We start from the raw sequence: 140,818 nt of genomic DNA on the forward strand, positions 1-140,818 counted from the left end.
TATAAAGTCTCATCAGGACTGCCTAGATCCTCTTCCTCTGTGGCCTGGCAAGACTGTACTACCAGGGGGAAGTGATCTAAGAGCAGGCAACCAAGTTCATTGACAGAAACAGAACCTGCTCCCCTTACTAGGAAACCCACATGGAGACTGAGCTGCCTATGAGCTACACCTGAGCATGGAGTCTAGGTCCTCTCCATGCATGGCCTTTGGTTGATGCATCAGTCTCTGCAGGGGCCCGTGGGCCCAGAATTTTTTTGGCTTTGTTGGTCTCCTTGTGGAGCTCTTGTCCCCTCCAGGTGCTTCTATCCCCCACTTCTTCCATAAGACTCCCTGTACTCTGTCCAAAATTTGGCTGTGAGTCTCTGCATCTGCTTCAATCCCCTGTTGGGTGGAGTCTTTCAGAAGACATGTATGGTAGGCTACGGTCCTGTTCCCTCTCTTCCACCGTTAACCTGTTTGCCATTCTGAATGAGAATTAAGCATCCTCCCTAGGGTCCTCCTTGTTGTTTAGCTTCTTCGGGTCTATAGATTATAGTATAATTATCCTACATCAGATGGCTAATAGCCACTTATAAGCAAATATATACCACGAGTGTCTTTCTGGGTCTGGGTTACTTCACTCAGGATGATCTTTTCTGGTTCCATCCATTTGCCTGCTAATTTCATGATTTCCTTGTTTTTAATTGCTGAGTAGTATTCCATTGTGTAAATGTACCACAATTTCTGGATCCATTCCTTGGGGAAGGGGCATCTAGGTTGTTTCCATATTCTGGCTGCTATGAATAAAGCTGCTATGAACATAGCCAAGCAAATATCCTTGTTGAATGGTAGAGCATCTTTCAGATATATGCCCAGGAATGGCATAACTGGGTCTTGAGGTAGTGCTATTCCCAATTTTCTGAGAACGCACCAGACTGATTTTCAAAGTGGTTTTACAAGTTTGTACTCCCACCAGCAATGTTTCCCCTTTCTCCACATCCTCTCCAGCACATGTTATCACTTGAGGTTTTTTATCTTAGCCATTCTGATGGGTGTAAGCTGGAGTCTCAGAGTTGTTTTGATTTGCATTTTCCTAATGGCTAAGATTTTATTTATTTATTCATTCATTCATTCATTCATTCATTTATTTTGAGGCAGGGTTTTTCTGTTTAACAGAGTTCTGGCTGGCTGGACTCACAGGGATCCAACTGCCTCTGCCTCCCAAGTGCTGGGATTAAAAGCCTGTGGTCATTTTCTTGATACCCTAAACCCATTTCTAGATACAGGACACATGAGACTTGCATTTTAAGAGCAAATTCAGATGTGGAGTTAGTAATTTAGGGGTCAGGGACAGAGACACACATATCAGCAGAGGGCATTATTTTTAATTCTTCTCCTTTATTAGGTCTCTTGCTCTCACTGGCTCTCCTGATACATGGTATGTAGTTCAAGCATGCCTCAGACTCGAGACAACCCTCCTGCCTATCTTTCTGAGATTTTAACCAGCCTGACTTGCACACACATATACACACAATGCATACATACAACACATGTGTGTATATGTGAATTATATGTATGTATGCATATGGATATATGTATATACGGAATATGTGTTTCTTACTGTGCAGCTCTCCCTGACTGGCCTAGAATTGGCTATGTAGACAGGCTGTTCTTAGACTAACAGAGATCTGCCCATTTCCATCTCCCCTGTGCTAGAAAAGAATACATTCTAAGGGGACAGCTGTGACCCCTCTCTTTGCCTATCAGACTATTGAAACAGTGGACTTCAAGAAATTACCACTCCATAAACTTCTTAGGGGTTCTGCTGTCCCCATCTCTCGTCTCAACATAGAAAGGCTGAAAATACAGATGTGCACCGCCACATCCAACTATCTTACTGGGGATATCGGGGCTCAAAGCAGCTTGCCAGGCTTGTTTTTCTAGTACCTCTCCCCACTAAGCCACCACACTGAAACATCCCCCTCACATTTTTCAGGTCTTTGCCTTCCCTGGCTGTCCTGACAAAATGTCAATGCCCTTCTGCAATGATGTCATGTCTGTTGAATCAATATGCAGTCTTTTTTTTTTAACCTTACTAGTTATCACAAAATAAATTAGCTATTTAATTTCCTGAATCTTCTCCACAAGTGGAGGTTTATGATCTTTGAAAACTGGCTTTGTTTGTTTGTTTGTTTTTGTTTTTCAAGACTGAGTTTCTCTGTGTAGCTCCTGGCTGTCCTAGAACTTGCTTTGCAGACGAGACTGGCCTCAAACTCAGAGGCAGAGACCTGCCTCTGCCTCCCAAATGCTGGGATCAAAGGTGTGGGCCACCATGTCAGGCTTGAAAACTGAATTTACATTGTTAAGTTAACAGGAAATTTCCCAACAGTATGATAAGATATTTTAGGATTGTCCTCGTTTTGTACATGAGAAAAGTTAAGCCCACCGTGCAAGGTTCATGCAGTTAGGAAATGTGGCACAAGTGTTACTCCAGTCAACGCTTTACGAACTTTACGAACGTTGCACATCATTAACTGACCTCTAATTTCTCACCATTTATTTACTTAGATTTATCTTGTTTTTAATTATGTATGGGGGGTGGGGCAGTGCACACGTGAGTGTAGATGTTCTTCAGGCCAGAAGAGGCTGTCAAGTGTCCCGGAGCCAGAGCCACAGACAGGTGTGAGGCAGCCTGCGGGATTGTTGGGTTGCGCATTTGGAGTCTTCCGAACCATCTTTCCAATGCTAAACTTATCATCTAAAGGAAGCGCGTGAGCGGGTGACATGCGCCTGAGCGGGTGACATGGACTCCTCACTCAAGTGGGATGTGACGCAGGTGGGCGTTACAATAAATTCTTAGCTTGTGCATTCTCAGCAAGTGACGGGGCAGGGAGTTACTAGGGATATGAAAGGTTGTCCCCAGGCATGAAAGCTTGCCCCGACCTGTGGGACCTAGTTATTCGTGGGGGCGAAGGGGGTCAATCCTGAAAAAGATGGGTGAGAGAGAGAAAGGACACAAGCAGACGGTTGCCGGTCAAGTGTCAGCTTTATTGAGCTTTGGTATTTCTTTTAAAGCACGGCTCTGGCAGGGTGGGGGAGAGGGGCGAGAAAAGGGGAGTAGTAGTGGAAAAATACCAAGGCCCTTGGTGGGGAGGTGGGAAGTTCCCAAGACTAAGAAGGTGGGTTAAAGAGTTACAAGGCCCAAAGATAACATCTGTGGTCACGGATGTGTCCCAAAGCAAACAGTTTTGGGAACAATGGGTCGTAAGAAACTATGGCCTGCTGACCTCCAGTGCTTATCTGGCGGGCCAGGCTCTTAGGAAGGGTCCCAGGGCTTAGTTCCCAACATCTCCTCCCTTTTTATCTCTTTAAAATGAGGGGACCCTTTAGGATTCTCAATGAGCATAAAAAAGGCATTTTGGAAGAGCCAATTTGTATAGCCTACTCGGGGTTATCCACACAAGCAAGTTTTGGAGGCCGTGTTCCCCAAAGCAGGACATCACCACCATTGTCGACAGTCTATGCCACTTCTGGTGCAATGGGACAAAACCCTCAGAGTGCTAGGGCCATAGACAGTGCATATCAACAAGTATGGCGGGCATAAGTCCTCATTATGATCAGGGGCACAAACGGGGTCTGAGCCTGGTGGAAGGCAATGCTTGGCCGTTACCCGTCATTGGAGCAACCTCCTCTTATTGTAAGGCTGTCCTGTCTTAGGTGGGCGAAGACTGACTTACACACAACCGTCACTGACTTACCAGACCGTGCAGTTTGTGAAACTGTAACGCATTAACTCTCCTCAGAAAGAATGAGGGCCAACCCCGAGTTAAGAGCTACAAGACATTTGTTAAATATGTTTGAATTAATTTTAACGAAATTGGTCAGCCAATTGTGAGAATCGTAAAGGGTCCAGATCTAGTTGGGAGAGTGGCCCCAGAACTTCCATCTTGGGCCAGGGGATATTAGGGTGGAGAAATCGAGGGGACGGGAAGCTGGGGCATCAGGTGGAAGCTCTACGGCGGATTCTTCTTCTCCAGCCAGGCGATGGTAATGGACTCCGATGGGCTTAATTGCGGAGCTTACCTGGTTCTTAACAAAGTTTGTAAGACGATTAAAGGCCCAAGGGCCAAAAGAGAGGAGCAAGAATAGGCCCATGAGGGGGCCCAAGAGACTGGGAAGGAGGGTGGAAAGCCACGGAGAGGTGGCGAACCAATTTTGATACCAGGATTCTTGTTGTTCTAGAGCCTGTTTGCGTTCTTCTAGGCTCTTTTTGACCTTATCTAAGCTGTTTTGTACCAATCCAGTCTTATCAGAATAAAAACAGCATTCCTCTTTAAGGGCGGCACAAAGGCCTCCCTTTTTTAGAAAAACTAAGTCAAGGCCTCACCGGTTTTGAAGAACTACTTCAGAAAGGGAAGCCACAGAATCTTTAAGATTTTGAACTCCCTCTCGGAGTTCACTCAAGTCTTTGTCAATAGTCGATTGGAGCTGGGAGAAATGTTGTTGAGAGGTGACCATAGAGGCAATACCAGTTCCAGCTCCAGCGGCACTCAAACCCAGAAGTACCGTAAGGGTAACAGCAGTTAGGGGCTCTCTTTTTTTTTTTATAGGTATGCCATTATCATAGAAAAATAAAAAATTATCGGGGTCATGGACAAAAAATCGGGGAAGAATAACAACAACAACACAATAGTCTTTTTTATCTATAAAATCCTTATTAGTAATATAGGTAGTAAGTCCTGTGGCGCAAGCAAGGTAAGTATTATTTGGGGCTTTTGTATAAGAAAATGTTTGATTGACAACAATTGTCTGATTACAGACCAGTTGTAATGGTCGCGGGGGGAGCATGTTGGGCCCAACAAGGCAGTAGCCGAATCCCGAAACCGAACTAAGGGTAAGGCCTCCCTCAGGGGGGGCATGCCAACGTAAGTCAGCAGTTTCATTGGTGGGGACAGGGCCACTCATCATGGCTATCCCCTCATAGAATGGTGGAGCTTACAAGATTAGGAGTAAGACCAGTGGAGCAGGCAAAATAAGTGCCATTAGGTGCAGCAATATATGTAAAGCTTGAATTTACAAGAGTAATATTGCAAATTTCTTGTAAAGCCACCAGGGGAAGCATAGAAAGTCCCAACAGGCACGTTCCAATCCCGGACACCTGTGTGACTGTAAGGCTGACTCCCTCTGGGTGCTGCCACCGTAAGGCATTAGAATTATTAGTTGTAATTACTTCTAAGGGTAAGGCTATGCCCTCGTAGAAGGGTGGCCTTGGTGAGTAACCACACCCAGCATTCCTGAAAATCAGTGGCGTTAATTTGATGTATGGCCTCTTTGTTGACGGGCAGAAGCAGAAGGAATGTAATTGCCTTTGGCAAGGTTACTAAGTGACTAGAAATCACAGGATGGCCCACCAAGATGTGTTAATAATAGTAATTTGGAAAGTTCCTCAGAAGAGTTACTTAGGAAGCCCTGAGGGAGATTAGGATTTAAGGTATTTCAGGAAGATGATCTTATCGAAAGCTCCAGGTCAGCCAGGAATGCACTATTGTATCCGGGCAGTAGTCCGGTCAAGCAAGATGCCAAAATTTAGGGGGCAGCAAGGTGCCAGAAGGTCCCCCTTTATTTTATTTTTACAAGGCCATAATCCCAAGGGAACCGTACCTGTCTTAGGTGGGAATCTGGGGTCTTCAACCCTTGCTAAGCTCGTCACTGGATACATCAGCAGCAATTGGCTGAGCTCCTGTCTTACGTGGCAAAAAAAAGGGGGGGAACAGAAGACCACTGTGGATTCTCTTACCCGTCACTGGCTGACCGGTTCAGCTCACTGGGATGATTAGCATTAGGCCTATTCATAGTCTTGGCTGACCATCTCTAGCCTTTGATAGTGCACCTGGATGGTGTGTACCTTTAGGGCCTCAATCTGCTGTTTAATAGAAGCCATAATTGTATTGAAAAGAACAGGTCCTATTGAAAGAATTATCAATAAGATAAGCAGGGGACCAAGGAAAGGAAGGAGATAGGGAAGGAGCCCATTCCTGTGCTGCTTAAGTCCACCATGAACATATATCAGCTGGAGGCAAAGGATCACAGTCCATGGAAACAGTTGTTTTTCTTCCATCATTTCTGTAAAGAGATATAAAAGGAATATGGTCTCAGGATAATTCTTTTACCCTGGACTGATGAGTGTTATTATTATTATCTATATGCTTCACTAATCATTCTGGCAACCATCTGGCTGCATCTATCTTTTTAGAATTGATGCAAACTGCTTCTCTGCCCTGTATCAGGACAGGACCTGGACCATGCCATTTGTTGTCCAAAGGATCTTTCCATAGGACAGTAGCAAACTGTCTTTCTGTATCCATATGCCAGAAACATTCCACAGCTGAATGTCCATATTTTTGAATTTCAGGCCCTTGTTAATTAAAGTGTTAATTAAAGCCTCACAGTACTTTTCCAGAGTACGGAAGAATGTAACCGCCCGGACTCTGGTCCTCTGCTCGGGCAGAGATAAGGAAGTGAGCAAGCAAAGACCTCCACTCTGCAAAGAAGAATGACCAGATCTAAGCTTGAGAGATAACATCACCTAGCAATCAACCCAAATGGACTCAATTCTTCTCTTGAAGAGCCCCTGACCTTCTCTCAGGCTTGCTCCTCAGAGAAGACACAGGTTGAAGCTAATTGCTCTTCCATCTTTGGCTGTAGCCACATCCCCACTAGCAGGAGATTCTGAACGTGAATTAAAGATCAGATATTCCTCAGGTGTCTGGCCAGGACTGACCAGACCTGAAAGTCAGCTATCTAATCCCTCATCCAATTATGAGTAGCCAGGACGGCAACCCCTGAACTTCCCTGTGCCTCATCCCCTAACAACCTGAGGCTTATGTCTCTGGAGGCCCACTCTTAAAATTTTGAAAACATATTTCCAACATAGCCAGGGCTATTATCTGTTTTACGTTGTGTTGGAAGTTTTAATATAGCAATTGCTGACAACGTATGAGCAATAACATTTTTTTAAGCTTTACCAGTTTGGAGTGTGGAAAATATAAACCCACTATAAGTGTCAACAAAAACATGAACATATTTTAAATTACCAAATTTAGGAATATGTGTAACATCCACTTGCCAAATAACACTAGGTACAAGGCCACAGGGATTGACCCCAAGATGGGAAGTAGGCAAAAGGACAACACAAGAAGGACATTGTTTAAACAAGTCAGCTTTACAATTACCTTAGTTAAAGGTCCTGGAAGGTTAGAATGAGCTTGTAAATGTCCAATGTAAAAGGAAAAGTTTTTTTTTTGTATCAAATTTTGAATTTGTAAAAATAATTTTAGCAGGAGAAGATGTCTAAATTTAATTTGCAGTCTCTAACCTAGGCAAAGACTAAGCTACATAGCACTATCTGTAAAAATGTTTAAAGACTGTTTATTAAAACTTTAAAACACAGCCAATACTGCAGGTAACTCTGTTATTTGCACAGATATGCTAGACACTTGAAAAGATGCATCAACAGGTTGGACTTTGTCATAATAAGCTTACATATGTTAAAATGCCATATTTAGATCTCTGACAAGCTTGAGGGCCAGCGTATCTGAGTTACTGTTTTTATCATCTGTTCTAAACTATGTCCTATAAAAGAGAATGCTATCTAGAACTATATTTTAAGTAGATTTTTAAAGGCAACTTTAGTTACCCATCCTAGGCTTAACCTTAAAAAAAACTAAGTAAAGACACTAGGTATAGCTCAACATCTTAACCAACTGTAGTTGTTAGCATAACTTTAAATCTGCTCTTTCTGAACTAAAATTAAAGCAAACCTTTTAATCAGATACAGTTTATAGAGAGGCTAGTAAATCTTGCTGCTCCTACCACTTGTATTGAAATTGAACAGTAAAAGTTTGGCATTTAGCACTAATCAGATGACTGAACATACCTCAGACCTAAAAAAAAAAATGATCGTAAATTCATGGCTTTACCCTCTTTATCTCCGGACCAGCATGGCAGCTGGCCACGTGTAACTGAACTCAGCTGTAAGCCCCGAACAAATATGGCGGCAAAACTACAGCTCCACACACTCTCTATCCCTGAACGATCATGGCGGCTAGCCACGTGTACAATCCCCTACAACCAAAAGTTCAGGGTCATCTTTGGCTATATATGGAGCTCAAATAAGTTTTAGAACCAACTGCATAACAGAACAGTACAGAACACTCTTAAACTGTATAAATTATTTTAGCCATACCAAACCTATTAGCCAGAATTTTTTCACCTTAAAGGAGCATAAGAAAACATTTTGCAATGAGGAATTGCCAGCCTTTTAAATGAATTATAACAATACAGTTTTTGTCCTCTGGTTACATACATTCATTAACCTTTTGCAACCTTCTATATACCTTTAGGTTTCTAACTTCCTTTTTCTGGCTTAACCAGACATGCTTACTTTCTTGCTTTTCAGACAACATAAAAATTCTCATCAAAATCCTTTTCATCCTAACATGATCCTGCTGGAGCCCAGCGTCTACGATTTGCTTTTTAAAGGCAAAGCAAAAACAAATGACATTAATACAAAGAGGAGTTCTGAGACTGCCAAATTCTTTTTAAAATAACTTCCCTGTAGCAGACAAGATGGTCCAAGGTCACATAAACTGTAAGGAACTTAGAACAAATTTTAAGGAACTTGGTGAAACTTCCTCTTTTCTTTGTCTCAAGGTAAAGAACAGGGTGGAAACGTTTTTACATAAAGCAGCTTAACAAACAGCTCTCCATAAGATACATTCTAAAAACTGCAATTTTCTCAATTAGCACAAACAATACGGCAGGGTTTCATTTAGTAAAATTGAAAAAATAAATACCCAAAATCATTGTCATACCCAAATGCCTGATAAACTTTAAACATTTTATTATAGCCTTAAATATTTAAACAATTTTTTAAAAACCCTTTTTTGCAATATCAAAACAAAGTATCCCTTTTGTAGGAGAGAAGTCACAAGGCATAACCATAATTTTAAAAGTCAAAACCAGATTTTAAAACCAGAATTTACCAGTATAAACAATTTAATTTTTAAAACCAATACCAATTTAAAATAACTCATCCTTTTAACCTAGAAGGAAATAAAAATTATCTGACTAAGGTTTCCTTTTTTTTTTATACCAAGATGGCGGTTACATTATAAACCATATGGTAAAGTCAAGATGGCGGCGAGGCACTGAGGCACCTCATACACCGCATGGCAACTCACACACATGTGTTCATAGACCCCACAAGCACATAGGCACATACTTCATGAGGCCTTTCAGAACAGAAAACAGAAGGTAGAGACGAAAAATACTGCACAGAGACATTCAGATAAGAAAAACATTAACCAGCTGGCCAAATTTACTGAAAATGCTGATGAAGTTAGGGGCATCCCCCTGAACTTTGGCAGCTGTGACCACCTTGATCATGTCTTGCTACCCAGATACAGACACCTCGAGCTCAGGAATTTTTAGAACAGAGAACAGAAAATACTACACGCACAAACATTGCACAGAAACATTTATAGACACTTACGGCCGGCACACAAAAACTAAACACAGAGACAAAGACAAAAAACAACCGCGGTACCTGCTTTTTAAACATTTAAATATATATATAGAGAGAGCATAACCATGATTTTAAGTCAGAACTAGAAAAATTCAGAATTTATCAGTGAACACAATTTAATCTTTAAAACTAGAAGTGGCTCCATCTTTCTGGTTTCTGTTCGAGAGCTGGCTGAAGCTGACACTAGCTGAAGCCGGTGGGAGGGAGCAGAGTAAATTGCAGTCCTGCTAAGCTCTGCAGCTGGCAGAGGCAGATCTTAGGCCTCTGGGGGTTTGGGCGTTCTCATCCACCCAGTTCTCCGCAAGCCTGGCCCTCGGCAGGGGAGTGGGAAGGAGACAAGTAGAGTCCCCGTTCCTCCTGCTCACCGTGCTATGGCTCCGGCTCCAATCCATGCCCTTTGCCCCAGCCCACCTAGGGGCCTTTTTTGTTTTGGGCAGAAGGGAAGCAGTGCAAAGGAAGTAGGCTATGAGACTTAGCAGTTTCTTCCCCTGACTCTGTTTCATCCTCACTTTGTAATGAGATGAGGTCTATCTTGTACTATCTCTTAACATTTGCTTGCACTGCCAAGTGTAGGCGGCCAATCAGGGTTATGGTACCTGGAAGCCTCTTCTTTCAAATCACTCTCCTCTGAGGGGTCTAATTGGTCAGGGCCTTCTTTGGGAAAAACGGGGAAAGCTAGGGAATTAACAGTAATAACAGGAGGATAATTATTATCTTTATCTCGACCTCTTTCTCTAAGGTCCTCGAGAGGACAGGCTCCAACCTGATCCCACTTTTCTTTTAACCCGTATTCCTCTTTTTCTTTTAACCCGTATTCCTCTCTCTCTGAGGGAGGCCTTTAATTCCTTAACGAATGACGCCTCCTTAGACAAAGAATGGCCCATCTCGATAGGACGGAAATGTAAAGCTTACCAGGTCGTGTAGTCTCTCCGGGTCAGAGGGAGCTGATCACGCTTGTATGGTTTCGAAGGCCTTCTTCCTTGCTTCAGGGTCCGTCCGGAGAGACCCGTACTTCGAGCCCCACGTTGGGCGCCACTCTGCCCCGACCCGTGGGACCTAGTTATTCATGGGGGTGAAGGGGGTCAATCCTGAAAAAGATGGGTGAGAGAGAGAAAGGACACAAGCAGACGGTTGCCGGTCAAGTGTCAGCTTTATTGAGCTTTGGTATTTCTTTTAAAGCACGGCTCTGGCAGGGTGGGGGAGAGGGGCGAGAAAAGGGGAGTAGTAGTGGAAAAATACCAAGGCCCTTGGTGGGGAGGTGGGAAGTTCCCAAGACTAAGAAGGTGGGTTAAAGAGTTGCAAGGCCCAAAGATAACATCTGTGGTCACGGATGTGTCCCAAAGCAAACAGTTTTGGGAACAATGGGTCGCAAGAAACTATGGCCTGCTGACCTCCAGTGCTTATCTGGCGGGCCAGGCTCTTAGGAAGGGTCCCAGGGCTTAGTTCCCAACAAAAGCTAGGGACATTTCTGGGTTGTTATGATTGTTCATATTGCTGTCATTTCCCTTTAATTCTCAGCACCTTTTTTTTTGTTTTGTTTTGTTTTTTGTTTTTTCCAGACAGGGTTTCTCTGTGTAGCCCTGTCTGTCCTGAACTCACTTTGTAGACCAGGCTGGTCTGGAAATCACAGAGATCTGCTGCTTTTGTCTTCCGAGTGCTGGGATTAAAGGTGTGCACCAGCACACCAGGCCTCTGTCAGCACCTTTTAGCAATACCCATTTGTTCCTAGGATGAGTAACTGTCCTCACACACAGTTATAATCCTTGCACTTGTGAGGTAGGGACACAAGGATCAGGAGTTCAAGTTCATTCTTGGCTACATTATATCAAGTTTGAGGCCAACTTAGATTACATCAGACTGTCTGAAGACACATACACAGATAGATAGGTAAATAATAGATAAATGATAGATAGATAGATAGATAGATAGATAGATAGATAGATAGTGCTGGGAAGATAAATTCAGAGAGACGTGATTGACTATTTGGCTGGGAGGTCCTTCAGGCTTAGATGTGGTTCAGGAAGAGTAGTCTGAGGAGGCAAAATGTGAGCCATGACCTAATGCCCTAACAAAGCCAGTCATGGACGAACAGCTACAGGCGTGCAATGCTGTGGATAGGAGTGCAGAGGCCCCAAGGCAGGAGCACTTGGTTTTAAAGCAACTCTTGGTGCCATCTGTATAGCTTCTCTAGGTTACCAGAAAGATTCCTTTGGTGTCCTGGGCTTCCCTCAAGCTCAGTCCCCCCCCACACACACCTCTCTAAGAAGACAATGGTTCATGGAAACTGGAGGCCCCCCTTCTCAAAGCCCGACAGCTAAGCCGGATCTGAGTCCTGGTTCCTGTCCGTCAGTGGGTGAGCAGACATCCTTGTCTTCTCCAGCTTGGGGCCTCTAATCTCTATGGCAACCCTTAGACACAATTCTGATCCAAAGGAGGAAACCCTGAGGAAACCTTCAAAACACAGTGAGGGAGACACGAAGAGCTTCCTTGCTCCTTGTGCCCAGTTCACTTCCGGGAGCAGTCAGAGTCAGCACCCCAGTCTCCCCAGAGTCCCCAAAGGAGATTGCCGAGGTCTGCTCCCTGCTGGGCCCAGATCCAGGATGGCTCTCCTTTGGCAGCTGCCCCAAAGGCTGCTCCTGCTGGGGACAACTGCCTTGGCTGTGTCTGCCATTGGGACAGGTGAGTAGGAAGAGCCTGGAAGGGGCAACCCTGAGACCCTTGTACCCAGGCAGCACTCACTCTCTGCGGCAGACTCTTGGAAAGGGCGGCTGGGTCTTCCTTAGTATCCTCAGTTCTTTTCTAACCCCTTCTAGAAGATTGGAGGCTCCAAGTGACCCAAGGCAGGGATCTGTGGGTGGGCGGGGTAGCCCCTTTCGTCTGGGGCTGGAGGTGAGACAACTTAGATTGGGCATTCCCGCATTCTACCCCTGACAGCATTACTTCCACTCTGCTGTGTCTCCTGAAGTCAAGGGACCAGGGGTGCAGCTCAGTGACAGAACACGTGCTTAAGATGTATAAGGTCCTAGGTGCCATTCCCAAAACCACATAAAAAAAATTCTAGAGTTGGGGAATAGTGGCACATGACCCCTCATCCCTCAGGACTCTGAGGCAGGGGATCTCTGCAAGTTTGGGGCCAGCCCGAGCTACATGAATTTCTGTCTCAAAACAAACAAAGAAAATGGAACAGATACCAAACTAAACAGTGTTTGTAAAATCAGGAGACTTTATTTATTTATTTTTTCCATAAGAATAGCCATAAGTGATTCCAGGGATGGTTACTTCAGCGCCAAGTCATGTCATAATCCCATCCTTGCAAGAGGCCTGCTGTGGCCCAACACATCACTTTCTCAGTCAACAGCTTTTACAAACTGGAAGGAAAAAGAGCTTCTCATCACTCCATCTTTTATTATTATTATTTTTTTTAAACAATACTGGATCTTGAACCTAGGACCACAAATGGTTACTTACGCACTCTACCTCTGGGCCTCAACCCCAGCCTGCTGTTTTCAGTCTTTAAGGCAGAGTTCCACTAAATTATCCAGGCTGCCCTTGAACACATCATAGCTCAAACAGGCCTTGTGCTTTTAATCCTCCTTGCTGGCCTTACACGACTGCAGCACCCAGCTCCTCCTACTTGATTGTAATCATCATCGCCATTTTTTTTTTAAAGAAAATGTTCCTGCATGTTTGTCTGTGTGAGGGTGTCAGATTCCCCTGGTTGTGAGCTGCCATGTGGGGGCCAGGAATCTAATCAGGGTCCTCTGGAAGAGCTGCCTCAACTGCTAAGCCATCTCTCCACTTCTCATAACCATCATCTTTGTAGTCATTACTACAAAGATCTTATTATTTGCTGGTTTTTTTTCATATTGAGTAAGGTATTAATAAGTAGTCTAGATGGTCTCAAACTTTGGGAGGTCCTCCTGCCTCTGCCTCCTGAGCGTTGGATGTGGGAATTAAATGTGTGTGCCACAGTGCTTTTTGTTTTGGTCTTTTGCTTTTTTGTTTGTTTGTTTGTTGTTTTTGAGACAGGGCTCCTCTATGCAGTCCTGGCTGTCCTGTAGATCAGGCTGGTCTCAAACTCTTAGAGAGCCACCCACCTCAGTCCTCCTCAAGCTGGGATTAAAGGCCTATTCTACCATCAAAGACTTTTTTTTTAATTAGGGAGGAAAACTATTCCCCAGAAATTCCCAGCAGACCTCTCCTTAAGTCTCATAGGTCAGAACTAGGTCATACACCAATCCCAAAAGCCCAGGGATGGAAATGGGATCTTCTTTAGCAAGGAGAAATAGGAAACGGAAGTTTGGTGGACAGGCACCCAAATGTATCCACTCCACCCTCACAGAAGAGGCAGCTGACACTCCAGTAAATCACTGCATTCTGAGCAGTGTTCCTAGATGGCCAGGAGTTTTGTTTGTTTTGTTTTTTAATTGCAATCCTAACTTACAAAATACTTGGAAAAGTAACATTTGTTTTTTATCTTGACCACAAGACAGGAAGGCATTGGTTCTACTGCCAGCTACCTCTGCCCTGTTGACTGTTTTCTGCTTGTCCTTCCTGCAGTGGACACAGTAGCTCTTGGGGTAGCATCTGATCTTCGAGAGGTCTGCGGACTCGGCACCTGCCTCAGGAATGTGCTGTGTGCACAACATTCCTCCCCCCTTTTAATTGAGACAGGTCTCATGTATCTCAGCTGCCCTTGAACTTGCCCTGTGGCTAAGAGCTGCCTTAAACTCCCGATCCTCCTGCCTCCACCTCCCAAGTGTTGGGATCAGAGGTGTGCACCACCTGAAAACCTTATTTACATTCTCTCTTTGTCCCTGTCTAACTTTGTCTACTTCTCTGTCTCTGTCCTTCACACCCCCCCCCCCCCGTCTCTCTGTTTCTCCCTCTCTGAGACAGAGACTTATTATGTACCCTGGTTGTCCTGAAATTCACTATTTAGACCAAGGCTGGCCTTGAAGTCACAGAGATCCACCTGCCTCTGACTCCTGGATGCAGGGATTAAACGCATGCATCGCCAGACAGACCTGATTATTATAATTTGTTTTGCTTGGTTTTGTTTTTGTTTTTCAAATCAGGGTTTCTCTGTGTAGCTTTAGCTGTCCTGGACTTGCTTAGTAAACCAGGCTGGCCTCGAACTCACAGCAATCAGCCTGCCTCTGCCTCCCTGGGTGCTGGAATCACAGGCATGCGGCACCGGGTCCCGATAGTTTTCTTTTTTGAGACAGCCTGACTTTGTAATCCAGGCTAGCCTTAATCCACCATGATTCTTTCTGTCCTCTAGAGTATTGGTTTTACAGGTAAATGCCAGGACCCAGAGGTTTCACATAAGGAGTTGTGACTTTCAATTGTGTCATAAAGTGCTCACAAGACTTCCTCCCTATTTTGCCCGTGAGTGATTTGATGGGGTCACGCAGCGAGGGCGGGCTTGGGACAGCTAGGTGACCCCACATGCGTGACCGCTGTACTCTCCTCCCAGCGGACCTGACAGACCTGTGCGGACAGACGTGGCAGGGGGACGCGCTGCAGCTACGCTCTCACTCGGCTTCGAGAAAGTTCTACTTCGTGACTCCGGACACTGACTGCATGCTGTGGCTGCGTGCCAAGGCCCCCGAAGACAGGATGCGCTTCCAGTTCCGCTTCTTCCTGGTTTACAGCCTGTCCTCCGCCATCCGGACCACCGCAGCCGCCAGAGCCGCCGGGGCCACCCTGGTCCCCTCCACTTCCTCTCCCGACCCGTGCGCATCGGGTTCCTATCTGCAGTTCTACGACGGCCCGCAGGGGGCGCCCCAGGCCCTGGGACCCCCGACCTGCGGTCTGACCATCCCTGCACCCTTCATGTCTTCAGGACCCTGGCTTGGCCTGCGCTTGGTCACCAGGGGCCGCCAACCCCGTGTGGACTTTTTGGGCGAGGTCACCTCTTTCCGTCTGGGTAGGTTGGGGCTGATGGCTAGGATGAGGTAAGGAGAGACAGAGCATGATGCTCAAAGGAGAGGAAGAGGGAATGGGGTCCCAGTTGGGAAACAGTGGTGACAGGGACAGGACTGGAGAACCAGAAAGCTTCATCTACAATCCTGCCTCCTTCTAGCCCTCTCTTCGTTGTTGTCGTTGTTTGAGGGTTGGTTTTCTTGTTTTGTTTTTGTTTTTTTAGTTTTGGGTTGTTTTTTTTTTTTTTTTTTTTTGTTTTTGAGACAGGGTTTCTCTGTGTAGCCTTGGTTGTCCTGGACTCATTGTAGAGCAGTCTGACCTTGAACTTACAGGCATCTGCCTGCCTCTGCCTCCCCAGCGCTGGGATTACAGGCATGCATAGCAAGTTCAAGGAGATCCTGGGCTACCTACTTTATGAATTCAGTAAGTGCCAGCTACCATAACAGCACCACCGTCACCACCACCACCACCACCAGCTGGCACCGTGTTGTGTTCATTACCATCACGATTGTACTGTTACCATTTCAGGAAATACCCATCCACCGTCTGTGTGCGTACAGACAGCAGCCTTGTCCTGCACCCCCGTTCTCTTACCGAGGAAACGCACAGTAGGATCTGGTCTAGGATGCTTACTCCCAGCTTCCCTTTTCTACCCCAGGGTCCTGTGGCACCTACTTCCGCTGTCGGAACGGCAGGTGTGTGCCCCGGAGCCTGCTGTGTGATGACCGGGACATGGACAACTGTGGGGACGGCAGTGACCAGGACTCCAACCCCCCAGCCAGCTGCAGGGGTCAGTGATAGAGGTTGCTTGGATCCCCCCTCCCCCCACTGAACAGCAAAGTGGGAGAGGCTGGCTGGCCTTACTGTCCATCTTCCGGGTGGCGGGGCTTGGGTGGAGAGGTGGCATGGGGCGGGAGGGGGTGTGGTCATGGTAGGGGTCAGACCAAGGATGTGAGACCTCACGGGGCCTGTCATTATTTCCAGCCCCTACAGTGACCTCTGGGCTGTGGCTGGTGCTGGAGAAGCGATAGTAAGCTGATTAGAGCAGCAAACTTCCCAATGCCTTGGTTTCCTCATCCGTGGGGGGCTGGGGGCATTACGCCTGACCCTGCATCCCCCTCACATGCACGCGCTATCAGTTAAGTGTTCCCCACAGAGCGCAAGGTTGCTGCTGAGAAGCTGCTCACCCCAGACGGCTCTATGACACGGTTTGAGAGGCAGCTCCAGCCGGGCACACGGGCGCACGCCCGTGATCCCAGCACTCAGAAAGGCAGAGGCAGATGGATCCCTCTGAGTTCAAGGCCAGCCTGGTCTACAAAGTGAGTCCAGGACAGCCAAGGCTACACAGGGAAACCCTGTCTTGAAAAAAAAAGAAAAAGAAAAAAGAGAGAAAAGCAGCTCCGCTTAGTAGGAGACCAGACTTCGCTTCCTGTGTGACCTTGGCAAGATGTTTTAGGGACTCTTTGTCCCTCATTTCCCTTATTCTAGTAATGACGATCTCAGAAAAGTCTCCAAAGCAGTGACACGGCAGCGGCCCCTGAAGGGGGGCTCTCAGGGTATTGTTACTATTCACAGGTCCCTCTGTGGTACCCCAGCAGACCTGGAGGACAGAAGACGAGAGTTCCAAGCCTCTGACTGGCCTTGTGGCTCTCAGCTCCAAGGCTGAGCAAACCTCTCCAGCCGGCCTGGCCCCCATCACACAAGAAGCGTTAGAAGGTAGCCCGGCACTTGGTGACAAACCCCTTACATTCTTCTACCAAACTCACACCAGGGCTCGGTGAGGAAAATGCTTGCTGAGTTTTGAATTTGGATATCACCACCTGCGTAAAAAGCCAGGCTCGGCGGGGGTGAACCTGTAACCCCAGCCCTGGGGAAGCCAGTTAGCCCCAACAAACCTCAGGTTCAGTGAGAGAGATGTCTCGGAAGATTAGGTGGCAAGGAAGAGAGCTTGCAAGGTTGGAGAAATAGCTCGCAGGTTGTGCCGAGAACTTTTGTAGAGGACCTGAGTTTGGTTGACAGCGCCCAAGTTAGGCAGCTCGTAGCTGCCTGTAACTCCAGCTCTGGGGGTACCTGATGCCCGTGGCTTCTGAGGACACCAGCAGTCACATGCGCATGCCCATAAACATACATATAATTTAAAGTAAAAAAGCTCCTTTTTTTTTTTTTTTTTTCTTTTCCCAGTTCTTCGAGACAGGGTTCCTCTGTGTAACAGCCCTGGCTGTCCTGAACTGGCTTTGTAGACCAGTAGAGAGCCGCCTGCCTCTGCCTCCTGAGTGCTGGGATTAAAGACACACACCATCACGCCTGCTTAAAGTAAAATAAATCTTAAAAAAATTTTTTTTAAAGGTTTAATAGTGTCAGCCTTGGGCTTCCACAACCAAATGCACACATGGGACCATGTATAAAAACACAAGCAACCTTGGTGGCAGCGGCGCACACCTTTGATCCCAGCACTCAGGAGGCAGAGGCAGGCGGACCTCCATGAGCCAAGGTCAGCCTGGTCTACAGAGTGAGTTCCAGGATGGCCAGGGCTACACAGAGAAACCCTGTCTCGAAATACAAACAAATAACCCACATATAGGCACACACCACACAGACACATGTCAAATAGCCAAATCAGCAAAAATGAGATGGGAAGGCTGACAAGAAAGCTTAGCAGGCTGACTCCTGCTGAGGAAGCCTGGCAGGCTGAGGTAAACCCCTGTAAAGATAGAAAGAGTGAGCAGATTCCATAAAGTTGCCCCCTGACCTCCACGTATTTGCCGTGGCACACATGTGGGGTGCTAACGTGCACACACACACATCCAGTCTCGGTGATGATGGGACATCTGACTGGGCTCTCATTCCTCCAGCAGGTCCCTGGCTCTGGTGGGTGGCTCTGGCCTCCTCGATACTCTTGATCTCCACTGGCCTCCTCTGGTGCTGCTGCTGCTGTCCAGGTTGGCTGATCTGGCACCCTGCTGTCCACAGGCTCCCCGTCAGACGCTGCGCAGCCTGCAATGCTTGCCACCTCTGTCCTGGCCGGGTGGCTCCTCGGGGTCTGTGGCTGAGCTGACCAGCCTTCCAGAACCAGGGAGGCCAGCCTTGCGGGGGTGGGTTAGGTGAGTTATCAGTTGAGAAGGCTCTGAGGTTTGACAGGCCTGGGTTTTAAAGCTCTCTTCCTTGGCTGACTTAGAACAGGTCACTCAGTCCTTTGAGCCTCAGTCTGCCTCTCTGGGAAATGGGCCAAGACTTGTTTCGGAAAGCAGAAGGATCAGGCATGATGATCCTGAACAATTCATTTATTGTTCAGCTTCCCTGCTGGGCCTTGCGCTGAGTGAATCATTTTCAAAAACCAAAGTTGGCTGCATTTGAAAAGAAAATACTGAGGCAGACTGACTCTACACACTGTGTACATGAACAGTGAGGCCCAGGCTGGTAAATAACAGATAGACTAAACATCTCCACCTATGGACAGATTAAAGCAGAGCACAGGGACACAGAGTCTGCATAGGGCAGGGGACACAGCTCAGCAGAGTCCTTTGCCTAGCCTTTGAAGAGCCCTGGGTTCCATCCCTACCCAATGCGTCATAATCAGTCAAGGTCATTCTTGGCAACATGGTAAGTGCAAAGTCAGCTTGGGCTACGTGAGACAATGGCTAATAACAACCCCAAAGGACAAACACCATAAAAGCAAAAAATAACAAGAAAAAAACCCGACAATGAGAGCATTGGAAAGATGACAGCTCAGTGGTTAAGAGGATTTCGGTTTTTGTTTTGTTTTGTTGGTTTTTTTGAGACAGGGTTTCTCTGTGCAGCCCTGGCTGTCCTGGAACTCACTCTGTAGACCAGGCTGGCCTCAACCTCGAGGGGATCTACCTGCCTCTGCCCCCCCTGAGTGCTGGGATTAAAGGCGTGTGCCACCCACTGCTCTAGAGTCAGTAGTTAAGAGCAATTGTTGCTCCTGCAGAGCAGGAGCTTTTTCTGTCACCCACATGCAGCTCAAGCATCTGCAACTCCAGTCCTGGAGAATCGTACACCCTCTTCTGGCCTTCTTGGGCATTTGTACTGGGCATGCATGGGGTATACATATATTAAGTGCAGATAAAACACATACAAATAACATAAGTAAATCTTAAAAAAAAACATTTTTTAAATGAGCCTATCAAAACCATATCAGAATGGTGGACAAAGTGAGTCCAGGACAGCCAAGGCTACACAGAGAAACCTTGTCTTGAAAAGCCTAAATAAATAAATAAAGCAAGCGCTCTCTGCTCTTCCAGAGGACCTAGGTTTGCTTTCCAGCATCTACATGGCGATCTAAATGGTGGCTTATAACTTTCTGTCACTCCGGTTCTGGGTGATCCAACATCCTTTTCCGGCTTCCTCAGATGTTAGGTACACAAGCGGTGCACTGACAGGTGCAGACAAAACTCCCATACACATAAAATGAGTAAAACGTAAAGATACAAAAACAAGAAACCAAACGATAGAAAGAAAAGCCAGGCCTACGAACACAACAGACCAAAGAGTGAAGCAACCTCTAACCTGGGTCATATGCAAGGAACAGCATCTCAGGGAGTGCTACAGTGGCCAATAGCAGCCAGTGGCGTCCTGGATGGAAGGGTGAGCACTGGGGACAGTGTCCTGAATATGGAGGCTTCGGTGCAGCAGGATCCTCTGCTTGTCCCTTCTGAGCTGCTAACTGCTGTGCCTGGGAACGCTAACTGAGTGGTTAGGCTCTTAACTACAGCAGGGCCTCTCTGCATCTCTGCCGTTGCCATCACCGGGCCTCCTCAGACCTTCCGTAATCATTCTAAAACATGACACGCATGCATGTCCATGTAGACACACAGGCAACGCTGTGGGAAGAGTCCTGAGGTATCTGAGTAGTAAAATCAGTCAAGAGGATTGGAAGGAAGGCATCCCAGATTGCCGAGAACCACGTCTGCGGGCGAAGCTGTAGCCAGAGATATTGACACAGCTGATGGATTTGTCATTCAATAAAATCTGATTTGTGGAAAGGCAATCTGCCCATCTGCTTCTGAGGCACGGTACTCCTGACCGAGAGAATAGGTCCTGTGGGTAGGGGCGGGCACTCTGCTGGGTGGGGAAGGGTGCCTAGGGTAGGAGCTGGGGTCCTGATCAGAACATTCAGTTGTGTCTTACTTCACTTCCAGATCTCAAAAACACTAGCTTGCCCAGCCCTTCAGCCTGCCCAGCCCTGAGTGAACCCCTTGTCAAAGAGACAGGAGACCTCTGGCGGGGATAGCACCGTTTATTAAGAAAAAAAATCAGATAAAGACCACAGGGGCTTCCCTCTAGGACCAGCCACAGTCTGGCCTGCCTACCCCTCAGCTGGGTCCTCAGGCTCCCAGACAGGCAGGGTCCTCTCCTTCCCAAACTGAGGTCTCAGTAGCCCCCACCAAGGCACTGGTCTTCCTGATTCCTGTTCCCCCACGCCCTGGGCCTTCACCTCCAGAAGAGTGGGGGGTGTGGGCCTGGTGTGGTGGAGCCTCGTCACTGGGCTCTGCCTAGCAGATCGGGGGAAGAGTTGGTCTCCCTTGCAGCTCCTGAGGGCAGGGCCCTGGGCTGTGTGTGTGTGTTGATAGTGGGGGGGAGAGGGGAATGCAGGTGGAGGAAGGCTGGGTGGGAGGGGAGGTTGCCAGGGACATGGGGCCTCTGGCCAAGTGGGTGTGGAGGAGGCTGGGATGTACGTGGCTGGCGGGGGAGTGAGCTGCCTTCGGCTCCCAGCACAGTGGCTCAGGCCACTGCAACACCCCTCGTTCGGTTTGGCCGTGAGGTACCAGGTGGTAAAGTGAGGTTGGCACCCACAGCAATGAGGACTGTCCACGGACTGCTGAAATGGGCAGCCCAGCTCAACTGTGAACCGGGGAGAGGAGTGGGAACAATTCTGAGCCCTACCAGTCCTGAGGCCTGACTCCCAAGTCCCAGTAGCCTTTGGAGGAGGAAACCCCTCCCGGTCCCCTTGTCCTGCCCACCAGCCTTGGGGCTCTGCCCACGCATGTGTGGGAGCTGGCGCACGCACCCTCCAGTCCAGCCCAGGGTGGTAGCAGCAAAGCGTGGCATTGCCTCAGTCTCTTACAAAAAAGTCATAATAATATTAATAATAATATACTCGACATTGTCAGGCTGGGGGCTGCCCAGGAGTCCATGGGAAGCTGGCGGGTGCCTATGAGGGGCAGGCGCGTGTGTTGGTGCCTGCCTGGGCACGATGCTGCAGGTCCAGGGGCTGTGGGGGTGGGGCTCCAGGCCGGGCCGAGTGCAGCACCAGATTCTTGATACAGCCTGTGATCCCAGAAGAAAACTTGCCCCTCGTCAGTGTGGCTACATCTGGGGCACCACCTGTGAAAGAGGAGTGTGACAGCAGAGGAACCAGAGGGGCAAGGAAGCCAGGCTGCAGCCCTGAAGGCTGCCACTCCCCGCCTCTCCCTCCCCCCGCCTCCACCCCGCTGGGAACGCTGGGAACTCACCAATGTATACCATATCCTTGGTGTTGACGGCCACGTTAGGACCTGGGGACCGGCCGCTGAGCAGCTCCTCGCCGTCTACTTGGATGGAGCCTCTCCGGCCCTCTCTGCGGTACGACAGGGGCAGGTCCCTTGCCCTGAATTCCCATCCTCCACAAATGTCCTCCCCTTGTCATCGAGACTTCCGATAGGCAAATCCGGTCCCTGCTTTCTCTCAGTTCCTACAGCCACCTTCTGAGGCACGTCCTCAGGTTTCCCCTCTTCAAGAAGCCAAGGTTGGGCTCAAACTCAGGACCTTCTTGCCTCCACCTCCGAGGTGCTGGGGTCCCAGGTATGTGCCACCACCCTCCATCCTGTATGGCCAGGCGCTCTGCTTGCAGGCAAGGGGTCCTTCCCGTGTCACTTTCTCATTCCATCTCTCAGATCTCGAAGCCTCCTCCTCCTCGCCCTGACCCCAGGGTGAGGGGGTATGTGTTCCTGATCCATGCCCACCTCTGGGCCCTTCCCCTAATGCCCGGCTGGACCCCTTACCTCAGCGCTGTCACCCGATGCCACTCGCCATCATTGATGGGGTCTTCGGAGACAAGCTGGGCCTCCCCGCTGCCCAGCTGGTAGCTGTAGTAGACAACAGAGTTCCACAAAGGTGTGAGTTCTGGGGTGGGTGCAGGAGGTCCAAAGGTACAGATGGTACCAGGGGTCTGTGTCTGGAGCACCAGCCTCTCATGGCAGAAGCCAGGGATGGGAGGAGGGCGACGTATGTGCTAGGACTCACCTGAAGACAAGATGGCCATCCTGTAGTCCGAGGCTGATGAAGTCCTTGCTGCGGCTGGTCTCTCTCAGCTGACAAGAAAACATGGGGTATTGAGGGTCCCACACTGGAGAGCAGAGACCCTGAAGGCTGCAGCCTCAGCCCTCCTCTCTCTACACGGCCCTGAGGCCAGTTTCCAAACCCTAGAAATCCCAAGGTCTCCTGGTGGATATCTGTACACTCACCGTGCCCTGCCAGAGCAGGAGGCCATTGGCTGTGCTGGTCCGCACCTCAAATTCAATGGTCTCGGGTACTTCAGGCAGGCTGGGGAAGGGAAGCAGGAAGCAATGGGGGGGGGTTAACTCCTGTTAACCCTGCTGGGCCCAGATAGTCAACTAATACCCATCTTACCTTCTAGAGAAGATGTTGCCAGGGAGGCCTAGGAAGCCATTGTCATGGAAGTAGGCGCCATATTGCCCAGGGGCATCTGTGGGAGCGTGGGAAACAGTTGAACGTGCGTCTCTCTGCCCGTCTTATTTTTACATCTAACTATTCTTGTGTTTGTGCCTATGATGTGTGCGTGAGCATGATCATGCCACAGTGTGTATGTGGAGACCGGATGACAATTCTTAGGGGTCACCTCTCTCCTTCCACTGTGGGTTCCAGGGGTCAAACTCAGGTCATCAGGCTTGTATGGGGAGCACTTTTACCTGCTAAGTCATCTCGTCCACCCCAAGTTTTACTTAAAGGGGGGTGTGTGTGTTGCAGGGGAACTTGCTTCCTTGTCCCTCTCTTCTTCCTGTCCCCCAACATGTATTTAATTTTCTGTAAATGACTGTTTGGCCGCCATGTATGTTTGTGTACCACATGTGTGCCCAGTGCCCACAGAAGTCAGAAAGAGGGCATGAGATAGCCCGGAACTTGAGTCACAGGCTAGTTACCATGTGAGAGCTGGGAACTGAACCTCCGTCCTCTGAAGGAGTAACAAGTGCATTAAACACTCAGCATCTTTCATTTTTTGTTTTGTGGACTGGAAAGATGGCTCAGTAGAAGAGCACTCGGTGTTCTTCCAGAGAACCTGTTCTCAATTCCCAGCACCCCACACGGCTTTACAGCTGTCTGTAAGTCCAGTTCTGGGGGATGCAATGGAGGCACTGGGCACGCACATGGCACAGACATGCATGTGAGCAAAATGCCCATACACGTAATATAAGAATTTAAATTAATATATAAATTCTTATATATATATTCTTATATTATTCTTTATATATATAAAAATATATTTATATATATAAAGAATAATATATTTATATATATATTTTATATATATATATATTTTATATATATGGTCTCGGGTACTTATATACCCGGGTACTTATATATATGTTTTTGGTTTTTTGAGACAGGGTTTCTTTGTGTAGACCTGGCTATCCTGGAACTTGCTCTGTAGACCAGGCTGGCCTCGAACTCACACAGATCCACATGTGCTGGATCTTTGTGTGTATTTTCATATATGTTTATGTGTATATGTCTCTGTGTGTCTGTCTGTCTGTCTCTGTATGTATGTGTGTGTCTGTGTGTATTTCTTTCTCTATACTATGTGTCTGTGTGTATGTCTGTTTCTGTATGTGTGTGTTTCTCTTTCTTTCTCTCTTTCTCACTCTCTCTGTGTGTATGTATGTGTGTATATACATGTGCACATCAGTGCCTGTGGAGGTGATCAGAGATTGTCAGATCCCCTAGATCTGGAGTGACAGGCAGTTGTGAGCCGCTTGATGTGGGGGATGGGAACTGAACATAGCTCTCTGTAGGAGCCTCGAGCGCTCCTAACTCTGGACTCAGCTCTCCTGTAAATGTTTACTTTTGAGTATGTGGCAATCCAGAGAATGAGAGTCCTGCATCGTTCAAGCCGGCACACAATAGATGCTTGACTGAAGGAAACTCATGTCAGAGTGGTTCAAAGGCCTTGCCCGAGGCCATCTTGCCAATAAGTTGTTTATGGCTCTGTCCCTCTTTGTTCCTGTCTATCTATGTGAGCTCCTCCATGGCCTAGTTTTACTTGAGGACCCAAACTGAGGTCTAACTAACTGGAGGAAATGGGGCTGAGCGACTAAGACTGGAGGAGAAGATGAGAGCGCCCGTTTGCCTAGCTGGCCGTAGGGAGCACATACCATTGCCTCCACTTCCTTCAAGGTGCCAGTCCGACTCCACTACACCATATTCAGCGCCTGTGGGGAAGGTGGGATCTAGTTGGTGGACACAGATACCCAGGAAATGTGTTTGGCCCCAGAGGAAGGTGAAGAACAATTGATAACCAGTACCTTGTTGGCAGCGTGGACCAGAGAAGCCAGGAAGACAGAGGCAGTGGGCACCTCGGCAGGTGCCACCATTCAGACACGGCTCTTGGAGCTGGCAAGGGTTCTCCTCATGCTCACAAAGGTCTCCTGTGGGCGAAGGTAGAAATGGGTGGGTGGGCAGGGGCTAGAGTTACCCTCTGACCCTTGGGCTCCTGATCCCATGCCCTGCTGTGTCCTGGGCTGGCTCTGATACCTTTGAAGCCATCTTGACAAAGACACTGGAACTCATATTCGCCCGCGGGCATGCAGGTGGCACCATTCTGGCAGGGCTGGCGCTCGCACGGGGAGCTGTCGTAGCACTGCCCCACACCCTGGCTCCCCAGGAAGCTGTAGGTGAGGTCCAACCGCTTGCCATTCACAGACACCTGTGGGTACAGGGGCACCAAGGGACTCAAGGGGTGTGGAAGCATGGTGTGCCAGCAGTGTGCATGTGATGGCGAGTATCTGGGAAGTCGAGCAGGGGCATGAAAGTGGCATGGGACCCTGGGTGTGGAAGGGAGTCCTTGAAGCTGAGCACTATGTAGCCAGTTCTCAGCTGTAAAGTGGCTACCGTTATCTCCATTTTGAAGAAACTGGCTCAGCAGAAAATGTGTAATCCCAAGGTCCCAGGAGCGGCCGGTGGTCCCACTGTCCCTCTGGGGGATGCTCCTCACCTCACCCACACAACCACGGAAGTGAGCGCTCATATTGGTGGCTGGGGACAGCTGTACTGAGGGTTCCACACCACCCAGGTAGAGCAGCGTGTGCAGGTTGAGGCCCTGGCTCTTTCCCGGCGAGGAGCGCAGCACGGGGCGCCCTCCATCCACCCGCAGGCTGCCATCCTTGTTGAGGCGCTCGGCGGACATGCGGTGCCAGCGTCCCAGGGCAAGTGGCTCATGGCTCCGCAGAACAGCCAGACCTGAGAAGACCACAGGCAGCACTGGGTAATGGAGGACTCTCTAACACTCCATCGCTCCAGGACGTGATTAATGGGACAGTCCTCACAGCTTTGAGCAAGCACTGATGAGGACTTCATAGTTAGGGGTGGTCTTAAAGTCACAGACGTACCTCCTCTTGCCTCCTGGCCACAATGACCCAAGGATAGTGCAGGGATTGTCACCCAGAGGCTCGCTTACACGTGGCACCCAATGCTTACCTGACCCTAACTCATAGCGGAATTCCAGGTGGCCCCCAACCATCGCTAGGGACACGAAGTCTTCCACAGGCCCGCTCTTGCCCCCGCTGAACAGCAAGATGCCATCGGGTTCCAGTGGCTTGAACTCCACATCCAGGCGTAGCTCATGGTGTGTATTGGTGAGCGCCGGTAGTACCAGGTAGGAGCCAATGCCAGACATCGATGGGGTGGTCACGGTCACACCTGTGGCAGCCATGGCTTAGCTAGAAGCAGTGGGGATAGCAGAGTCCTCCCCAGCACCCTTCCGGAGTCTCAGGGCCAGCCCCACCCATCAGGTTGAGGATCCTCGGGAAGACAGAAGTCCTCTTAGGGAGCCTCAGGTAAGGGACTCAGGCCAGACAGGAGTGTGGCCAGTTGATTTTGATATCTTCTTGCTCAGGATTCATTTTATTACTCACAGGGCTTGCTAGAGCCTCATTGTGCCTTGTGCACCTGTCCCCGGCCATTAAAGGGAACACTCACCTTCTTCACACCTCATCCCTGAGCGGCCCAGGTGGCAGCGACAGGTGTAGCCTCGACCATCTGGCCGGTTCACACAGGTGGCATCGGGCCCACAGGCCTCTGGAGGCACAGTGAAGAGGCACGGAGGTAACTCAGCAGAAATGAGTCTCAGGCCTAAACTCTGCCTCTCACCCGCTACAGACCTTGGCTCTTAGGGCCAAGCCAGCCAGGGAGGACTGTCCAGGGCTGAGGTCCAAAGTGGGGACATAATGGGAAGACAGATACTCCAGAAGAGGACCCTAGGGACAGCTGTGTGACACACACATGAGTGACTGTGCCTGTGTTTGCTTTTAGACAATCTAGCTTTGTCGCCCTGGCTAGCTTGGGACTCACTAAGTCCTCAGTCTGGCTTTGAACTGGTCCATGAACCTCCTGCCTGTGCCTCCTGAGTGCTGGCATTATAGGCAAGTGCTACCACCCAGCATGGTTTTTGTTTTGTTTAGATTTGGTTTTGTTTACTTTTTTGAAACAAGGTCTCAGGTAGTCCAGGCTGGCCCCAAACTCATTATGAATCTGATGACCTTGAGCTTCTGACCTTCCTGCTTTCACTTCCCAGGTGCTGGGACTGTACACATGCACCAGTTCGCCTAGTTTATGGGGTGTTGGTCACTGTCATGGGAGGGGTCTTAGGTTCTTGAGGAGGAGGAATGGAGAACAGGGGTGGGGCGCTCACCCGGGTGGCAGTGCAGGGCTTGTGAATGCTCGCAGCGGCTGCCGGTGAAGCCAGCAGGGCAGACACACGTGTAGCTGCTGCTCTCAGAATCATGGCACTGGCCCCCATTCTGCAAAGAAGCCCCAGACATCAAGCCAAGGAGACCACGGCCCTTCCCCTCCCCGTTCCTCCAGGGCCAAGCCAGGGGGTGGTAGAGGAAGAGTCACCTGGCATGGTCGGTCCTGGCAAGTAGGGCAGTGGGAGATGCCATGGGCTGTGAGGTTGAGGTCGTGGAAGACAATCTCCTCGCCTTGAATGCGCAGCTCACGTACACAGCCTGGCGTCGGGGGGTGGCGGGATTGGGAGAGGCAGGATGAGCATAGGAGGAGATGGGGAGCTGACCAGCTGCAAGCCGCATCTATAGTGCCCCTCTAGCTCCTGGGGCTCTAAACCAGCCAGGGATGTCCAGCTGGGGAGGTGGGCAGAAGGAAGGCTCACCTACAAAGCCGCTGCTCAGCCCAGCCTTGGGGATGGCACTGTAGTCAGGATAGCCACCCAGATACAGCTCCTCATTCAGGTCCAAGCCTTGGAACTTGCCCTGTGGAGGTGCATAAGTCAGGTCCAGGTATTTGGGGTAGGTACAGGCTGGGAGCTGGGAATGAGGGGCAGGGTGGGTCTCACCTGGGAGGTCCCATTGACAGGGACCAAATTGCCCACGATCAGAGATCCCTGAGTGAGGCTTCGTAGCAGGGTCACGGTGTGGAACTGGCCTAGGGCCAGCGGTGTGGGGTGGCGGATAGTGGCCATGCCAGAGCCTGCATCAAAGCTGCTCCATGGGATGGGGCAGGGGCAAAAGAGAGTGTTTGTAAGCATGGCTTCAGACAGGCCCAGGCTGGGCAAAAGGGTCCAGAAGAAGGATGTCATCACTGCTTGAAGTCCAGGGTCTGTGTCTTTCCTTTATTTCTCCCCATCACCCAACCCCGGTTATCCCCAACTCTTCCAAAAACTTTCTTCCTCACTGCCTTTCCCTTTGGGCATCTCCAGAGAGGCTCTAAGGACTGGGAGAATTTTATCTCTGCTCAGAGGCCCTGCAGCCTAGCACCGGCTTCACTGCATTTGCCTCTGAGATGACCTTGCTTTTCTTGGTTATGGCTTGACTTTCCCAGCTAGAGTGGACATGCACAACTTGATCTGTTCTGTTCATACCTGTAACAGCGCCAGGAGTATGGCAAGAGCCAAGCGAGTAATTATTGGATTTGTGAATGATAGGTGGGAAGATGAATGAATAAATGAATGAGTGGATGGATATGTGAATGGATGGATAGATGAGTAGATGGACAGGTGATATGAATGAATGGATGAGGATGAATGAATGAGTGGGTGGATAAATGGGACAGATAGATGGATGGATGGATGGATGAATGGATGGTTGAATGATGGATAAATGGATGGGCAGATGGACAGGTGGATGAATGGGTTGGATGATGGATGAAAGAAATAGAGAGATGGATGAATGAATGGACAAATGGATGGATGGATGGATGGATGGATGAACAGTCATGGCCTACAGTAGTCCTAAGTTTTTTGAAGCTCTCTCCCCTGCCTGCCTAGGATATGGTGCCTACTCCAGTCAACTGAGTAGCTGTCAGGGTAACAGCTGCAACTCCTTTCTCCGGAATCACCATAGGGTAACTCAGCCTAATGCAGAATATATCCAACCAACACCCTGTGTCCAGACCCCAGCCCACGCCTCCCCGAAGGCAGGGAGGTAGAGATCTCACCGGAACTCAGGCCTTCCGCCCACAAGGCCAAAGGAGATGAAATCAGGCTGCCTGTTGGCCAGGTTGGTGGGACTCCCTGGGGTTCGCTTCTGCCCATTGTACAATAGCATCCCTGGAGGGCACAGCAGTGTGAGCACAGCAGTATGGGTAGCGCCCCGCCACCCCTGCCTCTGGCCACCAGCCCTCTGTCACTCTCACTTAAGCTCTTGGGCCAGTTTTCAACCTCAATACAGTTTCATGCTGTGGTGACCCCCAACCATAAAATTATTTTCATTGCTACTTCATAACTGTACTTATGTTACTGTTATGAACTGTGATGTAAATATCTGATATGCAGATGGTCTTAGGTGACCCCCTGTGAAAGGGTTGTTCAACCTTCAAAGGGGTCATGACCCCACAAGTTGAGAACCACTCTCTTGAGCCTTTCCACTCTGTGATCCCTTGCTCTGGTACATGGCCAGGGACTTTATAGTCATCGGCTCAGTGACCTGAGGGAAAGAGTCTTGCTAAGAGCTCTAAGATAGGACCTGACTTTGGGGCATGCATCCTTGGGGTGTGCCTGAAGGAGGAGAGGGAGACAGAAACTCACCTGAGTAGAGAAGGAGGCCTGAACAGTGAAAGTAAGAGACCAGCGAGATGAGAAGATGAGGGTGAAGGAGGGAGAGCGAGAGGGAGAGAGGAGATCGATCCATCAGATAAAAAGAACAACGAGTGGGACAGGAAGTTAGGCCAGGAGGGCTGGGCATCAGGCCACCCATGCAGCAGGACAAGGTGGAGGCCGGAATGTTACAGAAGAGGAATGGAAAAACAAGGAGGCAAGAGAAACCCAAGGGACTCTGGACAGGACAGGGGGTTCTGTCAGGATTCATACTGTGATGACAGAGCCAAGAGCTAGGTCCCCATCCCACTCCAGGTCAGCCTCCAGGACCCACGAGGTGGCTGCTCACCATCCGCAGAGTCAGGCCGGAAGGTGATCTTGATCTCAAACTTCCTGTAAGCATCTTTGATGGTGGGGAGTGGCAGGAAGGAGTAGGGCGTCTGGGTGAAGTAGGGTACCACTCGCTCTGCAGAGAGAACACTGTCAGAGAGACTCCTGGGGGGGGGTTGACGTGTGCTGCCAATCAGGGCTGGAGTTGTCCTACCTGGCACCTGCAGATAGGCAAAGGCTTTGACCTTGCCCTGCCGGTTGGTGGCAGTGCACACGTAGGTGCCGGCATCCTCGGGGCGGACCGACGGCAGCATCAGCATGTTGTTCTCCAGGCGGCTGTCAGGGGGCAGGTCACCATCCACCTACAAACACCGGTACTGAAAGCCTGGCCTTGGCTCAGGCCCCTACCTCTGCCCCAGGCCCCTCTTCAAATTGGGCATTCATTCTCAGCCAGGTCCTGTGGCACTGAGCTGGCTCAGAACTCGTCCTGGCCTGGAGGAACACCAGCTGGGACTTGCCCAGCATTTACCTTGCTCCAGGTGATGGCAGGAGTTGGGTAGCCTGAGGCCATGCATGGGAAGACAGCTGCAGAGCCAGCGGGCACTCGGATCTCTGGGGGAGTTGAGATCTGGGGCAAGGCTGAGGGGACAGACAGAGGCCATCTTTGTGATGATATCCACCAACTTTATGCTACATTATGCTTGTCTAGTCTTCACTTTGCTCTGGGAGAGAGGCACTGTGCCCACTGCAGGATTGAGGGACTATGGCTGTTCACTCCTTGGCTGGAGAGAGGGGACCAGGCTGGCTCACATCGCTTCCTGCCTGAGCACACCTCTGCACAGCTGGGACCCGAGAAGGGGGCGCTGGAACAGTGTGAGTAGGATGAAGTAAGCCTCAGAGCTTGGAGTAAACGGAACTGCCTTAAAGAAAACAAGTCTGTGTCTACTGTGTGCCGAGGATGTTTCACTTCCCATGATGCTTTATGGACTCATTTTAAAATTAACTTTCTTTGTTTTTGTCTTTATGCTTGTGTGTGTGTCCACATACCAGGGCATGTGTGTAGAGGTCAGAGGACAACTTGGTAGAGTCGGCTCTCTCCTTCCGCCATGTGGGTCCTGGAGCTTGGCAGCAAATGCCTTTTCCTTTTAAGTCTCACATAGCCCAGGCTGGTCTCTACTGTCTATGTAGCATAGGCTGGTCTTAAATTTATGGTTCCTCTTGCCTTCACCTTGGAGGTGCTGGATTATAGGTATGTGTCTATGTATTTATTTATTTTGAGATGGTGTCTTATTATGTAGCCCAGGCTGGCCTCAAACTCAAGGTCTTTCCTCCTCAGTCTCCTGCATCCTGGAATGGCAAGTGTGCACCACACCCCTTGGCTTCACATTGTCTGTTTCTGTAGAGTCTACCATCAGACTCGGGCGTGGGTCTCCTCCATCTGAGTAAGGGTGACTTTTCTCCCTTCTCCTTTTTTTTTTGGACACAGGGTCTCACCATGTACCCCCAGCTGGCCTGGAACTCAATCTGTAGACCAGAATGGCCTCAAACTCACAGAGATTGGCCACCTCTGACTCCGGAGCCAGCGAGCCTAGGAGTCTACCTGTCTCTGCCTCCCCAGGATGCTGGATTAAAGGCATGCACCACCACACCAGGCCTACTTTTTCTTCCTGATAGCCCTTGGCATGCAGCCTGCTCAGACAAGCATTCCCATTCATTCATTTGCTGGGAAAGCTGTCCCTTAACTATAGACACTAGGAGATTCCCAGGAGAGCCTAGAAGGAGTGATGCAGCAAGATACAGCTGGCAGCACTTCAAGGTCCTGTCCCTCCCCAGGCCCTTCCATAGTTCTTAGTGACCTCTACCTTGGACCAGCAGCAGCACGTGGGACTGGGTAGTTCCAGCAGCATTGGTGGCTGCACAGCGGTACTGTCCTGCGTCAGCCAGCTCCACATGGGCAATCCTGATGATGCTGCCGCTTTGCACGATGCCAGACCGTAGGCGCCCTCCAACCTTGCTCCACGTTACCTGAGGCTTAGGGTCACCCAGTGCCAAGCACTCAAACTCCACAGAGTGGCCGACTACCACAGAGTGCACAGAGGTGCGGACATTGATGAGCACTGAGGGCAAGGCTGGGGGAGATGCCGGTGGTGAGGTCAGGCTTTCGGGGAGGTCAAGGTTGGGGGAGGGGCAGGGTGATGAGCCAGGCCACATGCGTGGAAATCAAGTCTGAGAGAGGAATGGCTTGGAGCTCTAGGCACACAGCCATCTCCTGCCTTGCTTTTCATGTGGTCACCCACACATCCAATTGTTAAGCTGCTGTTTATTCATGCTCTCAAGGAGCCGCTAATTCAGTCTTTACTGCTCTGCTGAGCACCCACTCATACGCCCACCCCCCACTCCCCTTCCTTGCAATACTTGTCACTGCCATTACTCCATGCGAGGTGCAAGCAGGGAAAATAATTCTCTTTACCGCTCACAGGTACAGGGCTTCCTGAGGAGCAGGGCCAGAGGCCACTTCCTACCTTGAACAATTAGCTGGGCACTGGCCTGGGCTTGTCCCCAAGGCCCATGGGCCTGACAAATATATGTCCCTTGGCAGCTCTGGTCTAAGTTCTGGATTCTGAGAAGAAGAGAGAAGGGTAATGTCAGAAGTGAAGCTGACAGAATATGTTTTGCAGCTGTGTCAGTTAAAACAGACCATGGGGCTGATGGGATGGCTCAGTGGGTAAAAGCGCTTGCCCCTGAGACAGATGCCCTGAGCTTAATCCCTGGGTCCTACATGGTGGAAAAGAACTGACTCCTGCAAACTGTTCTCTGATTTACACCACACACACACACACACACACACACTGTACGTGCAGACATGCACACACAAAAAAACATTAAGACAGACCAGCTCCAGGGCTAGCGCTAGTGACCAGCATGTAGGTAGTCAGGGTAGTGTAACACACCATCCTATCTATCTGTCTATCTATCTAACTTTAGGCCTCACACATACCAGGCTAGTGCTCTACCATTGAGCTATATCCTCATTTGATTTTACTATGTATTTTGAGGCATGATCTCAACTAAGTTGCCTAGGCTGGCCTTAACTCTCTCTGTAGCTTTGAACTTGTGATGTTCTTCCTTCAGCCTCCCTATTACAGAGTGTGCCGTGAGGCCTTGCTACCATGCCCATCTCTGCTCTGAGACTCTCTGTCACACTGGCTCAAGGTCTCACATCCCTGTCACACTGGTTCAAGGTCTCACATCCCTGTCACACTGGCTCAAGGTCTCACATCCCTGTCACACTGGCTCAAGGTCTCACGGACACAGAGCTGCAGATCTCTGGTCCCAGAGCTGTTTTCTTGCCTTTAATAATAGCAGGTAAGCAGAGGTGGGGGTAGTGGCTCACATCGGCAATCCCAGTACTTGAGAGGCTGAGGCAGGAGGATAACGGCTAGTTTAAGAGGCCAATCTGATCTACATAGTGAGTTTCCAGCCAGCCTGTGCTACAGAGTGAGACCTGGTCTCAGAAATCTAATACCAAAACCCAAACTGAATCAGAAAGCCACTGTTAGCAGATGGCTTTCCAGGTGCCAAGAAAGCACTAAGCAGGCTGGAGAGATGGCTCAGCGGTTAAGAGCACTGACTGCTCTTCAGAGGTCCTGAGTTCAATTCCCAGCAACCACATGGTGGCTCACAGCCAGCTATAATGAGATCTGGTGCCCTCTTCCGATGGTGAGGCAGAACACTGCCTACAAATAAATAAATAAATAAATAAATAAATAAATAAATAAATAAATAAATCTCTATAAAGAAAGAAAGCACTAAGCATTTTGGAGACAACAGAACTTCAATCTCGGAACTAACAACTGAGAAAACTAAGGCCCAGAGAGGACCAGCTGCTCCCTCACAGGCATTGCTCTGTGGTGGGCCCCATAAGCAGGTAAAGCGACTCAGTCCCACTGAGCCTTAGGCTGGGATTACCCGAGTCCCGTTCAGCCCAACATCACTCACCGGAGGACGCCATCCTGCACGCTGTGTCCCGGAGGCAGCTGGCCTCCCTCCTTGAGCCAGCGAAGGTGTGTGCCCCGCTCACTGGGCACGGCACAGTGGAACTCAACACTGGCCCCTATGTTCTTGGTCTCTAGCTGAGGAGTGACTTGCACAGTGTGTGTGGATCCTACTGGAATGGAAGTGTCCCCAGAAGGGCCTGTGGAGACATGCAAGATTCATTCATTCATTCATTGACATAGGGTCTCAGCAGCACAAGCTATCTTCAGACTCACTAATGATGACCTTGGACTTTGAACATTTGATTTTCCTGCCTGAATGCTGGGATTACGGGCATGGGTCGCCACATCTAGTCTATGTGGTACTGGGGATTGAGCCCCAGAATCGGTGTACCTTAAACAAGCTCTCCATCAACTGAGCCACACCTCTAGCCTAAGCACGTGAGGTTTTGAGGCGCGGCTCTCACCTGTTGTCTAGACTGGTACTGAACTCCTAGGCTCCAGTGCTCACTCAGCCTAGTGTCTTGATGAGCTTGGACTAAGGTACACATCATCACACCTCACACCTAAGGTTCTCTTGTACCCTTGTATACCTATATCACTGACACACCCGGGTACCAAAAAGCCCTCATGTCAACAGTTCAAGAGAGGTTCTTCTGGAAGCCTCTCCAGCCAGACAACAAAAGTCCTTTCAATCTATCGTCTACTTGCTCACACAGTCAGATGCACATAAGGGCCATTGTGGGGCTGGGCTTTGCCACTCAGAATCAGGGCCCTTGGGTAGGGAAGGGGGCCTAAGACAACAATGGTCGGAAGGAAAACACGTTTTTTTGTTTGTTTTTCCTCTTTAAAGATGAGAAACACTGAGGCCCAAGGTAAGACAACTTAGCTAATATTCTCTGAGGCCACAGCCCAGACTCTTGACCAGTGAACGAGCCAGCTGCTTTCCTCCTGGAATTTCATGTCCAAAGGCTTGTGTGGCTCTATAGGAGGCCACAGGGATGTTAAGAGTTGCCAGGTGGTGGGGGGTGGGGGTGCACACCTTTAATCCCAGCACTCTGGGAGGCAGAGGTAGGCAGATCTCTGTGAGCTCGAGGCCAGCTGGGTCTACACAGGGATTGCTACACTAGGGTCCTGGGCCTATAAGAGGTGGCCCTGTCACTCACTCACTGCCGTTTCAGTCAAGAGTTTACTCTGGGTCTGTGGTGGACAAGCTCAGGGCTGCTGGGACTATGGGGTCCAGGCCCTGGCTTGAGTGTCCTCCCTGTCCTGCAGGTGATGTAACTTTCCTAGCAAGTTTGTGGGGTAGAAAGTAGATTGAAGGCTAGAACGGAGAATAGTGCTGGAAGGAGCGTCTTCCTGGATATGGAAGCTACCTCACGCCTTAGAGAAGGACACAGAAGGTGGATGGGAGCCTTTACGTACATGCTGGTCAAGCAAAAGCCTTCAGCAAAGCTGACTTCTGGTTTCCCACTGAGATTCCAGTTGCTTACCTTGGACCAGCACTTGGGCAAAGGCCTCAGCGGAGCCCACCCTGTTGGAGACCTGGCAGCGGTAGCGGCCGGAGTCTGCAGGACCTGTGGGTTCCAAGCGCAGCAGCTGGTTCCTGGCAACAGCCCTTTCAGGGAGGACGCCACCCACGCGGCTCCACTGGAAGGTGAGTGGAGGGGTGCCATGAGCCAGGCACTGCAGCTGAAGCACCTTCCCTGGCTGCACTGAGGTATGTTCCGGAATGATGGTGGCGTATGGAGGACCTGAAGGACACACAGAGAGATCAGGTGGGAAAGGGCAGAGGTCAGTGTCACAGTAGGCAGTTGAATCCAGGTAGTGCCCAAGGGGAAACAAGGGTGGCAGCCAGGACAGGCTCTGGAGTCTTCTAGATGGATGGGGACCCTGGGGTTCTGCCCAAGGAGGAGCTTGGCAGGGGAACACACAGACAGAAGTCCAGGGAGAGGGTACGGGAGCCTTACTCTCCACGTGGAGGACAACAGTGGCTTCAGCATGTCCAGCAGAGTTGGTGGCGTTACAGATGTACTGGCCTGAGTCCTGCTGGGCCACCCGGGGAATGACCAGTGTGTTGCCTTCTACCCGGTGCTGCCAGGGCAGTGGGGCGCGCAGCTTAGACCAATGGATGGTGGGCGGGGGGTTGCCTGTGGGGTTGAAAATGGCACTGGTCACTAAGTTGTTCCAGGGACCAATAAAGGTTCTGAGTGACCTGTCCCTCCAGGGGACTAGCTAAAGCACACTTCCTGGGCATGGCATCATCTTCAGATGAATCCAAGCCCCAGCACAGCACTGCTCTGCCTTTCTGTGGGGGTCCCACAACACCACACCTGTGGCTGAACAGTGGAGAGTGGCTGTGTGTCCAGCTTCCAAGGTCAACTCAGCTTCTTCAACTTGGACCTGAGGGGCACCTGGGGCCGTGGTGCCAGTGTCCACGATCACCTCCACTTGCTTCTGTGCTGTTCCTAGGGCATTCTGTGCTAGGCACACATAGGTGCCTGCATCTGATGGTTTAGCTGATGAAATCTAGAAGGAAACAGTCAAGTGTTGGGGTGCCCAGAAGAAAACTTGGACATTGATCCCTTCCTTCATCATCATCATCATCATTATTATTAGTTAGTTAGTTAGTTAGTTAGTTAGTTAGTTAGTTTTTGAGACAGGGTCTCTCTGTGTGTAGCCTTGGCTGTCCTGGAATGTCTTCGTAGATCCAGCTGGGCTCAAACTCACAGAGATCTGCCTGTCTCTGCCTCCCAAGTGCTGGGATTAAAGGAGTACAACACCGGGGAAGGAAGGTGGGATTGGGAGGGGAGCAGGAAGGGGTTTATGGGGGGATACAAAGTGAATAAAATGTAATTAATAAAATTAAAATAAAAAATATTTAAAAAAAAAAGGAGTGCACCACCATTGAGGGCTTCCTTTTTAAATTTGATTATTGTTTATTTGTTTTCTGAGCTAGGGTCTCACGTAGCCCAGGCTGGCCTCAAACTCTAGGTTTGCTAATGATCTTGATCTCCAGATCCTCCTACCTCCACACCCTGAATGTTTTAAGTTCAGGCATATGCCACCATGATTTTTTGTTTGTTGGTTGGTTGGTTGGTTAGTTGGTTGGTTTTTTGAGACAGGGTTTCTCTGTGTAACAGCCCCGGCTGTCCCAGAACTCACTGGGTAGTCAGGCTGGCCTCGAGCTCACAGAGATTCACCTGCCTCTATCTCCTGAGCAATGGGGTTAAAGGCAACACCACGCCCAGCTTCCATGATTTGTGTATGTGGTAGTGGGAATTGAAGCCAGGATTTGGGGCATGGTTGGCAAGTCCTATCTCAACTGGGCTACACCCGCAGATGTTTTCCTTTGGAGTTCTGTGTGCTGCTAGAAGGTTCACCCTCACAGCTTCCCATGAGTCCAGCCACCCGCTTAGCTACCAGCCTACCCACTACCCAACTACCTGTCCACCCAGGTTCTGAGCGAGCCGTTCTTCCTCTCTGTCCTTCTTCCACTTCTTCCACCTTCCTCCTCTCTTCTCCCATCTTCTAATCTACCTACCAACCTCCTCTTCTCTGTCCCTCCACTTAGCCCCCTCTAGGCACCTTCTTCAGTCAGGTCCTGGAGAGGACCTCAGGCCCACCCACACATGGAGCAGCCCCAACCTCACCTTCAGCATCGCATGGCTATTCATGAGCCCAAACATCCGTGGCTCCAACTTGACAGGGGTGCCGAGTCGGGTCCAACGGGGGGAAGAGCGGGGTTCCCCAGAACTGACGCACTCTAGGGTGATGTCCTTCCCCATTTTCACATGCACAGGGCCCTCAGGGAGCACAGACACGGTAGGGGGCCCTGAGGGAGGAATGACATGCAGAGCTTCGGGTCACACTACGAGTCACAGTCCATTAACTTAGAGGGAGGGTGATGGTGGGACAGGTTTTAAACCCGGAAAGGCTGGGCTGGCAAGAGGGGCAGAGGCATAGGTTGGTGTCTCCTACCATGCACACTGAGATTGACGACGCTCTGGGCCACACCGTAGGCATTGGAAGCCACGCAGCGATAGGCCCCATGGTTGCTGGGCCGGACGCCCATAATGGTAATGATGGAGCCATTGGGGCTGATTCGGACATTGTCTGCAGGGTTGCATTGGGAAAGCGTTACAGTTAGCGTTAACTGTCTATTGACAGGATCTACGATCACCTAGGAGACAGGCCTGTGAGGGATTACCTAGGTTAGGTTAATTGGCATGGGAAGACTCATGTCAACTGTGGAGAAAGCCACTCCCTAGGCAGGGAATTCTGGGCTGCATGGACAGAGTGTGAGCTGAACAGTGGCATTCATTCATCTCTCTCTGCTTCCTGATTGTGGATACCATATGACCAGCTGCTTCAAGCCCTTGCTGCCCTGACTGCCCTGCTTTGGACGTACTCTAACCCCCAAGCTGTGACTGAAATAAGTCCTCCTCTTTGACCCCTCCCCAGTTGCTCTCATCGGGGTATTTTATCACATCAGTACTAAGAAGGAAGGCTAGGGAGGGACAGCCCATTGTCGATCCTTTGTGCCCAAGTCACAGATGGCAGAAAGTGGGAGTCCTTAGGAGTCTCCTGGGTCCTGCTCTGTCACTATGTGGATGGGTTCAAGCTTTACTCAGAGCCATTCATGAATATAGCACAGACCCAGCTTCTCACCCTGATGATCGGATGGTCCTCCTGCCTCCAGCCCAGGCGGCTAGCCACTCACCCTCCAGCTCTTGGTTCCGGGTCTTCCACTCCAGGTTGATGGGTGTTGCTCCCTCGTGGATAAGGCACTTGAAACTGGCATCTTGTCCCTGCTGCACCGTGCTGCTGGGTGGCTCAATGGAGATGACAGGGCTTCTGAGGCCTGCATGGAGTCCGAGGGTCAGATTCTGGGCTCAATAGGGTGGGCTGGCTCCACCCAGGTGGGTCCTGCCTGGGCTACAGAACCCGATCCCCCACACTCACGATAGGATGACCCCTCACTGGGAGGGACTGTGATTGTGAAGGAAGCCTCATGCTCAGGGCCAGAGCCACCAGCCACTTGGCACACATACTCGCCAGAATCAGCGGGGGAGATATGGTAGAGTCTCAGCAGGGAGCCGTGAGTCTGCCAGAAGAGAAAGAGAAGGAAGCCATCAAGGGTTCTGGGGATGAGGCAAGTTCACAAGCGAGACTCAGGAGCTAGAACTCCAGTTGCAGGGCTAAGGGAGCTTCCTGCATGGAATCTCTGAAGTCAACCCACTTTCTTAACTGAGGAGGAAACACGTTCAAACGCTAGCTGCCAAATGATCCTAGGTCTCTCCGCAACTGCTCTCTTCGTCTGGGGAACTCTTCTCCCTGACAGAAGCCTGGTTTCCATGATCCCACGAGTGCTGGGGTCCGAGTGAGGCAACTGCAGGCGGAGATCTTGCCTACCCTGGGCTTCTCCCCACCCGTACCTGGTGACGTGCAGGCAGGCTGCCCCCTCGTTTGTGCCACGTGACCTGGGCGTGGGCTTGCCCTGGTACCACACAGTTCAGATCCAGAGTCTGCCCTTCAGCCAAGTGGGAGGAGGAGGACTCTATATAGATGGGCTGGGCCAGTCCTGGGGCTGTGGGCACAGAGATGGGGAACAGTCAAGGCTCGTGGGGTGAGGGCAAGGACCTCACTGTGGTGATCCTCTTAGAGGTGACGTGGCTGAGGCATATCAACCAAGGAAGACTCCCTTCCCAGGATCTTCAGTATCTTCTTGAAACACAGGACTGGGTTCCCATTGATTGAGGGTGACCCAGATGCAGATCACGGGAGCTTTGACCTGGGTGGGCCTGATCCACGGCCATAGGAAAGCCAGTGCCCCAAGAACAATGCCAGGCCTTGCCAGGCGCGCTGACAATTGTCTGTAACCCCAGAACTTGAGGCAGAGAGGAGTGCCTCACCCACAGCTCCGTGTCACTCACCAGGGATGGGGCTGGGGTCAGAGGCCTCGATGGTGACCAAGACGGAAGCCTCCAGGGTACCCGAGCTGCCAGTCACTTGGCATGAGTACTCGCCAGAGTCCGCTGGGGACACACGGTTCAGTCTCAGCATGTGGCCATGAACCTGAACAGAGGGGAGAGAGTGGGGAAGGGCTGGGAAGCCTCCAGACGTCCCACTCTGGGCTACACAAAACTCTGCCTTATACAATAGACAGAGTTTAGGAAGTGGGGTCTTGAGGAAGTGGTGTCCTATCTAAGGCAAAGGTGTTGGCATTGGTGGTGGCCCTGTTGCACCTAGGTTGTTTGCTTCTACTTGCTCCTAGAGCCTGTACAATGTCCCCCAAAATACGACTGACTGCTGGGGCCACCCTCTCTTCAGGGGATGGGCTCAGGAAATGATCGCTGGGGCTGAGGAGGATGGGGCACATGCTGCTCTTTCCAGGCTCCGTACCTGGTGCCCGGTGGGCAGACTCCCTCCACGTTTGTGCCACGTCACCTGGGCATGGGCCTGCCCAGGAACCACACAGCTTAGATCCAGGGTCTGCCCCTCAGCCACTCGGGAGGATGAGGTCTCGATGCGGATGGGCGGGACTCCACCTGGGGCAGGGGTTGGGGGACACAGCGAGGGGTTAGGGGCTCTCAGCCCCTCCCCAGGTGCCCTACTGTGCAGACTGGATTCCGGGGGAGGGAGTGGCTCCTTTCCCTTTCCTCGGACCTGGAGGGTAGAGCTCCCTGTGAGCTCTTTCTCCTAGGCTTCTCTTTCTCCTAGTCCACCCCGACCCCCGGCAACACTGTTCTCTGAATCATGGTGCCAGGCTCCTCTGCAGAGTCACTGACACTTTCCAATCTTCAGTAAGTTGGTAGCTAAGAACTCAGATCTTGGGGCCAGACTGCAAGAAGTCAACTCTTAGCACGACCATTTAACATGTGCTCTTTGGAAAGCTACCTCTATGCCTCTGTTTCCTCAACTGTGAATCGGAGGACAATCATCCTGCCTCAGGGCTAACAGGATGAAATGTTGTTAATGTGTACGTAGTGCAGATTGGCATCTGGGCAACTTGCAACTCAGACATCACATCTACTCAGAGTTTCCATCATGGCTGAGTCCTGGCTCCCCACCGCTACCAGTGCCTGTGTTTTCCTTTAACTGAATCACCTTTAAAGCCTTTAAGTCCTTAGTCCCACTCTAGCGCTAACTACCATGAACCACAACAGAACGGAGGTGCCACAGTTGTTAATATGCCACCACTAGTAGATACACTTATTGAGACACACATCAAATGACAGCTAACGCCCTGCAGGGCAAGCCCAGGCTTTAGGGACCTCACTGGATTGCCTGTACAGTGAGATAGCAGTGGGTAGGAACCCCACTATCCTTTCTCCACCGCAGTGTGGAGAGGCAAAGTTCTTTGCCATAGGAAAGCCAGTGCCCCTATGGTGGAGACGTTGAGGCCTAAGCCCGCCGATGCCACACTTGAAAGCTTGTGTTTTCAAGCCCCTGAGAGAGACAGGACTCTATGTCACATGGCCTGGCCCTCTGTTCTGGAACAGTGAGGGTGAGTAAGAGACAGGAGGCAGAAGTCTGGGATCAGAAGACCTGCTGTCCCTAGGTCTCAAAGAACCTTCCTTTTGCCCAACTCAGCTGCTGTTCTCCCTCCCTTGTGTCTTTCCAGACCCATGCAGGAATTCTCACCAGGGACATGGACATTAGGGGCAGCCGCTGTAATGGAGACCAGGACTGAAGTCTCCAGAGGGCCAGAGCTGCTCAGGACACTGCACACATACTCGCCCGAGTCTGCTGGGGTCACCTGGTACAGCCGAAGCCTTGAGCCATGGGCCTGGGCAAGGGGAGGCAGAGGCAGAGGAGGAATAAGATGTTAACCAAGAGCCCTGCCTGGAAGTTAGGAGCCAGGCTCTATCCTCCCATCCAGGTGTGCAAGGAACGCCCCCAGGACTCTCAGGCCTCCCTCCCGGCAGAGCAAACTAGGGTTCCCAGACAGCATCTCTCATTTCACACCTGATGATGAGGGGGGAGGCTTCCCCCTCGCTTATGCCATGTGACCTGGGCATGGGCGTGCCCAGGGACCACACAGTTCAGATCCAGGGTCTGTCCTTCGGCCACATGTGAAGAGGAGGACTCAATCCTGATGGGTGCAGCACCAGCAGGGACTGAGGACAGAGGAGGGCAGGTTGGCCTGAGGCAGAACCCCATTCTCAAGTGGGACTTAGGATCCACAACACAGAAAACCTGTGGCCCAGGGCAGCCTCAGCTACCCCTTGGCAAGCACCAACAAGTGTGCCAGGCACAGCTCTAAGGGGCCACATCCTTGACTAACTCATTTAACCCTCATGGTTCCGTCTTCTGTGATGACGGACATGTCCTTTTATGTGGGCTATCTTCTTATTTACAGGTGTGAGCTATCTCGCTCAGCATAAAATGAACTTCTTATGTGTTTGTGTGTGTGTATGTGTGTATTTATTTTGGAGGCAGGGCTCCACTCTGTAGCCCAGGCTGGCCTTTCTCTTGTCTTCTGAGTGTCAAATCTTGTCTTTTTGAGATATGGTCTCTTACTGGCCTGGAATGCTCGCTCACCAGGTGGACTAAGATGGCTGGCGGATGAGTCCTCCTATGTCTGTCTCCCTTACACCATGGCAACTAGCCTGCGGCGTCACATCTCCGCAGTGGGCTTTAACTCAGATTCTCACGGCAGTATGGCAAGCTCTTCACTGACCAGCTAGCTCCCCAGCCAGCAAATCAAATTTCCTTCTGTTTTTTTTTTTTTTTTTTTTTTTTGTGCAGTACTTGGGTCGAACCTAGGATCTTTTGCTTGCTGGGCAAGTGTTCCAGGACCCAGCCACATCCCCGGTCCTTTTTCCACTTTGGGGTTGAGATTGGGGTTGGGGAGGGGGTCTCACTTAATTGCATAGACTGGTCTTGAACTTTTGATTCTCCTGTGTCAGCTCCCTAACTAGCAGAGAGTATAGGCCTTTGCCACCAGGCCTGGCTTATTAACTATCATATGCACACAGCTGGTGGGTAGAAGGCTTTGTGAGGCCGGAGTGATCTGTGTCCTCAGTTTACTGTCAAGGAGACCGAGGTTGTGAGCAAAGTGTTAACTCAGTTGTGGAGCGACACAGTGGGATCTGAACACAGACACTCTGTAAATCCTTGCTCTCACCTACACCCCGGTCTGTGGGCTCCAAATCAAGGCTCCTCTTCCTTGGGGACTGTGTTTCCCTGTCCCTTTCCTAGGTCAGGAGTCAGACTCACCAGAGGGGCTGTTGGTGCTGGGGGAGACGGAGACCATGATAGAGGTCTCCTGGGCATCGATGTTGTTGTTGGCTCGGCACACATACTCGCCGGAGTCAGCCACTGACATCTGGTGTAGCCGTAGGCGAGAGCCATGGGTCTGGGGCAGGTGGAGATAGGACGGAGAGACAGAGCTGGAGTCAGGAGCACAGGGGCCCAATGGATTCCACCTCCGTAACCCGCCTCAGTGTTGGGATTACAGGTAGGTGCAGGACCGCATCTGGCTAACGCTCATGCCTGAGTGCTGGGATCTGAACTAAGCCCCCCCCCCATACACAGACCAGAATGGCCTGGAGTTTACTAAACAGCTGAAGAGAGCTTTGGACTTCTAATCCTTCCGCTCTCACACGCTGAGTGTTCGGAACACGGTACAACTCCTGCTTTATGTGGGGCTCAGGATGAAGCACTCACCCAAGGCAAGCGTCTTCCCAGCTGAGCTACTTTCCTAGCCTGCGGGCTGTCTTTTGTTGACCCAAAGTCCAGCGTGCTGGAGGGCACCGGGCATGAGAGGGCATGCCACCCTGAGAGGTCAAAGGGCCACCCCACTCCACAGTTCCTTTCATTACCTGGTGTCTGGAAGGCAGGCTGCCCCCACGCTTGTACCACGTGATGGTGGCCTGGGGCTGCCCAACCACCACACAGTTCAGATCCAAGGTCTGTCCTTCGACCACCGTGGGAGATGAGGTCTCAATCCTCATTGGTGGGGAGACACTGGGCACTGGGGACAGAGCAGGGGAGGGGAGAGGATGTAATCAGGCAATACTGGCAATGCCGGGGACCTCTGGCTCCCTGGCACTCACTTGCCCAGCTCCTTGTCCACCCACGTTCATACCATGGGATGGACCTCTGCTCTCGATGGTGACGATGAGTGAGGTCTCCTGGGAGCCAGCGCCGTTGCTGACATGGCACACATACTCTCCAGAGTCTGCTGGGGTCACTTGAGGGATCCGGAGGCGGGAGCCCACAATCTGGACGGGCAGATGGCAGTGAGCGGAGGCAGCAGCGAAGCGAGGTGGGCGAGGTGGGTGCTGCAGCTACAGGATCCTAACTCCCCTCCCCCAGCAGCAGCAGCCTCAGCACCTTCTTGAGGCTCCTGGGGTGACCTTCTCTGGGTCCTGTGGAAGGAGCTAGTGCTTGTGCTAGAGGTTAAGGGCTAGGGCTAGAATCCACTCTGGACTTCCTACCAGGCTGTTGTCCAATCTCTTGGCTCTGTACCTGATGCCGGCTGGGCAAGCTGCCTCCACGCTTATACCAGGTGATGGTGTGGGGGGTGAGGCTGGCAACCAGGCAGTTCAGGTCCAGGGTGTGCCCATTGGCCAGGGAAGGAGTCGAGGACTCGATGCGAACGGGGTATACCACGCTCTGGGCTGGGGTGAGACAGAATGCAATGTGTAGGTGTGGCTGGGGGTGTGTGGCCGGGCCCCTTACAGCTCCTGCTGTTCACGGAAATCCCTAGGACACTCACGGTGGGAGGGGCTGTGGTGCTGCTGGATAGTGATGAGGACAGAGGCTTCATGGGTGCCGGAGCTGCTGACCACCCGGCACACATACTCCCCTGAGTCGGCTGGGGTCACCTGGAGCAGCCTCAGCCTTGAGCCATGTACCTGGGATAGAGGCGCCAGGTTCAGAGACCAGCATGGCAGCCACCCATGTTGTCTTCTCTGGCTTCCTCCCAGCCTAGCAAGCTAGTGATTGCATAGGTTATGGCCCGTTAAGTCCCTTTAGGCCTGCCACCCCCCACCATACAGGGCTTGCAAGAGACTCAGCCAGAACTTATGCCCCAGACATCCATCTGACAGATGACCTCAAGGATCATAGAAGTGAAGCTATGGGCCAAAGTCACTCGGCAGGCAAATGGCGGAGTGCCTGCCTCTGAACTGTGACAGGCTTGAGTTCATAACCTGTGCTCTTTACTCCCCAGCTACGAGGATTCTTCGGGCCCTTCCTTTGCTCGCCACCTCCTACCTGATGCCGGCCAGAGAGGCTGCCTCCACGTTTGTGCCAGGAGATCTGGGGGTGAGCCAGCCCAGCAACAAGGCAGTTCAGATCCAGGCTCTGCCCTTCTGCCACGTGGGAGGGCAACGACTCGATTCGGACCGGAGGGGTGACCCCGAGTGCTAGCAACAGAGAGCCGAGTGTGGGTCTTCAGCAGATGAGACATGGGTGTGAGTGGGGGCAGGGAGCCCTGGTCTCACGGAGGTACAGTAGGCAGTGTTGCCTCAGGAGCCTCCCTGAGTGGTATCCAGCCCTATCCGATTCCTGTCCCTTCCCAACAGGGCTACTTACCAGGCACAGAGCCTGCAGGTTCAATGGCGACCAGGACAGAGCTCTCCAGAGGCACGGGCCCTCCCTCTACCCGGCACACGTATTCTCCCGAGTCGACAGGGGACAACTGGTGCAGCCGCAGCAGGGAGCCATGGATCTGGCCAAGAGAGGGTGGCATCAGGAGGGAATCCTCCCAGGACCAACACGATACCCATAATCTGCGAACTGCTGCCCTCTGTGAGCCCCAAGCCTTGGCCATCAGCTCTGGGTCAGCCAGGTCTTGTCTTAGGAGTCGGGGGCTGCTGGGGAAAGCCCTGAAGAACTGGCACACATCTTCCCGCACGATGGCAATGCTACGCACACCCTCTCCAATCCGAGCCAAGACCCTCTGCAGGGTCTGCCCTCTGACGACTGTAAACACTCTCCCCATCGGAGGCATGTAAATTAGCGCATGATACAGTCAGGGAAATCAGAAGGCTGCCAACCCCGGAACAAGAGCCAATAAGCCGCAAAGATGGCTCAGCACCACCCATAAGCTGAGATCCCTGCAAATATACAATTTTGAACTTGGTCTTGAGACTCTGAAAACAGGGACTGTCTCCTTGCAGACCCTGAACCTACAGCACAGAGAGGTTGGGCAACCGGCCCAGGGTCGCAATGGTAGAGTACAATTCATACCTAAGCTGGTCAAGCAAAAGCTTTGGTTCTAGCCACAGTAGGACACACTGAGTGATGGGGCCCGAGGCACCGGTTCTCCCACCCAGAATCCCCCTGCTTGGCTCCTTAGCCCCGCTGCCCTCTACCTGGTGCTGGGCAGGCAGGCTGCCTCCTCGCTTGTGCCACGTGACCTGGGCATGGGCTTGTCCTTGCACCACACACTTCAGATCCAGGGTCTGCCCCTCAGCCACGTGAGAGGAGGAGGACTCGATGCGAATGGGTGGTGTGCTATCGGGGGCTGGAGGGAAAGTCACAGTCAGCCAGATTCTCTGAAGCTGCTCCAGGCTCCCCTCCCGCCACGTGCCAGCCCCGTCAAGTGGGCTACTCACGGTAGGCAAAGTTAGCCCCCTGGTTGCCTGTGACCTTGACTGTGATGGTGGCCTCCTGTCCATTGCCCGCCCTGCAAACATATTCTCCAGCATCAACTGGGGAGGCGTGGAAGATGTACAGGCGGGAGCCACGGACCTGGGCAGCCACGACAGGGGTGTGAGAGGGCTTCAGGAGCCCAGCAGGAGCCCCACACATGCCTGCCAGCCTGTGGCCCCTAGAAGGGCTACCACCCACGGACCCTTCCACATTCTGGGAGTGAGTACCTGATGCCGGGCAGGCAGGCTGCCCCCACGCTTGTACCATGTGACCTGTGCGTGAGCTTGTCCTGCTACCACACAGTTGAGATCCAGTGTCTGACCCTCAGCCACTGTGGAGGATGAAGACTCAATTCTGACAGGAGGGACAGGTCCAGGGGCTGTAGGGACAGGGGGAAAGTTACAGATATTTCCCAAGAGACAGGGATGGAACTCCCTCTCGAAGCTGGCCCAGCCTTGCAATCTGAGGTCAGGCCCCCATTTCAGAAAACTGACAACCCAGTCTTGAAGTCCAGAGCTCAATAACTGATGAAAGACCCAGGCTTTTCTCACAGCAGAAGGCAGGAAGAGAGAGAGTAAGTGAGTAAGACAGGTGATCATTAAGGCTAGAAGGGAGGAGCAGAGGCAGGAGTAGAAACCAAGGGAGAGACATGGCCAAGGGAGCAAGATGGAAGAGCTGGGTCATTCAGACAAAGCTGTCTGCCTAGGCAGGTCCCTGAAGCCAGAGCCTAGGTGGCCTGCTGTCCCCAGCTAGCAGTAGGAGCCATAGATAGGAACATCACTCCCTGGAAGGCTTCTGCCTCTCTTGCAGAAAAGAGCCACTCACCAGGGATGGGTTCAGCAGGTTCGATGGTAACCAGGACAGAGGTCTCTGTGTGCTCAGAGCCCAGGACCACGCGGCACACGTACTCGCCTGAGTCAGCAGGGGACACCTGGTGTAGTCTCAGCAGGGGACCGTGGGTCTGCGGGCATGGGGTGGATTGGGGGTTAGGCAGGGCCCAAAGTGTTCCCATCCATCCCCTCTAGCAGGCCGGCCCTGGCATGCCTTTACCTGGTGCCTGGCGGGAAGGCTGCCTCCACGTTTATGCCATGTCACCTGTGCCTGCCCAGGCACCACGCACCTCAGATCCAGGGTTTGCCCCTCCGCCACATGGGAGGACGAGGACTCAATGCGGATGGGTGAAATGCTGCCAGTGGCTGGGCACAGAGAGGGTGGTTAGAGGCCCAGCCTTGAACCTCTGGCACCCCTGAGCAGAGAAAGGAGCACCCTTTCTTTTCCCCGCCTCCAGCTCAGGCCTTTTGGCTCATCTGCCCTCATAATCTTCAGGTGACAAGATGTAGGGACCCAAGGACTTTCTCGGTCAGGCCATGCAAGAGGGATGCACAGCAATGTTGCTGCTCCCTTCTCAGAACACTGACCATGGTTTCCCATCATGCTTCACGGGGCCCATGTCACCTACGTATGCTCCGACAGCTTCACAGTTCCCATCAGGCTAAGCAAACCCAGACCTGACAGGTGTTAAAACCACACCTAGGCCCAGTGGCTAATCCACAAATGGCACTGTCTACCCAGAGCAGGAAAATGAGGTCAACAGAGGTCGAAGAGCCAGCTCAAGGTTGATATGGGGCAGAGTTCAAATTTGAACCCATGTCAGCCTGACTCCTGGCTCAGGGTGGAAGCCAACACTGCTCTTTGCAGGTAGTCAAGCTTGAGGCAAGCTAAGCCAGAATTCACTCCACCCCCAGCCTGTTGGCTTCCAGATCAGGCATCAGAGGCTAACAGGATGCCTCTGCACCCTGATGGCTCTGGAGTGATTATAGACACCCTTCCCTGAAGCTGGGAGAGCCTGTAGCTCTGTCCCTCTCAGCCCCGCTGATCCCTCACCTGGGGTGTAGCTGGGGCCTGAATGGGTGCTGTGAAGGACAGAGACAACAATGGAAGCCTCCTTGGGGCCCAAGTCACTCTCCACTTGGCACACATATTCTCCAGAATCCGCTGGTGAGACCTGGGGGAGCCGAAGCCGGGAGCCGTGGACCTGGACGGTGTGGGGCAAGGGTGAGGATGGGGCTGGAGCTGTGATTACCACTCCCTCAGAGCCTCAGGAGTTCAGTCATTCAACTCATGGGCTCCACTCCTCAGAGCCATTCACACTAGGCTGGGATCCAGGAGTGAGGGAACTGTCCTGGTCCTACAGGAGGGCTTGGCTGAAGCACAAAGGCCCATCATGTCTCGCCAAACCCCTCTCTGACCCCTCCCCGCTCCTCCCCCTCCACCCAACACTCACATTCACAGGCTGTCGGCAGCCAGTGCCTCTGACCCCGAGTCCCAGCCCCAGGCTGGAAAAAAACCTCCTACCTGAGCACGGGGAGGCAGACTGCCCCCTCTCTTATACCACGTGATCTGGGTATAGGTCAACCCCATCACCGCACAGTTGAGATCAAGTGTCTGTCCTTCCGTCACAGATGGCGATGAGGACTCGATCCTCACTGGCACTGAGTTGGCACCTGAGGCTGTGGCCACAGTGGGGTTAAGCATACCTCAGAGAGCCTTGGCCCACCTTACCCATAATAACGTCAGCCCTGGAAACCCCGTACCTGAGAGGACGACCACCTGAATGCGGGCCTGAGCGGTGCCTGTGGGGCTGGTGGCCACACACAGGTAGAAGCCAGCATCAGCAGCCGTAATGGCTGGGATGATCAGTGTGGGGATTTCCGTGTTCTCTGACCGCGCCTGCCACATGGAGAGAGGGCTTGGGTACTTGTAAGGGGGCCAGCCGGGGCGGGGCTCAGAAGGAGAAAGCCCTTCATCAAGATCAAGGCCCAGCAAGACTCCAAGGACCACGGAACTGGGGACTATTAGAATAGAAGCCTTTTGGAATTGGGGGCCATGGAATCAGGCAGTAAAGGGCTGGGTGGGCTGCAAGGGTGTAAGCAGGAAGTACAGGGAGCCTGAGGAGAGAGAGAGCACGGAGGGATGGATGCTGCCTCACCTGTGGGGGCAGGCTGCCTCCCTCCTTCCTCCAGGTGATGCTGGCACTGGGCACTCCCGCTGCCCTGCAGTACAGCCTGACTGTGCGGCCCTCGTACACCTGGGTCCTCTCGGGACTCACCTGGACTCTGGGTCCACTGCCCCCTGCAGACAGAGCTCCTGTGAGGATGCCTCTCTGAGCTTCCCCCGGCCCCACCCCGACCTCGAGCCCTGCCCTCTCACCGTGCACCTGAAGCATGGCCCTGGCCACATGCTGCCCGGCGCTGCTGACGGCACGGCACAGGTACTGGCCCTGATCGGAAGGTTCGATTGCTGGCAGGAGCAGGATGCCGTGGTGGATCTGAGCCTTCTGAGGAAGCTGGCCACTAGGACCACCTGGTATGGACACGGGTGTCAGCGCACCCCGGGACGGACTGTCCTCTTGCTCTTGTCCTCCTCACCTGGGAGAGTCAGTCTCACCTATCCATTCCAGGGTGGGTGTGGGGCTTCCCGTGGCACTACAGCGGAACTCAGCCTGTTGCCCAGGCTGCACAGTGAGCTGGGGTGGGTGTATGGAGGCCACAGGGGCAGTGGAGGAGGTGCCTGAGACTAACAAGGGAGAAGCAAGGATGAGTTATGGTCAGGGTGGGGACTGCCCTCCCCCTCACAGCCATGGCAGAGCCCCTTGCCAGTCTCTGCTTCTGCTCTAGGCCAGCATGGCCATCCATGCAGTAGCCAGACAGGGCCTTGAAAGACCAACATGGGCTTCGTCGCTTTTTTACCTAAGACCTGCCCATAGCACTCTCCCACCTCTTTTTTGGAAGAGGCTTCCCAGTGCTGCCTAGACTCCTCAACTTGACAGTATTCCTGCCTCAACCTTCAGCTGCAGAGGCTACAGGCCTGCATCACCACGCCATCTTCCCCTCGTTTTGTGCTCTCCAATCCATCACTCTCATCCCTGACACTCATTCATCACCACCTACAAGTATCTTGTGTCTGCTTCTCAATAAGGTCACCTCAGCTAGGACATACCCCTCGAGAGGGCTGAGATAAAGTTTGTCCTCCTGTTCCCCGCTTCTTCAGAACCTAGAGCATGTAAGGGGACAGGCTCCAGTCACAACAAGGCATACCCTGAACATGCAGTGTGGCTGTGCCCTGGTCCATGGCGAACATGTTGGAGCCAGTACACACGTAGGTGCCCGCATCGCTTGGCTGCACGTTGCGAATGGTCAGGATGCCATTGAAGTCCATAGCACGGGAAGGCAGCTTCCCATTGTGCAGGCGGGTCCATACCAGGGTGTAGGCTGGCGACTGTGGGGCAGCAGCAGGGTGAGGGACATGTGTGGGCTCGGGGAGCCCAGGAGACACACTCCCCTCATCACTCCCTATTGCCTCACTTTGCTCTTGGCTGTGCAGATGAAGGTGACGTCAGCTCCGGGCCGCACACTCTGGCTCCGCTGTTCCTCCACTGTCACCGTGATGGGCTTGCTGGGAGCCTCTGGGAGCGGGAAGTCGCCAGTGAGCCTCTCACCCCTGCTCTGGATCACTTCCTCTTAAGCCTGCTCTCCCTACTCCTTGGGTGAGACAGGTCTTTCTGTTTCCCTGGCTGGCCTGAAAGTCACTATTTATGCCAGGATGGCCTCAAACTCATAGAGATCTTCCTGCTTCTGTTCCCTGAGTTCTTTCTCTCTCTCTAAAGACGCAATCTCATACACTGCATGTTGGCTTCAAACTCCTTTTGCAGCTAAAGTTTGCAGAATGACCTTAAACTTTTTTTTTTTTTTTGAGACAGGGTTTCTCTGTGTAGCCTTGGCTGTCCTAGACTCACTCTGTAGACCAGGCTGGCCTCGAACTTATAGAGATCTACTTGCCTCTGCCTGCCAGAGTGTTGGGATTACAGGTTTGTGCTACCACACCTAGTTTTTATTATATATATATATATATATATATATATATATATATATATATGTGTGTGTGTGTGTGTGTGTGTGTGTGTGTGTGTATAAACATAAGCATATATCTAATATATAATTATATATTTATAATTTATAATAATAATAGTGTGTGTGTGTGTGTGTGTGTGTGTATACATGTGAGTACAGGTGTCTGCAGAGGCCAGAAGAGAGTGTCAGATCCTCTTGGAGCTGGAGTTACAGGTGATTGTAAGCTGCCTAGGTCGGAAGAGTATCCTCTGGTGTTAACCACTGAGCCATGTCTCCAATCCCACACCTGGTTTCATGTAGCTCAAGTGCAAGGCTTTGTGCATGGTTGGCAAGCCCTCTACCAGCTAAGGGACATTCCCAGCCCACCTCCTCTGGACATTTCTCCTTCCTAGTACACTGCGATGCCATTTCACTTCCTGGTGCCTCCCTGCACCTTCCTGGCAGCACTCATGTTTGTCCCTGCTGGCCCTGAGCAGCCAGCATGTGGCCCAGTGGGAGCACACGGGCCATCATCATCCCATGTGACAAATGAGTTCTTAACACTTCACACTTCACTGCAACTGGCTTCGCCACCTGCTTCCAGTGTGAGTCCCCGGACAGCTACTGCTGCCCTTCCTCTCCAGTGCGACAGGATGGTTGGCTGTGGAGCTCTGTGGGTACTATCCTGGGTCCTGTCCTGCCTAGAACTCAGCTGACGAGCAGGACAAGCTGACACACACAGACCAGGTAGGGCACAGTGACTGGGTTCCCAATTTCCTCAGCCACAGTAACTCTGGGCTTCTCAACTTCTTTGGTCACATTAAACAACTGGAGAAAAGATGCTTATGGTGGCCATTCACCTGACCATGTCCTCCCTGTCAGACGCCTGTTCTGTGCTCCACTCAATCGTTGGAATCCAGCAGTGCTTCTGCACTGGGGAGCCCGCCTCATCTCAGTGAACAGACCACAGGCAGCATCTTTTTCCTTCAGCCTTATGGATCATACTGAGTCTTGTGGATTCTGCCTCTGAAACAGCTGTGAGCCTATTGTCTGCCTCCACCTCCACAGCTAATGTCCTTGCTTGGCAGGCACTGTCCTCTCTAGGCAGGTTCTAGCAGGGACAGGGAGGCAGGGACTCACCAGTGACCAACAGCTCAGCCCTGCTGTTGCTGGTGTGATACAGGTTTCGGCAGGTACAAATGTAGACACCGGCGTCAGAGGGCTGCACACTGGGGAAGTGGATCTCGGAGCCTGGGGTGGGGAAAGACTCGTCAGGGTCCAGCTCCATGTGCCCCAGTAGGACAGGAACAGGGTTGACTCGTGACAGAGGAGGCTGGAGGGCTGTGAGTACCTTGATGCCGCTGCTGAGCATTGCTGGGCAAGGGCCGCCCGTCATCTCGAGACCAGTAGAAGTAGTGCGGTGGACTCCCGCTGACCTGGCACCTCAGGGTGTGGGGGCTGCCTTGGGGAACCACACTCCGGGAGGGATGGATCTGAACCTCCAGGGAGTCTTTTGCTAATGGAGTGGGGGAAGGAGGCCATTCAGCAAGGAAGGCCCAGCATAAAGCAATGTGTCACGCACCGGTCTCCCAAAGCCTCGGGTCCCGGACCTCAGAACTCTTTCCCTCACACTCTCGAAGGTCCATGATTCCCTCTCCGACCACCCTGGGCCATGGTCCTACTTACTCAGTGGCTGGCACCGGCCTCCTTGCACATTGGGGTTACCGACATAGCCTGGGGCACACCTGTTAGGAGAAATGGAGACCAGCTCTGCAAGCCTTAAAAGATCTAGTGTCTCACAGTGAACTAGAGGAGCCAGGTCAGCCAGCTGCCCACGTATGTGGAGTTCACTCAGCATTCTAGAAGGTCTCTGGGGACCAGAGAGGCTCCAACACAGGGCCTCAGGGAGCTGAGACAGAAGTTGCCGGCTGGCTGGGGAATGGAGGAGGAAAGCCTGCTATTCTCCAGGAAACATTCATTCGACCAACATTGATTAGGAAACTAATATGTACCAGACACCATGCTCTGTATAGAGGCACAATAGGAGGCAAAGGTCCCTGGTCTGGGGACAAATTGGGAAAACAGCATAAAGAACTAAGAATGAGAAAAGGGCATAGATCAGTGGATCCAGGGAGAAGTGTGAATCCAGGCCTGAGGTCAGAGAGGCTGTAAAGCACAGTTCCTACACTATTATGGGACATGCTGCACAGTGCTTCCAGAGAACTGATCACATTTGGAAATATCGTTGTTTTTCCTCTGATTCATCTCCTATTTGGGGTTGAAGTCTCCATAGGGCTGACACAGGATCTGTCCTGTTTGTCAGCTTATCCCCAGTACCACAGTACAAAGCATGAGCACAGAGCAAATGCTCAATAAAAATGTGTTGAGCTGCCAGGCAGTGGTGGCACACGCCTATAATCCCAGCACTCAGGAGGCAGAGGCAGGTGGATCTCTGAGTTTGAGACTAGCCTGGTCTACACAGCAAGTTCCAGCACAGCCATGGCTACACAGAAAGACCCTGTTTCAAAAAACCGAAAACTAACAAACAAAAAACTGTTGAGCCCTAAATGGCACACCCACACCTGTAATTTCTGTCTAACCTGTCCATTCCTTCCAAAAATGGTGTTAAATGAACACAAGAGGCTGAATCTTGAAGGCTAAGAGGAGTTAGCCAGGAAGGGGTGGGGCCGGGGCTTGAACTGTTCTGCACGCAGGGAATGGCACATGAAGACCCGAATACTAAGGATTCAAGGAGTCGCCAGGAGTGGTGGCACACGTCTACAATGGCAACACCAGGAGCAACGCAGCCTGGGCTGCACAGTGAGACCCTGCGCCTTACCAACAAAACAAAGCCAACAACTCGAAAACTTTCCCCCAGTCCCAGCTGATGCGAGGAGTAAAGAATGGGACTAGAGCACGGGAGTCACAAACACCTGCTCAGCCCCAGGGCAGCGTGAATGTGGGAAGGGTCTGGGGGGGTGGCGTGGGGAGACCGGACACACATGACATGACCCCGGTAGAGACTTTCCTGAGGCACCCCCTGCAGAATTCTCACCCGGGGCTCTCATTTACCCCTTCTCTTCCCACTCCTGACCAGAAACTTACTGCTCACAGTACTGGCCAGTGTAGCCGGGTTCACAGGCCGTGCAGCGGTACCCTCCAGCTCCGAGGCTCTCACAGGTGCGGGAGAACCTGGGACGGGCAGGCAGGGGTCAGCACACAGGAGCTTACCCCCCCCCCATCTGGCTCCCCATCCTCCAGCAAAAGCTCATCCTTGTTGCTGAGCAAAGTTCTCACATGTTCTCTGGGTTGGTCAGCGGGCAGGCGCAGGGCTGGCAGTCCTCAGGTGTACCAGCCGTGGCATCTCCATAGTAGCCAGTCGCACACAGCTCGCAGAACTCACCAGCAGTGTTGTGCTGGCATCGCTGTAGGGCACAAGGGTGTCAGCTACCAGCGCTGAAGCAAAACTCATCAAAATACCCTGGCCCAGAAACCATAAACCCACAGATTTGTCTTAAAGATGAGTCATGGAAGGACATACAGATTTAATTACAGAGATGCCCATCAGCTCAGCAGTGCTGAAAAGAATACCCATAGGGACCTGGATAAATCAAAAAATTCTTCCAGGCCTGGGCTTGGTGATGCACCAGCAATATTGGCGATTGAGAGGGGGAGGCAGGAGGATCAGGAGTTCAAGATCATCCTTGTTTATGCCAAGAGTCAGCTGGGGAAAAAATAGGGGAGAGCAGGCATGCATATGTTACACAGACATAGGCAAAACAATACATTAGAAAAAACCCCAAACAAATGTAGAGCATGTATAATCTCATTCAAAGACAGGTATGTGAGTGTTGTTAACACATGGTGTTCCTTGCTGCATATTGAGTTTGGACTCTGTCAACTCTCTGGGCCCTGAGCATTTACCTGTAGGACCAGGCACATACTGCTCCAAAAAAATGTGTGGAAAGGTATATTTACCAAGGTTTGATCACCATCATCACCACCACCACCAAAACCAAATTAAAAAAAACCCCAAACCTCTGTAATCTGTCTCTTCTACAATAACATTGCTACTGGGGGCAAGCAATGAGGAACCACGGCTTTCTTTACACAGCAGAACGGCGTTCCATAGTCCTGGCTCCCCACCATGTTCACCTGTTTTTTCCCCCCAGGTGCTGTCTCCTGTGAACTTGCCCCTGGGAGCAGCCATACCTTACCAAGACCCCGCCCATGCCCCTGCCCGCCCCTGGCCTGTCTGCATCTCACCGAGCAGGCTCCAGTCTCCGGGTGGCACAGGTGGGAGTGGCCGTTGCATTCACACAACTCACAGTGGCCAAGGTACAGTCCACTCCCAGTGCGTGTGTAGCCTGGGGCGCAGTCCTAGGGGACAGAGGAAGGTTGGTCTCCGTTGCCCACAGGGTTCCTCTCAGAGCTGGCAGATCTAGCCTTCTGCCCCTCCTGCACTTTCCAGTGTCTAGTCCCCACTGACTGTAGGAGGGGGCATCCCAGGCCAGCCTTCACGCTCTCTTAAGAGGCCCCAGCCTGTCTCTCATCTTCACTTTCATGCCTCCAGAAGGAGACAGGGCTTGGCATGCCCAGGCAGTGCAGCTTAGAGAAACAGTATATATCCCAAATGGGGAACCTGCCTCATCCCAAGCCCTTGGTTCCTGAAAATTGTGGTGGGAAAGGTCTTTATGGAAAAACTTCACAGCTAAAGGGGGAAGTGAGCTGTGGAGACCACTTAGGATAAGGGACTCTTGAAGATATATATATATTTTTATCATTTATTTATGTATTTATAAACCACAGCACATATATGGAGGTCAGAAGACAAGTCGTAGGAGTCAGTTCTCTCCTTTAACTATGTGGGCTATGGGAAACGAACCAAGGTCCAGACTTTGTGGCAAGTGCCTTTACCACCTAAGCCATCTCGCCGAGCTTTAGCGCTAAGTGCGCTTGCATCGGTTAGTAATCCTGCTAGGCCTGGTGGCACACACCTGTAGTGCCAGCACTTTGGAAGTGGTGGCAGGAAGACGCAGATGTTCGAGGTTAGCCTCTGAACAGCTTTGATATACATACATACATGCATATATATGTATACACACACACACACACACACACACACACACACACACACACACACACACACGGACTGCATGAGCCCCTGCCTTAAAAATCCAATCCAAACCAAAACGAAAACCAAACAAACAGTGACAGAGGAAGCACATAGCACCATGGATGTGGGTGCACAGTGGGGATGAAGGACCACAGGTTTTGAGAGCAGGCAATTCTCTCTCTCCCCCACCCCTTCTGTGAAAGCTACCAAGGGCCTCCTCTCCACATTCCACAGTCAGTTGGTGGATCTTTTGGGCCTGGCTGCAACAGCGTGCATAGGGCACATAGGTGCTTCTCAAGAGCTCCTCTTTCAAACTTGGTATCTTTGAGGAGCATGAACTTCTATGCTGGTATTTGAAAAGCTCCAGAAAAGATACAGGGACATTGAAGTGCAGAGATGTGGGCTTGCTATAGCTGCACCCCTCCTGACCTCCCTGCCACCCACCTGCCATCTCATCAGATGATAAGTGGATTAGTGCCATGTGTACGGTAAACTCCTGTCCACCTGGAGCTCAAAGCTTGGGCCAGATCTAGCAGAGGCTCTCAGGAGCTTCAAAGTGACAGTCCTCTGTCCCACCCTACAGACACAGCACATCATGCCCTGATCTCTCTGTTTCATTCACTTTGTCCATATTCAACAGACACATTGTCCCTGCCTGGTTCAGATCATGGGATGCCTGTACCAGCGTGACTTCCCCACCTCAGGGCCCTGTTCGAGGCTGCCCATGGTGACCCTGCTGCAGGCCAGGTCCCCATGTGCTCCTCCTCCCAAGCTCATCAGCCCTCAAGCCTATGTGGTACCATCCACTCCAAGCTGTGTGCCTGAGGCGTGTCCTCGCTCAGCTCTGAGAGGCTTCTGTGCTTGTGTGGGTTTCCCCATCTGAAAGCGTGCTGCTCTGTAGGAATACTGGCTTGAGGTTAGGACAGACAGACTTCGGAGTCCATCAGATCTAGGTTCTCTACATGTTGGCTGAATGCCCTTGGGTAGGTCACCTATCCCTTGGACGGTTTGCTTCTGTTGGCTAAAGGGATGGCAGGAGTGATCGCAACAGTGTAAGAGCAGGAGCCACCTAGCTCAGAGAGCTGTCACAGCCTACAGCAATGGTCACCGACCAACCACCTCGCACATACCATGACACCGGAGCAGATGCAGCCAGGCCAGCCACACACTCACCTGGCAGGACAAGCCAACATAGCCTGGAGGGCAGCGGCACTCTTCTACCTCGAGGGCTCGGGGTCCACCAGAGGGCCCTGGCTGGGCCACTTCTAGGCTCACAGCACTGATGCTGGCTGCCCGTGGCACTGAGGAGAACGTGGCCCGAATCAGGAGCTCATCCAGATCCGCCAGGGCCATGAGCAAGTGCTCACGGGTGGCAGGCTGTCCATCTGGCCGCCGCCAGAACTCCTGTGTGTCGGGGGGATGGCAAGTGTCAGTGGAAGCTCTGGGTCAGGAGGCCTGCTGAACTTGTGTCCTGGCGTACCCTCTGCCAAGGCGAGGATGGCAGTCAAAGCCAAGAGCCACCCACCTCTCGGAAGATAAGCTCATAGCTCCTCCTCTCTGGGCCCTGGAGCGCTGGCTGGGAGGCCACTAGCATGATGTTATTGCCCTGTGGAGACACCAGAAAGGTTAGGAAGGGCATTTAGGGCTATGGGAGGCAGCCGTATCCACCAACCCCAAGCTCTCCCAACCACTTGGCCTCCCATCTGTCCACTACTCCAAAGCTCACGTGCCTGCTCGCTGCTCCCATGCCCAGCAGCCAGACTAAGATCTAAGGAGTAGCCAGCCAGATAGCTGGCGGGCGGGGTGTTGGAACCTGGCTTCCATTTTCCCCTCTGCCTGACCACTATGGATTCTAACGAGCTCACCGTAATCTGGATATCGGGATCCGAGAGCGGGCTGCCCTGTGGCCCTGATGTGTAGGAGAGGGTGTACCGTAGCTTCCCGCCATAGGCCGCCACCTGCGGAGAGACAAGGTCACGCAGGTGAGGTGCAGAGCCTCTTGATCCTGTGTGTTGCACCCTAACCTCAGAAGGCCAGAACTTTCAACACACAGAGCTGGAAAAGTTCTATCAGTTCCTCCCTTGCCTCACTCATGAGAGGACTTCTTTTCCATTCTCCGTTGCCTGGCAGTCACAGCCAGCAAGCTCCAAGTCTCTTGTTATGTGTAGGCGTTTCCCATAAAATGACATGAGTTAGAATAGTGAGTCCCTTGGGGAGCCTGCCAAGGTAGTTTTAGCCCAAGCATGGTGCTGCAGGATTCTGAGGCCTCGGTCTGCTGGGCTACTGGCATGGGGCCTGCCTCAAATTCACTTCCTCCTTTCTGAGAGCTACCTCCTTGTTCCTCCTCCCTCTCTTTTAAAGTATTTATTTTAGGTGTGTGTTTGTATTCCTGAGTGTACGTATGTGAGTACAATGAGTGCCAAGTGTACGGGAGCCTGTGGAGGTCAGAAGAGGCATTGGAGTTACAGAGGGTCGTGAGCCAGCATGTGGGTGCTGGGAATTGAACCTGGGTCCTCCGAAAGAGCAACCCGTGCTCTTAACCACTGAGCCATCTCTCCAGCCCCCTCCTTGTTCTCTTTAAAGAACAACTTTCCCATACACTCGGCTTCCCCCATCTGCAGTGGCGAGCAGGCCAGGCCTGCCCAATCAGCACAGTTCTAGATCAGGAAGGTACGTGGGGTAAGGTCAGTCCCAGTGTGACCAGATGCAATGTACGCACGTGCGTCTCTCCCTGGCTGGGAAACAACCAGGGCACCCAGCACTCCTCTTTCTTTTGGGACAGAGAAACCCCCAACTCCCTCACACCAGAAGCTACAAAATGACAGCAGCTGAGAAAAGGGTCCAGTCAATGTGTGGACCCAGCCACCATCCTTGGACCCCATGGTTTTGTTGTTCTTGTTTGTTTTCTATTGTGGACAAGCCAACTGGACATGTGTCTTTGTAGGCATGACGAGATGGCTCAGGTTTGTCGAAAAGGGCTTTTTCATCCTGGCAACTGAGGTTCCAGCTCTGCCCTTTGGACTTTCCTCCCTCTCCTCCATCACCAGGGCAGAGGGTTGGCTGAAAACTACCCAGCATGGAGTGTCCTTCTGGCCCAGTGTGTTCTTTCAGGGGGTGAACATTTATCAAACACCAGCTGACTACACGCCAGGCCCTGGGTGACACAGGCCCCAGGGCTATATTCTCTACCAACTCAGGGTGTGGTGAGGAAGTCAGCACAACCAGATTACAACCGAAACAACTGGTGTCCTGTTTGTTTTGGATGCCAGTGAGTTCAGAGTCTCATCTGGGACCAGCTTTCTAGGAAGCGGAAGGCGTGTGCCACGCAGGGATGTTAGGCAAGGGCTACAGAGTGAAAGCCCGGCCTCCGACTCCAGCTCTGCTGTCTGGACAACTGTGGATGAGTCACTTAGTCTGAGCCTCACTTTGCTCATCTGCAGATAGGAGCAAAATAATACCTTAAAGGGCACCTCGGGGATTACATCACTCAGGACACATCCTGTGGCATCTTAGTGCAGAGAGCACACTTGAAGGCTGACAGTTCTCCATGACTTTGGTGCTGACCCAGATTCTAGTAGAATCTCCTCACCTCACTTTCTCTGGACTTACTGGCCTGGCTTCTGAATGGGCTCTACATGTGTTATTCAAACTCTGGTCACCCCCTCCCCACCTGCTAGAGACCAGACCTGGGCCTTAATAGCTTTACCACTGAGCCAAAGTCCCAACCCCTAGGCACACACACTGTCATGTGAGGTCAAGGTGACAGCAATATCAACAGTGACAAACATCCAGGGCAGAGGAGGTTGCTCAGTTGGTAAAATGCCTTTTGTGCAAGCATGGTGACCTGAGTTTGATACTCAGAGGAAGCCTCCCCTCCCCCAATCCTGGTGAGACAGAAAGAGGCTGATCTCTGGGACTCCACAGCCAGCCAGCCTACTAGGTGAGCTCCAGGCCAATGAGAGACCTTGTCTCAAAAAACAAGATGGAGGGTACTTTCTCAGGAACGGCACCTGAAGTAGCCTTCTAGCCTCTACAGTGCATGTACATGCCTTATGTGCGCATGCAAGAACACACACATACACACACACACACACACACACACACACACACACACACACACAAGATAGCAACATCCAGAATTCAGGACTGGTGGAGAGTTCTTGGAGGGCAGAGTCGGGAGTCGGCTTCTGCAGTGGCAATATAGCATACAGCAAGCATCAAATGAGTGCACACAAGGTACAGGGAGAGAGGAGGAGGGCTGTTCTGCTTCCCACCCTCTGATGGCCAAGAATCCTCTAGCCACCTACGGCCCTTCCACTTCCTGGTTACCTTGTTCCCTAGGAAGGCTCGGGGCAGCTGCCAGTAATAGAGGCTTCCGGGCAGCAGAGAGAAGCCCTTGTAGGAAAGTGAGAACTAGGACAGAAGATCGAAAGGTAAGAATGGGGCACAGGCAGCCCAGCGCAGACCCGGGGCCCACCCCAGCTCCACAGCACGGGCCCACCATATTCTCTAGGCAACCTGCTTTCCCACTCTGGACCCAGGCCCCCAGCTCTTCTGTCTCAGTATGTTCTCGGTCTGGCTTGTCTCACAGCAGTGCGTCTTTCTGGTGGACCCCAACAGCAATGGGCACAGTGGTAAACAACTAAATTTTAGTGGCTCTTCTTTTCTTTTTTGGGAGGCAGAAGCAAGTGGGCCTCTGTGAGTTTGAGGCCAACCTGTTCTACACAGTGATCTCCAGGACAATGAAGGTTACATAATAAGATCCTATCTTAAAACAAACAAACAAAAAAACCACCACATCAAAAATGTAGCCAGAGAGCTGTGGATGTAGCTCTGGATGGTAGTGTTTACTTAACTTGCATGAAGCCCTGGGTTCCACCCTAAAGATGGAATAAACACCATAGTAGATCATTATTATCCCAGGACTCAGGAGGTAGAGGCAGAAAGATCAGGAGTTCAAGGTCATCCTTGACTATAAAGTGCCAACCTGGGCTACAGGGGACTGGCTCAGAAAAAAAAAAAAAAAAAAGTAGTTGGGTATGGTAGTGTATACCTTTAATCTCAACACTAGGGAGGCAGAGACAGGACGACGGACACAAGTTCAAGGCCAATTTGGTCTCTACAGGGAGACCCTGTCTAAAAATGAAAAATAAAAAAGCCTAAGTAGCAGGCAGACACGGTTATTATCCCAGCACTGGAGAGGCCGAGACAGAGGATTTTGAACATGAGGCCAGGCCTGAGCTGATGTGGGACCCTGCCTCACTCAGACTGGCGTAGTTACAGTGATATCTGAAAATAGTTACAGTCCAGCTAAGCAAGCGTGGCAGATGGGCCCCTCAGTGAGTGGCGGGTACATACCTGAGAGCCTGCTGGGGAAGACAGAGAAGTGATGGAGGAAAAGGAGGAAGAGGAGGAAGAGGAGGGGGGACCTGCTCGAAGAGCTGAGGCTAGCTGGGGGTGGGGGCGCAGCCCACGAGGAGGAGGTTGGGGGCGGGCGGCAAAGCTGGCAAGGAGCTGCCAGATCTCAGCATCCATCCTCCTCTGAGCCTCGTCCACCTGGGGGACCGGGAGAGGAAGGAACAGAAGACAGGAATAGATGGACAGAAAGACACCCGTGAGGCTCTGCCTTGCCCCAGGCTGCACCAGCCCCATCCAGTTTCCCCAATGTGGGCCTCCCATATGCCTTTGTCTACCACCCTCTCCTTGCGTCCTTTGCCCTCTCACTCCTAGGCAGAGCATCCCGGGATGAGATGGGCTGGGTCTGCTGAGGAGGAACCCTGCCCAGGTGCCCAGCAAGAGAAGGACAGAAAGCTCTGTGACAGTCATGGCGGGGGTTGGGAGGGGGTGCGGGTAGGATACCCACAGCACGACATAACCGCTCTGGTGTGTTTGTAGAGCACTGGAGTGTGCTGGCCTGGACAGGCAGGAGAAGGTGACCCAGGAAAGGCTGGGTCTTGCTTCAAGGTCTGATCCCTAGGTCCCCAGACACAGACTGCCCCTGCCCTAGGTTACCTGTGATAGCCGCTGTGCCCGGCCCCTGCCCTCAGGGTTCCCAAGGTTCCTCCCAGTTGTCACAGCAGCCCGCCACTGTTCCTCTGAGAGGGATGTGCGGTTCTGATGGGGTGGAAGCCACAGGCCAGCTTAGCCCTCCCGGGGCTCAGACCTAATCTCATGGACAGCCTCTTCCCCATGCATGATGCCAGCAAGGAAGGCCACTGGTGAGGGAGACACTCCCCATCGCAGGGCTGGCACTTAGGGTTACTCCAGGCTACTAGAAAAGCACATGCATAGAGGTCAATGTGGTTACTGGCAAATACACAGGGAAACTGGGGAGCCGGGCAGTCGCAGGGAATTAACATCAATTAGTTTTCCTGTCTGCAGACCTCCAACGGTTGGCACCAGAAACACACCATGTGGCTGGCAGAGCGCAAACCCCTCCACACTCTCCTAGAGACAGTACAGGCTCAGGCAGGGCATCCGAGGGCATAGGGCATCTCCCATGCGGGTTGAGGGCAGCCACGGATACTCCGTGTGTGGTATCCCCATTTCACAGCACTCAACAACGGCCTACCTGGTGAGCCCGTCGTAGCCTTGCAAAGTGAGCCTCCCTCTGTGGGGCAGCGGGAAGTGCCAGGGGAGGGGATAGAGAAAAGTCTGAGGGAGACCGGGAGAGACGGAACCAAGGGGAAGACCACACGAGATGGCTGCCGGGGCAGTGCCGGTTTCTCTCCAAGAAGCAGGGACTGGAATGCCTCAAAGCCCCCCTGCTGAGTGGGCTGGGGGGGGTGGCTGACTGGGCACCAGCCTAAGCTGGTGGGGGACTCACAAACTTGAGTCCCATTGCCCTAGTACATGGCCATGATTGCATGAGGACCCTATGTGGCTGCCCTGGAGTTCACCTTTTGTTTATTATTTTATTTTTATTCGTTTTATTCATGTTTGCCGGCACATATGTCTGCATGAGGCTATCAGATCCCCTGGAACTGGATGTAGTTACAGATGGTTGTGAGCTGCCATGTGGGTGCTAAGAATTGAACTCAGGTCTTCTAGGAGAGCACCCAGCACTCCTAACATCTCTCCAGCCCCTGGAGCTCACCTCTTAGACCCCGCCCTTCACAAGACCATCCTTGTTGATGATGCATTCCGACCAGACCCCACTTCAGGGTGGAAAAGCTCGTTCTCTCTGCCGAGCTCAGCTTTTTAAGGACACATCTGACCTGGGTGCAAATCCTGCCGCTATTGCCCATTAGCTGTGGGACTCAGGTGAAGTCTTTGACCTCACTTGTTTTGCTTTCTTCTGCTAGGAAATGGCAGTGGTGCTGGCTGATTCGTGCGCTCATGGTTTAAGATGCCTGAAGTATGTAGTCAGAGCTCACTAGAAACGACCTGAGAATCACCATGCCAGCACCCTGCACTTGGCCTGCATCACCCATGAGCACACAGGGGATGCACATGGAAATGGTCTCACCCTGCACGTGTTGTGGCCCGGCCCGAAAGCTCAGCCATTAACAACTGAGTTCTCAGCATGTGTCAGGCACAACCGTAGCAGCCATTCTGCGCTGGGGAGGCCAGGTGTCCAGCTAGTGGACAGTCCAGGTGAGATGTAATTTGAGGCCTGATGGTCCCCAAAGGCCACATGCTGCATGACAGGGCAGCCACATGGCAGAGCTTGTGTCTGAGTCCCGGTGGACCCCCTGCTCAGCAAGGACCTGGCTCAGAGCTGGCACTCGGCCTACAGCCCCACTTGTGCCTTACCTTGTCTCCCTGGTAGGTTTCTGGAAGCTGCCAGTAGAAGGACTCTTGGCCAAGGTGGGCAAAGTTGCTGAAAGAGAGCTGGGCCCCATCGGGCACTGACTCCACAGTAAAGCCCCCTGTCAGCTGGCTGTTGCGCTGTGGGTTCACCAGGGCAAAACCTTGGAAGTCCCCAGGAGCAAAGTGGGTGGAGATCTGGCAGCAGGAGGGAGAACAAGGGGTTAGCTAGGTGACGGATTAGACACACCAGGGTGGACAGGGCACAGAGCTGTAAGGGCAGGACATGGGGCTTGCTAAGACCAGGGCTGAGAGAGAAATGATGGAAGGGGTAGAGCTCCGGGCTTAGATGAAGGGATATATGCTCAGGGCTAAGATGAACAATAACAGAGGCCAGGAAGGACTCGGGCGGGTGTCAGGTCACCGGGCTCAGTCCTGGGGTGAGCAGTAATGGAGGCCTGGAGATGGATTACCCTCCTGGGAGTCTGGCACCCGCCTGGGACAGTGCTCCTAACCTACAGGGTGCAGACTGGCTCTTACCAGATGACGTGAGTAGGAGGAGCTGGCGCACTGCTGGGTGACACCCATGCAGAAACAGGGCAGGCAGCCTTCCGGGTTGCTGGCACTCAGGTGGAAGTGGTGGGGTCGGCAGTGGCTGCAAGTAGGGCCTTCCACCTGGGCCTGGGGAAGATGGACAAAAAGATGTGTGCAGGGACTCGGAGGTGTCTCCTGGGCCCCAGAAGCCTCTGAGGCCAGCCTTCCCAGCCTCTTCTAGCAGGTACAGAAACAGGGCAGGCAGCCCTGACCACCCCGATCCATGACCAGGTCTCAGGATCCCCTCAGGTACCACTTGACTTCTCTTCAGCCCCAGCGGTGGACCGAGCTAGACCTCATAGAAGGCAAAGTTTTGAACTGACCTTGCATTGGCACTGACCAGCGGCGTCACACTGGCTGCTGATGCTGCCATGGGGGTCACAGGCACAGCCTGGCACCTCTGGCACCTGACCATCTCCTGAAGTGTAAAGAAGCCGCAGATGGCATCCCCAAACCCAACACTGAACACCCCATCTCCACAGCTCTCTAAGTTCTTCGCTCAGCACCAAGAGGACCGCTACCGGCTTCTGAGGGTGTGGCGGTACCTCTTCCTGACCCCATGTGACAGGTGGAGAAGCCCAGAATCAGAAAGGTAAAGCCCCTCTCCCAGGTCCCAGGGAAACAAAGGACCCATCCTAGCTCTCCCTGGAGAGAAAAGCACCCCCCAGTGCCCTCCCAAGCCTGCAACTCTACTCACTGCGGCAGGGCTGGCCCTGGCTGGGGTTACCATAGTAACCTGGGGCACACCTGCAGAGAGAGACAAAAAGTGGAGTCCTGGGAAACTGGTGAAGAACCTGGGCCCAAGGGGATCTGGGCTTGGACTCAATGACCCCACAGTAAGGGAAAGGACTCATCGGCCTTGTGCGCCCATTTGATAGATGAGGCATGGGGGAGAGAAAAGCAAGGGCGGAGCCAAGACCACAGCCGGTGAGTCAATTTCGTCAGACCTTGACCCCAAGGGTCAAGATCAAGAGATTTAACATTGGGCTTGGTGGTGTGGGTCTATAGTCACCTCTAGGAGATGTAGGTAGGAGGAGCAATAGTTCAAGGCCACACACAGCCACATAATGAATCTGTAGCCAGCCCTGATGACATGAAACTCTGTCTCAAAATAATAAAACAGAACAAAGGGTCTAAAGCAGGGGTTCTCAACCCATGGGTCATGACCCCTTGGGGGTCAAAGAACCCTTTCACAGGGGCTGCCTAAGACCATGGGAAAATACAGATATTTCCATCATGATTCATAACAGTAGCAAAATTATAGTTACAAGGTAGCAATGGAAATAATTTCATGGTTGGGGGACAGCACAGCCTGAGAAACTGTTTTATAAAGGATTGCAGTGTCGGGAAGGTTGAGAAGCACTGGTTTAGTGAAAGGACTCTGGGTAAGACAAGGGATGGGCTGGACGGTAGGCTATAGGCCAACGCCAGGCTGTGGGGTGAGGCTCCCAAAGCCGATGGCCTTTTGCAAGAAAGAGCAGAGGTCACAGGCTGCTCGTGAACAGCTGGGTTGGGGTTCACTGAGAATGTCAGGTATCATCTCCTGGGCCGCTGGCCCTCCCCACCACCCATCTCACCTCTCACAGTGACGCCCGCTGTGACCCGGTGAGCATGAGTCACAGGTGGGGTGGCTGTCTGTGTCCAGGAAACAAGTGTGGGCAGCCCTGGGAGAGTGGGAGAGTCCAGTCAGTAAGGCATCGGCCGCCCCTGCTGGGCTGTCACAGACCCGGTCAGTGGCGGAAGTCTATGCCGAGAGTTCCGTTCCTACTGCCTCACTCATTTCCACTCGGGAGCTACAGTGGGTACACTGTCCCCTTTTAGGAAACTCGGGCTCTGGAAATGAGGATATCTCTCCCCAGTGACACACTGAGAAGTGGCCAACCTGAACTGTCACCTCTCCCCAGTGATGGGCAGAAAAGGAGGTAGGAAGGGTAATGAGCATTTGAGGGAAGAGTGGGGCCCGGACTCACTGGCCAGCAGCAGGGGATCCATGGCATGGGCAGGGCTGGCAGTCCTGTGCTGTGCCACGCTGGGCATCCCCATAGTACCCTGGCTGGCACTGCTCACAGCGAGCCCCTTCCGTGTTGTGCTGGCAGCTCTGCAGGGACAGAGGGAAGGTTGAGGTTGGGCTCCTGGAAGCCAGCGCTCTCTGAGGATGGAGAGTGCAGGGGCGGGACTCACCTGGCAAACGCCGGTCTCAGGCTCACAGACCTCCGAGTGGCCATGGCAGTTGCACCGCTCACAGGTGCCCAGGTAGAGTCCGCTGGGCATGCGTGTGTAGCCTGTGTCACATTCCTGGACACAGAAAGATGGTGGAGGGTTGGTAATGTGGGGAGAGACAAAAGAGGAAGGGCCAGAGAGCACAGCGGAGGAGGCTGGATGGACAGATATGGCAGACCCAGGCTCACCTGACAGGAAGGGCCGCGGTACCCAGGTGGACAGGTACACTCTTCTACTTCCAAGGCGGGATCCTGGCCGGTGTTCTCCGGCACAGCCACGTCCATACTGATGCCAGAGACCCTGGATATGAAGAGACTCACAGTAAAGGGATGTCCACCACGCACTGAGAATTTCTAGAGTCCCATGCTCCATCACCACGTGGCCTCCCCTCTTCAGCAGTCTCACAGGCTGCCGCAAACAGCTCACATATGCTGCTTCCTCCAAAAGGCTACCACCTTGTAGCCCTCCTTGCCTGGACGCGCTAAACTACCCGGCTCCTCTGGGGACTCTGAAAAATTGACTCAGGGGACTCTGGCCCCGGCTTCTCAGGATTCTGGGGCGGTAGGGGGGGGAGCAGCACGCTCACCATGCCACAGGCAGAGTCTGAGGAGCTACACCATGTCTCTGCTTAGTCTAGAGACCTCTCTGCCCCGCCTCGGCCCCAGCTACCTGCTCTCAGCTGGCTGCTGGGTGTAGGATGCTTGGATGAGGAGTGCGTCGATGCCTGCCAGGGCCATCAGCAGGTGCTCCCGTGTGGCTGGCTGCCCATCTGGCCGATGCCATGCTTGCTGTAAAGGAAATGACATACGATCCATTCTTGCTGAGGGCCCAACAGAGAGGAACAAGGACAGATGGGATGGGGCTCACCTCCCGGAAGGGCACTATGAAGTTGCTGGGCTGGCCAGGGCTGGGCTCCCTTGAGGCATGGTGCTCCAACACAATGCCATTGCCCTGCAGCACCACCAGCGGCTGTCTGTGCAGGGGCGCGGAACTGGGCCGGGGCCTCTGGGTCACAGTGAAGCGCAGCTCTCCTCCGTAGGAAGTGACCTGGGGCAGGGGTGGACGGGCTCTCAGCGGAAGACCTCGGTCAGGCCATGTTATTGAGACTGTCTCACTGCCCTGCCTGTGTCGTTCCTCTGAGCTACCCACCTTGTCCCCTCGGAAGCTGGCGGGGAGACTCCAGAAGTAGGGTCCAGACAGGAGGTTGTGGAAGGAGGAGAACAACAGCTCCCCGGGTGTGGGGGACGAGATGCCCTCACTGGTGGTGTGGGTGCCGTCGGCGTTGGTCAGGCTGAACTGAGCGGGCTGTTCGGAGGCCCCGAGTACCTGGAAACGGAGACGGTTGGAAAGGGGCAGTGGTGGGACCCACCCTTTGTCCTTCCGGCCCCAGGCGTGGCTGTCCCATCCAGCTGCCGTCCTCTGGTGGGTACCTGGGCGCGGCTCCAGGAGGAGCTGCTGCACTGGCGGCTGACCCCCATGCAGAAGCACTTGAGGCAGCCGTCCGGGTTCTGCTTGCTCAGGTGGAAAGAGCCGTCGGAGCACTCGTTGCACAGGCGCCCCACCACGTTGTTCTGTGGACACAGTCGGGAGCTGCAGGATGGCCCACAGGAGGGGCTGCCTGGAACTAGCAGGGGAATCTGCCCCCAGGCTAGATGGGGGTCCCAGAGGGCCAGGGAAAGCACACACATGCGAGGCATCACCGCATCAGACCACGGTGCTTGCGGAAACCGTTCTCCCCCTTTCTCATCAGCTGCTAAGAGGCTCACTAATAAGTTTAGACATGGAACGAAGCGAGCTGATCGAATTAATTGCCGCTACAACTTATGATGGGAATCTCAGGCTAGTGCCTCTGCAGCCACCGCACTTAACTTCCATTAGCATCTTGGGAGGCAGTGGAGATTTTTCCATCTTTATCAAAGAAAGGTTTGGGGATATAAAATGAGACACAGGGTTACTCTGCACGCTTACCCACTCTGAGCTATAAGGTCAGGTCGGGAGCACCTGACTGTAAAACCTGCCAGTTCTTTTCTCCACTGACATCTGATCCTCCCACTACTGATGAGGTGTCAACAGGAAACCTCACAGGGTGACGCAGGAGAGGGCCAGAATGCATGCAACGGATGCTGAAAGCATGCCAGAAAATTGAATCGAGGGCAGCTGACTCCTTAATCAGTGTATGGAGGACCTATGAGCCTCAGGCAAGGCCAGTGCCTACTCATCAAGGGCCTCTTCCACCTTTTGGCCACAGTAAGGCCGGGACCAAGGTCTGAGAGCGTAGACAGTCCATGTACCTTACATCGGCAGGTCTCTTTGGGGGCGGTCAGGCTGCCTCGCTCATCGGTGGTGCTCAGGCTGCCTCGTTCATCACAGCGTATAATATCCTGGGCTGGGAGGCAGGAGGAAAGCATTGATGGGGGTGGGGGGTGGGAATGGGTGGCTCTCCAGGGATTCTGGGCTGGGAAGTCAGGGAGGAGGAGCCCAGGCCGGCAGGAGATGATAGGAGATGGTCACAATACTCACTGATGGGCCTACACTTCCCGCCTGGCTGGATGGGGTTGCCTTCATATCCAGGGGCACAGCTAAAGGGGACAACACTGTCACACCCCAGCCCAGGACGTCCTGTCTCCTACCCCAAGCCCCTGCCAGCTCTCCCTTACCTCTCACAGCGGCGGCCTGTGTAACCTGGGGCACAAGCGTCACAGGTGGCTTGGCCATCCGTGTCCAGGAAGCAAGTGTCTGAGAATCTGTGGGGATCAAGTGGGCAGGGTAGTAGAAGGGTAGAACTGGTGCCAGGCCTGACCTGCTAACCCCAGAAAGACACACGGAGAGAGACAATGCCATCTCGGTGCCATCTAGGCCCCTGTGGCCTCATAGCAGCTGTAGAAAGGGAGATGGGCCCAGTATACAGAAAGGGAAAATGAGGTCCACAAGAGATCAAAGAACACGGGACAACTCAGTGAGCCGGTCAGGACTGGAATCCACACTGGTACTCAGATTCCCTGACAGAGAATGCCCCCAGCTTGCCACACTACCATGTCCTGAGTGGGGTCTGACCTTCCGGAGGCATCAATGTATGGGCAGGGGCAAGGCCGGCAGGCAGTGGCGGTGGCCTTTGTGGCATCTCCAAAGAAGCCGGCCTTGCACTTGTTACACTGAGGTCCTTCTGTGTTGTGCTGGCAGTTCTAGGACAGGAAAGGGTAGAGGGCGACTCAGGACCCACTGAGCAGAACTAGGCCAGACAGGCTCTAGGACGCTCCACAGTTCTGCGGCTCGGAGCACCCAGGTGCCTCCCCTGGTAGTGGTAGACCAGCATGGCAGCCAATCTCATAGACGGTTCCGAGCACCCCTTGACATGGATCCAAACCTGTCACCCTCTTCCAGGCTGCACGTAGGACCAGTTCTGCCCTAGAGTTCATTCTGTCACCCCTACAGCTGCTTGGGGGTCTGGAGATGTCATGTCTACCTTGTCTATGCCTTCTCTTCGATCAGCTTTACGATCCTAGTTCCCAAGAGACAAGTGTGATCTCTAGGCCCCGATTCCCTCAGCTGTCCCCAAGGGAGAGAGACCTTCACCTCCCCTCTCTGGACACTGTATCTCTTGTTAATGCATCCAGAGGTCATTGTAGTTCACCAAGATCCATTCAAGCCATTCTAGAGGTGATACAATGCTCATGGATGCAGGAGAATTCGACTCCTATCCAATGTCCAAATGGCATCTTGCGATACTCACCAAGCAGTGGCCATAAACAGGGTCACAGGAGCTGGCATGGCCATTGCAATTACAGCCAGAGCAAGTGCCCAAGTAGGGTCCGCCAGGCACCCGGGTAAAGTGGGCATCACAGCTCTCACAAGACAAACCAGAATAGCCAATGGGGCATCTGTGGGGACAGGACCAAGATAGTGGCTGTAGAAGCCACACACCTCCTGCCCTTTCACCTCTACTCCAGATGGCACCCCCGTGGCTCACAGCCCCACTGGGGCAGGCACCTGCACTCCTCCACACTGTGGGCACGGCCATGGCTGGTGGTGTGGGTGACCGTGGTGTCCATGACAATGTCACTCAGCCCCACACTGGCCATCTTGGTGTTGTACACTGTCTGCAGCAATACAGCCTCCAGGCTCGCCAGGACCTGCAGCATCTCGGCCCGCTGCACGGGCCTGCCAGACTCGTGCACCCAGTGTTCCTGGAGGGCACAAGAGTCATTTAGACCATCAGTGCCTACACGGCATGCCTCACTCCACCCTGGCCAACCCTGCCTCCTGGACGGATCCCCGAGATTCGGGAGGCACCCACCTCTGAGAGCTGGACCTGGCGCTGGTTCAGAGTTCCAGGATGGGTGGGCGTGTGGCCTCGAGAGTGGAGGCGGTACCCTGCACCCACGAGGATCACATCTGGTTTCTGCACCGGCTCCAGCATGCCTCGTGCCAGTTCATAGCGCACCTTGTAGCGCAGGGAGCCACCATAAGAGTCCACCTGGTGGGGACAGAGCAGATCAGGGCAGGGCAGCCATCCTCAAGAGGCTGCATCCTGTCCTCCACTTACTCGCTCTGGCCACTGGAGGCCCTGCCTAGCAGAGAAGGCTCACAGAGAACTGAGCATGGGGAGCCCAGGCCTCGGCTGACAACATGTAATGCCATACCCATGGAGACCAGTGTGGGGCACTCTACGCAGTCCAGCGAAGGGTGGTTAGGAAAGACGCACAGGGGCTGGGACTGACGCAGCTGCCCAGCTTCAGAGTGAGCAGAGACTGAGCAGGCCCCGCCCTCCTCACCTTGTTGCCCAGAAACTGCTGGGGTAGGGCCCAGAAGGCGTCATGGACAAGGAAGCGGCGGGACAGGTCAACCAGCTGGAACTCCTGCAGGGCCGTGTCAATCTGCAGCTGGGTGGAGGAGAGGGGTGGCACACCAGGCTGTGAGGGCATCGTCACGTTCACACCTGCAAGGACAAATGCAAGGTGAGGATCGCAGCCCGTGCTTCACGGAGAAGAGCCTGCTGAGAGCTGGAACCCAGGACGGGGAGACAGAGAGAAAACTAGCCTCCTTCCTAAAGTCAGAGCTGGCATGGCACAGGCCTGTAATCCCAGCACTGCTGGACAATCATGAGTTTAAATTATAGGCCAGGATGGGCTAGCTAAGACCCTGTCTTAATCCATTCAACCCCACCCCAAAGAGAAGCATATACACTCTTTTGTCTTTCTAGGCTTTTCTGGTGGTGGTGGTGGTTTTGAGACAGGGTTTCTCTGTGCAGCCCTGGCTGTCCTGGATTCACTTTGTAGACCAGGCTAGCCTCGAACTCCAGACACCTGTTGGTCTTTGCCTCCTGAGTGCTGAGATTAAAGGCATGTGCCACTGCTGCCCAGCTCTCATATTTCTAGTCATTTTTATGCCCTGCAGTTTTGGTGCATGCCCTAGGGAAGGCCATCACTGCAGAGTGACAGGTGGGAGCCATGTCCGAAGCCACAGAGTCAAGGAAAAGAGAAAAGGGCCACTGCAGCAGGACTTTCAGAGCCTTTGGCCCCTCAGGCTGGAAGCAGCCCACTGGGGTTAGCAGAGAACTAGACAGGGCTGGGGCCTGAGCCTGGATAGAGGCCTCAGTTTTCTGATCTGCAAAACAATGCTCCTAGTGACCCAGCTAGTGGAGGGATGAAGATAAAAGGCACAGGTTGACTTAAAAAGCTTAAAAATGAGAGTGGCAAGAAGGAAGCACTCGAAAAAGGGATCGCTGTTCTTGTTATGAGGGGTCCAACCCTCTTCCCGAATGTGCACAGACCCACTCCCACACAGGATTGCCTGCAGCACCCTGACAGCCCCCAGGACACCACTTCACTTGACAGTAGGAACACTTGGAACCTACATTCTGCCATTTGGTGCTCACTTATCATTGGTGGCAACCCAACAGTTTTGTTTTTTTGCATGTACATGTTTACGGGCCTGAATACAGGTGGGTGTGGGTGTGCCTGTGGAGGTCAGAGGTTGACATTGGGCATCTTCCTCAATCATCCCCAACCTTAAAAAGAAAACAACGAAGACAAACTACATTTATTTATTTACATGTGTGCATGTACGTGCTTACAGCACACAGAGGCCAACGTCAGTTAATCAGTTCTGTCCTTCCACCTTGATGGCTGAAGGGACAGAACTCAGGCTGTCAATCAGGCTTGGAGGCACCTACCTTTACCCCCAAGCCATCTCACCAGCCCTCCGGATTTGTTGGTTTTTGTTATTGTCTCTCTTCATAGCCTTGGCTGTCCTGGAACTCACTATGTAGACCAGGACAGCCTCAAACTCAAAGCTGCCTGCCTCTGACTCTCAGTCTTGGGCTTAAAGGCGTGTGCCACCATGGTTGGGTTTCTGAGATGGGTTTCTCACTGACCCTGGAACGGGACAGCTAGGCTGACTTGACAGCATCCCTTCTGCTTCTGCCTACCCAGGGCTGGGATTTCAGGCTCTCATTGTGGACTTCACGTGGATCGGCTCAGGCCCTCAGCACTGCTGTGGCAAGCACTTCACTGACTCGGCTGTCGCCCCAGCCCTCTTTTTAGCTGTGAGCGAGTGGATGCATGCATGCTGGTGTGCATGCATGTTTGGAAACACAAGGCCTGGCTCCAGTCTGTGCTCCCTACAACCCGAGGCAGGGAAGATGCAAACATGGACTGGGATTGAGCTAGAGGCTTTTCTGACATAACTCAGTGTTTCTGGGTCATTCCCTGCCCTTCGGCCCAGGTCTTTCTCTGCCTGTCCTAGGTTCCCAGGAGCCTGAAGTCCCCATCGCCCCCACATCCACATACCCTTGAAGTCATTGGGCTGGTCAAAGCTCAGCCGGATGTGGTCCCGGAAGCGCCGGCTGCTCTGGCACAAGTTGGTCACACCAAAGCAGAAACAGGGCAGGCAGGAGGCACTGTCCTCCAAGTAGAAGTGTCCATCGGGGCAGGGGCCTACCGGGAGGCAGGGGAGAGGCTGTGGTTGGCCACCTGCAGGAGGTCCTGCGGCACTGGTGCCAGTCACCCCCCGCACCCCCCGCCTGCCCCGCCCATCTGCAGCACCTCGCTGAGGGACGAGCTCCAGCACGCCATCTGGAATGCCGAACACCATGCCACGTGCATTCATGGCCTCACAGGTGTATGCACCCTGGTCTGCCTCCTTCACATCACGGATGATCAGCGTGCCACGCCCGCCCTCGCTGGTCATTGTCACCCTGGTAGGCCCCAAGACAGCGGTAGGTTAGGTTGGAGCCACAGACCCAACCTCTTCCCCAGGCAAGTCACCCCCAACTGAGTTGCACCTGGGGTGAACAGGGATGTGGCCCCAGTTGAGCCTCCAGTTGATGATGGGTGTGGGGACACCGATGGCTACGCAGGTGAAAGTCACTGTCTGGCCTCGGGAAGCCTGGATGGACTGCTGGGGAGGGGTCACCACCTGGGGAGGCACTGGAAACAGCAGAGCGAGATCGGAGTGTTTACTCGGCAACAGGGGCAGGAAGGACAGCAGAGAGTAGAGACTGGGAGCGGAGAGCATAGAGAACCAAGTTGGAACCGCCCCACGCACGCCGGGCCCCACTCACTGCAGCCAAACTCATCACTGCGGTCAGGACAGTCGGGTTCCTCGTCACAGTGGAAGCTGGCCGGGATGCAGCGGTTGGTGGAGACACATCGGAAATGTGTGGGCTCACACACTTCCCCGGGGAGCTTGACGGCTGGGGACAAAAGCAGGTGGAGTGAGCCCAGGGCAACACAACTCACCTGCCACCTTCCTCAGGCGTCCCCTGTCAACTCCCTTCATCTTGCCTGCATTACCCACCATGCCTCTGAAACCGAGCCAAATACAATGGGTCATAAAGTGACCAGGCTCCTGGCATTCCATTACAGAGACACAAAACGGAGTAGCCCATGGGTTAGGATGTGACTAGTCAATGCAGGACACTACGTTCCCAGAGACCCACATATCCAGTTATCTCTTGTTACCAATGCGGTAACAAAGAAAAAGGCTAATGGCTGTCCACATATAGTGGAGCAGAAGAGACACAGCCAGACAGCTGTCTCCTAACTGTAGTTCCAAACACAGAGGGCAGCATCCCTCACTGACCAGTAAGGCCGGCACACCTCCCGGAGCAGCCACAGGGGCACAGTGGGGCCTGGTGTACTCACGACAATTGACCTCATCCGTACGGTCCTCACAGTCAAAGTCACCGTCACAACGCCACAACTTGAGAGCACAGTGTCCGTTTCCGCAGGGGAACTCGTTAGGCTCGCAGGGCGGAGGGGGCCCTGCGTGGACCAGGCAGGGGTTCGCAGCGGTCCTCTGCTGACCAGGACCCAGTCCCCACTCTCCCGTCCCCCACAGTGCTCACCACAGTCCAGTTCGTCGCTGCCATCCCTGCAGTCTTCCTGCCCATCACAGAGGTAGTCTCTGGGGATGCAGTGCCCGCTGTGGCACGTGGCCTCCTGGGGTCCACAGGCTATGGGTCTGGTAACACTGGGTAACAGAAACTGCGGTCCATATGTGACTGGCGGTGGAGGTGTTGTGACTGCCTCTGGCCAGAGTGGTAACGGCGTCACCTTCACCACAGCAGGTGGCAAGGAGCTGAGCTCTGAGTCCGTCTCCTCTGTGGGCAGGATCCCTTGATGTTTAGTGAATGGGTGGCTGTCACCTCTCATCCCACGGTCCCCCATGCTCCCAGGAGTCCACCCCATGATCAGCCTCTGCATCTCTCTTTCCCCATCCCCACCCTCTCAGACCTCTCTGCCAGCACCGAACCCTTCCATCCCTGAGCATTGGATGTAGCCCCCCCCCCAGCAGGCCACCAGGGGACCCCTGGAGTTCCCAAGAGCTCCTCACCACAGTTGAGTTCATCAGACATGTCTCTGCAGTCAGGCCTCCGGTCACAGCGGTACTCCAGAGCCACACACTCATTATAGCTGTGGCACGCAAACTCCGTCTCCGTGCAGACCCGTGGGAACTGGGGCACTGTGTGGGAGTGGCGGGGAGAGGAAGGGCGTCAGGTAGCGGGCTGAGGGAGCTACGGTATGACAGGCAGCACAGACAAGCATGGCTTTGAGTGGCTCTGCAGCCCAGGTCAGGCCACTGTGGCAAACAACAAGAAGCACTTGGTGCGCGAACTCCTGGCACACGTGGAGCAACGAAGTGCAGAAGCCCTTACACGGACCCTCACACGGGTGACATGCCACACACATGCAGCCACCATGCCATACACGTGCAGGCCACGTCCTGGCTCAGTGAGGACAATGAGACAGTGGGAGGAGGCAGCCACGAAGCCTTTTTCTCCTTCCGTCTTTTAGGTTCTCTAGGAACCCCCTGGACCTCGGCCAGGCTCACGGGCTCACCTGGTGTCACTGTGACCCCCACAGCAGCTGGGGGTGGCGGGGGGGTCTGTGCTGGAAAGGAAGCTATAGTCAGCAACCATTCCGCCTGGGACCTGGAAACCGAGGCCCAAGCGGAGCCTGGCACCCTTCCCAACTCCCCTCCTGCTCAGAACTCATTGAAGGTGTGAGCAGATGACTAGAGCCTCCAGAAAAAAAAGTTAGGCCCCAGTCTGAAGAAGACCCAGCAGAGCAAGCTTGACTTTGGGTACATCAACAGAGATTTTTCATGTAGAACAAAGGAGGTGATAGCTCACTAGTTTTGTTTTGTTTTCCCTGAGACTTGATCCCATGTAGGGATGGAATTTGTCCTGTTCGGAGCTTTACTGAGTCAGAGGCACATGACGGATATGACAAGTGAGAGCGTCCTCAGTAATCACGCTGGGATGGAGAAGGGCCGAGTACTTCAGCCTGTGAGAGGCCTAGTACCACAGCTTAGGAGGAACGGACCGGAACTGGCCCAGGAAAGACTCGGTGGACCTATTAGGACAGTGGGTAGTGAGACAGAAAACCTGGTCTGGCTACTGCATCTAACGACTCTGTGACTTGGGGCTTGTTTCCTGGCCTCGCTGGGCCTGTTTGTCTTCCATTTCCCATCCTCCGTGGGTTCCTGTGACAGCAGCCTGCAGACAGGGCCTGGTTTGCAGCCCAATCTTGTGGATGGCTGCGTTGCCCTTCTCAGCCTCCGTCCCCTCATCTTGAAAACAGGACAAGTACTTTAGGGAACTTGGGAGGCCCAGAGTGGATGCTTGGGTATCAGGGCTTTAGGCACAGGGCTTGCATTCGCTTGGTGCTTGGGAAACGACTGATGGATTTTAGTTACGAGGCGGGGGAGGGGTGTGTGTGTGTGTTGGTGTACAGTGTGTCTTTGTATGCATAGATGGATACGTGTGTGTGATGTGTGCGGGTGTGGGGGCCTGAGGTGGCCATTGGATTTGTCTTCCTCGACCAATCTTCACCTTTTATACAGAGGCAGGGTCTCTCTCTTGAATCAGTGCTTGCTGACTCTGTAGTCTAGTCAGCTAGCTTGCTCTGGGGATCCAGGCTGCAGCCTCCTGACAGCTGCCACACACACCCTTCTGGTATGCACTTGGGTGCTAGGGATCTGAACTCCAGTCCTCAAGTTCTCGTTCTCTCTCTCTCTCTGAACCTTTTTTTTTTTTTTTGAAACATGTTCTTTCTGTGTAGCCCTGGCTGTCCTGGAACTCATTCTTTAGAGCAGGCTGGCCTCAAACTCAGAGATCCACTTGCCTCTGCCTGTTCTGGGATTCAAGTCGTGTGCTCCCACCACCTGGCTCAGCAAAACCTTCTTTACCTACCGAATCATCTCCCCAGCCCTATAACGGTTGGCTTTACTGATGCCAATGTCTTTTGACTCGGAAGTGCTGAATGAAAAAGGAGTTTTATCTACTGTCAATATACAAAGGTCTATGAGGATACAGCATCCTGGGTGCCTGTTAGAGGAAGCAATCTGGCTCTAGGCAAGTAGAGAATACACAAAGACTGACAGGAAGGTTCAGGCTCAGGAGGGAGCGAGTTCCCTGCCTTCAGAGGTGTGCTAATCCAACTTAGGAAGGCCCAAGGCTGATACCTGATACCAAAAGGGGTCAGAGTCTGAGGAACTGGAGGGGTGACCCCAGTCTAGAAGACAGGCTCACCTGTGCCTAGGCGTCGGAACTTGAACCCCCAAGGGGAGGTGACATAGGGGCCAATGGAACCGCTGGAGATCACTGTGTGCAGCACCTCCTGGATCTGAGCCCCGTCTGCGTTCCCCTCGGAGCCCACATCCAGCTCAACAAAGACCCAGCCATCCAGCTCTCTGGGGGAGAAAAAGGGCTGTGATCTGCATGCCTCTGTCAAGTTCCTGCTATGACGCCCAGCCCTGTGCCTGGGCAGCTGTGCATAAGGTAGGACCATTTCTGGTACAGGAGTCCAATCAAGAACGACCCACCCCTCCAAACCTTCCCTGCCCTCTTCCTGGTACCAGGCCCCTTCCCACCCTTGGCTCCTCCTGGTTGCCCCCACACCTCCCATCCCCAGGAGCCCATCTCACTTGATGAACACCACACTGACAATCTGGTCCCCGGGGATCTTCTGGTACTCTGTCTCCAGCTGTGGGGACACACCGCCATCAGATGCCCTGCTCCCTCCCCCCCACCCCGGGGAAACCCCAACCCCAGGTACTCTCTCACACACGTACCTTTTCCACCACAGCCTCCGACACCTCTCGGAACTCCTTGGCACTTGCATCCTCTAGCTGGGGGCTGTACTCAATGGACCGAGTAAAATTTACCAGAGCCCGGAAATAGACTATGGAAAAGAGGATGGAATGTCACAGTGAAGGACCCAGCTTGTCAGGTGGGAGCCCAACAGGAGGCTGAAAATAAAGTGTTGGTCTCCCACCTGTGTACTGCAAGAAAGACCCAGCACTGCCTGCCATGGTGCAGCCTGCAGAGGCCTGAAAGGCCTGCCCAAGGCTCACAGGAGGCTGGGCAGGAAGGGGCCATTTGCAGGGCACGAGCTAGCACGGCCATCACTGCTTTATTGTGATATGCTTTCCCAGCCAGTTCCTATTCATCCCTCTGAACTCAGCTCAGCGACCACACTCTCTAAGATGACCACCATGGCTGCCCTGGTTGGTGTGGGGCCGCCACTCTGGGCTCTCACAGCACCCCTGCTTCCCAAACGGGGGACCTCCCTTCCCTCGACCCATCAGTTCTGCTGGGTACACCTGGGCTGCGCTGCCCCACAGTGACTCTCAGGTTCTGAGTCAGCTACTTCGCCTCAGTGAAATGTGGGGGCAGGGGAGTCAAATGCATTTACTACCCCGGGGCTGCTGCATGGACTGAGGATGCCCGGCTTCCCACACTGCCCCTGTGTGCAGAGCCGGCAATTGGGAATGAGAAGCATGATCACCTGTCACCCTTCCCAGGAGCAACATGAGGAAGTGAGAAAGCGACTCATTTTATGGCCCAAGAGCTTATCCGTGAATCATGGCCAAATAAACTCATATTATTCCGGTGAGAATATAATGTACAGCTGCCATTTCCTGCGGCGCCGGATGTACACAACAGTTTATAGCCACTGATTATCGGGTTGGCTAGGTTTTGGATCTCAAGTCTGCCAAAGGCCCATGTGTGGAAAGTTTGGTCCCCAGCTTATTGCACTATTGGGAGGCAGTAGAGCTTTCAGTGAGTGCCCCTACTCAGTGGAGTCACCTCCTCAGCCTCTGGTTGTTTTGCTTTTAGGAAGTGAAGTTTAATGGACAAGAGTTAGGTCACTGAGGGTCTGGCCTTGAAAGACGCAGGCCCCCCTCTCTCTCTCTCTCTCTCTTTCTCTCTCTCTCTCTCTCTCTCTCTGCTTCCCAGACACTAGGGGGTGACCCACACTCCTCTGCTCAGCACAGGCACTGGCCAAATGTCCCTGGTCTGAAACCCCTGAAACTGTGAACCAAAATAACTCTTCGTTGCTTGTAAGTCAATTGCCTCCACTGCTTTGTCACAGTGATCATGGAAGGCTGAGCAGCGCAGCGTTCTAGAGTTAGAAATTTGGGTTCAGCCCTCTAGTGGCAAATGAGTCAGAGATTTGTATGTAACACGTACATGCACACCCAAATGCACGCAGCTAGCAGATGTCACACGAATAATAACCAAATTGATCTATACAATCTACTTATATTACACAGAGAATGGTGTGTATACACATAAACACACAGTCCCACATTCTGAATGAGTGTGTGTGTGTGTGTGTGATGTATATGCAAACATGCATGCAGGTGCACATGCCCAAGAGCACATGAAGGTCAGAAGGCACAGAGTGTCTTGCTCTATCGCTGCCTTCTTCCCCTGAGATGGGGTCTCTCACTGAGCCTGAAGCTGGGTTGGCAGCCAGCAAGCACCAGTGGTCCTGTCTCTGCTCCAATCAGAGCTATAGTTACAGGGCCTGAGAGCCATGACTGGCATTTTACCGTGGATGCTGGGAGTCTGAACTCAAGGTCCCACAAAAGAACACTTAGGCAACAAGTGTTCTTTTGTTTCCCTTTCTTTTGTTTTTGAGACAGGGTCTCATCATGTAGCCCTGGCTGTCTGGGAACTTGCTTTGTAGACCAGGCTGGCCTCAAACTCATAGAGATCTACCTGCTTCTGCTTCTGCTTCTGAGTGCTGGGATTAAAGGTGTGTACCACCAGACCCAGCCCAGCAAGTGCTCTTATTCAAGAGAGTCATTCCTCCAGTCCATTTGTCACTGTTGTTTGAGACAGGGTCTCAGATTCTGGGCTAGCCTTGATATGTAGCCAAGGCTAACCATGACCTTTTTTTTTTTAAATATTTATTTATTTCTTTATTATGTATACAGTGTTGTGCCTGCATGTACACCTGCATGCCAGAAGAGGGCACCAGATCTCATTATAGATGGTTGTAAGCCACCATGTGGTTGCTGGGAATTGAATTCAGGACCTCTGGAGGAGCAGTCAGTGCTCTTAACCTCTGAGCCATCTCTCCGGCCCTAACCATGACACCTTTTTTTTTTTTTTTTAAGTGGGGGAATGGGGTCTCGAGTAGCCTACGCTGAGATCAAATTCAATCTGCAGCCAAGGCTGACCCCAAACTTCTGATGCTCCTGCCTCTACCTCCAGAATGTTGGGATCAAGGCACATGCCACCATGCTCAGCCTCCTAATAATTTCTTAAGTTCCTATTATGAACAGGATACTGTTGTATACTCATGAGCTTAAGCACAGGTTAGAAACACAAGAGTTTTCTAACCTGAGTTACCAAGTAGTCTGAAGTGTGTGCACAGGGCTCAGAACCCTCCTCAGCACAGCGTGGGCAAAACACAATGCCTACTGTCACCACGTGGAGGTTGGGCAGCTCCCTAGTTAACAACCCTACTGCTGGAGCAGCACGGCCCCTGACGGCCTGTGACAATCTGGGCTCTAATGCTGCAGCTATAACTGGAGGCCAAAAGTGCTCACCCCAAGTGCAGCTTGGAGCACAACAAGGGAGCACGATTGGCGGTAACTCTTAACTCAGATCTTCAGGACAAGCCCCGGGGACAGCCCTGGACCAGAAAAGCATCACAGTAAGAAGCAGTGTGCCAGGCGATGGACTCATCGGATGGAAATTCCCGTCCCCAGGGAGAGCATCTCCTCCCTGAGGGAGAAAGGAAATAAACCAAAAGGGTAAGAATATGTGAAAAGTAGAGAATGGGGTCTGGGGAGAAGGCCTGATAGGTGAGGACGGTATAATCTTCCATGGGGGTTCAAGGAAGGTTCTTTGAAGGAAACTGGTGAGCCATGGGCAGTGTCTGTGAGCTGATATATGCAAAGGCCCTGAGGCTGAAGAGAGTACACGTGACCTCCGGTCAGGATGTATGTGGCACAGCGTGGGGTGTCTTCCACTTTACTCTCTATCTTTTGGGCCTAGAGGTGTGCAGACCCCAAGCCAGGGTGTTCTTCTATGGCTCGGGATAAAAGGACTCTTGGGGTCCTGGGCCAGGTGCTGGACTGAATCCTTCGCTGTGCGGGGATGCTTGTGTCTGCTCTGAACCACAGCCAATGGTGGGGCTGGGCTCCTGGGTGCTGAGTAGGTGGAGCTAGTGGGCGGAGTGTGGGGCTGTGAGCTCCACCACAGAGGCCCCTTGTGTGCAGGCACAGAGGCCCATTGAGAGCCCCCACCCCGGCCCCTGGCCTCAGCCTACGGCCAAGTTCGGGTGAGGAGGCCGGGCCTCTGCCCAGGAATGTGCCCACTCCCGAGGAGTGTGTTAGAGTGCCACAAAGCCCCTTTCTACCAGGGCCTGGGAAGGGCTGGAGTCCTCCAGCCTGACCCCTCTCCTTGTCCTGAAGCAGAAGCAAGCCAGGGCAAGCACCCTGGGTGGGTCCTCAGCCTGGGCCCCACCCAGCTCCAAGGGGCTGAGATTGCTGGAATTGTGAGGCTGCCTGGGGGGTGGGGGTTCTGGGCATCTGCCCTGACCAGGCCTCCCCCACCTGGCCTCCTGACCCTAGCTAAAGCATTCCCTGAGATCTGAGGAAGATTAAGCTACCCTGGGTTCTGGTGTGAGTGGGAGGCATACACCCCGAACCCCTAGTGTGCACCCTGGATCCAAGCACCAATTCCTGCTCAGCAGAGTCCTCACTGTGACACTAGTGGCTGCTCACCCACTAGTGTCTCCACTTTGGGATCCCTTGGGTGGGCATGAAAGCAGCCTGTGCAGAGGCTGAGATTGGCTGCTCCCAACTCTAGAGCCTGGCTGTACCCTGGCCAGCACTGCTAGAGGAGGGACAAGCAGGGTCCCAGCACCATGCTTCAATCTGGAGCCCTGGTGAGGAGGCGCAGGCACTGGCTTGGCCTTGACTGTTCAGAGAGGTACTTCTGGCCTCATATGTGACTCTTGGCCAAGGTGGGCTGGACAGAGGAACACAGGGAGAAGAAGAAAAGACTGAATGTCAAGGAGGGACTGGGAGGGAGGTCTGCAGAACAATGACAGACAGACAGGGAGGAGGAGCAGGGACAGCACAGGACACCGAGAACCAGAGACTTTGGGGAAGGGACACACAGAAAGCAGAGGGGAGAGATAGCAAAGAAATGTCTAGACAAAGATGAAGAGAAGAAAGGGAGAGATGGGCGAAGAGACCAGTGGGGGTGGAGTTGGGGAGTCAAGGAGAAAATGGACAGAAGTTTCCACAGAGATGGAGAAATAATAGGCAGTGGCCTGAGCAGGACTGAAGATGGGGGGGTGGGGGGAAGGCTGACAGGCAGGTTAGCAGCTGGAAGCAAACAAGAAGAGTGAGGCAGATCCAGGGTGTGGTCCAGATGAAGCTGGGAGGAGCTGGAGAGCTACAGTCTTGCCCCTGAGGGACACCTCAGGGGCTGGGCTCTAGGGTCAAGTCAAGCAGGACTACCCAAGCATGGCCCTATCAAGTCAGGGCCAGCCTTACTTGCCTGCACAGGAAGGGCACCAGTCCTGAGCAAGCCCGTATGATACATGCTAAGACCTTGGGCATCAGGATATATACCTGTGCCTCCCAGGCTGGGACTAAGCCCAGCTGGCTGGCCACACCCCAAAGGGCAGCCAGCTGTGCAGGGCTGGGCTGGAGGGTCCAGGCCCTGCCACCTCCCACAAAGGAAAGACAAAGCAATGGGCTTGGACCCTCCCGGTAGCAACCCTGTTTTCCTCTCTTCCCCCCCACCCTGTTTCCTCTCCTCTTCCACCTTGGGCCTTGCCTGCCCTCACTCCAGCACCTCAGGAGAGAAGTGGCTGAAAAGAAGTATCCAAAGGTGATATAGTTCAGAAGGGATCCCCCCCCCCAGACAGGTCCAGGTACTCCAGAAGGAACTAGATAGACCAAAGCCTCAACAGGAGGCAGTTCCCATGATGCATCAGCCCTGGCTACTCTGGGACATGACTCAGTCCACACACCACCCGACACTCCTACTTCTGTCCCCAGCCAGATGCCAGGCATCCTCTGGCTGCAAAGACAGATGTGTGGGAAGATTTGAGGCAGCGGTCATGTCCAGATGCTATGAGGTCATAGTTGGCCAGGCTTCCCTGGGCCAGTCCTCCGCGCAGTGGTCCAGGTGGGATGACACCCTCAGGCACATGGATGCTCCTGCCACACCAATTTAAGGGGAAATGCCCTCAGCCCTGGAGATGCCCAACTACTTTAAATACCAAGAAGCAGACTGGCTTTTTGCCTCAATGAGAATTGAGCTTATACAGGGCTGGAGAGATGGCTCAGAAGTTAAGAGCACTGTCCGCTCTCCCAGCGGTCCTAAGTTCAATTCTTAGCATCCACATGGTGGCTCACAACCATCTACACTGATGCCCTCTTCCAGCATGCAGGTGTTTGTACAGATAGGACAGTTATGCATGTAAAATAAACAAATCTTTAAAATATATAGATAAATAAATAAATAAATAAAATGTTCTGAAAGAAAACCCATTATTTAAAAAAAAAAATTAGAAAGAACTGAGCTTCTTGGGGCCACTTTCTTGAGTTTTGTGCTGGCGACATAGGCAAATAGCTAAACTTGACCATACCCAATCTTGCAGACGCTTTCCTATCAGCTCACACAATTGCCATTAAGCAGGAAAAGGGCATCCCCACAAGGCCCTTGGGCCTTCAGCCAAGAGATGGGGCCTCTGAAACCAATAGGCTTGTTCCGGGGTCCCCCTCAGTAACTTACCCATCTGGAAGTCCCCGCTGCCCAGGTCTCCACTACCGAAGCCATCTGCAAGTAAAAATGAGACAACTCAGGAACAACAAATACTCACTGCACACCAACATGGTGCCAGGCACTGTTGGAGGCTCCTGCCCCAGTGGCAAAGGGTCATTTGAACACAGAACAGCTACCCCGCCTAGTTAGCTTGAAGGCCTCCATCATAGTGTGTGGACTGAGATCCAAAATTTCAGGGACCATCTGTCCAATGGGTGGGGCAGAAGAGCCAGGTCAGCCTGACCTCCAAGTGGGGACAAGGAAGAGGTAAGATGGAGGGGTGACAAGTGTCCCCTAGTGTGCACCATCAACTGTCTTCCTCATAGATTACAGAGGTTAGCCTTGAACTCCTGATCCTCCTGCCTCCACCTCCTCGGTTCAGGAGTTAAGAAGGTGTGTACCACCCCACACTCAACTTATGGGCTATCTCTTGAGGTCCTACTTGGGGTGAGTTTCATGGGACCTTCTGCAGCTCTGATGGGAAGTGCCGGAACTGTTCCTGGCAGCACCCCACCCCTAGCAGGGGAAGGCCTGGCTCACCTCCTGAGGCATCATCAGCCAACAGGTCTTCATCATCAGAGAGGTATGAGTCAGTCCAGCCAGTCCGGCCCACTGTGACAGTCTCTGTATCCTCAGGCAGAGAAAAGCCACCATAGGCCCTCAGCCCGTGCGTCACCTGTGAGAGATGACAGTCCATGAGTTGCCCTCTCCTGTTAACCACCAAACTCCAGAACCCTTCTCCTCATTGCAGGGGGGAATCCAACATTCCATCCCCAACACCTCCCACCCCCCAGTGCTGTTAGACTCACCGTGACCAAGAAAGCCAGGAGGAGTCTGAAACACTATTTTTGTGACTCAGCTTCCCAAAGACCCACCAACCCCTGGAAGCCTCAGAGCCCAACATGCAGATTCTCAAGGACTCTTCAGATAAAGCAGGCAGTAAAAGGAAAAGCATCTGGTAAAAGGTGGCTTCTTTTTCCCTGGAGATACCCAGGATACCCAGGATGTGAGAGTAGGCGAGGGAACACAGGTAGATGTGGGGTGACCTGGATCAGCAGAGACGAGAGACTTGAGCAGGTAGAAGCGTGGACAGTTCACATGTGAAGGGGACAGGGGCAGAAGCGAGGGGATTGAGCTAGACTTCTGGAACAGCTCTTCCCCAGGCCCTTGGCCTTCTCCACCAGGTCTGGTGTCCAAGCCTGGCTGCAGGCAGCACATTCCACTGCTTAGAACACGGAGAGCCAGCCCTGCAGCTAGTCTAAATGGAGGCAAGACAGACATCAACTCCCCATGACCTCAGGCTAAAGCTAAGCTCAACTGGGTCTGAGGCATCTGTTTTAGGAAAGCTGGGGGTAGGGCTGGGGTGGGGGACAGTCAGCGGCACAGCACACAGGCCAAGCAAGAGGCCCTGGTACCCATTATCCAGACTTTTCCAAGACATGGCCTGCATCCATTTGGACAATATCAAGATGTTTTCAAAGGCCAGGTAACTGAGAGGAAAACCATCTGGGAGCCCAAAGGCCAGGAGGCCCCAGGCACAGGAATGTAGTGTTCAGTGACCCTGGTGAGCCTCAGGCACTGCCGGGGCTCAGCAGTGTCTGGAATGGATAGAGGGAACTCAGTCTATGTCCTCCATGCTTGATGCTGCAGGGCCTTCTGCCACAATGTCCTTCTTCCCTTGTTTCTGGGACCAACTCTTGTCATCCTCTACATCTGTCTCACTTAGGGGTGCCTCTAACTGCCCAGTACCAAAAAAGGCACAGTTAGCCAGGTGTATCAGTTCACACCTATAATCCTGACACGTAAGCAGGTTGGGGCTGGAGAAACAGGAGTTCAAGGTCAACCCTGGCCTCACAGTAAAGTGGAAGTTTGTATGGGTCACCTAAGACCTTGTCTCCAAAAAAGCAAAAGCAAACAAACAAGCACCCACACAGGTGACAGCTCTGCATGGAATTCAAATGAGCCTCAGTGTGGAGAGACAGACAACAAAGACCCAGGGATTATGTGTCCACTTATGGCGATTCAGGACGGGAGAGGGTGCCACACACAGCCACAGGAGGACAGATCAGCAGTTTTCCTGGGCTGTGGACTAGACAGGAGAATCGGAAGGGACTCAAGACATACTGGGGTGATGGTTCCGGTGTGTGTGTCGTGCTCACATACACTGTTGACCTGTATCCTTGAAACAGGTCCATTTTACTCTGAGCCATCAACAGGGAAGACAAAAAAGAAAGTTCTAGAGAGACATCAGCTCCCTGCCTTTCATGGCCACCTCCCCCTGGCCAGGTCTTGGGTCCTGGTGGGCTCACAGTGTGGTGGTCTGTACCCCCACTAGCTAGAAGCAACCTGAAGACGGGGCAGTGATTGGATCAGCTCTAGTTTCTCAGCACATACAAGCAATCCTTGAACACATGGGTAAGAGACAGTAGCTGTGACCCCACGCACCCACCTATGTGTAGCTACACCCCGCCTCCTCATTCCACTTGCTCACTTTGTGTTTGCCGGGCCACTGAGCCTTGGATAATTTCGGCTCTGCCCTCCCCTGCCACGCCGCCATGGTGTACTGCCTTATCCTCATAACCAAAGAGCAATGCCACCAGCTCATCCTTCTCTCCCCACCACACAAGGGCTCATTTCTGTCCGGAGTGGTAGCCAAAGGACTTGTGGACTATGTCCCTATACATACAGGTATCTATCTGACCTCAGAATCTCCAGGACTGGTAGCTGAACACGGTGGCACATGCCTATAATGCTAGCACTCAAGAAGCAAAAGCAAGAAGATAATGAGTTCAAGGCAAGCTTAGGCCTTATTGAGATCTTGTCTAAAAAACATCATCATCAACAACAACAAAAACAGTCTTGTGTCGTGTGTGTCTCAGTGGTTCACTGATAGAGCACTGGCCTTCCTCACCTGGCTTTGATTGCAAGTACCATCATCACCAAAACAAAGCAAAACAAACAAAATGCACCGCCAGGTGATGCCTGACCCCTTCTCAGAGTGCCTGAGGCAGTTTCTCCTCACAGATCTGACAGAGCTGAGCACACCCAGGGGACCCTGAGAGTCACACTTAGGAACAAGACCAGAACCATTAATCCCAGCACTCAAGGAGGCAGAGGCAGGCAGATCATTGTGAGTTCTACAAAGTGAGTCCAGAGAAACCCTGTCTCTCGAAAAAACAAAAGAACAAGACCAGACTCGGCCTCCATTCCTGCCTGAGAGTAGAGCAGGCCTCAATGAACACCAGGCGACTAAAAGCCTAGAGTTGGGGCAGGGCACTGGTTTGGAGCACAGGAGGTTTGAGAGAGGACGTACTTGGGTCCTTTCCAGGTAAGAAGGCGCACTGTGGTATGCTTACACCCTCCCAGTGCCCGTGTGAGCAAGGCTATGGAGGGGTGCACAGATTCCTGGCACCACTTCAACCCTGCTGTCTGGAAAGGAAACCCTTGCTGCTAAGCAAGGTCCTGAGCTTCTTGTAGGGAGGAAGGGGGTGGGGGAGTAGCCTGGAACTGGACAGGAAATAGCAAAGTGAGATTCAACAGGGAAAAACAGGCCAGGAACACACATCTGCAGGAAGGCCAAGAGTGCAGGGCCCTGAGTCACAAGTCCCCCAGCCCCAGGCACCCAAGTTGTACATGCCAGCTGCTTTTGCTTCTAGCTCCCTCCCCACTATCTGGGTATACAGGGGCTGCCAGGGCCTTCAGGGAGAGTCAAGACAGCCTGGAGCAGAGACTTCTTTTACAAAAAGCTGTCCATCCAAAGGCAGCTGTGTTTCACATCTGGGAGGGGGAGTGGAGCCAAAGGGAAAGAGGCTCTGGAAAAAGCAGAGTGGGCTGGATGCCTGATGGTAGAAGGAGCTAGGCTGGCCAGCCTAACCTTTGCTTGGGACAGTCGGGGATAGTCAGAGCCAGCACTCCCTCACAGAGTGCTCCGTGCACACGAAAGCGGAATGAGGTAGAGAAAGATGGGTTTAGCTATAGGAGCTGGAACTCACCCTGGTGGTCTGGCTCCCAGACCACTGAGCGCTGAGAACCCTGAGACTCCCTCTCAGAGCCCCTCTCAACATAGTGCACCTCACCCGGAGAACTACAGCTCCGAGAGACCCTCTGAGATAATGGGACAGTTAGTGGGGTATGGCTCTTCCACACCATGATCTAGACCTTGCCTAGATCATCGTGGGGCTAGCCTTTACTTCAAGCACTGTGCTGACCAGGCAAGGCACTGGACTAGACCTCACAGAGGCCGCAAGGCCAAAGCGGGCAGCAGTACCATAATGTCCAGGGCTATCTCAGACTCCATTACCAACCTAAACAGCTCTCTGCATGGCCCAGGGGATGCTGGGCTGGCAGTAGCCTGAGCCTATTCACTGTGTTCCTTAAGTCCTAAGGAGGGCCATGGGTAGTTCCAAGGTCAGAGGCAGAAATAGAACCCAGGCTTCCTGCCCTGTGGCCCATCTCCGGCCATGCGGGAGCCCTGCTTCCTCCCAGAGGAACGGGAACACTCAGGCAGGGGTGGAGGGAGATCCGAGCCGGTGAGGAAGGAGCCAAGCTGAGAGGGGGATTTTCCAGACCTGTAGGTTGTTGGGGGAAGGGGGGGTGGCTGACTCATGCAGGCCAAGACCAAAGTCTGTTTCTAACATGCTGGAACAACAACTTGAGACAAGGCAGGGTGGTCTCCAGTGATTCCAGCTATTCTCTGATCTCAGGCAGGTGGCACACAGGCAAGGTACCAGACGGGAACTTCTGGGAGGCACCATTCTCAAGTGCTGGGTGTGTGTCCAGGTTTTCCTGGTGAGGAAAGGGGACACATGGAGATACCTCTAGGTCCAAGGCCTATAGAGGTTCAGAGGGACCAGGAAAGAGGGTACAGAGGCTAGGCCATCCTTTCTAGCCTCCACGAGGCTGCAGAGGGAGTCAAGGCTGGCTAGGATGCTCTCAGAGTGAAGCATCACCTAAGAGATAGAAAGAAGGCAAGGTCTGGAACAGGGGGATACAGGTATATACAGGGCACAAAATGTGGGGCTTCCAGTGTTGAGTGTGCACCCTTCAAAGGTTATACCACAAGACTGCTCAGACCAAAGCTGGTGGCTGACTGGAGCGCGATGAGAGAGGACAAGAGCCAGAGGAGCTGGGGAGGGGGCCCAGTGGGGGAAACGTGCTATTGATCAAACTTGAGGACCTGGGTTCAGATCCTACACAAAAGTCGGACATAGTGCCAGATGCAGTGGTGCACGCCTAGAGTCCCAGCGCTTAGGGAGGCAGAGGCAGGCAGATCCCCATGAGTTCTGAGTTCGAGGCCAGCCTGGTCTATAAAGCGAGTCCAGGACAGCCAAGGCTACACAGAGAAACCATGTCTTGAAAAACCAAAAATTAATTGATTAGTTAATTAATTAATTAATAAAAGTCAGGCATAGAGTGATGAAGAAAAACACAGTCTTCAAGCCTACAGACACACAGACACAGACACAGACACAGACACACACACATACACACACACACACACACAGCCAGCCTTTTCCACACAGCATGTAGAAATCATTCATCCTTACAGCAACCCCACAGGCTTGATGTTACAGAGACACCATTTTGTACAAGCAAAACAGGGACTACCCAAGAGCTTCTTTGGCTGTTTCTGGAAACAGGGTCTCACTATGTAGCTCAGGCTGGTCTAGACCCTCCTGCCCTAGCCTCCCAAGGTCTGGCATCACAGGCGTGTTCAACCGTGTCTTGGATTTTTTCATTTTGGGTTTCTTTTGTTGTCATTTTGTTTTTGTTTGAGACAAGAATGACCCAGAATTCATGATCCTCTTGCCTCCAGCCATACAATGCTTGGCTGGTCTGGAATTCACGATGTAGACCAAGTTGGCTACAGACTTAGGGAGATTTTTCTCGTCTCCACCTCCCAAGTGCTGAGATTTAAGACTTGAGACACTGAAAGCAGCTGAACTACATGATTTTGGCAGCAATGTTCACATGTTCCCAGATCCCACTGAGGATGTCACCTCACGGCTGGCCAGAGCTCTGTGTCTCCTTTCTCAAGCTCAAAAACTTCCAGATTCCAAACTGCATCCAACCTCAAGAGCTTCCATTCTGCCGCTGCGAACTTATTTACATTCTACCAATGAGGAAACTGAGGTTTGGAGTGGGCAGTCTGTGTACCTACGAGCAGGCAGGTGAGTAGCAGCTACTCCTTAAATGTTGAAATGGGCACCATTCAGGGGAGATCAGAGTGGAGGTGAGGATGGGTGTGGCTGAGGGGTGGTGCCTGCACAAGGTGGGGTGTGAACTCCCGCCAGGGCTCACCTCCTCATTTGGAAGGAGGGAGGTTGGCTAAGAGGCAGGGCCTAGGCTGGGGTGAGCTACAGCACTGGCTTCTGCTCCAGCTACCTGCCAGCTCTGAAGCTGGTTCTCTGGGGGGTTCTCTGGAGACATTCTTCACATGCCTTGGGCGGCTAGCTCCCAGCCTCTGTCTTCATGGCCCAGGTCTGGAACTCGGTCCCTTCCACCCCCACAGCTGGTCAGGAAGTTCTGAGCTCCCACCACCACCACCCCAAGCAGTCCCCAGGGTGGCTATAGCTGCCCAGGGCAAGGCTCCAGGCATCTGGGGCTGGAGTGAGCTCACCTCATCAGAATCCAGAGACAGTGGGGGTGGGTCTGACCACTTGCCTCCTTCTCCATGGTCCAAATAGCCACAGCCCCAAACCTTGGCCCCTCTGCCATGATGCAGGTGCCTGGGAAGACCCGCAAGAAGCACCACTTCCTCTGCTCCAGCCCAGGCCTTAGGGACAGGGCCAAGATGCCCCCTCCCCCCCACACTGCCCACTGTCCTGTCGAGGGCAACAGACGACAGAGGGGAAGGAATCTGTCGGGGCAGCAGTTTGCCGTGCAAACTGCCAGGGGCGGGTGAGCACTACACAAAGGCCCAAAGGCCTTTAATCCCCTGGCAGTCTGAGAGGGGCGCCGGGCCGGAAAAGAGGTGGCTGTGCCTTCTCTGGCAGGCCCATGTGCCCGTGCCGCTTGGGAGGCCTGCCAACTTCTCATACTTGGGCCCTCAAGGCGGCAGCAGGACTTTTGCCAGTCACTCAGCCGGGAAGAATTCGCTCCCCCAAAGGAGGACAAGGATTGACGCTCAGAGTGCCGCTCGCTGTGCACGGGTGCTGACCTAAGGACTTTACGGACTGTATAGCACTCAAATCCACGACAAGTACTGGAAACCGCAACTTAACACATAAGGACACTGGGCACAGAGGCAAAGCCACCTGCGAAGGACACACAGCTAATGGGAGCTACATTTGAAATGCAGGGCTCTAGGCTTACCTGCTCTTACTTGCTGGGCAGCAGGGGCCAAGAGACCCCTGCTTGACCTCTGACACCTGTCTCCCCCAGGTCTGGGATCTGGAAAGGCTGCATTCCAGCCGGAGCACTAGGGAGCACTAGCAAGATCAGGGCTTTCGGCATAAGCCCCGGGAGCTGAAAGTTGAGGTTGGAAGCTTTCCGCCGGGGCTTTGAACAGCATCTGTCTCCTGCTCCTCTCTTTTAGGAGCTTCAGGGGGTCTCCACCACAAACACACAGGGTCCCCACCAACCCACTTAAGTTGTTTCTATACCAGGGGTAGTGACTTTATTGCTATTTTGCTTTGGTCTTTAAAATCATTTTATTTGGTTTTTGGTTTTGTTTTTCTGTTTGTTTGGTTGGTTGGTTGGTTGTTTGGTTGGCTTTTTTTTTTGTTCATTTGATACAGTCTCACTATGGACCCTTGGCTAGCCTGAAATTGGACTAAAACCTGTGGTGATCCTCCTGGCTCAGCCTGTGGAGTACTGGGATCACGGGTGTATACCAAGTAGAACCTGGAGCTCGTGGAGAAGTGTGGACAGTGAACTCTGAAGCTGGCCAGCCTTACCCAGGGAGGCCCTGAGGTTCTCAATGCTTCAGCATTCCTCTCACACAGCCAGACTGGCATCTATACCCATTTGCTTCTGACTGACAGGATAAGAGAAAGCGTGAACGCTCCGAATCTCGTGAAACTTGGAAGTGAGGTAGAGGTAGCCAGCCCCGGCACCCATGCAGACACCTTGATTTCAGGCCAGCACCCATATTCTAGATGGGTGACCCTGGCTTCCCATCTATTGAGAGCAGTACCAGCCAAACCTGCCCATTAAGATGGAGTGCAAGCCAAGCACAGTGGCACATGCTTTTAATCCCAGCACTGGGGAGGCAGAGGCAGACAGATCTCTGTGAATTCTAGGCCAGCCTGGTCTACAGAGTGAGTTCCAGGACAGCTGTGGCTACAGAGAGAAACCCTGTCTCTGGCAGGAGGGTGGGGGGAGAGATCGAATTCAAATCCCTTTGACCTCCAATTCCTGAGTTCTATTCTTCTGGGTCCATATAGAGGGGTGACACAAACTAGGTGTGATGTAGGCGTGTAATCTCGGCACTGGGGAGGCAAAGACAAAGGCAGCAGGACTGCTGGGAGTTAGGGGCTAGCCTGATCTACATAGTAAATTTCAGACCAGTGGAATGCACAGCAAGACCCTGTCTCAAAAATCATCAAAAACGAGGGCTGAGGATGTGGTTCAGCTGATAAGCACAAAGCCCTTAGCTTTCACTGCCAGGACCAACAAACCGGGTGTGGTGGCGCATGACCACAATCCCAACACCTGGGAGGCGGACACAGGGGGATCAGGAGTGCAAGCTCATCCTTGGTGGTGTTTGAGGCCAGCCTGAACTACGTGAGCTCTCTGAGCACTGTGGGGTCCGGATCACCAACCCAGTGGTGAGCGCGCAGTGTGCAAAAGGCTGGGATGAGGAAGGGCAGAGGCTGGGGTGCACAGGGAGATCCCTCACTTGGCCAGGGGCTGGAGGGAAGCTGTCTTGAAAAGTTTTGCCGGAATGAAGTGGGGGGGGGAGGATAGGTGATGCTCAAGTGGGAGGGCACACTTGGGTTCAAAGGTGGGCGGGCCTGTGGCATGTCGGGGGAGGGAGTGTTGCAGAGGGACATGTGTGAGGTGGAGGCCATCAGAGAAGCAACGCCTGGGCTTCCCCGCTTCCAAGTGTTTGGCCCTCAGCTCTGCTGTGAACTCTGAAGGCTCCTACTCCCCACAGACCTGAAGCTCCCTCCAGGCTGGCAAACACATCCCAAGAATGGGCCTCCCCAGGAGGCTGTGGTAGCTCCCTTCCAGCTCCAGGGAGCACACAGGAGTCCCTCTGGTCAGACATGCTCAAGGCTGGTGAAGGGAGCAGCTCCCAGGTAGGGCTGCCAGCAGAAAGGTCCCCAGGGGCTGAACACCGTCCACCAAACACAGCAGTGCCAACTGCCCACAGCATACACGTGCTACCTCCTGTTCGCAGCCTGCCTTACGTCTCAGGTTCTCTGGCTCCTGGCAGCTCTACTGTAAGGCACTGGCCTATCTGTAAGATTTTGAGGACAGTTCCACCTGGCTGGGCCTGACAACTCCTGCCAATTTCTCTAATGAGGCTGGAGAATGCTCCCCAAGCGTCTACGGAAAGGAGACACCAATGTGACACCAAAGTGTCACCAAAGTGACAATGTCTAGCTCCTAAACCTAATGCATCAGGCCTTTTTGCTGCCTTCAGTACACCAAAGGGTGAGAAGAAAGCCCATCACTATGGCAACTGGTGAACACACACACACACACACACACACACGCACACACACACACACCTGCCAACCTCCTCTGTTCCATTCTCTGTCTTTCAGATACATTCTTCGCCTTCTCCACAGTACCCAAAACACCTAGCCCCTTCTTACCCCAGGAACTTGGCACTTTCTGTGTTCTCTGCCTTGGTTCCTGTATCCACACATTGCATCAGCCATGCCTCTCTTTCCCCAGTTTCTGCTCAAATGCCACCTTTTAGAGACCCATCCAAGCCACACTCCAGGTCCGGAATCCATGCTATCTCCTTTTCACTCCCTCACCCTCCTCCTGGCTCTCACTGGCCATTTCATTCTGTCCCCTCCACTAAGAGGTTCCACCAAGACATGTGCCCTGCAGCTGTCTCCCCAACACTCTGTGCATGGCAGGGGCTCACCATAGGTGTTATTTGGACAGTAACTCCAGCTTAGGGCATGGGGTTAGAGTCCTCCTGCACACACCTCCGTCCTGGCACCTGCACTCATGTGCACAAACCCTCACACACGAAATTAAAATAATAAAAATGAATCTGTGGGCCTGCAGAGATGGCTCAGTGGTTAAGAGCATTGGCTGCTCTTACAGAGGACCTGAGTTCAATGCCCAGCAACCACACAGCAGCTCACAACTGTCTGCAACTAGACATGCGTGCAAGCAAAACACCAATTACATAAAATAAATAAATTGTTGCAGGGAGGACTATGGCTCACTCCTAAAATTCCAGCATGGGAAAGCCTGAAACATGAAGGCTGCCATGAATTTGAGTCCAGTCTAGGCTATATCCTGTCTCAACAACAACAACAAAAAGAAAACCAAAAAACAAAACAGAACAAAGTAAAAATAATAAAATAAACCATCTTAAAAATAAAATTTTCCATTTATTTTTTTTATGTCCATATACACATGCGTGTCTGTGCGAGTGTATGTCACGTGTGTACAGAAGCCTAGGAAGGCCAGAAGACGGTGTTAGATCCCTTGGAACTTGAGAAGTGATTGTGAACTGCTTGATGTGGGTATTGGAGACTAAATTGGGATCCTCTGAAAAAGCAGAAAGTGCTCTTAACCACTGAGTCATCTCTCCAGCATCACAAATCCCCACCACCACCAGAAAGAGTTTCTCTGTGTAGTTTTGGCTGTCCTGGACTCAGTTTATAGACTAGGCTGGCCTTGAACTCTGCCTCTGCCTCCCTGAGTGTTTGGCTTGCAGGCATGTACCACCACTCTCAGCTAACAGAATGAGGTTTACCAGCAAAGAAACTGAGGCTCTGAGAGCCAGCTTGCCCATAACTACAGAGTTCTAAGACCTGAGACTTGACCCAGAACCCATGGGCACAAACCTAGTAAGAGCTCCACATCACCTAGTCCCACCTCCTGGCATCTCTTTGCCCACTAACGCCTGGGCTTTCCTGCTAGATGCCCACCTCTGAGAGACAAGTGGTCACCACAGTCTCTGAAGAGTGTCCCAAGGAGCCTCAGAAGCCTCAGAGATAAGTAGAGCCAGATCTCTAGCTCCGGGGCCTCATTCAATGAGACAGCCAGGCAGCCAGGCCTCTGTGAGGTTTTCAGTATGGCTGCCATGGGCATCCACACAGGAAAAAACAGGCTGAATGAGAGCTGAATCCTGGGCCGAGGAGGCCAGCACCCCTGCCCTAGGATTTCCTTACCTGCTTAGTGAGGGAAGGAAGCAGCAGCAGGCTGGGCCCACAGATGCTGCAGTGGAAATGAGCAGGGGCTCCTGTTTCCTCAGAACAAACCTCTATTCCAGGGCACGGTAGCCCTGGAACAGGAGTAGGAAGGACTGTGTAGACAAGGGTAAGGAAATCGAGCCAGTCACTCCTTACCCAACCCCTTACCACATGATCACTTATTTACCAATTCCCAAATGTGTGTGACCTGGAACTTTCCTTACTGCAAAGCTCCTACTGCCCTTGCACAGAAGGTCCTGAGTTTGATTCCCAGCATCCACATTGGGCCTCTCACAACTGCCCGTAACCCCAGGTCCAGAGGATCCCAGCTTCGATGCGCTCTGAGTTGCAGTTTTTGCGCACTGAAACGCCAAAACCTTAGGATTCTAAAATCCCAGCCCTGTGTCTCCCCTCAGCAAAAGGGGGAGGGGCTGCTGGCTCGTAGGGGGAATGACAAAGTCAGAACAAGGCAAGTCATAGGAGCTGGGCTGGGGTCTCCTTACCCTTCCTGCTTCAGGCAGCTTGCAAGATGAATGCACAACAGCAAGAGAAAATAAAATAAATTAAATATACATCAGAACCCAGGGGTGGGCAGACAGACAAGCCTGCAGAGACACGCTGGTCAGAGAGTGGGTGCATATTTCAGACTTCCCAGCGGTCCATGGGAAGCAAGAAACCCCACCTGTCCAGGATTCCACGCCCCGTTTCTCAGAAAAAACACAAAATATTCCTGATACAGCGAGTAAGGATTGCCCTCGAGGGATGAGCCTGGCCTGGCAAACTCTACCTTGCTTGTGGGGCTGCCATTCCCTCACAGTCCTCTGGCTGCAGCCAGAGACAGAGGCTCCAGAGATCAGGGTGGCTAGGAGGGACTTCAGGGAATGCCCTCCCCTACACGCCATCATAGCATCACTGGTTTGGGCAGGATCACCCATGACTCCCCAAGCCTAAATTCAACCAGCACTCAAAATAGCCAGAGCTGGCAAAGGTGCCAGGAGGCCCTGGGCAGGGGCTGGGCTAGGTCTGCCCACAGGAGGGCCCTGCAGGCCAATGCACGTACCCCTCACACACAAAGGGGCACGTTAACTCAGGCACGCAGGCCTCCTTAGGAGTCCCCCCACCCACTGGCTCCCTCTTTGGCAGTAAGCTGCTGCCCTGCCCTTCACAGGCCTGCCTGCAGGAGGCAAATGGAAAAGTATTAGCAGAAACGCAGAGCCACCATATAGGGAAGTATCCCAGACCTCCTGCCCCCACCTTCAGGCCCAGCCTCCCTCAGGACCTGTTAGGCTCTGTCAGCTCTCTCTCTCTCTCTCTTTCTCTGTCAGCCTTGGGCTGAGACAATGGGGACTATTCTGGGCATCATGGGGTATTTAAAGACCTGGCTGGGCCTCCTCCCTTGGGAACGAGAAGCCTTGCCCTCCACAAGACCTTCCTGAACTTGTTGCTACCCAGACCTCAATGGCTGCATCCCCTAACGCTCCCCACAATCTCTTCAGGCTCAGGAGGCCCTGGAGAATTGGGCATTGTGCTGTCTCATGCTCAGCAACAGTAACAAGTCACAGACTCTGCGAAAAAGCAGAAAAAGCAGGGTCCTAGGCTCTGAACAGCCATCTACCCATGATCTCAGCATCCCAGGGCTCCCATCTGCGGCCCTGATGTGTGCGGATCACAACACCCACCCACATGTGCAGAGCTAGCTAGAGGCTGTTGCAGCTAATTAACCCAGAGGCGTGTCTCTTCTGGGTGCTTCAAGAGGAGAGGGGTAAATGGAAGCAGTGGGGCGGGGAAGCATGCCTGATCTTTTTCCAGCACCTGACACACAGTAGGTGCCAAATAGTCACTGAGCGGTACAAATGTTTGTTGGTTGTGTCTGGAACCCCTGTAGAGTGCACCAGTGCCTTCTATGATGACGATGCTGCCTGCTCCCATGAGCTGGGCGGGCGAGCCTGGGCTAACTACAGCTGTTAAACTCATTAGCTCATTTCATTGGCTCAGTTCCATGAGGCTGATACTAATGTCTCAGACCACATAAGCATGAGCATGGAAGTCCCATCCCAAATGGCGGATCAGCCTGCCTGAGTGGCCAAGCTGGGAATGGGACCGTGAAGTTTCCGTCAGCGTGGGTAAGTGCTGCTTAAGGGCAGGAGGAGCAGGGGGCCAGGAGCCGGAGGTTAACTCCGAAGTAGCTCTGTGACTTTCAGCAAGTCCTTTGGCCTCTCTGAGTCTGCTTCCTCTCGTACAAAACCAGGACATTCATGTCTGTCTTCAGATCTTTAGTGGGATCAAAGGAACTGAAGGGTGTAATCATCACTGCCCCACCATGCACCCCAACTTCTTCCAGGGGCGGGGCTAAAAAGGACGGTGGGAAACATATGAGAAGGAAAAGGGTACATCAGCCGAGGACAGTGCTGGGCTTGGCCCCAGCTGAAGGAGAAGGGCAGCCTGGGAAGTCACCTCTGGCCCTCCTCCCGTCAGCCTTCCTGGCTGACAGCTGCTGGGGCTTTGGGGCCAAGAGCCACAGGCTGCAGAGGAGGAGGCAGCGCTAGTGGGCTGGGGTTATCTCAGTCCTCACGCAGCCACTGCCCAAGTCCCAGGGGCCTAGCTGGGTCCGCTGGCCGGGATACCAGGCCCGCTGCCCCATCCACCCCCAGCCCTTCACCCAATTCTGGGGGAGCCTGGCAGAGGGTGGAGGCCTGGAGCAAAGGTCTGTGAGTGGAACGTGGGCTGGGGGCCCTACTGGCTTTTCTGCCCACAGTCCCCCTTGTCCTTTGTGGGCACCTCTGTGGGGTCCTTCTTAAAGACTATGAACTCGGCCCACCTCAGGCCCCACTCCGATCTCCACTCCTAGCTAGCCTCCCTCCCTCCTCTGAACCCTTACACACCCATAATTAACACTGACCATATTTTCCAAGGCAAAAACCCAAGAAATTGTAGAACAAAGGCTTTCTGGGCTACTTCCGGGTACCAGAGGCGGGTTGGGAAATGTAGTTTGGTCTCAGAGGTACTCAAATTACTGCAGCATGTTAATAGTTCTAGGGAAAGGTTAACCCATTAATTACGCTCTCTTAACAAATCAAAGCCATCTTAGAGAGTGCGCAAAGGCCACGTGTCCCTCTCCACCACTGGGCACTAAACTGGTAGCTTTCTAGCTGTGTGGCTCTGGGCAACTAACTTGACCTCTCTGAGCCTCTGAAAACAAGGAGCCTACTAGAAAACAAGAAGCCTCACCTAGTTCAAGAGAAGTGCTTTGCCTCCAGCAACTTTGTCACTTCCTCCTCTCTCTTCCTTCCCACCCCTCCCCTTCCTCAAACCCACCAAGAGTGTGTTCTCCAGAACTTCCAGGAAATTCCTGTCACTAAGACTCAAGAGAAACACGTGGCCACAGAAAGCTCTAGAGTATCCCCAGAACTTGGGCCACCAGGGAGGGAAAGGACCACCTGAGCAGACACCCTTCACTCATCAGAAGGGGCAAGAGCATGGTTACTGTGACCAGCAAAGGTTGAAAGGCCTGTTCAAATCCCATCTCAACACCGCTGGCTGCTAGGGACACAATACCTGAGCCCAGTTTTCTTACTTCTTCAAAAGCCCATGGCGGCGGCCCAGGGCAAAGCTGGGTACAAGGAGAGGAAGATGTGATGGGGAAAGATGACCCAGGATCCTTGCCTCCTGGCCACTAACACAATACCTATCACCTTCCCTAGTCACGGCTTGGGGACAGGGACTTGGGGGACAGGGACTCCCCAAGGCCAGGATAAAAGACCATGCAAATGAGGGTTCTGAGAATAGCAGGGACTAGGGCTGGGGGTGAGGGTGAAATGGGCCCTGAGAATCCCCACCCCTAGACCTCAATTTCTGGGACTCTAAGTGTTCCCTCTAGCATGTCGTCAAGCTAGACAAGCCTTAGACAGGCCAGCCCAGGAGAAGGACCGGTAAGAGTGGCTAGCAAGCAAGGGGTGCCCGTCCTTGGCAGGGAGAGCTGCATTACCAGGGACTCCGGTTACCGGAAATACTAAATCTCCCTGCTGCCTGTCACCTCTGACTAGGAATGTCTGCTGCTGGGAGAGGAAGCGCCCTTTCCACCTGCCCCTAGACCTGGGTCCACTCTCTGCTCCCTGCCCTAGCCTTGAGGCCACAGGGCAACAGTTACTCCAAGTCAGTAAGTCCTGCTGTAACCAACCAATTCCAAGAGAGAGGGCAGGAAGGGGGATCCTGAACCTAGTCTGTCAGAAACAGTGGATTCTGAGGCCCCAGTTTGGGGTGAAGGCCCTGATTTATTAACACAAAACACAGGGACAACACAGTATAAGTTCCAGGGTTGGCCCAAGCTCCCAAGCTCTGTAACTTTACCAGGTAGATGACTGTAAGGAAGTCCCTGCACGGCTTTCCACCATCCATTGGATATAGAGGTTCCCAAGAGCCCCTGCTGGGATCTCTGTTTAATTCTTGGAGATGAGCTTTTAGAGCACACAGGGCTAGGCACTCAGGCCAGTGAGCCAGCATGCAGAGGAAACAGAAAGGTGACTTGGGCAGAGGAGCAGCACATGACTCAGCCGTCAGGGAGCCGATACTAGCTGCAGTGAGAGAGCATAAATTAATAGCCTAAAATGTGTCTGTCAAACGTCAAAAGAAGAAAACAGGGGGAGGGGGGCAGGGAGTAGCTGGGTATATGCCCGAAAGGGAGGGCCACAGGAGGAATGAAGGAATGGGTGCCTGTGATAGGAAGAGGAGCATGGCAGAACAGGACCTCTGTCAGCCCAAGGCAGAAGGAGTCTAAGAATGCTCTGGAAAGTGTTAGCGGGCGGGTCTCCTACGTGTACAGCTGCCCTGGGAGCTGGGGTTCTTACCACCCCTCATTCTCCTGAGAACACGGAGGAGCCAGGATTCTACCTCCTCCCCAGGGAAGCGCTCAGGTGCCCCTGTCCTCAGATCTCTGGCAGGGAGGAACAGAATGGGTGAAAAGTGCAGAAGGCAATGGGGTCAGATCTCTGATTTCTGCCCAGGCCAGCCTGGGGCTCTGAGAACTCGTCTCTTCTTGTCAAGCCTCACGTCCTCCCTCCTCATGGACCAGCACATCTGGTCCTTTTATCTCCTGTGGGATGAAGGAGAAGCTAGATGAGGGGGGAAAAGATGAGGGACTGGACCTCAGCTTTCCCATTAACCTCGGCCAATGCCCCTCCCTGACAGGCATAGGTGTAGAGTGCAGACCACGCCCACCTGAACTGCCTAGGGTGGTCTCCAGCCTGCTTCCTAAAGGTCCACAAGCCTGCCTATGCCTGCCTGGGCCTTGTCCCCACTCATCACCCAGGACCCAGCCACAGCTGGCAGACATGCCCCTCAGCTGCAGGACACAGGGCAAGCCTAGCTCCCCATGCTGCTACGGAGCAGCCTTTGTTACCAGGGTGTTAGAGCTGACTGGCCCTCGTGGGCACCAGGCCAGCTCAAGGCCTGGCCAAGTGTGAACGGCAAGCTTGGCGCCCAGGTCCAGGAGCACTGGAGCGGGCAGGATGCCCACTGCCCCCGTCACAACAGACCATCGTCTCCACCCCACTGAGGGGCCCAGGCAGCAGGCGCCCTGCTGCAGAAGCATATCTCCCTCCCCCACTGGGAACCAGTAGTGGGAATCTGGAGGCTAGTGACAGTGACCAAACAGGGAGGCCAGCAGAGCCAGGCTCAAGGAAGTGGAGTGGAGAGTCAAGAGGTGGTGCCAGATGGTCACAGATTTGTTGCCATTATGATGACATACCAAAGGGGAGGATGAAGGGACCCTACAGTAAAGACACTAGGTTTGGCCCAGCATGGCAAGGACAGTCTAAAGTGGCTCCACTGAGGCCTGGATAGCACCAGATGGGACAGAGGAGCAGTGACGATGACGCGGGCAGCGCCTAGATGAAGACGCACAGTATTTTCCGGAACACACCAGACAGCTTTTTGCCAACATGGCAGGGTCCTGCTCCTGAACCGTCCAGTTCAGGGGCCACTTAACCACATTTGACTGCTGAGGACGTGTCACCAAGCACGTGAACGGAGACCATATACTTCAGAATCTTTAACGTTCTTTTACTAAGTCTCATTTTTAAACAGTCATGTATGGCTCTGGGCTACCACAGCAGACAACTGCCTACAGCACCATCACCATGCCCAGAGCGAGCCAAGCCTGCAGAAGCAGCCTCCATCCACAGAGTGGATGGGAGTGCGTGCCTGGCCCCAACCCAGTGCTCCCCACCCAGGGTTATTGTCAGCGGCACCGGGCAAGTCTAACGGAAATCATACATGCTCGGGAGATAAGGCCACCTCGTTAATCAAGATATCAAGTCCCTTTGCTTTCCATCCCAGTTCTGCCAGCCACAAGGGTTATCACACACAGACCAGAAGTTCTGGCGGCCATTTATAAAAGGACTTTGATTCTTCTGACATGAAGAAAGGGCAGAGAGAGATGATGGAATATCCCAGCTGGTGAGAGTCCAAATCCCCGTGGGCATAGGGACTTTTTTTCTTGCAAGAACACGGAGTTGTGTGTCCTTCTGCATCACCCTAGATCCCATGTGGGCCACAAAACTGGATGGTACCTACTCTGAGGAATATAGGGCCCCTGGGCCTTTATGTATATGGTTCCATATGGGATGCTGTATCCCCCACTCAATATGCCCACCACCCAAGGCCAGCTTAGCTGCAGCCTCTACTTTGAGATCTCTGACACCTTTCTGTCTTACACATCTCTAGGCCTTCATTTATACCTTACAGCAAGAGAGACTGGATCCTAATTACAGTCATTTGAGTTGCTCTTTTTTGGAGCCAAAGCCCTTTGGAAAGCAGGTTTGTTTGTTTGTTGTTTTAATTCATTACACATATGCATGCATATGTATATATGTGTGTGTATGTACAATATTTACTTTTTTTTTTTTAAACAGGCTTTCTCCGTGTAGCCCGGGCTGTCCTGGAATTCGCTCTGTAGACCAGGCTAGCCTTGAACTCAGAGATCCACCTGCCTCTGCCTCCTGAGTGCTGGGATTAAAGGCGTGACCCACCACCACTTGGCTTTATATAATGTGTTTACAATGCATTTATTTACTGTGCGTGTGCATGTGTTTGTGTATGAGTGCATGCTATGACAGGCTTGTGGAAGTCAGAGGACAGCTTTCAGGAGATGGTTCTTTCTTTCCACCATGTGGGTTCTCAGGCCATGACTTGAGGCTTGGCAGTAAGTGTCCTGACCACTCAGTCACCTTGCCAGCCCCAAAACATGCATGTTTAAAATGGATACATAGGTTGCTTAGGTTTTTTTTCTTTCTTTTTCTTCTCCCCCCCCCCCAATAAGACAGGGTCTTATTATGTAGTTCAGGATGGCCTCAAACTCATTGCAATCCCAGGATTATAGGCATGCAACACTATGTCTGACTGTATACAATGCCGAAGATTGAACCCAGGGCCTCATGCATGCTAGGTAAATATTCTACCAGGAAAGCTACAGCCCCTGGGATAGAAAATCTAAATCAAGAAAAGAGGGCACCACTTGGCTACATAAATAACTGCCAGGTTGATTTCACTTTCTGAGGTGACGGATTAGACAGCACTCCCACTGTGCCTCAAATACTTTTTGCTGGGCAGACTCAGTGCGGGGGGGAGGGGCACACAGCAGTGATGGGGAGAGGGACACAGAGGTGGGGTTCATCAAGGCCCTCTCGGGCTGTCCTTCCTCCTCCTACATTCCTTTTCCTGCCTGCCTATGAGAGAAGGCGCTGTTACCACCACAGACCTCCTTTTTTGGGACAGAGGTATATACACTGGAAGTGACTCAGGGAGACACCAGATACCTGGGGAAATCAAGGCTGTGGGTGAAGGAGAGTGTCCTGTGTTGGCCTGAGTGGGAGGTGGGGGTGGGGGATCTGACTTCCCATCCCTTGAACCCCACCCCAAGGAGGGGAGGAGAGTATGGCTGGTGCCTCCCGCTCAGTTTTCACAGCCTCTGCTCATCCCTATACCACAGGGTGCTTTCCAACGTGAAACAGGGTGGCTAGCAAAGCAGGGCTTCTCCCGCCACCTTAGGAACCTTGGGGAAATTTGTCTTGGATTTAGTAGGTCTGGGCTGGGACTGAGGCGGCATTCCTGAAGATCTCCTAGGTGAGGCCCACCCTGCAGGTACACAGCCCTGCCATCACAAGGCCACAAAGGGCTCAGACTGCACTGAGCCCTCCACAAAGGGCTTCTTTCACTGGACCACAAGGGCCAGTGGCCTGCCTGGGAGCCTGAGGCTAGAGAGAGGCAGAAGCAGGATTCAAGGCCAAGACTGCCCATCCAGCCTTCCCACGCATCACACCACTGCAAACCCCACCCATATCAGGCAGCAGTCACAAGCACGGGGATGTGGAGCCCAGCCCTCAACCCTGCTCCTCACCAGGCCAGCCCAAAGAGTCCCCCACCCCAGTTGTGGTTTCCAGCTGGTTCCTCTCCATCACTTATGTAAAGAGCACCGAACTGCTCTGCTCTAAACTGTCATTTTCTGCAGAGTGACCCGCCTCCCCTCTTGCTATCCCGGCAGCCTAGGTGACCAGGCTCACACATTCCTCCTGAAGCAACATTGCCTAATTTAACCAGAGCCCCTGCTCCCCGGGGCTCTCAAAATAGCAGTTGCCAGAATGGGGGAATGCCCTAATGGCCCTAGAATAAATAGTCCGCCCCTCCTCCAGCCCCAGGGACCCAGTCCAGGAGCAAGCACGCTGGAGGACTGAAGGAGGCTCCAGCCCTACTCCTACCTGGTCCTCCATCTTCCCCTTTTTTGAAAGGAAATCTCATGTCTCATGTCGCCCAGGCTAGCCTGACTTTCTATATAGCTGAGGATGATGTTAAATTTATAATCCTCCTGCCTCCACCTCCCTTCAGCACCGGCCAGGGCAAGGAAGGAATCTGGGGAGTGAGGGGGGGGGAGTGTGAGGGAGGGGATTAAGGAGAGAGGAGGGACATCTGAAGCTGTGAGAGATTACAATGAGAGTGCCAAGACTGCAGGCATACACCACCATGCCCTGCTTAGGCAGCTCCGGGGATTGAACTCAGCGCTCTGTGTATACTTGGCAAACACTCTACAAACTGAGCCACGTCTCAGCCCTCACCTGCCCTTTTCAAGCATGCTCCTGGGATGTCCCCATTGTCCCTCCTACTCCTAAGCCCTCTCGTGCACAGTTGGCTGTTGCCCTGATTACCCCACTAGGCTTCAACTTTCACTTTCTCCTTAAATGTAAGCCCTGCTACAGACAGTAGTTGCACAGCTATTAATTATGGCCCAAACACTTCCGGCACAAGGCGGGCTAGCACTCCCCTTTTGGGAGATAAGAAGGTATTCTCTCCTTACCCAAGGTCACACAGCCCAGAACAGGCAGGTGGGTGAGGGGAGCCAAGTCTCCCTGTCCCAAACCTCCCCCAGAGAAACCCCTGTAGGGGCCTCTGTGGAGCCTGTTAGAGTTTCAGTGTTGGAAGGAGCCTTCTTGCCTGGTGTATGTGAACACAGACAACAACCACAATTCACCCTGATATTATGGCTCCAAGCTCCCAGGAGCACAGGCTGTGACTCAGAATCCCCTGCACCCCAGGGTCCCGGATCAGGACTGCCACATTAAAGAGAGGAACGCCCAGACTGCAGACGTAGTGGTTAGGGAGCCGGGAGGACTGGCACTCCACTGGAGCCTCAAGTGATCATTAACCCAGCAGAACGGGGTATAAAAAGAGAGGCAGATCTTGCAGCAAGCATGGTGTGGCCAGTCCCTCCCTGTCTGCCTCTTGGACATGCTGCAGCTGCACAACTAGGTCAGTGAGGCCTGGAGCACCAGGTCACCAGGCAACTCATGGTTTACCTGTGGTCCATCACCAGGCCAGTGGGCGGGGCTAGCAGGTGCCTGGAGGGTACTAACAAAAAAATCTCTTAGCAAGGACTGACCTACAGCTTGAAGCTTCCCCAAAGTGATGGAATGCAAACTGCAGTTCTTGTAGGACAAGGGGCAATCTTAAAGTGAAACAAGAAAAGCATAAAGCAACAGCTCCTGCTGGGTGTGAAAGCTTTGTTCTGGCTGACGGTGATTTATATGGCCTCTAGTCTTCAAAAATCCACCCTGCAAAATAGTTATTACCATGTCTACCTGACGGAGGAGGCCCAGAGAGGCTAATCTATTAGCCCAAGGGCACCAAATTAGAGCCAGGTGGGAACGCAGTATCAAGTCTGATTTTTCCATGACACAGCCTCAAAGTGCAACACGCAGAACTTGGGGTCAGGGAAGCTAACAGGCTGCTGTAAAGGGTCCTTGGGGCTCTTTTCTGGACTTCTGGACCGTGTGGAGTACTTCTGCCTGACTACTTTCCTATTTCTGGTTTAAGTGACCTAGTCTTAGACCCTGCCCAAGCTCGAGAGGGGCTGAGACAGCAGAACAGGGGTGAGCTGCTGGAGAGGGCACACCTTAGCTGCCAGGTACAGGTGGCTTCTGGAGCTTCTAGCATCTGCCAGGGCAGGAAGGGGCCCTTATGGGGGGGGCTGCAGAGGTGGGTCTCATGGAGGGTGGGGGACTGTGGAGATTGGGGGAGAGCACCAGGACATAGGAAACTGTGAGAGTCAGGAGTGTGGCAAGCAGAAGGGTGGGACCCCTCCCCCACCCCATCCCCTGGGAGGCCAGGTCCTCTGGTCTGGAGAATTCCCTCCAACTGCTCAGGTGAAACAGAGGTGAGGCCCAGGCAGCTTTCAGGCTTTGATCTTATCACAAAAATTCCTATCCCAGTGTCCTGGTTCCCTCCCCTTACTGGGCCCGCTTAACCCTTTCCTGGCATTTCCACACCTCAGTTCTAGGCTTGAACTGACCTCTGCCTCATCCAGGAAAATGGAGAGAAAGGGAAGGGTGCTGAAGACTCCAACCTCCCCTTCCTTCCTTCCTTCTTTTAAAGACAGGGTCTCATCAAGCCCAGGCTGTCTTTGGATTCCCTAATATTCCTGCATCCACCTCTAAGTACTGGTACAGGCCTGTGCCACCATTCCCAGCTGTTGTCCAGGTGGGCCAGAAGCCTGACATCCTCCTGCCTCAGCCACCTAGCCTCCTTCATTACTGGGCCTTAACCCAACCTGAGGTCTGACGGTCACTTCCCATCACCCTAAAAGGAAATGCCCAGACTCTGTATAAATCGCTCCTTTGTTCTTCAAGTCCTGTCCTGAGACTCACAGTGAAGCCGGCTCCCATCCCTCCCCAAGGATCTTCTCCTCTGTTCTAGCAATCCCAGGGTCCACCCCCACCTCCACCCCCCACAGCTCACTGGAATAGACTAGCAGGGAGAGAGGAGGAAAGAGGAGCTGAGGCATCCTGGAGAGACTCTAGACTCCTCTAGGCCTTCTCCTGGCAGCATCCTCTCTCTGACCCCCTCCCCAGCAGACTGGTGGCTCCTTTTAGCCATGTGTCAGACCTGGCAGAGAGGCCACTTTATGGAGTTTTGTAGATTGAATGAATGGATGAGTGAATGAATGAATGAGTGGCCCAATTTCGCATCTAGAGATTAGGTTCCCAGAATCTAAGGTTTGCCCTGAGCCTCACATGCTGCTGGGACTCTTGAGGCTCTTAATCTGCCAGATACAACAGTGACCTTGGCTGTTTGTCAGTATCAGGGACCCACAGGACACAGAGATCAGGAGTCAGATCACCTCAGGACCCCGACAAAAAAGGTTCAAGGATGTGTAAGGGCACACAGAACTGTCCCAGACCCGCATTTGTTTCTGGGCTCAGCACTTAGGGGCTGGTAGCACCAAGGAAGGAGGATATGACAGAGGTGATGGCCAGGAGGATATTCCAAGGGACCACCTAGGGCTGGAGAACATTTTACCACTTACTCCTGGAGCAAGAAACTTGTAGCCCATTGGGAGAACAGGGAAATGGAGTCTCAGCAAAGAGAATGAGGTGTGGCTGTGGCCAAGAACGGACCAGGCCTTGACCTCGTGCCTAGTTGTCTGGCTAGGTAGGTGGGGGAGGGGTGCTGAGGTAGATGTCACCCTCAGCTATCTTGGGGACTTCCTCTCATTCTTTCCTCAGCTTTAACTGCTCCCGCAGCAGGCAAGAAAAGTCCTTCCTTCCAGTTCCTGCACATCCAATACAATAGGGACAATAGGATCTAGGCTGAGGGGGCTGTGGTGGCTGGGAGCTCTGTCTGATGCTTCCTCTTCCCTAAGCATATCCAAACCCACCCTGCTTTCAGGGCCACTTCCTCCAGGAAGCTGATCCTCACAACAGGAGCCAAACTGGTCTCTTCTCACCCACCAGCCAGTCAGCTTACTATGAATGATTAGCTTCTGAGCTAGGCCATACTGGGCCATACTGAGGCTCATGGGTCTTGCCTCTCCCAGGCCAAAGGCTCCTGCAGAGCAGGAACGCAGCCTCCAACTCCTCCTTCCAGGAGGTGGTGATGCTAGCCTTACCTCTGGCTCTGGGCTCTTGGGCAGGTCACTGTTTTCGGAGCTACTCCCCAGCAGGAAATATGGTATGCTACTAACTATGTTCAGTGAATGACTGAATAAATGAATGTATAAACAGATGGCCTGGGTGTTTAAATGACAGTTTGGAACTCCTCTGTAGATCCTGTGTGTACATGGTATATCACTCAATCTCTCTGTACTGAGGCCACATAGGCTGGCTGTACCCATTAGTTGCAAGAAGCCCAGTGGGGAGCTTGGGCCTGGCTAAGAAGCATGCAGGTGAGGACCACACGTCTTTCCCTGGGGAACATTACCAGGGTTAAGATAGAAGTCCAGGGGAAAGATAACCAAATCTGAGAAGCAGGAGCCGGCTAGACCCATGTGGCAGGACCCCGACATACAAGACAAACCTTGCTCAGATGCTTGCCAAGACAAACCTGCTCCTGTAATCCCTTCTAGAACTACTAAGCTTGACCCACCGAGGAAAGGATGAAAACTATGGGGTCGGATAACCTGGGTTCCACACCCAGGGTGCTGCAGCCTGGATAGGTGCTGGGCCACTCTATGTCTCAGTTTGCCCCATTGAGATAGAACAAGGCCCACAGACAGTAGGTAGGGAGGGCTGAATGAGACGAAAGCCATAAAGACAAGGCCCTGTGCCACGCTGCCTCTCAAGGGAGACAGCTTTAATCAAGAAGGCGTGAACATTACCAAACGGAGGCTAGTGATCTAGGCAACCAGGAGATCCTAGATCAGAGAAGGGACCAACCCATCTTCAGGGAACTCCGGGTCTCTGTCCTTCTGGCCCCAGGCTCACAGGAAGGCAGAAGGCAAAAGTGGGTGGTGAGCTGTGAAAGTGACAGAGGCCACTGGGGCTTGGATTTATGAAGCCACAGTCTCAACGCACCCATCCAGCAGGGCTCCAACGAGAGGCATGATCCCAGTTCCCAACTATTTGAAAACTGGAATTGCCAAACATGGACAGGGATGAGTCAGCGGTTAGGAGGGGCTGCCAGGAGGTGGGGGCTGGGCTGGCTCCTTTATGGGAGAGGTGGGCTGGGAAGGGGCCAGAGGCAGCTGGGAATTCCCAGACTAGCCCTAGATGAAGCATCTGTGGAGGTCACCCCGGGCCACCTCTGAAGGCCTCCCCTTGCCAAGCCCCTGGCAGCCTCCCCTTCCCAGCAACCAGAAGTTGAGGGAGCTGGGAAAGATGTCAAGAGTTAAAAATGAAATACCTGGGTGTGACCCACCCTGGTAGGCAGAGAGGGCTGTCTGCTTCAAACCTCGCCCAAGGGGCAAGATCATGCACCCCTGAGTCCCTCTTTCTCCCTAATCCCACTGACTCTGAGAGCCTACAAGTGTAGGTTCAAAGCTGTGTGGTGCTCCTGTCATGGAAAAAAATGGTTGTGCTACAGCCTTGTTCTATGCTCCCTGGGCAAGGTTCTGCATTCTCCAGGCTAAGCATGAAAGCCAGGGATTGTGCTGGGATAGGGTCCCAGGACACCCCCTCTCCTGTTCCTCTAAAGATGCTCAAACATCCTCTCTGCACCCATGGGAGCCATTTGGCCACACCTTCTGTTGCTCAGAGCCTACGGACTGCACACAGCTGGGAAGGGGACGGATTTATCTAGAAGCCCCAGCCTTTCCCAAGCCACACCCTGGGGTGTGACCCCCCCATTCTTTTCCCCCTCCAGGAAGGAGCAGTCAGGGTAGAGGGTGGACTCTGTCCTGCAGCTGTGGCCTCAGCTTGGGGCAGTGACAGACCGAGCACAGTTGTAATCGGGGCTTGAGAAAGGAAGAAGAAACCATGACTTCAACAAGCCCCGGGTCCTTCCCACCCCCTGGTTCAGAGGAACAGGACATGCCACAGGCACTAGGAATCCTACATCAAACAGCATGCTGGTCTTACAAGGGGTAAGAACAAGCCTAGCAGCCGCTGGCTATCCAACACATACCATATTCCAAGTATATCCATCTGGTCAACCCCTAACCACCACAAAACAGACATTGCTTATTTCAAAACTGACCCAAGGGTCAGAGAGATTCAGCAACTCGGTGTAAGGTCATACAGCCAGCCAGGGATAAGCTACAGAATCAAAAGCAGCCTCTTCTGAGCTTACTCCTTACCCTGTACCACACACCCAGAGGAAGAAATTTCAGTGAGGACACAGACAAGGAAAAGATGGTAGACCGGTTATCATAGTGTATCCCACACCCTCCAGGCCTCAACACAGAGCAATGGGAAGCTGGTTCATCTAACCAAGCCCAGGGCCCAAGGAAGACCCTTCCTGGCCCTCTATAAAGCCAAGACCTTATTCACTGGACCAGTGTCTGCCAGCTATCTGCCTAGTGCCTGGCAAACCACAACAAGGAAAGCCAAGTCCCTGACCTCACAGTGCTTCATAAATGCATTCTCCACACACAACACAAACCAGGGACTTGGCTGTGGGTTCTAAGGAATCCCTACTGGTGAGTCCCACAAACGGACACAAGTGCACTCCACTCTGACCCAGGTTACCACAAAAGCCCCAGCCTGGGCAGAAAGGGGTTCAGTGGCTGGAGAAGCCCAGTGGGTACTGGCCTTGACATTAGTCACCCCCAGCTCACACTGCCCCTCCACTACCTACCACAGTCCATCTTCCTCCATGCAGCCCCCTGTTCTCCCATGATTCCATGGCAGCTCTCTCCTTCTGGATCCTCAGGCCTGAGCCTCTGGAGCCCTCCCACGCTCCACTCTTTCTATCCCACCCAGCCCCAGTCCATCAGTTATCCCCGTGAGCCCAGCTTTCAAGATGTATTGGATATTCAACCAGTTCCCTCCATCTATGGGCCTGTTACTAGCTCCAGTCATGTCTGATCTAGGCTACAAACTCCTTGCTTTTGCTCTTGACCTTCACAGCAACCACAGCCATGCTGTTAAAACACGGAGGTTGGAGAACGAGAGAGGTGGCTCAGCAGTTAAGAGCACATGCTGCTCTTGAAGAGGACCTAAGTTTGGTTCTCTACACCCATATCCGGCAACTCACAACCACCCCGTAACTCCAGCTCCAGGGGCTGTGACACCCTCTTCTGGTCTCTCTGTTTACACAGACACATACACATGTTTATGAAAAATATACATATTTTTAAATCCACCAGGGACCCTTCAAAACCCCAGGACTTTGTTGTAGCTGAGACTGTGCCATTCCTTTGCCAGTCCTTCATCTGCATCTCACTTCCTACCCCCCAATGGTGCTGTCACACAGCTATGCCAGGCACACCCTCACCTCCAAGCCTCACACTGACCTTTTCCCCAGATATCTGCCCACCTTCACTTTTTTCCACTCTCCAGTATGTTATCAGGGCCTTTCCTACCTAACATCCACACTCTCTACAACCTTCTTTTGCTTCATTTTTCTCCTCTGAGTGTGACTGGCTTCTGCACTGGCTAAAACATGAAATACAGAAGGGTGAGAATTTGACTTCTTTTATTCTCTGCTGCAAACTTAGCATCAAGAACAGGGTCAAGTATGGAGACGATGCTCCATAAATATTTGTTAAATGAATTTTAAGTGTGATACACACCCGCCAGCAGCTGCCATTTAGAGACTGTTTACCAGTCATGCCACTGGCTCACTCACCAAGTCTAACCCACACTGTCAGCCTCTGTGTGACAAGCGTCCCTGAAAACCCAGAGCAGTAGTGAGCCCTCCTCTATGTCCCAAGGAAGAAGGCACTTCTGGTTAGTCCTAAGGATGTCGCCAATGCTCCTAGGATGCTGAAATGTCCCGGCAGCCCTGGCCCAAGAGTGCATCACAGGAAGGAGGCAAGCACGATTCTGGTGTGTCAGCTCAGACTCGAAGGCCTCACATTCCCAAGCTTCAAAGAGCCACCTTGTTCTTGGGGCTTTCATGATGGAGCCCCCCCTCCAAGGCCAGCCCCCACCCAGGCAGCCATGAGCCACACCCCTCTCTAGGCCGATATTGACACTGCCTGACGCCACCAGACTGGGTAGTGAGGCTGGCGGCTCCCCGCGAAGCGAGTTCCACGCATACTTCTGGGTTTCAGTCAGCCAGCTCCAGGCTCTGAGATCAGGAGGGGGTGGCAGGGCCAAAGAGGCCAAGCTCTGGGCTGGGGCAGGCTTACAAAAGGGCAGGGACCCTTAACCCAGCTCCCCTAGTCCTTGACAGGAGCAGGAGGGAGAGGAAGACGGCTTGGGCAGACTGTTAGAAAGCCGCTGGGGAGCTGGACCTCATTCCCTATCCTCCTCCAGCCTGGTCCTCACAGCTGGAACTGGACCAGGAGAGGAGAGAAAGGCCAGGGCTGGGAGCCCACCCATTTCATCCCAAACTCAGAAGGTCCAGAATTCAGAGGTCTGGCCTCCAAGTTGCCTCTGATTCATCATCCATATCTTTCCAAATCCCACCCACAGCTCTCACCCCAAGGCCAGGCAGTCCTCAGGCCTCTTCAAATTCATCCTAACCTCCAGACCCCGGGGAGCAGCTGAGGAACAAGCAAAGGCTCCATGCAGGTCAGTGGGGCCTAGGGGCATATAATTCCCTCATCATGAACAGCAAGCCAAGGCAGAAACCTTTCATATCCTACAGAACCGGTCCTCAGAGACTGGCCCCTAGCTTCATTCAACTGTCGGCAGGACCTCTGGGACTATTCGATGAAGAAATAAATTAACAAACCTACAAATGACTGGCCCAGATGCCAGGAGATCCAGTCATTGAGACACAGCTATCCTAAGACTGTGTCACCACTGTGCCTTGCCTGAAGTAACTCCTGTCCCACCTGGAACCAGGGTTCTTACTGATAATGACATCGGTGACAAGTTTCATTAAATTGTGGTGGTGGAGTCTGGGAGATGGTTCAGTGGGTTGAAGGGGCCTGGACACAAGCCTGAAGCCCTGAATCTGATCTCCAGGAACCACGTGGTAGGAAAGAACAGGCTTCTTACCACACATGTGTCCACCACATACTTAATACATATAATACATTTTAAGAATTTGATGGCGGCTACAGGCAGGTGGGGCTCTCTGTCCAGTGTCTGGGGAGCTTTGCCTACCTTCAGCTTGACTCTTTCATAGGCAAGTGTGCAGGTCCCCTACCCTCTCTGTGCCCCAATTTTCTCTGCTCAGGCTCTCGGGACCATACTAGTTGTCACGGCTTAGTGGCATTTCAACAAATGCCCTTATGGAGCGCTGACTATGCCAGTTGACAAAACAGGTGGCACAGTTACCAGCACTGAGCCCTGCACAAGATCAGTCATGGCCCTGTCACAGATCAGTCATGGATGGAGGGGAGACTTAGGAGGCAAACCCCTTCGCTGCTGAGGCTCTGGCTGTTGACAGTTTCTGGGAGACAGGGGGTCTCTGTCTTCAACTATGTGTCCACTGCTGAGCCCACCAGCTTCCAATGGAGAGTTCCAAGCCCGTGGTCACACACACAGCCTTGGTTAAACTCAGTAGTCACAAAACAAACAGACACGAGAGTCAGAAGGGATGGGGGCTTGGTAGACAGGGGAGATAAGAGAGAGTCGGGGTGAGAATGGCTAGTTTGTATTAGTTTGTGCGTGAAACTGTCAAAGAACAAATTTAATTAAGAATATTAATTGAAAATATTCAAAAAAAAAAAAAAAAGAAAATATTCATGCATGATAAGAAATGAATAAAAATAGAAACCAAGTAAAACAAACAAAAATCAGATAAGAGGGCCAGTGAGATGGCTCAGCAGGTAAGGGTGTTTGTGGCCAAGCCTGAGTTCAATCCCTGGCACCCACAAGATTGGAGATAACCAGTTATAACAAGTTGTCCTCTGCCCTCCACACATGCACCACTCCCACCACACACACACACACACACACAGAAAATAAATAAATATAATTTTGAAAAAAAAAACAATAACAAACAGACGGGGTCTTGTATCATGGAACTTAAACGGAACAAAGGAGATGGATAAACAAGTGAATAGATTCATGGTAGATAGTAACAAGAAGAAGAAAAAAAAAGCATCAGGGCTGAGGGTGGGGCTCGGCATGGAACATATGATTATAGGTGAGAAGCCCTGGGTTTGATTCTCAGTGCTGGGGGGGTGGCATGTAAGGATGGGGAAAGGGGTACAGGGGGATGGGAGGGGCAGGGCAGAATTATTAGGAACTAAAGGAGAGGAGGCAAAGGATCCTGTGGATTCAGAGACAAGTGTTTTAAGCTGAGGAAGAAACAGCAGACACAAAGTTCCTGAGGTAGGAGTGTGTTTGGCACCTTCAAGAGACAAAAGCCTAAACCAGGCACAGTGGCTGAAGCCTATAACCCCAGCACTCAGACAAGGAAGGCATAGGGTCAGGAGTTTGAAGCCATCCTTTAACACAGTCAGTTTGAGGCAAGCAGGCTGAGATGCATAAAACTCTGTCTAAAACATACCAAAAGAGAAAGAAACAAAGAGTGACAGAAAATAATGGAGAGACAAAAATGACCAAAAAAACAATCATATAAACAGACGCATTGTCGGAGAATTTTTAAATGTTCTCTGAAAGGAAGAAACCAGCAAAGAAAAACCCCCAAAACAGACCAGAAACCTAGTGAGTAAAGCACAAAAGAGGGGACTGGGCAGCAGAGTCCCAGAGGGAATGTGGCCTATGAGCTGTACAAGCTAGGACTCTGCTCTAGTTCTCAGTAGGAGGGGACGTGTGTGTGTGGGGTGGGGGGCGGGGGACAGCAGAAGCAATGTGAGAATTTGCTGAGACACTTCAGTGTCCCTCAGTCATCTGCAGAACTTCACCACTGTCTGGCCTGCACCCGAAGATCTTCTTCCAAACCCTGAACCTACTCACCTTCAAGCACCTTTCAAAAACCATCTCCCAGACAGGTACTCAAGCCCACATTTCCTAACTTGCCTGTGCTCATCCTGAGAACAGGCCTGGGCCAAGCAGAGCAAGGCGCAGACAACTCCCTCAGACACCCAGAGCTCAGCCTGGGAGACAGGGCTGGCAGGAACTACACCTCTGCAGTCCCGGTCTCTGCCCAGACTCTGAGGAAGGTCCTGCCGCCTAATGCACAATGCACACACTCCCTCAACCCTCAACTCTGTCTTTTCCCTCGCATGGATCTGGAACAAAGGGGGTAACCTCTGAGGGACAGCATAGACAGCTGTGTGGAGGAGAGGGCTGAGGTCACTCCAGGAAGAAGAAATTCCCCTGCTCCCACCATCAGTCTTCCCAAGGAGGCAGGAAGCAGGTATTTCAGCCACTTCCCTCTCAGCCTGGAAAACACTGTCATCACTCCTGCCACCCCTCAAGACTCCTATCAACAGTGAGGCTGGGCCCAAGAAAGGAAGGGCTAAGACTGCAGTAGGAAGAAAAGGGTCAACAGGCCAGGGCAGGCTCTGAGTCAGCCAGGCCTGGCCCCATCCTCTCCCAAGAACAGAAATTACTCCCCTGCATAACCACAGACCACTGTCCTTGCCTCCAGTGAGGCTTAGACTCTGAGGCCTGGTATAGGCTGCCCTCTCCCACTGCCTAAAATCAAACTGAAGGGCTGAAGAGATCAAGGGCAGTGGGCAAGGCCTGCTGGAACACAGGGCTGGAAACTGATCTTACTGAAACGGCACGGCCAGTGTCTCCACCCATTTCACAGATGTGGACCCCAGACTTGAAAATCTGGGACTCAAACTGGGTCTCACAGACCCTTAAAGCTCTTTGGGGGAAAGGGGGCCAACCCTGGGCTTGGGTGGATCCGAGACGACTTCCCAAGTGACTGTTGTGCAGCATCTATGATCTTATCGCTCCAGGGCTGCCTGCTCTCCCCTCTGAATGGCGGCCTAGCAGTGTGAGTCCTAGAAGGCACTGAAAGGCGTGTCCCAGCTCACCCAAACTGCCTCAGCCCTACCATGGGCGGGCACACAATAGCTGTGCGGAAAGTATATCTTCCCAATGAATGAGCCTGGGGGACTCCCAGTGACTGTCACGGAATGCTGCTCAATTAAGATTTGGTGAATGAACAAGGGGATAGGGCAATGGTGGCAGTCAGGGAATTTCAGTAGAATTCCTCAGGCCCTCAGCAAACAGTTCCACCCACCACTCCTGCCATTGTGCGGCCCATGCATGAGGGAGCTCTTCAACAGGGGGCAGAGCTGAGGGGAGGGCAGGAAAAGATAGCATTCCAGGTCTAGGTCATTGCCTGGAGGGAAGGAAAACTCAGTTTTAGGAGCCACAAGTTCAGGCCGAATGGGGAACAACCCTGCCGTACAGTGTTGGGGTGAGAGGCCAGACAGAAGATTAGAAGAAGGCCGCCTAGATGGAGGGTGGGGAGGAGAGGTGTTGTGTGGGTGCGGCAGAAACAGTGAGGGGTCAGGACTGGTGGGAGGTTAAGGAGTGACTCAGGAGGGCAGAGGTGAGAGCTAGCCAAGCAAGGACAGAGAATCAGTCACTGGGTAAACACTGGCCCAGTTGGAAAAGTCACCCTCCTGGCTCTGAGAACAGGGAATGAGGAGAGAGACTGTCTAGGAGTACCTGGGCTCTGCGGCTCACCACAGCAGGCCCAGATGTGCCCCACCCTCGTCTTCCACCCTCTGCCAGTCCACCCACTCCACCCAGCCCTCCTTGAGGTCACGCAGGTCCTCTGGGCCTCTCCTGCCAAGTGCCTTCCAGGTCTTAGGATTCCTGACTCAAGAGTTGCCTTCTCCTCCTTGTGGCCCCAGGTGAGCACAGAATAAGGGCTGAAGTGAAGGAGCGGACAGCATCCCACTTCAGAGACCCAGGAGAACGCCGGGGAAACCTAGCTCCTTTGGGGCCCACTCATAACAGGCGCTGCCCTCGGCACTCACTCCACGCAGGCCCAGCTGCCCTGAGGTGTCCCATTCTGAGTTCCCATTACCCACGTGGGACTACCTCCTAGAGGTTAAGCAGCTCTCTGCACGTCCCACGGGGACTCAGTGGAAGGCAGTGATTGATTTAGCTTACGGCTCGGAGAACTCCAGGGTCCAGGGGTGCTCCACACAAGGTTCAGTTTTGTTCCAAGTTTTTACTTATGACTGCCTGATTATAATCCCCCCCAGAGGATAGCATGGTAAAGTTCCAGCGAAGACTGACAGGGTACCCATCACCACGAAGTGCCCCTTCTGCCAAGTTGGCAGCAGAAAGGGATGCCCTTGTCCTGCCAAGTTCCCACCCTGCTAGAAGTTTCTCCTTCAGGGCCCCAGAACTGCAGGCCGGGCCATCCTCAGAGGCGACTCTGAGCCTGAACAACGTGGTCGGCGACCCTCAGGTTTCCACGCCTGCAGGAACGGCCCCTGACCTTCCACTCTGGGTCTCTGGGACGTGCCCTAGGAAAGCCCCACGCTGCAGGGTAGCGCTGGCCAGTGCCAGCCCAGGGTCCTTCGCGGGCGCGGCCGTCCCGGGCCAGAGTCCCAGCCGAGCAGCCTCCGGTGTCCCGGCCAAGTTGGCGCGCGCCCCCAGCCCTCGGCCCTCGGCCACGCACACTCACCGCGAGCAACCGCGCGTGCAGCAGCAGCCCCAGCAGCAGCGAGACCACTGCCCGCCGCCCCATGGCCCGGCCTCGTTCGCTGGCTAGCTCGGCGCCGCCCGCAGCCACCCGCTTGCTGTCCTGCCGAGTCCTTCGGACTGCTCGCCTCCCCCCCACACCCACGTCCCCGCCCTCCCGTGCACGCCCCGCCCCCGGGCCGCCGGCTCCTCCCCGAGGCAACAAGTTCAGAAGCCCTAGACCCCACCTCCAAGTCTCTAGCCACGCCTCCAACGATCAGGCTCCGCCCCCGAGCCAACCCGTCTGGATTCTCTAGGTCCCGCCCCCGTGTCTCCTGTCACGCCCCCACAAGACTAGGCCCCGCCCCTCAGCCTCGGCCCCCGCCTCCCGGCCGCGAGCTAGGCTCTCTGGAGCGGCGGCGCGACCGACTGTGCCTTTGTCTGGGCCCCAATCCCCCTCGATGTGGGCTGAGGCCCAACCGGCTCCACTCCAGACGTGGCCTGGAGTGTGGGATGGGACCGGGACGCCACCTGGCAGGGCATCGAGGCCTCCGCACACACCGCTCCTTCACACCACGTGCTCCACACAGAGCCCTCAGCAAACAGCTCTTAGGGGGTCCCACAAGCACGCAGCTTTCACAGGGTTTAACACTCACAACGTTACGTGTATCACGTGTGTGCTTTACGGAGCTTCGTTAAAAGTCAATCTTACCGCTTCGGACCAACGATGGGTTGGAGCCCAGGGGGAGGACTCTAGTACCGAGCTGTCAATCCCACAGCTCACAGGCTCTCTCACTGACTAGCCTCACAGGCACTTGCAAGACTGCTTAACCCTCACACACACTACCGTGCTCGCACCTCGACTTCATGTTTACGTTTACATTTTGTTTACATTTCTACAGACTTAGTGTCCCAACAAGCTATAAAGCGTTCTTTATTTATCACACGTTTATTTTCTGTGCCTGTGCGCTTGTCTGTGCCTGTGCCTGTATACATACCACAGGGCACGTGCGGAGGTCAGAGGAGTTTTGGAAATTGTTCTCTCACCACGTGGGTTCAGGGGATCCTAATTTAGGTAGGTAATGGAGCTTGGTGGCAAGTATCTCTCTATTCACTGAGCCATCTCTCTAGTCCGTATACCCGTTTTCACACAGCGGTTCCTCACACATTTTACACTAAGGCTTATGACTTGTTTTTTCACATACTCACCAGCCTGTATATTCTACACTTTTTTCATACATTCATCCTAGTACTTGATACTAGATGACATGACCCGATCTGAGTCACTCAGAGACCCACCCTGATTCGTACGGATTGTCCCCAGAGACATACAAGCTCTCATACCCTGGTTCATACACAGACCGGCTGCCAGAGCCTAGATCTCAGGTGTTCCTGGTAAGTCCCTGCCATCAGTGCATGGGCGCTGTGGCCTCCCATGGGCAGCCACACAAGCCTGGAGCTGGGGAGTGTCCCTACCACCTACCCAGGGTGCCTTTTCTGACTGAAAATTTCCAGGCAGCCCCAGGCTAATGGGTGGAGAAAAAAAAATAACTGGAGTGTGTGTGTGTGTATTTGTGTGAGGCTTGAGGAAAACCCTTTGAGTAATGATAGAGGGAGGAGAATACAAACCCCAAGTTTCCATTGTTTCCTGTGAGTTGCTAGGTTCCAGAGGCTCCTGGCTGGCTTTACAGCCAGGAGTGAGGTGGGCTGTGGACAGAAGGAAATGCCCAGTTCACTGGTCGGCGCCAGCCCGGTCCGGAAAGTATGTTCTCTGTGATAGGAGCCAGACACTTGGGGACCTGAGAAAACACTGACATCCTGACCCTTATTCCGCAGAGACCCCATCTCGGAAGACTGGGTTCTTCTCTGCCCCACGGGCATAACTGGGGGACCAACTCAGAGCATGAGCAACAGAAAGCACATCCAAGTAGGCCTGCCAAAGCCCTGGCCCCAGCCCAGGCTTCAAGCATAGCACCTAATAAGGTCTGCAACTGCTCCTGGCAGGGGGATGGGACAGATAAAGAAGGCATGCCCAGTCATGATCCTTAGTGGTCCCTGTTCTGAGGAAGGGACAAAGGAGCACACAGCCCTGCCTCCACCATCTTGCTAGCTGTGCAGCCCTGAACAAATCATTCAGCCTCCACTGCCAGTCTCATGTAGAAAACAAGGGTGATGTCGACTTTCCTCATGGTGTGCATTTGAGGGAGGGCTAGGGTGAGCTGATGAAAAAAAGAAAAGAAAAGAACAGAAAAGAAAGAAGCGTCAGGTCAGAGAAATGGCTCAGTAAGGGCACTTGTCCTCCAGTCTGGCTACCTGAGATCAGAGCTCCATCCCTGGGACCTACATAGTAGAAGAAGGGAATGGACTCCACAAAGTTGTCCTCTGACCCCCACATACATGCTGTGTATGCTTTGGCTTGAGTACCCCCCCACACACACACAAATAAACACATTTAATTTGGGCTGGAGAGCTGGCTCATCAGCTAAGATCATGTGCCACATTTGCAGGGAGCTTGAGGTTTGCTTCCAGCACCTACACTAGGCAGCTCACAACTCCCTGCAGCTCCAGACTCAGGGGGGCGTGATCCCTCTGAGGGTGCTGCATCCATGTGTACACTCTCACACACTATGTATTCACATAGTTTAAGAATAAAATAAGTGGGAGTCCAGGACAGGCAGGGCTCTGTTACACAGAGAAACCCTGTCTCAAAAAAAAAAAAACCAAAACAAAATGAAACAAAAGAGAATAAAATAAATATTTTAAAATAAATAAATAAATATTTTTAAAGGAAATTCAAAAGTTGAGGATGTATTTAGTTCAGTCAGTAGAGTGGTTGCCAAGCACACATGAAGTCAAACCCAGATGAGCGGTACTTTCAAGACCAGCTTGAACTACATAAGACCTTGTCTCAAAAAAGAAAAAAAACAGGAGAGGGGGAAAAGGCATATTGCTAACCCTGAACAGGAAAGAAGTGGTCACTCGCTGAATACTTTCTTTTTTTTTTTTCCTTCTTTTTTTTTTTTTTTTTTTTTTTTTTGTTTGTTTTTTGGATATGTAGCTCAGTCTGACCTTGAACTCATAAGCTCCCTGCCTCCTAAGTGCTGGGATCTACAGGCGTGTGTAACCATGATCAGCTCTGTCACTATTTCTAAGTGTGCTCTCAGCCTAATGAGGAAAACACAAGGCTGCCCTCTGAAAGTGTCAGTCTGGTGGTGCAGCAGCCCCTGTGCCCATTGTGTGGATCTCCATCTGATGGTGAGGAGCAGCCCCAGGAACTCCAGCCAGATGTGGGGGGACATCCTGGCGCTACGTGGGAGGGAACTCCCTGTCTGCCGAGGAAGGCTGACTTCAGAGCTGGCAGCTGACCAGCCTGGTGGCAGGGTTTTTTCCAAGGCCTTGCCTGTGTGTGGAGGGGTCAGTGTCCGTGACAAACCTCATGGCATGAGCTGCCTCAGTGTCCTTTCCTTACCTCAGGCCCTTTTCAGTCTCACAGATTTAGCTTCTTGCATGATTTACTCATAGCTTCGGGGTCAGGGGAACAAGCAAACTCGTCATTGTAGATGTCTGGTCATGATGAACCTAGGCCTATAGGGCAACCTTCCTGAAAGGGTTTAAGGAAAGAGATGGGAAGGCTGATTGGAGTAAGCTAGGCTGACACAAGGAAAATAGGGTCTGTCAGGAACACTCCCCAAAGAAGCCCCACCCGCCTGGGGAGCTGTCATCCACCTATTTATTCCTCGTCCTCTCCTTTCCCTGAAGGAGTTTGGCTGGCTGGCTTGTAACGTGCAGTCCTCAGTATCTTTAGTAAATGTTCTCAGGTTGTTCTGTCTAGTCCTACTCATCTTTCCAGTCTGTCCCTTCCTCCACGCTTTTGTCACCTTGACAGAAGCCCTCCCCAGCTTTCTGTAGAGGGTATGCCCCCTAGCTTTTCCATATTCCCATGCTTCTCTGCCTGAACATCTGGAGCCTGAGATAGTCTGGGGATGATTTGCTGTCATGAGGCCTTGCATATGCAGACAGCAGGCTGTTCTTATTCCGTCGTCTTTCCGCTGACATTCTCTGTGAAGAACGCAGTGCCTGGTGGGGGAGCTGGCACGGTGGCCTTTTCTATTCTTTTTCTTTCTTTTTATTTTTTTTTTTTGAGACAGGATTTCTCTTCGTAGGCTTGACGGTCCTGGACTCACTTTGTAGATGAGGCTGACCTCAAACGCACAGCTATCTGCCTGCCTCTGCCTCCCTGAGTGCTGGGATCAAAGGCGTGTGCCACCACGCCTGGCTGGGGCCATTTTCATTTGGGTGAAAAAACAAATTGCTTTGAGCCTGGCTTGTGACATGAATGTTCTTATTTTTGTTTGTTTGTTGAGAGGATGTTTCTGTGCAGCACAAGCTGCTCTGGAACTCCATCTGTAGACCAGGCTGGCCTCGAACTCAGGGATCTGCCCGCAAGTGCTGTGACGAAAGGCGTGGACCATCATGCCTAGCCCAGGGTTCCTCTACTTTTCTTTTTCCTCAGTGCTGGGAATCGAACCAGCCCCTTCATACATGCTAAGCAAGTTCTCTGCTACTGAGCTATATCTTCAGTCTTCTCTTATTTCTTGACACAGGGTCTCACTAAGCTGCCCGGGGTGGCCTTGTATGTAACTTGTATGTAACCAAGGCAAGTCTTGAGGTTGCAATTCTCCTGCCTCAGGTTCCAGAGTAGCAGGTATTACAGGTATTTGCGTCACCAAGCCAGGGTCTGGTTTATGATTCAAGTGGAGATAAATCCCCTTCACTGTTTAGTCAGCCCCTAGTCTTTTTTGATCACTGAAAAGATCTTGAAAAGTAGACAAGTGTGGTTTTTGTTACTGTTTTTTTTTTTTTTTCTTTTTTCTTTTTCTCCTTAAGATAGTATCTCCATAGCTGGCTTAGGTCTTCCTATGTACACCAGGCTGGAACTCATAGAGATCTATCTGCCTGCTTCTGCCCCATGAGTGCTAGGCCATGTCCACTGTTTCATTTTTGAAACAGGGTTTTCTTCAGTAGCACTCGATGATCTCAGTACCTGGAGCTAAGGATGCTCTTGAATTCCTGATCCTCCTCCCAAGTGCTGGGATTACAGGTGTGACCACCACACCTCTGTGTGTGGGGAGTGAACACAGGGCCTCACGCACACTAGGCAAGCATTTCACCAACAGAGCCAAATCGAAATCCTCAACTCCAAACTGTGTATATTTTACTATTCCCTTTTTCCAGATGAGAACACCGAGGCCCAGAGGCTGAAGTGGCTTGCTGAGAGAGTGTCCAGTCAGTGAAAGGTGGAGTCAGGATTTGGTCCTTGTATGAATCCAGAACTTGCCCTCTCAGCCTCACTGAGCGCTGGTCTTCCCTGGTGAAATCCTCTGCTCTATCCAGGCTGAGGGGCGCCTCTCAGCTCAGACAGAAAGTGATTCCTCTGCACATGGCTTTAGACTTGGGCTGGTCCTCCTGTGCCCTCCCATGCCTCCCATTGCCCCTCCCCCCAAGGGTCTCCACACTACCCAACACTTTCTTATTGCTCTCCAGGGCTCCGGGGCAAAAAAAACTTTGAGATATCTAGATAACTGTCCTTTTTTTCTTTTTCTTCTTTCTTTCTTTCTTTCTTTCTTTCTTTCTTTCTTTCTTTCTTTCTTTCTTTCTTTCTTTTTTTCTTTGAGACAGTGTTTCTCTGTGTAGTCCTGGGGGTCCTGGAACTCACCCTATAGACCAAGCTTGCCTTGAACTCACAAAGATCTGCCTGCCTCTGCCTCCTGGAATCAAAGGCGTGCACCACCGCCTCCTGGCTGTTATTACATGTTTATTGCAGGGGCAGGGCACACATGCTGTGTGGGGGTGCCTGTGAGGAGGTCAAAGGACAACGTCCAGGAGTCGTCTCTCTCCCTTTACCATGTGGGTCCCAGAGATGGGACTGTCCCAGAGATGGACTGAACTCAGGCTGTCAGGTTTGGTGGCAGCTCCTTTATCTGCTGAGCTATCTCACCTACCTGGAAAGACTGCCTTCTTTCCCCACATGGTGACCAGCTCCCGGGACAGTGACACAGAAATGTGTTAACACAAATCTGTCCTTCCTCAACGTATTTGTGAACGAACCCCATCTGTTCTTGTGGGAGACGCTTTTAAAAACTCACAAGGCTTGTGTTGTTTAGGACATGGTTTACGAATGCTACCCCAGAATCTGGCCACTGGGCTGACTATAACATGGTCTCTATCGTTTCAATCCTTCACTCACTGTGGCTCCATCCCCCAAACTTCTTTAGTCAAGTTGGAATTCTTGGGGGCCCTATCTACCCCCTCACATTCCCACCCACAAGGCCCAGCTTTTAGCCTAGAAAGCTTCTATTAGGCCAGGATTTGGACTGCCACCAATGTCCTTGACCCTTCTCCTCCAGGCAGAGCAGTCATTTGTCCCTCACTGTATGTGTGCCAGTAAGGGTGGATGGTCCCATGTCTTGCTTTTCTCACTTAACACTCTTTTCATAAACACAGTTCTATGTGTCGGTAAAGAGCAGGGCTACTTAAAAATGAATCTGTGGACTGGTGCCAAACCCAAACTGTTTATTACCAGTCTGAGATAAGGAACTGTTGCTCCAGGGCGTCAATCAACAGCGGCTGAGCCGCACTGCTTAGCCCAGCTGACGTTTTTCCTCCCTGCAGTTCTTCTCCATATTGGAAACAGCACAGAGACTTGCACTTGTAAGTCTTTGGCATGAGCTATGTGGTCATCTCTCCATCTTTCTCTCCCAGTGCTGTGGATGGAACTTTGTCCATGTCTACTGGAATCCCTAGCCTGGGGTAAGCTTCTAATGGTGGATGGGAAGCAATGGCAATTTGTGAACTGGTAACTTTAGATGGCTCTCTTTCCTTCTTTCTTTCCCCCTCCCTTTTGTGACAGGGTCTCTGCTGTCAAAGGCTGGCTCCAAATTCAGGAAATAGCTGAGCATGACCTTGAATTTCTGATCCTCTTGCCACCATCTTCAAGTACTGGAATTCAGGTGTATGCCACCATGTCTGCTCATCTTAGTTACTAAGTAAGCATCCTGGCAGTGGCTCTTGGGCATCTATGCCTTTACTGTGGTAACTGCCTCCATTTTTAAGGACCACAACTCTGAGGCTAGAGAGATAAAGAGACCTCTGCAGTGACCCAAGCAGCAGGGCAAAATAGTCCCCCACCCTCCACGTGGGCTTTGACCCTTGGCCCCCTTATTCCTTCCTCCAGTCCACACTGCCCTCCCCACTAGACAGACTTTCCGTCTCTTTCATGGTTTTCTTTTACGAGGCTGTGAGCTCTCTGTACTGCTCTTGCATGTTGTCTTTTGCAGCCTGAGAGAAATCCTTTTGGAATGTCCTGTGCCTTCTCCCTCCAAGTTCCCGGCTTTGTTCAATTGTTCCCCAGAAATTCCTCCCGGGTTGGGGGCGGGGGAGAGGGAGCTGTGCATGGGACTGATGAAAAGTTGGCCAAAAATGGTGAGAGCAGCTCAGCCCTGCACAGAGCAGGGTCCTTGTTGTTGTTGCTCCCCTTGCTAATCTCAACCCGACAGGAGATGTGTGCGGTTTGGGATAGAGTGAGGCACTAGTCATAGGTGTAGACAGAAAAGTCAGGGGAGAATAAGATGGAGCTGAGGAGTTCGGTGAGGGCTGGGTGGGCTGAGGCCTAGAGGGTATACACACACTGGCAATAAGAAAACTGTACTTCAAGCTGGGTGGTGGTAGTGCACACCTTTAATCCCAGCACTCAGGAGGCAGAGGCAGGTGGATCTCTGTGAGTTCGAGGCCAGCTTGCTCTATAGAGCAAGTGCCACAACAGTCAGGGCTACACATAGAGAAACTTTGTCTCGAGAAATCAACCAACCAACCAAACAAACAAACAAAACAAAAACAAAAACAAAAAACACAACCTGTATTTTTTTTTCAGACTCCTATAATATCACCTTACCTGTTTATAAAGGACAATATTAAGCTCTTCCTTTCTTGAGACAGGGTCTTATGTAGTCCAAACTCCTTATGTCACTGAGGCTGACCTTGAACTCCTATCCTCTTGTCTATGTCCCAAGTGCTGACATAACAGGTACTCACCACTCCACTGAGTTCGGCAAGTCCACTCCTGACTGAGCGCTGTCTCCAGGCCCCATAGTAAATTGCTTTTAATGTATAAAAATAGTCAGCATTATGCTCCCATACCAAGTGATATTAAATAACGAGGACCTTGGATATCACATCGAAGATCATGGTGGCCTCTGAGGAAACTGCCTTTCTACTCACTACTTTCTGGAGAGCACCTGTTCCAGTCATACCCTGCCCTGTTTAGAACCCGGACATTGAAGCACAGTGTGGTGCTACATGCCTCTGATCCCAGTACACGGGAGGCAGAGGCACGAGGATCAAGTCAAGTGCCAGGCCAGCCTGTTGAACATAGAGTTTGAGTCCAGCCAGGGACATACATACAGCAGTGAGACCTTGTCTCAAAAAGAAAAGAAAGGGGGGACATTGTTTTGGGGTGGAGCAGCAACCCCCTCCTCTAGTGAAACATCACCCTTGATTTGTGCAGTTCGTTGTATTTTAGAGACCAAGTTCCCTTCCCAACTTCTCTTAGAATCTATTCAATAGAGCCAGCAGGATGGCCCACCGGTAAATGTGTTTATCACCAAGCCTGACAACCTGAGCTCAGTCCCTGGCACCCACCTGAGAGTAAGATCCATCTCCCGAAAGTTGTCCTCTCACCTACACACATGTGCCACGGGACTTGGTCGTGTGCACACGCACACACAGATAAATGATTGGGGGGGGGGTGTATGAAGGGCTTCCCTGACCACCTCCAGCTGGGCTGACACCCGGTCCGCTCTCCACAAGGGAGATAACACACCAGGCCACAGCATTGTTCTGCTGCCAGCATGCTGCTTCCTGTTTACATGGACCCTGCAGATGTGTAGCTTGAACTGTGCTCTTCTGTGGCCTCAGCATGGCCAGGAGGAGCAGGGAACCTTCTCAAATGTGCTCATTTTCTCAGGGCTTGGGTTAAAAACCCTGTCGAAGAGACTTATGGGTAGTGAGCATCCATCCCAGGGAGCAATTTAGATCGAGGGCCAGTGATCCTGCCCCCACACCATATAATCTAATACCCAGCCAACAGGCAGACTTCGTCTGAGCACCTACTATGTACTGGGTCCTATGATGATGTGTGATACACATGTGCACCCACTGTGTGCCTTTCACAATGTCATCATGGAGCCAAAGACGACAGCGTACCCCTTCTGGATGCAGTGGCCTCTGAGCATGCCAAGCAGGCTTTGGAAGCCACTGAGTTCCAGGCACTTGGTGGAAATTATTCACACCTGGTCCCTCTGTGCCACAGTGTCCTAGTCCATGAAACGGCAAGAGTGCTTTCCTTAAAGGGCCAATGTGGTAATTAAATGGCTCGGTGTGGCCAGCTGCTCTGGCTCAGTGCTCCAGATTTCAGCCCAAGTTCTTGCCACGTCCTTTCCTAGCACATGGGAAGAGTGTGTGGATGGCAGAGGGAGATATGGTGCCCCAGCTCCTGTCCTTGCCTCTACTTCCAGCACAGGCCTAAGTTAGGTGAAACTGAGTCACGCTCCTGAGATGTCTGCATTTTAGGGACTCAACATATTTTTTTAAGATGTATTTATTTATGTATTTTATGTACGTGGGTACCTTGTTTGCATATATGTCTGCATACCAGAAAATGACATCAGACAGTTGTGAGCTGCCATGTGGGTTCTGGGAACTGAACTTAGGACCTTTGGAAGAGCAGAGTGTACTCTTAACAGCTGAACCGCCTCTCCAGCCCCACTAACATATTTTGTTCTAAGAAATGTACACACTTTTTTTTTTCACTGTTTTCTTAAAGAAAGAGTCTTAAATTCTTGATTCCCCTGCTTCAGCCTCTGTGATTACAGGTATGGGCCACTGTCTCCAGACTCTTCTGTTGTTTTAAATGAAAACACAGTTTCTGTCAAGTCAGGATTTAGAGACTAGTTACTGGATAAACAATTACTAGGCAGATCTCATTCAAAAATAAAAAACCCAGGTATGGTGGCATACTCCTTTAATCTCAGCATTTAGATGGAAGAGGCAGGTCGATCTCTGTGAGTTTGAGGGCAAAGTGAGTTCCAGGCTAGCCAGGTAATTTGTATTCCAGTAATCCCAGAGGCTTGGGAAGCTGAAGTAGGAAGATCATAAGTTCAAAGCCAGCCTGTGACCTGTAGCTTAGAGGGAAAGTGCACATATAGCATAGGGTCCTGGGAAGAATATGGGAAGAAAGAGTTTATATTCTTGGATTTGCTACTACCTACTGTGTCTCACTATGGGAGGAGTCAGCTCTTAGTCTCTTCTTGCATTCATTCAAATGATTTGCAGTTTGTTCGTGGTAGCAGAGGATCGCGGACATGAGAGAAAGACAAAAGCAAGCCCAGCATTTCACTCATCCCCCTCTGCTTCCTGTGAACTTCCTGACTGTGAGCAGCTGTGACCAGCTACTTCAGGCTCCTGCTAGCTTGATTTCCCCTCCATGATGGGCCGTACTTTGAACTGTGAGCTAAAATAAGTCCTTTCTCCCTCCACTGTTTTTGTTATTTTATCAAAACAACAGAAACTAAGATGTGACTAGAGTTATTTTTCTTTGCTTTTGAAATATCATGAAGACTCACCTCCCATTTGAAAGAACTGAATACATCCAAAGCACTTTAGAGAGTGCCTGGCATATAATTAAGAGTTAATCCATTTGGGCTGACAGTGTCAATAGCATGATCATCTACAAGTGAGGCTCTGAGGGTAGCAGTGTCACCATTTGGGAGCACCTGGGACACAAAGACCAATGTCTTCTATCGTTATGAAAAGGATTTACTGGGAGCCAGACTGGGCCAGGTGCTGGTGATGTCAAGAGCAGTGCCCTAGTCAAGGGCCCTGCACTCCAGTTCAAGGAAACCGGACCATTTTGGAGGTGAGCCATTTTAGAGAAGCCAGCAGGTAATCTGTTCATACGCCTCAGAGCCAGATGAGCACAGAGCCAGGTCACCACGCTGGCTTTGAGCAGCTGCACAGAGGACTCCAAAACCAGCTGTTTCTCATGCTAGAGCAGAATGGATTCTGACAAAGTGTGTCCCTGTAAATGTTCGTCTGGAGAATGGGAACTGGTAGGTGTGGACTAAATGGCCATCTTTTTCTGGGGAGGAGAAGGATTAAGGGATAAAGAATTGAGATTGCTAGATGCTGAGCTCTGGCCGAAGGAGGACTCAAAAATAGGAGTGAATTCATGAACTCAGTGGGTCAGGGATATGATGCCTCTGTCCTTTCCTTCCTTCTGTCCTTGTGATCTCAGAGGGACCCTTGGGTCTGTCACCTTCTCTGCTTGACCATAGGAACTTACCAAACAGAAGCTTCAGCGGGTCACTGTTGTATCTAAGGGCAAGGAACTTTGGGGGCCTCAGAGTTCTGTCCTTTCTCAAGTAACCCTATTCTATACTCAGAGGTGCTATTGGCCTTCATGCTGCCAGGGAGGCAAGAGAGTGTCAATAATAAAGACCAGGTCTCAAGTTCACTACCATGCAGAACTGGGCCCTAAGGTGGGCTGTGGCTGATGGGAAGCTTTGGCAAGGTGGCTGGGCACTGCAGGAACTAGAGTACTTGTGTGGATCACTTTTTGTTAGGCTTCGGGCCTGGTCTGAGACAAGAAGACACACTCAGAAACACGAATCCAGGGGCCCTTAGATCAGTGAAGCTATACATCCAAAACTGCAGGTGGAGAAAACAGGCTTGGAGCAGGGAGCAAAGGACCCGAGGCCTCAGCTGTAATCTGGGTCTCCACAGTTCCTTAGCCAGCTGGACTGAGGGGCTGCTCAGTTCCATATGGGGCTGCTATCTCTGAATCTAACTCACTTTGGATCTGAGTCCTCAGTGGCTCAGGCAGTTATTTCCCAAACTGTCAAGATAGTTGGGGGAAAGACCCCCTCATCCTAACCCCATCCATCCTCACCCAGTTCCAGATGGACTCAATGACTTTCCAGAGTACCCAGCAGAGCCACCCTCCCTATTGTGGGAAAGTCTGGTTGCCTGTTCTATATTTCTGACAACGGCCATCGAACAGGTCTCTGTGTCATGTGCAGAAGGAAAAATAATGCTGACCCTGGTTCAATGGTGCCCACCTGTTAGCCAGCATAGTCTACTTGTGAGACCCTGTCTTTTTTATTTTTTTAAGTTTTATTTATTATTTATACAGCATTCTGCCTGTACACCAGATCTCACTATAGATGGTTGTGAGCCACCATGTGGTTGCTGAGAATTGAACTCAGGACCTTTGGAAGAACAGCGAGTGTTCTTAACCTCTTAGCCATCTCTCCAGCCCCGAGACCCTGTCTTAAAAGAAAAAAAAAGTACTAATAACACCTCCCACCATATAGTAACAGTTCTGCTAGAGATAAACCAGAAATCCCTGAGATCTGTGGGCTTCATTCTCATCCTACAAGTCTTTTTGTTCAGTCCACAGGGAACTGTGACAATTTTACATTTATTCCTAACATGTGAAAATCAGAATCTGGTGAGATGGCTCAGCAGGCAAAGGTACTTGCTGCTAAGCCTGAGGACCTGCGTTCAATCCCAGCTAGACGCTCATGCTAGGAGAAAACTGATGTTTGTTTTTGTTTTTACATTTTGACAGGGTTTCTCTGTGTAGCCTTGGCTGTCCTGGACTGGCTTTGTAGACCAGGCTGTAGATCCACCTGCCTCTGCCTCTCAGAGTGCTGGGATTAAAAGGCATGTGTCCACCACTGACTTCTGCAAGTTGTCCTCTGATTTTCATACTTACATAGCGAAATGAGTGCATGCGCACACACACAGTCTAATTTTAAAGAAATCAGTTCTTGAATGCATGCTTGTTTATGCCTTCCAGCCAAAAGAAAAGCTGAACTAGAAAAATGGCCTTTAGGGGCCAGAGAGATGGATCAACTGTTAAGAACACTGGTTGTTCTTCCAAAGGTCCTGAGTTCAATTCCCAGCAACCACATGTTGGCTCACAACCATCTATAGTGAGATCTGGTGCATTCTTCTGGTGCACAGGCAGAACACTGTATAAAAAAAAAAAGTAAATAAAAAGAAGAGAAAAATGGAACTGGGGATCTGGCTCAGTTGGTAGCATACATAGGCCCTGGGTTTGATCCCAAGCACCCTGGAGGTCGAGGCAGGAGGATCAGGAGTTCTTGGTCATCTTTGATTACACAGACTTTGAGGACAGCCTGCGCTATATAAGACCCCTGCGCTGGCTAGTTTTTTTTTTTCTTTTCTTTTCTTTTTTTTTTTTTTTAGTCATTGAGAAAACTGCCTCCATAGAATCAGGCTAGAGGTAAGCCTGTAGGCCATTTCTTAGAGATCGATGGGGAGAGTCCGGCTCATTGTGGGTAAGAACATTTCAGGCTTGTTGGTCCTGGATTCTGTAAGAAAGCAGACTGAGCAAGCCATTGGGAGCAAGCCAGTAAGCAGTACCTTCCTCCCCCCACTCCCCCATGGCCTCTGCATCAGCTCCTGGCTCCAGGTTAACCCTGAGTTCCAGTCCTGCCTTTCTTCAGTTCCTTTAATGGTGAGCAGTGCTGTGGAAGTGTGAGTCAAATAAACCCTTTCCTCCTTAACTTGCTTTTGGTCATGGAGTCTCATCCCAGCAATAATAACCCTGATTTGAACAAAAAAAAAATTGCTTGTGTCAGGCGTTCTAGTCTGGGCAACAGAGTTGAGACTCCATTTTGCCTTTTTATAATTTATTTGTTTTTCCACAATGTGGCCATGTCCCCACTGGACAAAACTGGCATCCATGTTACCACCAGCCCGAGGGCTTAGAGGTGGGCGCAGGAGTATTCCATCCAGTGCGGATTGCTTCCCAGAACTTGGGCAGACGACCTAAGGAAAGGAACCCATTGCCAAACAGAGAGATCTCTGGCAGCTTTACCCCTGACCTCTGAGGCATCTCGCCGGAGAAGCTCTGGTTGTGAGGCCGTTGTGGGGAGCTCAAGCCAGTGCAGCCATACAGGCACTGCAGGCTATCGGCGGCTGCCGGGGCAGAAGAAGGGACCAAGCTGCTGTTGTTTGGGTAGGAAGTAGCGGTGGCCGTGTTAGTGCTCGGCGTGGAGTAGCTGCGGGGTGGGGCGGGATCTGGTTCTAGGTAGAGTGAGTTGGCAGCTCGTTCCAGGTAGGTGGCCGCCAGCTGAGGCAAGCTCAGCGATTTGGGGTAGCTGCCGTTGCCGAAAACGTTGGTGGATCTGTCCAGGTAGCTGATGCCTCTGATGAGCTGGTCCAGGAAGGTAGGGCTGGAGGGGCATGATGGACGGTCCATGCAGAGCAGGCAGTGGGGGCTGCTGCTGCGGTAAGTGGGCTTTTTGACCACCTTCGGGCCTCTCACCAGATGACTGGTCTCTACACACCTGGAGTTGTAGGGCCGGCCCATGCAGATTCTCCCTACTGGAAGTCTTGGGGAGTCAGGGTTCAAGGGCTGCTCAGATTGACCGGATTGACCGGATTGACCAGGTTGATCGCTGGAGGTGCTGAGCTCGGAGCTGCTTGGGATAGTGGTAAGCAGGCCCTTGTTCGCACTGGACTGCTGGGTCCAGCCTGGAGTTCGAGGAGGAAAGGAAGTATTGCTGGGTTGGCTCGAGCGGTTGTAAGTGTTGGATCGACTCACCTGGCGTCCAGACATCTTTCTAGCTGGGTCAGGTTTCTGAGTATGACTGTTTGGTTGGTTACCTGCCAAAGAGAGAAGTCCGGTCACCACCACCTCCCTCTGATCTTTCCCTTCATGGCTTCCTCGGCTTTCCCCGCCCCTTTACTTCCAGGCTCAGGACTTCTCCAGAAAGTACAAGAGAAGGAGGAAAGGGATGAGGGAAAAAAGCAGGGCCATCAAAATGATGATGATCTGATAAGGGCAACAGAAGGTGTAGAGAGGGGCTGCTCCTCAAGAAAACACGGGGAGCAGCAACTTCTTTTGAACCCACAATTCGCAAACTCAGAAGCAGGGACTCCAGGATATCACAGAGGCCAAACAGCAGATTCTCTGATGTTGAATGAACAGGAGACCCTAGAAGACACCCAGTAAGCTAGCCCACCATGCTAACCAGGATACCTCACCAGACCCTGGGCCGGAGACTCACTCTCTGCACTCTGTTCTTTGCCTCCCAGTGTCTTACACAACTCATTTATGCTGCACCATAAGGAGGGAAGTAGCACTCTACTCCCAGTCGGCTGATGCCTCTACCTCCCAGCACAAAAAAGACAGAATTTAAGGGCAGCCTTGGCCACATAGCGAGTTCGAAGCCATCCTGTGCTACATGAGTCTCAAAAGATTCCTGCCATATTGTTTGGTTCTCATCTTCTCTGACAGAATGAGATTTCTTCGTTTGCCCCACTTGGAGTTCCCACTCTTTCTGGTCCTGAGGTAGACATACTATGGAGGTTAAAACCTGGCTTGTCCTGGCCTATTCCTGGGTAATGAGGTCCCTGTAGTTTCCTTTTACCCTGTCCTTTGGGTCTCTAATCCTGGCCAGCCCTTCAGCTCTACCAGGAGTCTCCCCCACTACTGCCAGCCTGCCTGACTTCTGATACTTGTCCAGTGCCAACAGAACAGTATGTAAGCCCGCCCCAGCCAGAAAACAGCTGCAAACCCCTCTCCCCGCCCTGGCCCCTCAGCTGCCCTTGTCTTTTGGGTCTAAAATGGGTGGAATGTCCTGGCCTCTTCCCTGACTGGCCCAACCCTACCTCATCCACTCCTCTAGAGAAACTAGAGACAACTGAGGGCTGCCTAAACTCAGGCCTCCTTCCCTTCCTGGTCTGTGGAACCCCCTTTTGCCAGCCATAGGGCCAGCTCCTCTCTTACCCTGTCTTTTAGGAGGTAGATGACATAGACCTCTCTGACTCTCCACTGGGGACACCCTCAATCTGCCACTCCAGACTGCTGGGCATGTCATAGAATCATAGAATTCTGAGGCAGGGATGGGCCTCCAGGAGTCATTCCGGCCAGGTCCCGGCCTCAGGGCAGGAACTATTATGAACCTGCCAGGAGAGATGGGCCCTATTTTTGAACCCAGACTAAGGTGGCTATTTTCCAGTGTTTTTCTTGTGTTGAATTGCTAGCTTTGACACAACTCTGGCTGGCTGTATTCAACATCAGTTTCTTCTCTTGTTGGGCAGACACATGCTGGTCTAGCCTCCTCCAATGGCTGTCCCTTTGGGGACCCATTCTAGGAGACTGAGATCAGTCAGCAGTTCTCCGTAGAGTACCTGCTCTATGGAGGTACCCGGGATAGAGGGTCAGGCCCGGGATAGAGTGTAAAGACGTCAAGGACAAGTCTCAGTGCTCCTTTCTGAGCCCTGTGTCCCTGACTCGGTCTGGGTCCCCATTATTCCAGAAAGTGGGTTTTGAGTGAATGGCCCATGTCCTCCCTTGAGACCTCATGGCATTTCCCAGGAAGAGCTTCTCTCCATCCCATTTTCACCTGATGTTGAAAATACAGTTTGGTTCTGGATGGGTCAGTTAAGTTTCTGACTGAGGTGTGGCAGTGTTTGTGCATTATGTGAGCCTGACAGAATCAGGTCAGCTCTGGCTCCCTGCCACCTCCCTTTAATCTTTCTCTTCATGGGTTTCCCCTGCTTCCATCTCCACTCTCCTTCCAAGCTCAGAAAGTACAGATGAGGAGGAAGACACGACTATCAGAGTGTCCAAGGCCTGATTAAACGTTCTTTTCCTGTTAAAACTTATGATTTCAGCCCCAGTGCCACAGAAAATAATGGGGGGTGGGGAGTGGGACTGAGGCCCAGATTAGTGATAGAGGGCTTGCAAATCACATACATACAAGACTTGTGTTCAACTGCCAGTATTAGAAAATCAATCTCTGGCACATACAGTATATACATGTGTGTGTGTGTGTGTGTATGTGTGTGTAGTATGAATAATATATATACTCTGAGTATGAATATATAATATATTCTATGTATATATAATGTGTATATTATATGTTATGTGTATATAGTGTTTATGTAATATGTCCTCTATATGTGTATTTTTTTTCCAAGACTCTCAAATCATGAAACTTAGAAGATAAGGAGCTGCCGAGTGCCCTCCTTTGTTTTCTTTTCTATGTGTGCTTTCATGTGAGTGTGCACCTGCCTTGGCGAAGGTCAGAGGCAGCTTCCTGAAGTCACTTCTCTCCCTTTCCCATGGGAGCTCCAGGGATTAATCTTGGGTCCTCTGGCTTGGAAAGCAAGCACCGTTATTCATGAACTTTCTTTCTGGCTCCCATATGTGCTCCATTCAAATCCTCTAATTAAACATTTCTCCATACTTAGCGCTGAAGTCATGCACGTATACATCACTATGCTGAGCAAGTTGCAGACGACAGCAGCTTTTATCCTTGATGGCTTGAGTGTGCAGCATCTCTACCCAAGGACACTCCCTAACCCCTCCCAGGCTCTGAGCCAGGTTAGTTATCGTTGACCCTGAACCTTTATCCAATAGACACTCTATTGTGGACCACCATCCTTAGAGCAGAACAGCCATTACCTTAATCCAAGAGACCCCAAGATCATTCTTGCTGATGTTTCCTCAGAGAAGGAAGGGGCTAGGGAGAGTCATTGGACCCTCCCCCAAGATTTCAGTCACCTGCTCCTGCCCTCCTCCCAGCTGCCTGTCTGTCCCAGGGATACGTGAATGTGGGAGGGGCCAGAGCACACAGAAAGCAGAAGGTGAGCTAAATGCTAACGGAAGGACACCTTACAGATAGCTGGGGGGGGGGGGGTCACCGCCAATGCTGGGGTGAGATTTTTCAGTGGCCTGGCTTGTAGGGGGTCACCCACACCCCTGTCGGTCACCTCTCTCCCATGCTTCTGTAAAAGCCAATAAACTCACTGGTTCACCAGTCCAACCTTGGCTGGAGTTGTTTCTTTCAGTTTGTCGTTGGTGCCCTATCTAGGGTGGGTGACATTTAAGTCTCCCCGGGGGAAGTTAACCCATTAATTAACCCGATTTCACCATTTGCCCCTCAGACTTCATCCTGATCAGAACGCACTCACACTCAGTTCTCATGTCTCTTTAGTCTCCTTCAGTCTGAAATCCTCTCTCTTCCTCTCTTCGTGTTTCATGTATTTGTACTTGTTCATGTGTGTGTGCATGTTTGTGTGTGTGCATGTATGTGTCTACGTGTGCATCTGTGGAGGCCAGAGACTGATGGGTACATGTGTGGTGCCGTCCTCTATCACTTCCTCCTTCACATTTTTGAAGGCAGGGCATCCCACTGAACCTGAAGCATATCCATTTGGTAAGGCTAGATGGCCAGCAAACCCTGAGGATCCCCTCCAGTGATGCATGCTGGGATCCAGACCTCAGGTCCTCGTTCTTGCAAGCTCTTCCCTGACAGGGACATCGTTGATGGGACTGAGGGTTTCAAATAGAGCAGAATAGTTATTGGCAGGATGTCCTCCACTTTGGTTTAGCCTGTGTTTCCTAATGACAATGATTTGTGTATTGCAAATCGCTGTAGCCCAGTGCCCTGGTCCCTCCTCAGTGTGCAGTTGTTGAGAATGAAGCACCTTCTTCCTCTGGGTGGGAGTCAGCTAAGCAAGGCACAGACACGAGGGACACAGAGGTGAAGAACAGTGTGGGGAACTCGGTGGACAAGGGAAGTGGTGTCTATCAATCTCTTTTGAGGCCTGAGCCAGAGTTGGGCACAGCACTGGGCTAGGGGCTGGGAGGGGCAAGTAGGCGGGCAGCCAGCTCGGGGCTGGGCCTCTGGGCTGTTTGTCCGGATGGTATCCAAGCATGGAGATCACTGTCCATTTCTGGCCTGAGCACAGGAGCGCTGGAAATAGCAGTAGGATTATTTCGGGAGGAATGTGCTGTTTCTCCATCTCCCCAGAAAGCCAGGCCATGTCCCAGGATGATCAGCAAAATCCCTCTATGATGCCCCAACTCTCTAAGACCTTCAGGTCAGCTGGTGACCCACAGAGACCTTCAGTCAGAGGCCAGCTGATGAACTAAAAACCTCCTTTGCAGATGGAAGAGGGGTCCTTTGAGCTGCTAGCCCAGGTTGGACCCATTAGGGTTCAGCTGACTCTCTGCCTGAGAACACAGGATGGGCAGCATATAAGGACATCTGTCTCTCTTCCCAGCCCATTCCCACTTATGGAAACCTTACTGTATGCAACAGAACTGGACATCATTTTTGCCAGGCTCTGCATATCCACCCTCTCATTTAATCTTCACAGTACCCCTCTGAGGTAGGCGTTTTCTCTGTGAGGTCATAGGCAGGGCAGAGAGGGCGGGAGACTTGCCAACGCATGCCCAGCAGGACAGAATTGGGACCTTACCTTCTGTATTCAGAGAAGAGATTAGAGGCTTGAGTGTGAAGAAGGAAGATAAGTGGGTCACTCTTTAAGTCAGGAAGGGGACACAGGCTCAGGAAAAGTGACCCTGTGAATGAATCAGCTCTGGGAACAGAGACAAAGTGGCAGGAAACTGTAACTGTTTTCCACATGGAGCCCTATCCTTTGCCATCAGCCCTACCCTAAGGCCTCTCCCAGCTCAGTGCTTCAGGATTAAGTACTTAGCACTCCCGGGACTCAGAATGTCTAGAAGGGTGGGACATCCTGCCCTGGTTGGACTATATCTACAGTTTCCACCCTTTGTCTCACCTGGACCACCTCCAGCGTCGGCTTCGAACCTCCGCGGCCAAACCAGACAACCAGCGTCGGCTTCGTAGCTCTGCAGCCAAACCAGACAAACGTGGGCTTTCAATCACTCCTGCCCCTCCCCCTCTCTCCCTTCTCACTGATCTCCCCTCCCCTGTCCTAATGATATTCTCGCCTTTCCTGTCTCCTTCTGAAACCAAGAGGTTCCGCTTCTCCACACTCTGCCCCTAGGCACAAACATTCCGGGATATCTCATGCTCTGGGCTCCCTCAGGATCTGGGGAGCAAGCAAGCCCTTCTCCTGAGACCAGGGACCCTGCTCCATCAGTACACAGTCCCCACCTTAGCCCCTCACCAGCCAGGTAGTTTCTCCTGCTCCCCTGGAGGTCTGCGATGAGGGGTGGCGGGTCCCCTGTGTTCCTTCACTTTGTGACTCGTTCGTGGAAACATGTGCGAACAAGTTCAGCTCAGCAGCCACAGGTGTGCGGCAGCGGACAGGGGCAGCTAGAGGAATGAACCCTTCAGTGATTCCATCATGCCTGAAGGGCATCTGTGCCCAGCCTCCAATGACTACTGGCAGTGCGCCACCCCTGAACCCCTACCTGGCATGAAGCCAGCCTGCCTGCAGCGCTATAAATCTCTCCTGGGCCAGGAATTCTGCTCTCCCTCCTCCCCATACACTGCCTTCAGCCTTCTACCCACCAGGGCGCATGAGTCACACCCTACATCCCCCAGTACCCTCAGGAAAAAGGCCCCCCCGTTTGTACCTACTGCCAATAACTGAGCTTCCCCGAGCCCATGTACAGCAGGTACAGGCCAGGACAGGTTCCAACTCAGGAGGTCTAGGTCGGGTGGGGCCTGGCAAGGATCCTAGCCAACAGCAGCTCCCTCCTGCCAAGCTGCTGCAGGGCTTCAGAGGCAGAGCCGCCCATTGGGGAAGTGTCTGGGAAGTTCCCTCTGGGAGAAGATGGTCACAAATAGGTTTGTGTGCCTGTTGCTGAGAGAGGCTGGTGCCGGTGGAGGCAGAGCTGGCTAGCACTGAGCTCTGAGTTAGACGAGTGGCTACAGCTCTCAGTCTCCTGTTCTGTAAAATGGGCAGGAGGGTGGCTAGTGAACACGGGTACAAATTGCTGTCCTAACGAATGTTTGCAAGACCTCCAGGCTCAGACCCTAAGCCTCCCCAGTGCAGCAGCTGCTGCAGTGGTGGCCTGGAGCTGGCTGGAGCCAGTTGTTCTGCATTCTGGAATTGGATGGGCTGCTTTCTTTTGCTTGCTTGCTTTTTTATTTTTTATTTTTTTTTAAATAAGGTCTCAAAATAAAGTCTCTGCCTGCTGAGTACTAGAATAACAGACGCGCATCACAGGCGGGGTGTGGCAGGCTGTTGTTAACAAGGGTAGTGTAAAGCCAAGCACAATGGGGACCTTCACCCCAGGAAGTAGCATGTGTGACAAATTAAGACTTTCCTTTGAGATTTTGTTGCCAGCACAGCGCTGGAGCAGGGGACCCTGGCCAAATGATAGCTCTTTTGAACGTGTGTTTCCTCATCTAGGAAAAACACAGTAATAATGTTATAAGAGATACATACATGTACACACACACACACACACACGATGCTATCATATCCTGGGTCCTATGCTAAAGTCTCTTGCATTAGCTCATTTCTTTCTCATTTCAACCTTATAGCTGAGAATGGAGTTCGTCCAATCTGCAGCTGATGGGCTTTGTGAATCCCAGGATGGCTGTGACTGCTACCCAACACACAAAAACTTACTTAAAACATTACAAGATTTGATTTTTCTTCTCTCTGTCTCTGTCTCTGTCTGTCTGAAGCCTTGACCTTGATTATACAGCTCTCCAACTTTGCAGATAGCCAGGCAGTGTCACAGTGTCGAAAGGCTGGACACGCTTGAATGTTACCAGCGAGGATTTGCTGGAAGGGCTGGTGTACAGTGACTGGTCTATAGGAACCTGGCTCAGCTCGGCCCCTGACTTCTGCTCTCTATGACAGCGGAATCCTAGTAGCCATTGGTGGTAACCATCAGTAACTCCAATTCCAGCAGATCTGATGCCCTCTTCTGGCCTCTGTGGTCACTGCATGCATATGGTATAAAAGCATGCAAAAAAACCCACACGCATGAAATGAACACTCAAAAGAAGACTGACATCTTTTTTAAAGATTTATTTATTATTTATATAGTATTCTGCCACATGCCAGAAGAAGGCACCAGCTCTCACTATAGATAGTATGAGCCACCATGTGGTTGCTGGGAATTGAACTCAGGACCTTCAGAAGAACAGCCAGTGCTCTTAACCTCTGAGTCATCTCTCCATCCCCTATGACTAACATTTTTTATGCTTTTTTCTCAAGACAGGTTTTCTCTATATAGCTATGGATGTCCTGGAACTTACTCTGGCCTCTAACTCAGAGATGCCCCTGCCTCTGCCTCCTGAGTGCTGGGATTAAAGGTGTGGGCCACCACCGCCCAGCAATGAAGATTTACATTCTTTATTTTGGTTCTCTGAGACAAGGTATAACAGGATTGAAAAATTTTAATTACACTTATTTATTTATTTCTTGTGTGCTTGTGTGTGTGTGTGTGCGTGCATATGTGTGTGTGTAGACACGTGCATTCCACAGTATAAATGTAGAGGTCAGAGAATCATTTAAGTCAGTTTCTCTTTCTACCATGTAGGTTTCAGGGATTAAACTCAGGTCATCAGGCCTGCCAGGAAAGTATCTTTACTCTCTAAGCCATCTCCCTGGCTCTATTTATTTGCTTGTTTATTTTGAGACAAGGTCTCATATATCCCAAGCTAGCCTTGAAGCCACTGTTCAACCAAGGATGACCTTGAACTCAAGATTCCCCCACCCTCAAAGTACTGGGATTAGAAGTGTGCACCACCATGCCCAGTTTTATGACAATCTGGGGATAAAATCTGAGCATCCACTGAACAGCCTCTCCAATGCTCATAACTTCATTTAAAGATCAGAGGCTGGCCAAGGGGGGCGCACGCCTATGAACCCAGCACTCCAGAAGGCCAAT

The 140,818-nt window shown here is 52.3% G+C and overlaps 3 protein-coding genes across 4 annotated transcripts; 1 reads left to right on the plus strand and 2 right to left on the minus strand.

The window, feature by feature from the left end:
• The first annotated feature begins 12,165 nt into the window (after positions 1-12,165).
• Positions 12,166-19,629, plus strand: Ldlrad2 (low density lipoprotein receptor class A domain containing 2). The gene is made up of 5 exons (XM_021630747.2): positions 12,166-12,244; positions 15,045-15,497; positions 16,152-16,283; positions 17,069-17,209; positions 18,349-19,629. Exons 1-5 carry the CDS (start codon positions 12,166-12,168, stop codon positions 18,546-18,548), a joined length of 1,005 nt encoding a protein of 334 aa, XP_021486422.1. The 3' UTR covers positions 18,549-19,629.
• Positions 19,630-20,732: 1,103 nt separating this feature from the next.
• Positions 20,733-118,223, minus strand: Hspg2 (heparan sulfate proteoglycan 2). 2 transcript variants are annotated; one of them, XM_021630806.2, is made up of 97 exons: positions 118,094-118,223; positions 85,410-85,545; positions 84,840-84,884; positions 78,857-78,966; positions 78,710-78,768; positions 78,315-78,475; positions 76,115-76,243; positions 75,627-75,881; positions 75,424-75,543; positions 74,841-74,972; positions 74,562-74,706; positions 74,323-74,474; positions 74,068-74,214; positions 72,052-72,215; positions 71,574-71,753; positions 71,267-71,463; positions 71,010-71,157; positions 70,334-70,461; positions 69,937-70,023; positions 69,800-69,858; positions 69,571-69,665; positions 68,710-68,850; positions 68,429-68,605; positions 68,147-68,326; positions 67,949-68,067; positions 67,468-67,579; positions 67,241-67,354; positions 67,030-67,157; positions 66,637-66,723; positions 65,757-65,806; positions 65,383-65,477; positions 65,006-65,146; positions 64,472-64,663; positions 58,582-58,674; positions 58,242-58,322; positions 57,890-58,120; positions 55,867-55,980; positions 54,898-55,025; positions 54,706-54,792; positions 53,287-53,345; positions 52,952-53,116; positions 52,741-52,851; positions 51,076-51,176; positions 50,809-50,989; positions 50,159-50,287; positions 49,922-50,074; positions 49,701-49,843; positions 49,306-49,441; positions 49,067-49,221; positions 48,596-48,746; positions 47,762-47,907; positions 47,537-47,672; positions 46,939-47,090; positions 46,675-46,810; positions 46,432-46,583; positions 45,650-45,785; positions 45,329-45,480; positions 44,829-44,967; positions 44,579-44,730; positions 44,196-44,331; positions 43,930-44,081; positions 43,325-43,463; positions 42,071-42,222; positions 41,747-41,891; positions 40,505-40,650; positions 40,036-40,177; positions 39,538-39,689; positions 39,065-39,206; positions 38,823-38,963; positions 38,081-38,215; positions 37,753-37,934; positions 36,433-36,628; positions 36,070-36,249; positions 35,593-35,853; positions 34,104-34,299; positions 32,627-32,724; positions 31,967-32,233; positions 30,634-30,743; positions 30,319-30,466; positions 30,124-30,240; positions 29,177-29,288; positions 28,077-28,221; positions 27,894-27,993; positions 27,623-27,732; positions 27,417-27,525; positions 26,705-26,803; positions 26,204-26,425; positions 25,722-25,966; positions 25,262-25,433; positions 25,033-25,155; positions 24,883-24,939; positions 23,123-23,198; positions 22,957-23,035; positions 22,736-22,803; positions 22,495-22,578; positions 21,967-22,070; positions 20,733-21,838 (listed from the first exon to the last, which is right to left on the minus strand). In XM_021630806.2, exons 1-97 carry the CDS (start codon positions 118,154-118,156, stop codon positions 21,666-21,668), a joined length of 13,182 nt encoding a protein of 4,393 aa, XP_021486481.1. In that variant the 5' UTR covers positions 118,157-118,223; the 3' UTR covers positions 20,733-21,665. The 2 variants fall into 2 exon arrangements, with proteins under 2 accessions (XP_021486481.1, XP_021486480.1); XM_021630805.2 differs by having other exon boundaries at positions 75,627-75,896.
• A 13,634-nt stretch (positions 118,224-131,857) lies between these two features.
• Positions 131,858-137,854, minus strand: LOC110545008 (uncharacterized). Its single transcript, XM_021630823.2, has 2 exons — positions 137,779-137,854; positions 131,858-132,843 (listed from the first exon to the last, which is right to left on the minus strand). Exon 2 carries the CDS (start codon positions 132,794-132,796, stop codon positions 131,921-131,923), a length of 876 nt encoding a protein of 291 aa, XP_021486498.1. The 5' UTR covers positions 132,797-132,843; positions 137,779-137,854; the 3' UTR covers positions 131,858-131,920.
• Positions 137,855-140,818: the final 2,964 nt, after the last annotated feature.

This window comes from Meriones unguiculatus, chromosome 3, assembly GCF_030254825.1.
Source record: "Meriones unguiculatus strain TT.TT164.6M chromosome 3, Bangor_MerUng_6.1, whole genome shotgun sequence".
In the NCBI taxonomy this organism is placed as follows: Eukaryota; Metazoa; Chordata; class Mammalia; order Rodentia; family Muridae; genus Meriones; species Meriones unguiculatus.

Coding starts and splice junctions, on each gene's coding strand:
- LOC110545008 (XM_021630823.2), bottom strand. CDS start 132,796: ATGTCTGGACGCCAGGTGAGTCGATCCAACACTTACAACCGCTCGAGC.
- Ldlrad2 (XM_021630747.2), top strand. CDS start 12,166: ATGGCTCTCCTTTGGCAGCTGCCCCAAAGGCTGCTCCTGCTGGGGACA. Junction 15,498..16,151: donor GGTCACCTCTTTCCGTCTGG/GTAGGTTGGGGC, acceptor TTTCTACCCCAG/GGTCCTGTGGCACCTACTTC. Junction 16,284..17,068: donor CCCCCCAGCCAGCTGCAGGG/GTCAGTGATAGA, acceptor TACTATTCACAG/GTCCCTCTGTGGTACCCCAG.
- Hspg2 (XM_021630805.2), bottom strand. CDS start 118,156: ATGGGGCGGCGGGCAGTGGTCTCGCTGCTGCTGGGGCTGCTGCTGCAC. Junction 72,216..74,067: donor CCAGCCCAATGACTTCAAGG/GTATGTGGATGT, acceptor TTGTCCTTGCAG/GTGTGAACGTGACGATGCCC. Junction 25,967..26,203: donor CCGCTATGAGTTAGGGTCAG/GTAAGCATTGGG, acceptor TGGTCTTCTCAG/GTCTGGCTGTTCTGCGGAGC.